General features: G+C 51.6%; 1 protein-coding gene across 1 annotated transcript; it reads left to right on the forward strand.

Moving 5' to 3' along the window:
• The first annotated feature begins 19,742 nt into the window (after positions 1-19,742).
• Positions 19,743-121,524, forward strand: HCN4 (hyperpolarization activated cyclic nucleotide gated potassium channel 4). The gene is made up of 8 exons (XM_054272383.1): positions 19,743-20,682; positions 49,558-49,981; positions 81,562-81,723; positions 91,219-91,437; positions 104,331-104,477; positions 105,602-105,842; positions 107,686-107,850; positions 119,466-121,524. The coding sequence occupies exons 1-8, from the start codon at positions 19,979-19,981 to the stop codon at positions 120,980-120,982; spliced, it is 3,579 nt and encodes a 1,192-aa protein (XP_054128358.1). The 5' UTR covers positions 19,743-19,978; the 3' UTR covers positions 120,983-121,524.
• Positions 121,525-121,896: the final 372 nt, after the last annotated feature.

The following is a 121,896-nucleotide window of genomic DNA, read 5'->3' on the forward strand; positions in this document are numbered from 1 at the left end:
TGAACTGAACTACAGCTGGCAGCCCAGGAGCAGAGAGGTGCTGCATCTTTTTGTTCTCCCAAGACATCTAATTTTCTAGAAGAGGATATAAATATTAACAAATAATTGCTGTTCTGGTTAATAAAAGAACCCATTTTCCATCATCCCAGGAGCAGGCATTGATTTTTGTAGAAATTCAGCAATCTCAATTCAGCAATTCAGAGAACAGACCTGTTCACTATTTATGACTTACACTGAATGGTTTTCTCAAAAATAGAGTCGGGGATTTGATCTTGAATGATTCATGGAAATCAGAAAAAAGGTCAGTCCCCAAGAAAGTCTGATAAGTATTTCAGAATTGCAGCAGCACCTTCCCAGACTGTATTCCTGGCTCAGTTATCATCTTTGAACTCTCCATTAGTCCCTGATTTCCTTCTGTCTTGCCCATAACCATCCTGACTAAATCCAGGGACAGGCAATTCCATCATTGTCTCTGTTAAGCTCCCAGCACCGTTCCTGAGTTACCACAACAACACGGATTACGTGACAAGCAAATGAAGAACCAGTCAGATAATGGAGTTTTTTAAATGGGGATTACTGGTGCTGAAGATGTAATGGCCTCTTTGATGCTGTTACTATCTATAGCACAAATCCTTCTCAGTCTCTGGACTATTGACCTGACACACTGAAAAGGCTCCTTTGCAGCCCCCATTGTCCGGGGAAAGGGAGAAGCTCTGAGCACCGACGCCTTCAAGGCACAGGAAAAACACAAGGCAGAGAGATAAGCTGGGTAATTTGAAAGCATTTGATTTCTTTCAAGCACAATCCCAACGTTTTAGCTGAAAGTGATATCCTGATTTTATCTGTGTTGCTTTTTCTCCAAGGTGTGCACTCAATACTTTGTAATTTCCAAAGAAACTCTGAGCTGATCTTCCAGCAGCTTGCAGATCAGATCTGCTGGAAAGAACTGTCTGAGGAGATTGTGGGGGAAAAGTTCTCCCTGACCCTTGGGCCGTTGTTCCTTTCCTGTCTACAGGTTGGACAGCATGAGTGGATACAGACCTTTACTACCTAAGAATAAATAGCTGGATTTGGGAATAACTGGGCTGATTGTTCTTGCTTTGGGAGGTATCACTTAATGGCACAGGATAATTTGCAGTAAGGGGAAGTTTTTTACCCTTTGTCCATAACACAATGCTGATTGTCTGCAGAGCTGCTAATGTCCAGGGAGCCTGAACAAGCATCAGCCCTTTGCTCTTTCATCCAGAGTGTCCTGGGTTTTTTGCAAATAGATTATCAAGTTCATAATATTGTGAGGAAGTCAGGTTTTGTAATGCTTCCTATTTTACAGGTACAAGGTGAAATTCTCTCCTGCATTATGGCAACCTTGTGCTTTCTAGCAGAGTGATGAAGGCTGCCTGCAGGAACTGAACAGGTGCAGCCATGCTTCACACACACCCTCCCCTGCTTGGGTCTCTGATTAGTCCCTGGTTTTGTGAGAGCTCTGTGGGATACCAGGCAATTAGCAAGTGTTGGGCCAGTTTCAGTTTGCTCTGAGACTGAAAATATGTGTGCAAAAGAAAACTGAGGGGTGAGCCTGAAAGCTGCACTTGTAGAGAAGTTGCCTCCCTCTGTTTTGACTCTGCTCCTCAGCTGCATTCAGGACCAGGCTCATTGAAACTCAGCACAGGGACCCATTCAAGTGTTCTTTGAGGAGATCCTTGTCCTCAGTGTCCCCAGGGCTGCTGTCCCTCCATGTGTGCACAGGCTCTGCTGATGCCACCAGCTCTGTTAGGTGACACTGTCTGGGTTCACAGGGGCTGCTGCCTCCTTTCCCTTGGTGCCTCCTCACAACTCAGGGCTCAAAACACTTGTCCAGGAGCTTGACTTCTACACTGGCTTCAGAGCATTTTCCCTTCCAGTGTTCCAGTTCTGGGTATCAGAGCTGTTCCAGCATTTGTGCTCTTTATTTCCACAAGTCTTGGACATGTCTCTCTGCTCACCTGCACAGTTCATGGAGCATCAATACATCACTGGCAGGAGACTCCTGGGCTGTAGCCTTGCTGCCTTTACTCCCTTCCCTTTCCCTTCTCATGGCAGCACTCTGTAACAAACTGGATTGCCCTTCCTGTATTCAAACCCTTCAGCTATTGGCAGGAGGTTTTCAGGACCCCCAGTCATTGCTGAGCCAAGCTGTACATATTTAATTGTGTTAATTTAATCTTTCTTCACAAGTCAGTCTTTTCAGCTCCCTCGTCACTTGTGTCATTTTTCCTGAACTGCCTACAGACTCTGTCAGTAAGGAGTCCGTGACAGAACACCATGTTATAGATGCAATTTCACCACAGTGGCAAAGGAGAAATTTTACTGTTTCCTTCTTCCTTAATGCAGTGTCACTGCAGATTCTCCCTCAGAATCCCTTTGCTTTCTCTTCCCTTTTACTGATGTATTTAAGTGAAAACTTCCTGCCAGTTTCTCCTAAGGCCCCAGGTGTTGCCCAGGGTCACATATAGCACATAGGATGTGGGGAAGCTATTGGCCTTAAATTCAGACCACCAGAAGGATGGTGGGATTATTTGTCAGCGTGGAGAGAGGTGCTGATAGGAGTCCCCTGGGGCTCAGCAGTTTAAACAGAATTCAGGTAATGAGTCACAGCCAGAGCACAAGACAGGAGCTCTGGTTGCTATTTTCTGCTCCAACCTTTGCCCTCACACCCTGGCCCCTGTCTCGAGTGCATGCTCTGAGCTGCCCTGGCAACCTGAGCAGCAGCACCTCCACCCTGCTGTGTGTGCAGGCACACCTGGGCTGGGCACAGCAGGGTTATTCTCAAATGCAGCCTCACAGGGGCCAGGCTGCACTGTGTGACCTGATCTGTTCACACTGGAGCTGGTGTAGGTGTGATCTCTTACAGAGGCACTGACAGGGGGAGTTGTGGAAATGGAACGTGAGTTGATGTCTCAGAGTGTCACAGCGGAGCCTCAGTGTGGGTACACTGAGCTGGCTTGGTGCTCAGGACACCCTGCCCTACACCTGCTTCCACCACTGACTGACTGTGGGAGCAGGACTGAAGCACCTTGGCCTCTCTCTGCTCCCTGACCCTTCATCTAGAACATCAGCCCTCCCAAACAGCAGCTTGGAGAGTTTTTTTATGCAGTGCCTAAGCTGCAGGGGCTGGGTTTAGCTGGGTTTAGATTCTCTCAATCACTCTAATGAAGCCCATCACAACAGAACAAACAAAAGCAGAGCAAAGTGGTGACCCCTCACTAAGTTATTAGAATTGCAGCAGGACTAAATCCCACTCAATCTGCTAAAGACAAGGCTGGCAGCAAGGGAATTTCAGTAATGTAATACATGTATTTTTAAACAGGGAAATAAGGGGAGCTACAGGCCAGGCAGTCTCACCTCAGGAGCAGCAAGATGGAGCAGATCTGCACTACAGCAGATGCAGAGTAAGGAGGTGATTGGTGACAGCCAGCATGGCTTCACTAGGGGCAAATCCTGCCTGACAAATGTGGTGACCTTCTGTGACAGGATTATGGTGCTGAGGGGTGAGGGAAGGACAGCTGAATCATCTGCCTGGGCTTGTGCAAAGCATCACTGTCCTGCATGATCCCAGTGGCTGAACTGGGAGACATGGATTTAATGGGATTTCATTGGCTGGATGGTCACACCCCAGGAGCTGTGGTCAGTGGCTCAGTGTCCAGGGGACCAGTGGTGTCCTCAGGGGTCACACTGGGGCTGGTGCTGTTGAACATCTCTGTCAGTGACAGGGACAGTGGCATCCTGTGAAAACCCCCAGCAGGTTTGCCAAGACACTGAGCTGTGGGGTGTGGTCAGCCTGGGGCCCTGGCACAGGTGCCCAGAGCAGCTCTGGGTCCCCTGGCTCCCCTGGATCCCTGGCAGTGCCCAAGGCCAGGCTGGACAGGGCTTGGAGCACCCTGAGACAGTGGAAGGTGTCCCTGCCCATGACAGGAGGTGGCTTTAAAGTCCCTCCTAACCCAAACCATTCCATGGATCTGTGTGTGACTTAACAGACACAGGAGTACATGGCCATGAGTGCACCACAAGTAAATTTAGGCTGAAAAGAGAAGAACTTTCTAAGCATCAAGCCAGGTATGTTCTGGAAGAGTTTCCCCCTAAGGAAGTTGGAGACAGATGACATAACCTTTTGTACTAACTGTGAACAGCCTTTTAACTCTGAAACGTGGGCAACTAATGTAGTTTGGGGACAGATTCTTACTCCACATCTCCCTTTTTCAAAGCCATGTCAGATCTTAATTTCCTTTGTTACTTTTTATCTTTAATTCCTACCAATTCCTACCATTTCCTTTAGTTAACCTGAAAAAGAATCTAAAACAAATTTGTAAACCAAGCTGAGGTCAGATCAGAGGGTTTTACCTGTCCATTGTAAACCTGAGAAACTGTGGCTGCTTACTGAGGACTTCTAAGAGGATTTTTGTCTGAACCACATTACCATAATGGAGATAATTTGTTCCTTGATTGCAGCAGTCCACTTAAGGAAGTTTGCAGCTGAAGTGTGCGAGCACCTTGTTCCCCACACAGGAAGGGAGGCTGTGCTCCCCTGCCTGTCACCCTGGGTTTCTGCATCTCTGCAGGCTGTGCCTGTGTCCTAAATAGGTCAGGCAATATGGAAAGTGGAACTTTAGCTGGTTATCACCCTCGAGAAAAGTGCTGGCTTGGGTTTCAGCACAAGCTGCTGATCCAACCTCTGGGTAAAATGACTTCAGTGGAAAAAGCTACTTTTGTGAAGGAACAAAGCAGAAGGGAATTTGAATGGACTTCAGAGTAGCTGAGAAACTCCACTTGGTACCCGCCTGCGTTTGTCCCCCTGTCCTTCCTGTGCATGAGCTCTAAAACACAGAGCAGAACAAGCTCCTTGGAGTGTAAAATGCCAGGAATTCTGCCTGAATGGATCAATGTCACTCCTGTACCAGTGGCTTTGACAGGGCTGCTGGATGCAAACATCCAATCATGGCCTCCAGGCCCAGGCAGCACTTCCTTGGAAGAGCCAGCTTGGCAGCATCCCTTTCCAGGAGGATTTGCAGGCAGGCAGAACAAGCTCCCACAGACCCTGCACAGCATGTGGATTGGGAAATGCACTCTGCATCCATTTGGGATCTTCCTTCATTGTGTCTTCACTGCTTGTCCTTTCTCCCATGATGAGATGAAGGCAGATGCTCTGTGCTTCTTCCCAGCAGTCACAGCTGAAACCAGAGTCCTGAGCCTCCCCTGAAGGCACCATCTGATAGTGCCCAGCAGAGCCCAGGACACAGTGTCCTGCAGGGCTCCAATCCCTTCTTTCTCTGAACATCCCAACAGCTTTCCTGGCAAGGGGTCCCCTCCTGGCACCTCCACCTCACCTTGCTATTCTGTGTGTCACAATGAGCCCAGCCAAAGGGGGAAGCTGCATTTTCCCAGCCACCTCCCACACTCTGCTGCTTTCACTGCCTCTGGCTCTCAGCAGGGCTGTAAAAACTGAGGGAGTCTTCTAAGCTGGCAGGCTGCTAAGGAAGCAAAACAAAAAACTCTTACATTTCTGGATTGGGAAATAGATATGTTTGTGAAAGTTTCCTGAGTGTAAAGAAAAGGGAAGGGAGAGCAGAACTTGGGAGTGAAGAACAATTTAAGCATCTGGCAGCTGGTAAAGTTGTAGTTTCAGCTGTAGTTTCACTCTGTATTTTCTAAAAACATCAGGAAAAACTGAAAAGCTGAAACCACAGAACTGATTTTCATGGTTCAGAGAGATATCTCTGCTAAGGTTGCAAAAATGCCTACAGGACAATTATCACAGACCACAAGGCACATGAATGCAATGTCCTTCACTCTAGGTACATTTTGGCAGAGTGCAGCCCTTAACAGGGAATATTCTGCTCCTTGGGTGGCCTCTAGGCTAGAAAAAATAAAGAATGAGCTTGTCCTAGTGGAACACAGGGTAGTGTACTGCTGTCAGAACTCCACCTGTAACTCTGCATGCAGGCTGTTCTATCATGCTCCATGTTCACCCTGGAGAACCTTCTCCTGCTCTCTAGTGGTGGAAGCACAAAAAGGCCAAAAATGTTCGGCTGCTTCCTGGCCAACTCTCAACATTCACACCTCGTTGTTGCTGCAGAGCCCCAGGAATGGTTCCCAGTTCCAGGCTGGAAAGGTCAGTGCAGTACATGTCTGTGTGCATAGTGCTTCTTAAGTGTGTCAGAGAAATCGTTGTGCTGCACTCTTGAAGCTTTTAAAGAAGAGTAGAGTCCTTGCCCAGCTCTGCCTTTAACTCATTGCTCCATGCAGTAAAAGTGGCAACAGCAGAGAGGCTCCTTGGCTGCCTGGCAGCTGAGGACACAGCCCTTAAACTCACACCTGCAAACACACCTATAAATAGGGTTGAGTCCAAACTAAATGAGAGGTGGATCTGGATTTGAAACATGCAAACATTTCAGAACAGTGTCCTGGATTGTAAACTAAACAAAAAGTTCCCTTTAAGGCTTGCTTTAACACAGGCAACTCAGAACAGATGAGTCAGTGCTGGAAAATTGCAGATTATTCTCTCATTCATCCCATCCAGTGGAAAATAAGGGATATAAACTTTTTCCTAGTCATCTGCTGACGTGTGAGCAACATGGTTTGATACCTGGACAGGCAATCCTCAGCTTAACTGCCTCAGTTGCTGAAGTGTCCATTTTAATCAGAACTGCACAGTACCCTCTTCTGCTGAGAGAGCTGAGCCATGGAACTCCCTGGGCTGGCTCTTTTCCTGTCTCTGATGGGCATTTATACACTGGAGAGCAAGGTAAGTATAAAAACTCAATTACAGCAACTAGGGCAGAATCAATAAAGGAATGAGAGGCTGGCAGCTGCATGGATGGGGCTTTATCTCTGCAGCAGAATCCTGACACACGACATTACAAGAACATGGAGTGCTTAGATGAGTTATGAAGATTGATATTTATGATTATGACTTGCAATTGTGCTATTTTAAAAACCCACCTATTTGGTAATGAAAACCTGCTGGCAAGATCTGCTCAAAGAGGTGAAATTGCAGGAAGAGTAAAATCAGATCAGTAAATCAAATGCTCTAAATCATCAGTGAGACACACTACAATTAGGGTTGGATTCAAGCAGGCAGACTTATTGAATTGCAAGCATAAATCCATGGCATGCATGTGCTGCCACTCCTTCTGGGAAGCACACTCTCACCTCCAGCATTTCAGACTGACCTCTGCCAAGGGCAGGAGAATAAGGACTGTCTCCCAACATAACAATTCCCATGGACTGCAGTGAGGTTCAGTTCTCCAGAGGATCCCCATTTCCTCACCTCAGGCTCTTGGGGCACAGGTGGATGGGGCACAGAGCTCTGCTGGAGCCTCAGAGCCCTTGGATGACTCTGAAATGCACAACAACCTTGGAGCAGCAGAGCTTCTCCTCTTCTGACTACAAACCCTGTCTCTTGTTTGTGTTAATCCCTCTTGCTCCATTTGCCTTAAGAAGACTCCCAGTTCCTGATGACCTGCTGGCCTGTGCATGGAATGGGCAGGACAGGAGTGGAAGTGCAGGAGCTCCTCTGAAAAATGCAGTGGGAGCTCCCCTGCAGTACCAGGCTCAGGTCTTCCAGCTACAAGTGGTGCAGCAAGGGGCTGTGAGGGCAGTGTGGGGTGGAGGGAAATGACAGTTTTACAAGCAGAGAGGAGGAAGGGCAGATTCCCTTAGCCTAGCAAATGGTGCCTGTGAGGGGAGATGATAACCTGCTGCCAGCTCACATGAGAGGGATCGTGGAGGAGAGCAGAGCTCCTTAGAACAAGGAGCAGCTCATCAAAAGGTTTTCCTTCTGAATGGGTTTTGCAGACCTTAAATCCTAAAAGAACTAGGTACTCTATTCCTCTTGCCTTTCAGTAGGAAATGGATCTCACCCTTTCCTTCCCCACCCCAGGAAAACGTGAGGCTGTCAGTGATGAAACTGCAGCCTGGGCTTTCCCTGCTGCCCAGGGCCACCTCCTCAGGACATGGCTGGCAGCTGGGGATTGAAGTGACTCTTCCAGTGGCAGCTGGCTCATCAGGTTTAGTGCAAACAAACCTGCCTTGGAATGCATTTAGGGAAATGCTTCACAAAAGCTGCTTTCAGCTCAGTGGCAACAGCTGGATTCTGGGTTTAAGAGGCAGCATTGAACAAGCACAAGTGGAGAGGAATGGTTTGTTCCAGTGGGCTGATTGTGGCACAAGGAATTAGGAAATCCTGCACTTTAGTTCCTACCACTGCTTTGCTAAGAGGCCTTGGTGAAATCTTTTAGATTCTCTCTAGTGAGCATCTTCCTTATTTCACCTCCTGCAGCAATAAAACTTGCTTCAGTGAACAGTCACAAAGGTTGGCAGCTTGACACACTACAAATGAGCCTTGCTCAGAAAATTTAAACAGGGCATATGGTTTCCCTGGTTTAATTTTTAGTAGAGAGGAAAATTGTCCCAGGAGTACACATGGGAGTGATAATATCTGAGAATTTCCTGTTCTCACTGGAGGAAAACACAGATCTAAGAGCATTTTTGTCTGTTTTCTCCTATTTCAGATCCTCTCTCCTTGATCCCTTTAGAAAGAGGAATTAGAATAAAAGAGTGGATTTATGAGGAAAGAACCCCTCCAATTAATTGGAATTTTTCCTGCAGAATGCTGAGGAATGATTTGAAAGTGACAGCAAGACTGTTGCAGGTTTTTAATCCTGAGTCCAGCATTGTGATAATCTGGCCAAGGTAACCATTCTGCCTCATTTTCCCTACTCAGAAACCTCACAAGGTGCTGAAGTGAATTTGTGCTCCTGCTCTCAGCAGCACCTTTGGTGCAAAGTAGTTATTTCCATGGCTCCTTGATGCTCTTTGTGTGTATCCTGCAAAACTGCTGGAGGGAACTCAGTAAATGAATGGTTACTTGTCATCCAGCCTTGGGAATGGCTCCATCAGTTCTCCAAAGTGCCAGTTTATTACTCATTTTACTGAGCTACGAGGCATTAATAAAACATGAAGGCTGAAGCTGACTTCACTGCACTTGGAAATTCATGCAATATAATTACCCAGGCTGGGAAATCTCATTATTTTGCTTTCAGTTTCTCCAGGAAAACAAACATTTTGCACCAACACAATTTACTATTTGTGGGTTTCAGTTTGGATTCACCATCCCATCACACTGCAATGCTCCCAGCAAGATTCTTGCAAAAAGCAAAGACAAAATCCCCAAGAATTCATTGGGAATCTTCCTTTGAAGCAGACCCAGAGTGCTCAAATAGATCACTGCAATCAAATCCTGAATTCTGAGCACACAAACCTCTACAGGACAGGTGCTTGGATTAAAAGGATCTACTTGGTTCCACTTGGGAAGGGTCAAAAGGAGTCCTGAGAGTTTCCAAACCTCTTGGACAGCTTTGAAGAGTCATCAATAAATGGAACAGCAAGATCTGATTTATACTGTCCATTGGAAGTTTCAAAAGGCTTTGGCAAATCTGTTTTTTGAGGAAACTGAGCAGCCAGAGAGGGCAAGGGAAGGCCCTAACATGGGGAGACAAAGAAAGGGATGGAGCCCCACTATAGTGCCAGAGGGATCCTTAGGGATCTGTGCTGGGTGCAAACAGAGAGCATATTCACAAGTGACTCAGAAAAGGGTGTGAGCATTCCTGTCACTATTCCTGTTCATTTGCCTTTCTGTTTTCCAGGATTTAATATAGAAAAGAACATTATTAACATTTACTCTGCCTTCCTTTGCGACATGAGCTGGGACGAACCCAAATTGATTGCAGATTCAAATCTAGCATCTGGGATTGAGCTAAGGCAGACCTTTTATGAAAAAAAAATCTAATCTTCTGCTTAAAATTTCCTGTGACAGAGAATCTACGAGAACTTCATCGTGTCAATCTAGAGGTTAGTTGCCCTCAACATGAAAAATTATTAACTGAATTCTGGCCTGGAGGCGTGGAGCTCACAGGCAGCATCTCTTTTGCAACTCCATCTGCTGGTGTGAGGAGTCCTCCGTGTTCAGGTCTCCACCTCTCCATGTGGGTACTTACAGATGATTATCAAATAATTACTTACACTTCCTTTTGCTTAACCAGAAAAGATTACACTGCCAGGATCTTTTCTGTTAAATCTGTCTTGCAGTTCTTTTCCACTGAACAGGATCTTCAGCTTGAATTTGGTGCAAACACCCACTCCCACAAGTCCTAGGTGGAGTTTAATCACCTTTGTGAGGGTCTTCTGCACCTGGAACCCTTCCAGCCAAGGGGAAGGGCAGGATCTTTCTCTGTCCATCTCACTCCAGTCATGTCCCTGCCAGGAAAAGTTAAGCATTCCCTCATACTGAAAGGGCAAACACCTGCTCTGAAGCCTTTCCCCTCCTGAGAAGTCTGAATTTATAGAAGCAACAACACAGTTGTGAGCTTTCCCCCCATTACTCATGAAGGAGGTGTTTCCATCACCACACGTTTCCAAAGAAATCCTGACACCTAATCCTGTTAAGTAAAGCCTGCAAATCCAAGGCAGTGGAAGTTTATTGCTTCACTGAAATGAGGATTTGTGAAAGGTTTTGCAGAAAGGTGAAAAACAAAGAATTAACAAGCCCAGAAGCGCCTAATAACATACACAATTATTCCTGGAACAGACTTTGATCACAGCTTGTCAAGTGTCTGCTGTGACATGACGTTTCTCTGAAGGGGGACAGCAGTGGCTTTGTTATTGTTTAACCTGAAGAGCTTCCTCTGGGCTGGAGTGTGCCCTGGGATGTCCCCACTCCACAGTGCTCTCAGACTGACCTCTCTCTGTGGGAGCAGGAGGAGATGGTGGCAGTGTCTGGGCGGGCTTTGCTCAGCTGCTTTCTGGATCTGTGGATGTGAACAGAGCCAGAAGAATTCAGTATCTTGTGCTGGACACTGTGGAGCACAGATAACCTGGGGAGCTCTGTGGGCACAGGGCCTGTGCCACCTTGGGCAGAGTTTTACCCAGCCCAGAGGAGGGTGGAAGTGCAGTGTGTGGGTCCTGGGGGCAGCCAGGGTGGGACACTGGACCTGTCTGTGCTCTGGTGGCTCTCTGGGGACATGCCAGCCTGTGTGCCAAGCAGGGAGCAGCTGAGCCATGAGGGAAGTGCTGCCAAAATCAGGTAACCAGAAATGGCTGCTCTTCATCATCCCACCACAGATCAGCCACGTGTGGGGCTGCATGTGCTGTCACACCATCCAGAACTCTGCCAGAAAGATTCAAGCTTTTTTACTAAAACACCCCAAAAAACAGAAGCATTTTCATTCTCCTAAATTGCAGCTGGTGAAGCAAAGGCCCCTTCCCTGCTTGCCTGGTGTCCCACAGGAAGCATCTTGGTGAAGCTGCTCCATTGAACAGAAGATTTAAGACACCATCAGGCAGTAGGGAGAGCACAGGAGGGAATTTGATTCTGTCAGCTAATGGTTTGGGGGGAAATCAGGAAGGCCTGGCTTCTGTCCTGCTCTAGGAATGTGTCTGCAATTCACATGGGACACAGCCCTGCCTGAAGACAGCCCAGGAAGGAGCATCCAGAGCTGCTGGGTGTTGTCCTGCCCCTGCCTCAGCAGCACTGAGCAGTAACAACTGCAGTTTCTCCTTGATTCCACCAAAAAAAGCTTCAGTATCCACAGAGCAGCCAGGTGAGGGATCCCTCCCCTGCACAAAAACACACACAGGGCTGCCATCCACCCAGGCAAATTTATTGCAGTGATGAACTGATACTATCAAGGCAGCAGCCTCAAGGGTGTGCAGAGCTTTATTTAAACCCACACACAAAGGTCAGCAGTGTTGAAAACAAATGAAAGCACAGGCTGTGAAAATCAATCCGTGGGGAGTCCCTGGGTGGGGCTGGGCACTCACTTCCCTCTCTCAGCTCCAGGAACACCCCAGAATTTGGCACTGTTTAACCAGGATGGCACTGGAGGAGCAAATCTCAGTTTGTCCTTGGCCTGAGAGCCAGGGAGATGCCTGCAGGAGAGAATTGATGAGCACAAGGTGAGTGCCATCCAGGAAGGGCAGGCACAGGTAAGGAAATGGAATGAACCTTCTGCCTCCCCCCTCCTGGCTTTGCTGGGTGTTTCACCTCTGTCAAGTGAACAGCACCAGCACTTTCCTTTATTAAGGAGTCCTAATCTAATTTTATTATTAACCACTTGAGTAATTCATTGTCTCGTAAACTACCATTTTAAAAAGAGAGAAAACCACATTTTCTCTTTTTTCCCCCTTTTCTTCACATACAACCTTCTTGTTTACAAAGCCAGCAGGTTTTGCTTTATCTTTCAAAAGAAGGAAATTCCCTTTTTGGTGGAGATAAAGTGTTCAGAATGTCAGCTTAGATAGCTGAGATGAAGAATGGCCACAAAGCAGCTTCTAATGGAAGTTCAGCTTGTCCTTAATGGTGGCATTGCAGCACAACTTCATCATGCAGTGCAGACAATTCTCCCCCTGCCCTCTTCCCATCTTCTCATGGATCTCTGCCTCCTCTTCTGCTTTGGATCCCCATTCTGTGTCTTTTCCCTGCTCAGTTCCTCTCACCACAGCTTTCTCTGAAGCTAAACAAGCAAAATGAAGCAGCTCTCAGCTGGCATTTGGAGTCCATGAGCTTGTTTCCTCTGCTGCCATATTCGGTTCTCTGCTGGATTTTGACATCAGCAGGATTTTCTGTAACACCTAAAATTAAACAACAGCAACAAATGACACACAGATGGGAGATTTTTGATCCAGAATTGAAGGCAAAGCTTGATCAGCACAAGCACAAATATGCATGTGAAGACACAGGCAGGAGCAAACTGCAGGGAATAACCTTGGATTTAGGATAACCAGGAGACCTTTCTGGTGCTGAGTGGGCTACAAGGGTGGGTTCTACAGCACAGCACAGACAGAGCTTTATTTTAATCTCAGTATTATTTGCAGCCTTATCAAGTGAAGCCTTTTGCCTTTCCTGTCCTTATGTCCTGGCTCCTGAGGCACTGGGCTCTGCTGACACTGCTGCTGAGCCACACACATGGTGGTGGCACAAATCCTCCTTTCCCTGCAGAGAATGGGGATGGCTGGAGGACTCAGGCTGCCCAACCTGTTTGTAGAGGATGTGCTTGTGCCAGTGAGAACAAAATGCAGGCAGGAAAAATACTCTGTGTCCCTTGGCTGTGTTTTCATGGCAGTGAAGCTCTGCTCCACTGAAGTTACAGAGTGGGAAGGATAATTCCTGAAAATCCCTCTGTGGCACCATGGCAGGGGTGTGTGTGAGGGATAACTCCTGAAATTCTCTCTGGGCACCATGGCAGGGGTGTGTGAGGGATAACTCCTGAAATCCCTCTGTGGCACCATGGCAGGGGTGTGTGTGAGGGATAACTCCTGAAATCCCTCTGGGCACCATGGCAGGGGTACCTGGGAGGGGCAATGATCAACAGGCATCTGCTTGAAGCTCTTCTACTTCAGATGTGCAGACCAAGGTTGGCTTTGCAGTTTGGCTGTTTTCACAAATCCAGGGATATTGAGTCAGAATGGAAATACCTTGAGGTTGGTCTCCCAAATCCTGACTTCTTGCTGCATGCCTGGAGAAGTGAACTTTGCAGAGTCATTCCCTGTATCCATCATTGTGTCAGTTCCCTCCTACTAATATTTCAAGTTGTTTGATCATTTAAAACTAATTTGACAGAGGGATTTTGCCTCAAAGTGAGTATCTTCCTACATAGTTCTGGAAGTAGGTGGCTGGAGTAAAGAGAGAATTCCTCCTGAGTCATGGCATTATAGAATTAGAGAGTACTTGAAGTTGGAAGGGATCTCTGAGAATCTTCTGCACCAGCATCAATAAGTGAGCAGACACTGGAGGATCCATGTGCTGTGAATTATGGGGAGAAGTTTGGTGTTGAATCCTGCACATTGGGCATGGGAGACTCCACTCCCAAGGAATTTCTTTTATGGTCATTTTGCTTGCAGAGCATCTTGTTTCTAATTAGTCTCTTATTTCAAATTTTCCCATCTTCTGCCTGTGTTCAGCCAATGGAGGGAGGGAGGCAATGCTAAGGTACATCCCTGAGGATTGTGAGTTCCTACAACACAGCTGTACAAATGCCTGGCAGACTGGAAAACTTTGGGTTGGAAATGTGCTGTTGAGTTTGATTAACCTCTTCTGAGAAAAAGAGAGGTTTAAAGTGAGCCCAGACTGAATGCAGCTCACCAAGAGCAGGGTCTGGACTTGCCAAAGCTGCAGCTGCCATGGCTGTGGCACATTTGCCATCCAATCCAGCCCTGCCTGGCCATCCAGTGCCTGTACCAGCAGGACAGGCTCCAGAGAGGGACCCATCCTTGTCTGGAGGCTGCAGCTCATTAAACACTGCTGGAAGGCTCTGTTTTGAGAAGGACTCTGATAAGCACTGAGCTGATCCAGTTGGAGCAAACGTCTCCTGAATAACTCCAGATCAGGAGAGAAAAACAAGCTAGTGCTCAGTTTTAAAATGGAAATTTGATGGAATGTATATCTGGAAGGCAAATTTTGTTGAAATCCAAGATATGTGCTCAATATAAGCACTCTGAATATTGGAGAATTCATTGGTGGAGTTTAGACAGAAACTTTGTAAGCTAATTGTGACTAAATCATGCAGCTGCTCTCATCTCAGCAGCTCCTCTGAGCTCTGTCATTTCTCTTCCTTACAGCTCCATCCATGGTTACCTGTCTCTGTTTTCCTATTTCTTGCTATTTTGGAAGGTTCCTATTCTCCAAGGGGAGTATTAAAGGTCAGGTGGCAAGATGCTCATGCTAATCACTCTGTTCTAGCTGGGATTTTCAGCTGCTTGCTCCAGTGAGGATTACCATCTTCTGAAGAAAATCCTGGAAATTTCAGGGGGTTATTTGCTGCAGAGTCTGGCAATTCTTTCCATAGCCACCAACGTGGTTGAATTTTTGGGTAATGTCCTTTTTGCAGTCGGGTTGCAAAGCTGTTTGCTGGTTGTCAGCACATTCCCAGCAACCCCCTCACACCCGTGACAAGTGCTCACATTTTGATCTTGGTTGCAAGGGTGAAGAGAGCAGGCTGCTGTGGATTTATTTCCCCCTGGGAGCTGCAGTTAATATTGCTTTCCAAGCACCTCCTGGGAGCTGCTTTTCCATCCTGCTGTGGATCAGCTCCCGTGGCAGGCTGCTCACTGGGGATCTGGTCAGTGTCTCTGTGCTCCCACTGATGGACTTTGAGCAGTTCTGCCTCAGAACCCACTGCAGCTCTTCCTTCCCTCCTGACAGCAGCTCTGGGGCTCTCCCTGCCTGTCCCCCTGCCCAGATCCCACAGCCAGGCATGGATCTCCTTTCCCATTGCTCCTTGGCAGTGGAGCCTTTATCCAGCCTACCCTAAAGGATATCTAACCATGTCTAAAGAGATCCAGATATCCTTTATCCGTAACCAAAGGACATGGCTCCTTTATCCAGCCTGGTGCCCTCTGGGCCTTCAATCAGCCTGGGCTCTATGTTGCAGTCCCCACTCTGCAGCTCCTCTAAGGAACAGAGAGCAGGAGCAAAGCCCAGGCTGCATTTCAATGAGTGCAGTGTGACAGCACACCTGGGTAATGAATAGTGCCAAGGGTGAGCCGGGATTTGTGTATTTATCACGATTATTTCTTCATTATCTCTGAGCTATCAGGGAGCTGCAGAGTGCAGCCTCTCCCACCAAAACTCCAAGGCAGAATTTCCCTGCTTTGTAGTGTTGAATATTTCATGAGTTTCAAATGCCAATTATGAGTTACCTGCTGCCTGCTAGGAACAATAGGCAGCTTTGAAAGGACTTGTTCCATTCTTCCAAGCCCTGCCACATGTTCAGTGACTCCTTTTTTTACCTGAGAATCCAGAGGCTCAAGGGTGATGATGGGAACTCTCAGCCAAGCCAAGGTGGGCCTAAAAGACCAGCTTGCACTGCTGTTTCTGTACCCTGAGCCACAGGATATCAGTTCTTATGGCTCTCAGTCTATTCCTCTATAGTCCTGAGCTCATTTGGGATGGGATTTTTCACATTTGCAGTGTAGCACTGGATTTTTATCAAAATACCACATATATATATATATTTACATACATATATATATAAATATGAGCTGGCAAAATTCCTTAAGAAACAAACGAATCATTGGCTGCTTCACCTGCATTCTCCCCACTCAATCCATTCCCTTTGTATCTATGCCAAGTCCCTTGGAACAGTATTGACAAATATTGTTAAAATAGAGATAATTTCCCTCAAAACTAGTTCTGCCTTTTCATGACAGGTGACTTCTCAATCGCCCCTTTAAATGTACTTTGCAGCCAGTGATACTCAAGAGACAGTGAAATATTCTAAGAATCTGCTTCTAAAGGTGCATTTGCTGCCCTGGAAAGCACTGCCACAATGCTGGCAATAAATTCCATCTCTGATAGTGGTTTCATACCATTAGACAAGGATAATTCCCATCCTCTACACTTAGTTCTTGGAAAGCTCTCAAGTAAAATACCATTACTTTGAAGTTCTCTCAACACAAAATTGTCATTACATTTTAAAGAGTCGAGAAATTCCTCTGAGTTTGGCTACCTGGCACTGCTGGGGCCAAGTTTTTAAAAGTTTTTAGGAACCCACACTTGGAGACAGAGGTGCACAAGGAGGCACCTTCTGGATTTAGCACTTTGGATGATTCCATGAACTCACAGAGCTTCCTTAGATTTGTCTTTATTACAGAGGTGTGTGGCTGTGGTCTGTAGGTGAGGAATTCCAGCTGTGATGTCTAAACTGGCCAGTGGGAGCTGGGCAGTGCCAGGCTCCTGGGCACAGGGATGTATCCATCCCTCTGGAGTGGTGCAGTGTGTGCCCACAGCCCAGCTCAGCCTCTGCTCCCCATCACTTGTGTCCTTCTGCACAGGGCATGGAGCAGAGCTCTGCTGCTGGCTGCCCTGTGGTGTTCTCCCCCTGCCTCAGGGCTGGGACAGAACCTGATCCTGTCACCAAACCAGGCACAGCCTGATCCCGTCCCCAAACCAGGCACAGCCTGACCCAATCACCAAACCAGGCACAGAACCTGATCCTGTCACCAAACCAGGCACAGCCTGATCCTGTCACCAAACCGGGCACAGAACCTGATCCTGTCACCAAACCAGGCAAAGCTTGATCCTGGTCACCAAACCAGGCACAACCTGATCCAATCACCAAACCAGGCACAGCCTGATCCTGTCACCAAACCAGGCAAAGCCTGATCCTGTCACCAAACCAGGCACAGAACCTGACCCTGTCACCAAACCAGGCACTGCCTGATCCTGTCACCAAACCAGGCAAAGCCCGATCCTGGTCACCAAACCAGGCACTGCCTGATCCCATCACCAAACCAGGCACAGCCTGATCCCATCACCAAACCAGGCACAACCTGATCCAATCACCAAACCAGGCACAGCCTGATCCTGTCACCAAACCAGGCAACAGCCATGCCAGCCAGGCCAGGGGACAGTGGCATTTTCAGATGCCAGGCAGAGCACCTCTAGCAGAGAGAGGACAAACAGCTTGGTTCCTTGGGCACGTCCTTTCCTGCTCTGTCATTCCCTGCAACACGAGGGACTACGCTTAAGAAGCTGCATCAGTTTCAGATGTTGGTGCACCTCATTAATCAAAACACATCCTTTTGGAAGGCAGTTGATTGCAGCTGAGGCACAGAAGTGCTTACACCTCAGCATCCCTAGTGCCTGCAGGAGGGAAGAAAAACAGGGAAAAGACCTTTAGTGCTCTCTCTGGCTTAGTTCACATTATCTAATCTACAGGAGCATTGGAAAAAGAAAATTTATTTCTCCATTAAAGCTCATTCTATTAGAAATTGTGATGAAAATAATAATATTAAATGATATTTGCACTGTGGAGTATTTGGAATGAGTCACAGGCAGTCTGGCTGTGCCAGGAGGTGGGAGTAGAAGAGGAGCAGGTACACACATGGGTGAGAGGATTCGGGAGAGGCAAACAAAGATGAGGAAGCATGTGCTGTGTGTGTGCTTGCTGGAGTCACTGCTGAGCAGCATTTCCTTACCCTGGAGCTGCAGGAACAGCAGTCTGTGAGGGATAACTCACCACAGTCACCTCTGGCCAGTGGTTCCTGCAAGGGAAAAGGGGAATTTTTGCTCCCAAAGCAGAAGCACAGAGGTGAGGTGGGGATTTCCTCCCTGCCTGCCGTGGGCATTCCTTGCTGTGCTCAGCCTCCCTGCCTGCGCAGTTCACGTGGTTTCCTTCTCCTAGCAGGTAGGATTTGCAATGTCTGAAACAACAAACGATCTAGAAAGCCTCAGATGCTGAATCTCTGCAAAAATATACACCAAAATCTCTCATATGGTCAAACAGATTCTTAATTTCACTCCAGTGGTTTCACAGGCTCAGCACTAGGAACTATTTGAACCACTTTATCAATCTAGAAGCTTTTTAAACAGAATAAGCAGCCATTCCCAAAGAAGCACAGGCAGGGCTGATTGCCACCTCTTTCCCTCCTTTTCCCCAGAAAAACCCTTTCCAATATCAAAAGATAGGGAAATGCCCAGTTGTAGCCGTTTCCCCGCTGCTTTTGCCTCAGTTGCAGGAGGTGCCCTATAGGCAGTGAGGGGAGCAGCGTTCCCAGCCAGAGCCGTGTCCCCGAGCAGCCTGGGCGGGCAGTGCTGACTCAGGAGCCCCCTGGGCAGTGGGGTTCCCCCGCCGCCGGAGAGCCCCCGCACCGCCAGCCCAGCCTCCCACAGGCCACCAGATGCAGCTGCCTTTTATTGATTGGGTTTTGGGTGACTTCTCCACATCCAACCCCGCAGGAGAGCGATGGTACCGACGGCCAGGGATAAGGGTCCTTCCAGACCTCCGGCACGCTGCGGACGGGGATAAGGCAGCGCGTTCCCGGCAGGCAAACTTCTGCTAGGGAACACAGGCACTCCCGAGCCCCTGCTTTGCATGCAAGTGAGATTTTCAAGGTGAACCGCTGCTTTTCCTTTAGATTTGGGTTCGCCCCTTCCCACAAAACCCCCCGTGCCTTCACGAGCAAACCTGCCCCCAGCAGCCACACCTCCGGGCGGAGCAGGGAGCGCCCGCATCCGAGAGAAAAAGGAATATTCTCGCTCCTATTTATTTACTTTGTCATGTTTACGATGCTGCTGTTGATGAGCTGGCGGCAGCTCGGCGGCCGTGGCCGCTAAGGCGGGGCGGACCCGGGGCCCGGCGCTGCCCGGTGCCCGTAGCGCCCGGGGCGCGGTGCCCGCGGCGGCGGTGGCGGAGCAGCCCCGCGGTTGCCGGGCGTTGCCCCTTTAAGAAGCCCGGGTGCTGTCTCAGGTAGGCAGAGCCTGAGCGCTGTAGTCGCTCCTATGGCAACCCAATAGAATGGGATCGCTTCATGAATATTCCCAGGAGCACGGGCTGCATGAGGAATAAGTGATGACAGTGATGTAAGCAAGCGGTGGCCGCTGCAGGTTGCAGTTCATTGTGTTATTGGCCGGCAGGTTGAGGAGTTTGAGGCTTGAGCTTCGCTTTCCGGATGATGTCTGCCCGCCGGGAGCCACGGCACATTTGCATCTCGAAGCCAACATGGCAAGGCGGCTGCTGCCGCCGCTGCCGCCCTCCCTCGCCTTCCAGCCAGAAGTGTGTGGCTCTCCTCTAGACTACTTGCCCAGTGCTCAGCATCTGAGCAGACAGGGATTGCAGTAACACTCACCAAGGGGAGACAAGCAGCAAGTAGCCAAATCGGGGCAACGGAGGAGAAGAGGGAGCTTTTTGCCTTCCCTCTTTTTTTTTTTCTTTTTTTTTTCGTTTTTTTTTTTCCTCTCATTCCCTTCCCTTCTGGATGCAGAGCCTGTGTTTTGATGCAGAGCCTGTGGATGCCACAGCCCGGTAAGGAGATGACACGCCAGTCCCTGGTTCCCCGTGCCCCGTGAGCCGGGGGCAGGGGCCTGGGGGCAGTGCCGGTTCCCCTCGCTGGGCAGAGCGGGGGGGTCTCTCCCTGTCCCCGAGCAGCAGCAGCAGCAGCAGCGGCCATGGACAAGCTGCCCCCCTCCATGCGCAAGAGGCTCTACAGCCTGCCCCAGCAGATCGGACCCAAGGCGTCGATCATGGACGAGGAGGATGACAGCGACAAGGACACCCGCAGGAAAAGCATCAGGCTCAAGCCACTGCCTTCGCCCTCTGCTGGGAGCACCCGGGCCCTCGGGGGGGACCCCGGCCGAGGGGGAGACCCCGGCCTGCTGGAGACGGAGGCCGGCGGCAAGGGCGCCAAGACCAGCACCAACGGGGACTGCCGCCGCTTCAAAGGGAGCCTGTCCTCGCTCACCAGCAGGCACCTCCACGACGCGGCCGAGGAGAAGCGGCTCATCGGCGGCGAGGGGGAGCCGGCCTCTCCCGGGGAGGACAAGAGCCCCCCCGGCAGCGGGGAGCTGGAGCAGGGGCTGTCTGGGCCCCCACCGCCCGCCTCCCCCCCGGAGCCCCAGCAGCCGCCCCCCCGGGCCTGCTCCTCGACCTCCATCAAAGTGGAGGGAGGTGGAGGGTGCGACCAGATCACCCCAGATGAGGAGCAGAGGCTCGGCCAGGCCGGTTTCATGCAGAGGCAGTTCGGGGCCATGCTCCAGCCGGGGGTCAACAAATTCTCCTTGAGGATGTTTGGCAGCCAGAAGGCCGTGGAGAGGGAGCAGGAAAGAGTTAAGTCTGCCGGGTTCTGGATCATCCATCCCTACAGCGACTTCAGGTACATCCCCCCTTTCCAACCCCCCCTTTCCCAGCCCACTCCAAAACTGCTGGGCAGCCCCTTCCCATGGCATCTCCTGCACAGGGCACCCACCCCAACAGAACTTTCCTGGGTCATTTCCCAGCCACAGGAGCTGAGGACACAGCCAAGATCTGCTCCACTCAAACAAGCTGCAGATTTCCTTGACATTTCACCTTAATTTTAGTGTCCCCACACTATTAGTAATTTTAAATTGTTTTTGAACCAATTGTCTTTGGGTTTTTATGATGGAAAGGCTCTCTTTAAGTTCATTGTGAATGGGAAAAACTGTTCCCACCTGATGCACAACTTTAGATCTCTGATCTTAACTAGTCCTGCATCTCCATGGATGCTCTGCCTGATTGATGCTTCCCATTTTCACACCTCCAAGTCCTCTCCCTGCTCCTTCCCAAGAGTTAGGCAGGAATGTTGCTACTGTTGCTGTTGTGTAGGTGTTTTACTGCAGCATGGCTTTTCAGGATTTGGGATGTGCAGGGGATGGCAGGTTCATTAACAAGGTTCTAAACAGAGAGAGAGCCCCTTTTGCATCTGTGCATCTTCATTTGCAAAATGAGTTTGGATTGGGAATAGTTAACACTGATTTGCCAAAGTAATGCTTGTTTTCACTCCACACCAACATTTCTGTGGAGGTTAATAAGGAAATGAACTTGGAAACCCTAGAGCCAGTTTTGGTAAAGTCCTGTATGGTCCTGCATAGGGGGCTGTGTTTGGGTATTTCTGAGCAAAGTACTGTCTGCTGCACAGGTGAACTGTCCTCTGCAATATGCATGTAAAGCACTGCAATCAATAATTAATTACTGAGTGCAATCAATGCCTGAGGTTTATTGCCTCAACTTTAATTACAATGGGCTTACATCTCACATTTAAAAGCACACAGGAGAAGAATATTATTCAAACATACCTTTGTCACACTATATGATTTTATTGAATGTGTGCACTCTGCAAGGAACCATGCATGATTCCCACAAATACACTTAGTAAGATAATTGCAGGAAGGAGTTTCAGGGTGGATTTGGCCTCCCAAAGGCAGGAATGACAGAAACCTCCTGACACCACCTATTAGGGATTTAGCAAGCAGCCCACATGCTTAGCAGATTCAGCACTGGCACTGACCAGATTCCTTGATATTTGCTTGGATTAACAAATGTTATTAGAAGGCTCTGTGAGTTGGAAGACTGCACTGTCATTTAAATTCAGTGCATTCAAGTGTCCCAAGCACACAGCTGACTGAGCTTAGGAGGGTTTCCAGCAGCTACAGCATGGTGCAGAGTCCTTGCAAGCACAGCCTTACCCAGTCCCACACTGGAACCAGGAGAAAATTGCCTCCCAGTGAGACTGACCAAGTAACAGCTCCCAAACACTGAAATGTGAGAATGAGCAGCTTTCAAAAGAACAAAACCAGTTTGGTACTCTCAGCTATATTTGCAGTGTTTGCCATGAGTCTGGAGCTTAACTGCTCTGTTTTCTTGGGTTATTCTAGCAAGGCGTGCTCTGCATGTCGCACCCGCAGGAAATTTGGGGTTTGGGCTCTGCGTTGGATCTGGAGTTAGGCAAAAGCAGTGTTCAGCTTCCATGTCCTTCTGTCTCTGTAGTGGGTTTATTCCCTTCCATATCTGTGCCTGTTTTCAGCACAGAACCAGTCTGGCAAACTTCAGCAGCAGGAGATGAAGTAACCACCTTGCCCAAGGTGAGATGTACCCAAGAGTTTGGGATTTTAAGGTTCCTACAGAAATAGTGCTTATTCTGTAAGATGATGAGGTAACTGTTCCTTCCTCAGGCACTTGGCTATGGGGCCTTGCCCAACGGAATGGAGTCTGCTGGCAAGCCCAGGCTCCCCCAGCCAGATGATGGCACAGAGCTGCTGGCCCTGAGCTGTTTGTGCGGGCACAGCTCCGTGGGTACACAGGTGACTCCTGGTGTTAATAACAGCCCCTGTCCTGATGGGGCTGGGAAGGCACAGGGAGCTGCTGTCTGTGCTGTGGGCACATTCCAGGTGGGCTGGTTTCCTTGTGAGCTGGTGTAGCAGCCCAGCCCAGCCCTGCCCAGCCCAGCATCACGGGCTGTGTCCCTGCTGTCCCCTGGGCCGGGGCAGTGGGGTGAGTGTCTGGAGCCGTGTGCCAAGGCCAGGAGGAGCTGGATGCACCACTGCCTGCTCAGGGGGGATATTTCCAGGGAGGCTTTGTTCACCCCTGTTTCTAGGTCACCTGCAGTATCTGTTTGGATAGGAATGCTGCTTAGAGCATGGGCTTCCATGGAAAGTGACCTGTGGACGATGGCTGAGTGAAGGGGAAGAGTGGGAACCTTCCCACCTTCTGTTTGGGCTTTGTGTTCCCTCTTGCCCTCTGCTAAAGCATATCTCTTGGAAACAGCTCCCATGAATATGGCTAACATTTTTTGACCTCTGAAATGCAGCAGATTGCACCAAAGAGCAGATCTTATCAAAATATTTGCAAGAGCTGTATGTGTGCCCCAAAGGAGGGTGTTGTGTGCTCGGGGAATTCCGCAGTGCAATTCCTGCCGGCTGCGGATCCCGGAGCCTCGGCATCCTGGAGGCTCCATTATCCTGCCCTTGGCTGGCACCAAGGCTGTGCAGCAGCATTTGCTGGTCAAGTTTCAAGTGAGGAAAGGTTCAGACCCCGAGCTGGCTTTCTGTGCCTTTGGAGGAGCTGCCTTCCCTCTGTGAGCATCTCCAGGGCTCCAGCCCTCGTGACTGCCGGCTCCGGGCAGCTGGGGCTGGGAAGTTTGCATGGAACACTCCAGGCCGAGGCACTGCTGTGCAATGACATTGGTGCAGTTCCCTGACTCCATTGGAGTCGCTGCTCCTTCTGCTTTCAGAGGAGTTCCTGATTTGGAATAGAACAGAGGCTTTCATCATTGTCTCATTAAATTACCATTTTAGCATCTAACAGGGCTAATTCCAGTGGCAAATCTATGACCCTCCAAGAGTAAAACAAATTAATATAGATTCAGGCTCTGTTGATCTCTGCTTTTAGTCCATTGTGAGGGGAAAAGACATCAAATGACCTTTATAAAAATCAAGCTCAGTGCCCCTGAGTACTCCTGACTAATGCAGTGGGCTGGTTCTAGAAGCACTTAAAAGGTGTCTTAGCAATTTCTAATGAAAATTAAGAATCCTGGCTCCCATTCTGAGGTGCAGATGTGTGTGCTGGCAGCTGGAGTTCATTTGCATCTGTGGTTGATTGCACATCAGTGCAGAGCCACACCGTATTTCCTAGATCAAGATTTATCTGTGACTTTGAAAGCTCTTCCACTGCGTAGCCAGAATTGTATTTTATTGCTTAGAGGAAGCATTGATCCAGTACAATTGGTTTAATAAAAAAATTCCAAACAAACAATGATCTGTCTAGTTCGTAGCTGACTGAAGCATATGGTTGGAGCTGCTGCCCAGAATTGCTTGCAAAAAAAGTGTAGCATGCTGCTTTTAGAAAGACCTGAGAACAGATACACTATCTGAGGGCCCAAAATAGTCCCAGCAGTGGATGTAAATAGAACTGCACATTATTCACTGCCCAGTAATCTATTAACTTCCTCACAGTGAAGAGAAGCTGCTGTCTCTCTGAAAACAATGGCAAACATTCCGCTCGATAGCAGACCCAACTACAGATTTTAGAATTCTTCTTTTCACTGCTCTCCATTACTTGGAATACTTGTGTGCAAACAGATCCTTTCTTTGGTTTGCTTCCTCTGCCAGCACTCCCTGGCTGCTGGGACCCTGGGGAGGTTTCTGTGGCAGCAAAATGCCGGTGCTCAGGTGGGAGGTATAAGAGGAAAGAACAAAATCACTGCTTCCCTTCATGCTGCAGTGTCCCTCAGCCTCCCTTCTCGTGGGGAATCAGTGGGATTTACTAAGAACTGAACCCAGTAGCCCTGTGGGATGGAGCAGAAATGGAGGGATGTGTTTACCTTTGCCACTCTCCTGAGCAGACCTGATTTCCAGTGCCTCTCTGGGCACTGCTCTGGCTGTGCACACTTTTCTCACTAAGAAGCTTCTCCCCGTGCTTCAGAAGGGTAAACAATTGGTGGAGAGTCCAGCAGTGCTGACTGACTTTGGCAGCCCCCTTGGGTGGGGGTTGCTCCCTGCTCTGAGGCAGTAATTCCCTTTTGTCCATCTCCTGCCCAAAGTGCTGCCCTCCCTCCACTCCCGCCCACGCCCAAACCCTGAGTCCATGACTTTCCCTTTGCTCCAGGTGCCCAGCACGGAGCAGGATGTGCAGCACTTGGGAGTTGTGGCTCAGGGGGGGGCAGGGAGCAGTGGCTTTGGTGCAGGACCTGTGCCTGCCATTGGACTCCAACAGCAGTGCCAACAGCCTGGGTTTGGAGGGGGCAGCTGCCAAGCTTGGCTCCCTTCTCCTCCTCTTTGTGGTGATGGTGTGGCCCTGGGGTGGCAGGGCTCCACACTATGGAGACCTATCCCTCTGCCTTTGCTGCAGAGAACTTCCCAGCCAACTGCCAGGGCACTTTGCTGGAGCAGAATGAGGGGATCCCAACTGCAATCATACAGAGGATAATCCAGATTCTGCTGAACACATGGGTTGGTCTCTGTTGTCTTCAGTGGACTTGCAGTCAGGCTGCAGAAGAACCATGGCTCTGTGACTGTCATAGTTGAGACAGTCACAGTAAAAAGCAACACACTCCATTTTCAGAAGGCTTCAAACCTTATTTTATTATGGCATGTATCTTTTTATACATTCTTACAAAACTCATAAGTTTACACTTTACTCATTGGTTACAAAGTGCTTATTGGAATAGGCAGTTGCAGGTTTCTCTTATTTATCCTTCTTTCTTTCTTGGTTTCTATGTCAACGACCTTGGTAGGAAACTCTTTCAGGGGGAAACATGGATCCTCTTACCAAACTTCTCAGTGGCTCACAGAAGTCACTGTAAAACCTCTTCCACATGTGACCATGAGCTAAGGGAGTGAAACTCCTGCATCCATACATCCCATGCCCACAGGCAAGGCAGGCTTTGTGCCCCAGCTCACTGTCAGGAGACAGAGGATAAATAATCCCACACCACACAGTCCATTAAGGAGTCCAGCTTTTAGTAGGAGACGTGTCCATATGCCTGAGCTGGAAAACAGAAAGGCCTCAGTAAAGGCAGCACCTCAGTGGAACACCATGGTAAAATATGTTAGGACTAATATTATGTTTTTTCATATGGAGAAAATGAGATAAAATAACATAAATAAATAGTAAAGCAAGCATTGAAATTTAACAAAGAATGGTTAAGATTTTTGCATAAACTTAAGCCAGGCCCTTCATACCAGTCTCTGCCAACAGATGAAGACATTATCTCTCCCAGAGAAGCTCCTCCCTCAGTACACTCAGGGATGGCTCCTCTGGGAAAAACAATTTAATGTTTTCTCCATCTCTTCTTGTAAGATAACATATCTTATTTATTATATCTTATTCAGATCCTGATGTGAAAAAAAAAAGATTAATTTTCTCATGGCATTACAAAATATTGACTATGCTAACAATAAATGTTCAATTCACTTCCTGACAGCAAGGAAATTGGAAATATCATCCCAGGTTATAGTGAGGTGGCACAGCCTGGTGGGGACTGAGGTAAAACCATGCCTGAGCTGGGTGTGGTGGAACTGAGGCCCAGTTGTGCAGAGCAGGAGCATCCCTGGGTCAGAGCTGTGCCCTGGGGCTCTGCAGGGAGTGAATGGGCCGTGCCTGGCACTCAGAAGGGCTGATGAGGAGTGTGTGAGGAGCCGTGGGTGCCTGCAGAGGACTGGGCACATTCTGCTTTGGACCATTTCTTCGGCTGGCTCTGTGAGCAGCCAGACTGGGAAATGGGCCCATCCCTCCCACCCTCTTCCCAAGCCTCTACTACTTGTTGGTTTGTCTGTTGTTATAGCAAAAAATAATCACTGCTGTAAACAATGACATGGTGTTCTCTCCCATCCTCATCTCAGAGTTATTGCAGCTACAGTTTGGGATTGGGCTCCTTGCCTGACACTTCTGCAGGAGCTTTCTGCCACAGGGGGAGCCTCTGGGGCTCTGCTCACCTGCCCTGGCCGTCACATCCCACCTGCAGTTCCTCCTCTCTTCATCTGTAAACCAGGCTGGGCAAGAGATGGGCTCCTACAGCAAATCCCCTCCTTGCCTGCCCCAAGGCCACCCTCCCACCCTGGAGGAGGCAGGAGTTCTCTGGGAAGCCTTGCTTTGATCATGTCCTGAGTGTAACAGCACAGCCAAGCTCCTGGCTGCTGTTCCTACCCTGAGCTTTTGACTTTGCAGTCTGATTGTTAATGCAGTGTTCTGTACAGTTCTCAGGGTTTTCAAAACAGCTCAGTCTCTCCCTTTGGCATATCTCTGCGTTCATTAGCAGGTGTGGAGCTGTTCAAGGCACTGCCCTCTGCTCTGAACGAAGCAGTGCCTGTAGCAGGGAGCTACAGCAAAGGAAAGAGGCTGCACCACATTCCAGGGCTACTCCAGGCTCCAAAGGAAACACACTCTGCCTGTTCTAACTCCTGCTTGTTTTCTCCTTCTCACCCTCAGCCCCACTCTCTCCAACCTGTTGTCTTCCCCATCAAACTTGAAGTTTGTTGTTCTCATCCCACCAGTGCCATGTCCATTTTCTCCTCGTGGCAGGTGTCTTGTCCAGCCAGTCCTGGATGCCAATATCCAGCTTCTTTCTCATCTGGTCACTGATTTCCACCTTGTTTGCAGTAATACCTCTCCCCCTCACCCCTTGCCATGTTCCAGTCTGTTGGGTTGGCATTTACTCATCCACTTCCAGTCTCCATTCTTACCCTTCAGCTTTTTCTCTGGGTGGGTCTCTCCAAATCAATTCCTTCTCCTCCTCTGTATTCTTAGTTTCTGTTGTCTTTCTGACTCTTCCAACAATCTCAGTTTTCTCCATCCCCTTCCTGACTTAAGAATGGATCATTTTTCCCAGTAATTTAAAACCCTTCCACATTATCCTTCTCCTTATCCTTGGACACTGCCAATGCTTACCCATTTTCTGGTTTTTAAACTTGAAAGATCTCAATCCTCAGACCTAAGCATTTAACATGATGAATTTGTCTGGAAGCACCATCTCCACTGCAGGAGAATGAAACAGATTTTATTTGAAGGAAAAATGTGGTTTCTGAGGGTAAAACCCACAGAGTCAGTGTAGGACTTTGCAGCACTATTTTAAGGAGGCAAACTTGGGGTTTCAATCCAGTGTTATTCTGGTTAGGTAACTGTGCTAGTGCTTTCTGTGGCACTGAGGTTTTTTCTGCTCTAGAGTCGCTGCTGCTGCACTGAAATCCATTTATTATACAGATAAAAGAGTGATCTTTGTCTGGAGATAACATAGTGTCATTTTAGCTTGAAACCATTGAAATTTGTCTTTGTTTCTGATGTGTTATGAGCATCTCATTAGCAAGCCCATGAATCCCTCAGTTTGCTCTCAAAACCAACTATCTGAGCTCTCATCTCTGCCAGAGCAGAGATTTCCTTCTTTCTCTTATTTTTGAAAGCTGTGTTGGTGCCAAGGCAGTTATAGGTCAATTGAGTTATTGTTGGTTCTAATTGGCACTCTAACAAGCTATTAAATCAATTTACCTACAGATGAATGTCACTCAAAAAGCAAGGTGCCAGCTCCTTTTGAGAACTTCAAAAAGCCCATTGCCACTGCTGAGTGTGAGGGAAAGGTCAGGCTGCAGGGAAGTGGCTACTTGAGATTTGCCCCCAAAGTGTTTGTGCCATGAGCACAGGCCAGGCTGTGAGGAGGGATAAGAGCATTCCCACAACTCCAGGCCAGGAGAAGGAATTAAGAACATCAGCAGCTCTGGCAGATCTCATATCCCTTGCTGGGTGTATAACAAAGCATTATTTCCATGTGGAAGGATGCAGGTGCTGTCCTGCTCCTTCCCAGGTGAGTGTCCCACGTGCTTTCCTGTGGCTGTGCATGCAGGTGCAGTGTCCACAGCCAGCCCCCAGCTGGTGACATCACTGCCTTTTGAGTGTCTGCAGATTGAGGAGATTTCCTCAAGAGTCAGAGTCATTATGGTGAGCAGAGTTGATTTAAGTTCCTTTCTGAAGGAACATTTGGGTGACGTCTCCCCCCAGCAGCACTGCAGAGCTCATCCCCACGGAGCTGAGCCCTCCTTGGCTGTAAACCTGGCACTCCTGAGCCTGCAGGGCAGGACAAGGGCTCCTACCCAGGCATCCCTGCCTGTTCAAAGTCCAGGCTGCTGTCCAGGATGAGCATGAGGAGTGCTCAGGCCCCCTGGAGCAGGCTGGGCTTTGCTGGGGCTCAGGGCACAGCAGGATGCAGCTTGGCTCCGTGCAGCTCTGCAGTGCTGACAGCACCAAGCCCGGGTTTGTCAGCAGACACAGCACTCAGGACTCCAGAAACACAGCAGAGGGAGGAGATGTGTCCTGGGCTAGCAAGGTGCTCTTACAGAGACCTTTTCCTGCCCCTTCTGCATGCTGAATGCTTTGCTAGCTGGGAAGTCCCTTTCCCAACTGGAATTATTCACTGTGTGCAGTATCAGTGTGGTCGCTGCGTGCCTGGTGTTAGCAGCAGGCTGGAGGAAAAGCAGGCTCTTATCTCCCGAGGAGATGCTGCAGGCAGCAGGGGAACTCAGTGCCGTGAGAGCAAAGCAGATGAGCAGCCAAGGGGGAATTCCAAGGTCAGCTTGAGGGCCCACCACTTGCACGTTCCAGGGGCACAGCAGCTTCCCCAGCGCTGCACAGTGCTAATCTCATTTGTGGTGACTCGTCCAAATGTGCTAATTAAGGATTTAACTCGCGGCCTCTTTGGATGGAGAGGTTGTCTGTGTGTGTGCATCCATTGTTCCAGAGCTCAGAGGCAGGAGAGGAGCTGCAGGTTGCCAGCTGACTGTGCAGGAGTGCACTCCTGGTTTTTTGGGGTGTTTGGGAGTGCCTGGCAATCAGGAGGGTTCCACAGGATTTCCACAGGCAAAGTTGCACTTTTGGGGTCTCCCCTCCTTTATTCCCATTCTGATGGACTCCTCTGCTGTGGCTGCAGCACAGGCACTGCTCCCTCATCCCACTGTGAGCTGGGAGTCACTTCTGCTCCTGGTCAGAGCATGGGCACTGTTACAGTGGGATCCTCACCCCACCTGAGCACGGGGAGGGCATGGAAGACCCTGGAAAACCCGGGGAGATCCATTTGGATGTGCTGGGTGTGGGAAAGCAGTGTCTGGCAGTTATCAGCTCTTGGGAGGAGATAACAGCAGCATTCCAGAGACTGGGAGGCTCCACTCCACAAATCCTGGCCTTCCACTGGTGTCAGGGCAAGGGGCTCACTCAGCTCTGCTGACACCTCTGAGCAGGGCAGTTGTGGGGGCAGGGGAGCCCCTCCCTGTGCCCCGTTGTGCCCAGGTGCAGAGCCAGCTCAGGGACACCCTGAGTGCCAGTTTCATTCCTGCCATGTCCTGGGCCAGCTCTCCCAGCACCCAGGAGATAAGAGAAAAGATAATGATGCCTTGCTCCATGCAGCTTTTTTAACAATAGCAAACCCACTTTCATTAAGCACAAATTCTTAATACTTCACCTTTCCCCCTTCACTTCAAAGTCCTAATGCATGCACAAGTTACACTTCTATTAATAACAAGAGGAATATATTTTTCCATCCCTATTTCCCTGTGAATGGTGGGGAGGGCAGGAGGAGGGACCAGTCTAGACTGCAGATGATGGTCTATTCTCCTTGATGCCCATACAAAGCACTCGTATCGTGCTCATTTAGCTGTGCATGCTCCTGGAATGACAAGCAGTGCCTGGCAGACAGAAGGACAAGCTGGAAGGGATGTCAGGCATACAGGTTGGACCTGTGAGCCATCCTGAACTGAATTGTCCATGCTTTGATTTCTCCAGCTGTGAGAAAAGGGCTGATGGTGCTGCCAGGGGCCATGGAAGATGTTGGGGGACTCTGTAATATTTTAATGTAACAGCAGATGCCAGAGCAGATACCAGCAAGGGTGGGCTTGTCTCTACCAGGCAGTTTCATGAGGATTTCTTTGGGATTCTCCTTTTCTGTGTAGTGCTGTAGATTTGGTCTCACCTATTGTCCATCTTTTATCAGGACCCCAAAAAGCAGTGGAGCTGTGTACCAATAGGGGATTTCTGAATCATCACATCCTGTGTCTTGATAAGGGGAGAGATTACCAGTACTCTCCAGTTCCATGTATGGTGCTCCATTGTCTGGCAGGTTTAGAGCTAGGCTGGAAAAAGATGGGAAAAAAGCCTGCATGGAGAGACAGGCAAGATGGATTTTATCTTTTATGTCCATAAATGAGAATTGTGCAGCCCCTGCATGGGGTTTGGAGATGCTCTAAGAAGAAAATGTTCCATCTTTCCCTCACCAGTCATGTACACTGCAAGTGTGCTTCCCTTTGCTTTGGGAATATGTGACTCTTGACTTCAGAAACACTCCCAAGTACCTGGTGTGGCACAGGAGCTGTGAGGTGTCTGTCCTGCTGTGGTGTAGGAGCGCTAGCAAACATCCCTTAGGCTGGGTGGCTGGTGGATTGAACCAGAAGAGAACCGTAGTTCTATTTCTCTCTCAACAATGCTATTCTATGGCATTTCTAAGTCAGCATTTCTTATTTCAAAGTTTGCATATAGATGCACACTATGTGAGCTTCTGTCGAGCTTTGAGAATTTTCTATAAATCCATTTCCCTCATTGAATCTTGAGGTGATGTGCTGTGACCCTTGGCTTTTATTGCAAACACCAGTGTGCTCCAGGCCAGCCTGGGTCAGGGCAGTTCTCTGTGTGTGCTGTGCCTGGGAATGAGACAGAAACCTGGCTCACAGATGTGCTTCAGTCAGATTCCAGCTGTGTCCGTGGCTTCTGCTAAACCCTGAGTGCTTCTGGACAGCTTTTGGGGTTCAGTTTGTGCAACCACAGGGAAAGCTGCACTATTGGGGTCTCCCCTCCTGTATTGCCACTGTGATGGTCTCCTCTGCAGCACAGCACTGCTCCCTCATCCCTCTGCCAGCCCCACTGGCTTCTTCCTGCCTGCACATCCTGCTGGAACTTGGGCCCAAGCCTTGCAAAGCCAGGCAGCCCCTTCTGCAGCGTGAGCCGCAGTTTGGGCTAACACTGGCAGCTGTGCTATGGCCTAGGACTCCTGCTTTCCAACAGGGGATCTGAAAGCCTCATTTGCAAGTAAATTCACACAGCCAAATCTGCACTGCAGACAAAAAAAGATTTGCCTTGACATCATCTGCCCTGCTCTGCGCTCCGCAGTCAGTCAGGAGAGCAGAGCACAGCTCCAGCCTCTCCAGCTCAGCAGAATTAAGGCTAAGCTTCATCATGAGCTCATGCAAGCTGTTCCCACCCCAAATAATTGGCTGTGCATGCTTTGTGTCTGTCTAGCCATTGCTGCATGTGGGTGGGTGTGTTGTGTGTGTGTGAATGAGTCTGCTGGGGAAATGAATGCGTAACATCGGGGGTGCAGCTGATAATAAAGTGCCTTGGCAATGCTGGGGCTGGGAGCAGTGTGAGGAGAGCTGAGCCCTCAGACACCTGCACAGAGATCCCTCTGCCTGCTACCACAGCATGGGCATTCCCACTTCAGACCATCACCACCTCTCTTTTGCTCTTCCTCCCACATTAAACCCCCTCAGGAGCATTTCCAGCCTGTGTTTCCCATAGCTGGGATGTAAAAGCAGGACAAAAAGCAGTGTTGTTTCTCCAAAGCTCAGTGCCCCCATCAGCACAAGCCTCTTTGCAGGAGAAGAGGAAATGCCAGAGGTGCTGGTGTGTCCATTGGAATGGGAGACAATGCCATCCATGAGTGTGGCTGTGGGGACACTGCTGGGTGAAGTCAGGGATGAAACCCCTGTGGGCTTGGCAGCTGTTCTGGGGTGCTGCTCTCACAGGGCTGAGCTGTTCCCAAGCACTTCCAGTGCTCATCACTCTCTCTCTCAGGAGTGGCAGCATTTCTGCCCACTCTCCCAGATAAGAGGTGCAGAGACAGGCTGTCAAAGAGCTCAGCAAGCTGCCAGGAGTTGGGCCCTCCCATTTCCTCAGCCTGGCCCAGAGCTTCCAGCCTTGCTTTCTCTCCACACCCCCATGCCCAAGATTTTTTCTTCACCTCTTTGAAGTTAGGACAGGTCAGTGGAAACTTGTGCCTGCCCCAAACTGGGATCCTGAGATCTGCAGCCCAGTTAGGGAAAAGGAACAGGGTTGGTTATTCCTCTGGTGTGGTTCAGAAAGGAGCGTGGCACAGAGGAGGGCAGAGAATTCTTCACAAGCTCTTGGAAAACTTGCTTTTCCTAGGCACAGTGTGGCCCTGGCTGGCTCAGGGAGAGGAAGGGAGGATATTCCAATAAAGGAGTTTTGTAGTAATATAAACTGCCCAGCTGATAAAAGCCCAAGGCTTTGGCAGAGCAGCTGGTGACCTTTGCAGGCAGGCAGGTGACTCTGTGAGTAAGGGCAGTGCAGTTCAGATACTCCAGCTTTGCTCAGCCCCTGCCCTGGAGCTGCAGTGGTTCTGCTGCATTCCCCTCAGCTCAGCCTGGCTGCAGGGCTGGGTGAGATCATCCCTGCACACATTTTTGTGGATGCAGGAGGGTTGATCACCATTCCTGTGAAATGAGGGTCATTATTAGCCAAATTCCCAGCTGGCAGTGGCCCTGGGGATGAGTTTCCCCTTTGGAGGCACCTCAGGCCGTGTGTCCCTACAGGAACCCCAAATTCCACCCAGGGACCTGCTGGTGCTGCACTGCTGTCACTGGTCCCAGATCCCACTCCCAGCTTGGTGCTTGAGCAGTGGCTCTTCAAGGCAGGATTCAGCCAGTCTGGGGCTCTCTTGCTACAGTGGAAGTGGTTCAGAGCCCTGAATTTTCTGCTCTTTGCCCACAAAACAGCAATTTCTGATTCAAGGATGCCTTTCCTGAAGGAGATCCCTAATTTACTGTCTGAATATCTAATGAGCTAACGTGGGCTTGGATGCACTTGAGAGCAGAGCTGATCTGCTCCTGCTTTCCCTGGCCTCCAGTCCCAGACCCTCTGCTGTTCCCCACTGCAGTGACTTGAGAGCTTTCCCAGGTACCCTCACTCACCACTGACCCACCTTCCTCCTCCTCTTCCTCAGCCTCCCTTGGGCCTCCCAGAGCCAGGGCTCCCAGCTGGGCTAAGGCACAGCACAGACATTTCTGCTGCCATGAAAGAACAAGAGCAAATCCCTGACTCTTGCCTTACTCTGAGCTTAAGCAGGACTGGATTAATAAAAGGAAGAAAACCACAGAAATCATGTAATCATGGTGGAAGTGCACGAGTTCCTAGGCAATTGATGTGATGCCCCAGCACATCCCTGCTGAAATCAAAGGCTGAGCTGCTGCAGTGGCCTGGAAATTGGGTCCTGTGTGTGCAGAAGGAAAAACTAGAAGGATGTTTTGTGTTTTAGGGAAGAGGGCCCTCTGAGAGTGTGTTCTTGTTGGGAAAGCTGGAATTCATTGAGACACTGCTGCCATCCTCCATTCCCAGAACAGGCCAGGGAACAGACTTGCCTCTAGGCACCACAACCAAAGGATAAACTTGTCTTTTCTTTTAAGGCACAAAACTTAAAAGCCTGCAATAGTCTTTTGTGCCTGTGACTCTCAGATCCCAGGGCATGTTTAGGTTCTTTTAGGGTTCCCTTTTCTGCACTCAGGACCACAAGTAGATTTTCCTGGGCTGGTGGGGAGGGCAAAGTGCCCATCTCACGTTTCCATGTGGTTCTCTGGGCTCAGGCATGAACAGAGCCTGTGCTGAGCTCCTGCCTTGAAGTATGGATTTAAAATTGAAAATAAACCCTTCCACCACATTTAGTGGGACCTTCAGTGGCCAGGGAAGGGTTTGGCTGTCACTGCCTTGGAGTAGCTCCTGTCCTGCTGTCCCTGTGGTAACCATTCACTGTGTCAGCATGTCTCACATCTAAGGGCTGTGGCAATTTTGTGTCCCAAACTCCTTACAGAGGTTGTTATTTCACATTGCCCTTGTAGCTTGTCTGAGCCTGATGCCAAAGTGGAAGTACAAGGTGGGTGTTGTTATTTATTGGGTGTTCATGTCTCTCATATCTGCTCTGCCCCAGCTGTGTGTAGGAATAGCTTTGTCACATTCCTGTGAAATAGCAGGGAGATCTGTTCCCACCTTATGGCTGGAATAGGAATAGAGAGAAAAAACTCCTTTATTTCCTCTCATGCAGGCTGAACCTGAGTGGTGCAGACATCACAAGGAGCTGTCCTGCCTGTCCCTGCAGTGTCCCTTTCCCAGCCTGTCCCTCTGGCAGGATGGAGCCTCCTCCTCCTGTATTGATGGAAAATGCATCAAGCTGAATATATTTCTGAAACATCTTGTTTCTGGCAGGTTGTTCATTCTAAAAATATATTTATTTCTAATTGCTGAGCAGAATACTTAATGAATTCTTCCTTCCCAAGAACAATTAATCAAAGAAATGATTTAGGGTTGGCACTTGCTTCCGCAGGGCTCAATGGCTTTGTTCCAGTAGAGCAGGGCAAGTCCAGCCCATAGTGGAAAAGATTTATCTGAGCATTTTTCATGGTGCCCATCACTGTTTGTCTGCCTGTCCCTGGCACTCTGTGTTGCAGGAGCAGCAGGGTCACAGCAAGTTTACAGAGCCCCCATATCCTGGTGAGAGAAGAGGCTGCAGCTCCAGCCTGCTCTGGAAGGTCTCTTGATGGGAGCACATGGCTGGAGAGGGCTCTGTGTGTCACAGACCCTGCCAGTTTTGATAGAGGAGAAACCCCTGGGGATCCCCAGCACACCACAAGTCAGAAAGTTTGCAGTGTCCTGGGAAGAGCAGGAGAGGTGCAGCAGCACCCCAGGTGTTGGCAGGGGACAGGGACGTGCTGGGTGGAAGTGCCTGATCCCCACACACACCCCATGCTCCTTCCCAGGAGTGTGTGTGTGTGCACATTCCATGCCACAGGCAGGGAAATGCCCAATTTCCTCCTGCCAGTCTGACAGGAGGGGAAATGCCTTCAATATCCTGAATGTGGCCACTGAATTCTTTATTTTGTGATTCAGAGCATCCTCTGTGGCAGGTGTGTGATGTCCTTTTTGGGGAGGATGCATTTCACACATCCTCTGCCTGAGTTTTTCATTCTGCTGTCCCAGGGTGTGCACCCAGCCCTGCTCCTGCCCCTCAGTTCCTGCTGGGTTCCCTCATTGCACTCAGCCCAGCCCAGCAGCATCAGGAGGGACAGTCCCAGTTCCTCAGGACCTGAAGGGGCTCTGGGGGATGTGAAGCTCAGAGCTGAGTGCCCTTCACACTCTGCATTGGATGCAGAACTCCTGCCCTCTCCTCTCCCTTCTATGGGAGTGAGGCCCCTGCAATCTCCACCCCTCTGTGCCTCAGTTTGCCAGCTGGTGGGGACACTCAGGCACCTGCCCTAAAAAGCTTTGAGGTCAAAAGGGAGCCAGTCCCTGGGGAGCTCCTCAGTGCCTCAGTAAGGCAGTAATTAATTCAGCAGCCATTCCAGGGGGAGGGATAGTGGATTCACGTGGATGCCTTAGGTAAGCACAGCCTCAGTACAGTATGTTTCTTCTGAGACTGAAAATAATCAGAAGCAATTGGACTTTTTTATTTTTTTCTTAACTGCTGCATTTTTAGAAGGTGATTCATCTCTTGTCTGGGGTCTGGGCTACCTGAATAGCCCCAAGATCCCAGCAGCATTAGTCTTTTTGAGGATTCATTGTGCTCCATTGCAGCCTGAATAACTCATTACAAACAAGAGTCTGATGTGAGCAGCAGGAGAGCTGGGCAGGAGAAGCATTTTGTGCTCTGGAAGCTGAAGTACACACAGGCAGTGCCTTGTTACTTTTTCAGGTGCCTCACTCCTTCCACCTCACTCCTTCCCCATGGCAAGAGGCTCTGGCACCACTGGGTGTGAACCTTGTCAGAACAGTGGTGCCAGCAGGGACATTTCCCACCAGGGCTAAAGGGTGGGAAATCCTGAACCAGGGAGGATTCCCAGAAAGTGATGTGGATGATGTGGAGCTGAAGGTCTGAAACACAGCCTAGTATGTGCTCCATCCATCCATCCATCCATCCATCCATCCACTCCAATCCATGCTCCTCAAACATTGCACCTTTTGCACTGCCTCCAGGACTTCAGCCATATTCATCGGGTGCAGAAAATGCCCATTAAAACCCGGCCATCCCTGTTGGCCAGAGTGTGTTTAACCCCAAAGCCACACTGGGAAAGAAGGGATTTGCCGAGGAGTGACCCCTCTCCTGCAGGGGTGCTTCAGCTGTGCTGTGTAACCCTCAGGGCTGAGGGGAGCTGTCCTTGCCAGGGGTGACAGCAGCCAGCACCTCCTGTCACTCTGGCTTTCCTGTCCCCACTGAACATGTACTTTAGGAAGTTTGGAGCCTTTACAGGGAGGCAGCTTTGAATATGATCATTCCAGCAGACCACTGGAAACCCCAAACTGCTTTCTGTCACCTTTTCTGGCAGCTTTGAGCATTCCTGTGCTGCCATGAGCCAGGACAGAGGTCTGAGTTGTGTCCCTGCCCCATCTGGCATGGCCAGAGCTCACCCAGCAGGGATGTGTGCACGGACTGAGCTCTGGCAGATGCTGTTGCCTGTCTCAGACATAAATCCTGGGAGCTGTGCAAGTTGGAGAGAGGCTGAGGGAGCACATGTGCCTGGGAGCAGAGCTGAGTAAATCATGCAGCTCAACAGCAGCTTCAGCTTTGATCCATCCTCAGGCACTGGGAGCTCTCCTGGTGCTTTCTGGGCTTTCCTTGTGGGAAATGTGGCTGGCCCAGGGCTCAGATGGGCACACACAGAGATGTGGTACCTGGGTGAGTTCCCTGCTGCTGCAGTGCTTCAGAGGTTATGGCAGGTATCCTAAACTTGGACTCTGGAGTCTTGAGGAGAGCCTGGGTGTTGGAATGATCACAGAATCCCAGAATGGTTTGGCTTGGAAAGGGCCTTAAAGCTCATCCCATTCCACCCCTGCCATGGCAGGGACACCTTCCACTGTCCCAGGCTGCTTCAAGCCCTGTCCAGCCTGGCTTGGGCACTGCCAGGGATGCAGGGACAGCCACAGCTGTGCCAGGGCCTGCCCACCCTGCCAGGGGACAATTCCTTCCCAGTATCCCATCCATCCCTGCAGTGGGAAGGCATTAAGGCACCCCAGTTTCCTGTGGGGGCCCTGTGAGTCCCAGCAATGCCCAGGAGGAGCAGTTTCAGCATCTCGGGTGGTGGCAAGTCTTGTTCTCAGCTGGCAGATGACTTAGCAGGGTTTGTCACTTCCTTGGGGACAACTGCAGAGCGTGAGGGCATAAATATGTCAGTGCAAGGCAGAAAGCACTGCAGTGTCCCCTCCACACCCCCCACTCCCCAAACTGTGATTCTTACCTAGTTGTGTGACTCATGGCATTTCTCTGCCTTATTTTGGTGTTTAATTTTAGTAAATTTGGCTTCCTAGTGGTGAGAGTGACATCCTCAGCTCACATAAACCCAAATTATGTCAAGACCGACATGTCAACACAAAACAGTTTAGAAGCCAGGCTGTCATCCCTGTGACTTCCCAAAGAGATGAGTGTGGAAGGTCCCTGGTATTGGTGACGTGTGTCCTGTGCCACTCTTGGAGCAGCTCTGAGCTGAGACATCCCAGAGCCCCTTGCCCTGGGCTGAGCCCTGGGATTGTGCCCCTCTGCCCCTCTCAGGTGAGACCCCACCTGCAGAGCTGCCCCAGCCCTGGGGCCAGCTCAGGAGGAGCCCAGAGGAGGCATCAGAGAGATGGAGTAGCTCTGCTGGGAGAGCTGGGATTGTCCACCTGGAGAGGAGGAGCTTTGGGTGACCTCACTGTGGCCTTGCAGGGCCTGAAGGAGCTGACAAGAGAGGTGGAGAGAGACTTTGGACAAGGGATGGAGGGACAGGACAGGGTCAGTTGTGATATTGGGAGGGAATTCCTCCCTGTGAGGGTGGGCAGGCCCTGGCACAGGGTGCCCAGAGCAGCTGTGGCTGCCCCTGCATCCTGGCAATACCCAAGGCCAGCTTGGAGGACCCTGGCATGGTGGAAAGTGTCCCTGCCCATAGCAGGGGGTGGCACTGAGTGGGCTGTAAGGACCCTTCATCCAAACCACTCTGATTCTGTGATGATATGATAGATATGATAGAAATGTACAGCATCTATAGACAATCATTTTCCTTCCTGTCCCTGTGTACAAACCAAGCCCTTCCCCAGCCCTGCTGCTCTCTGACAGCTCAGAGCTCCCTGGTGCAGATCCTCCCTGCCTGGGCTTTGACTCATGGATGGTGGACATGGGCCAGGGCCTGAACTTCATCATGTCACAACTTATGCATGTCTTTAGGCTTTAATCCTTCACATTCCACAGCATGTTCTGATGGCTTGGAGGCTGCAGCCCTTATTGATCCATCCCTTCTCTACAACAGCAACATATGGCACGTTTCCATGGCAATAGGTCCCCCTGAAGGGGCTTCCTTCCCTTCCTCACTTTATTGGTCTTTTTCCTTATTAAATCATCAGAGAGAAATGCACACAGGAGAAGGGTCAATGTGTGGATCAATGGGCAGCAAACAAAGAGGAACTTTTCCATATTCAAACAAGCAGGAGATTTCAGGAGATCAAACAATGCAGAATTGCCAGGCCCTGAGGTGGCAGCTGATGCATAATTGATTCTGGGAACTCTGCAATCAATGCACATCCAACACCTTGGAGACCCCTGGGATGCAGCTGCAGGTGGGCAGGGACAGGGGAATCCACAAATGTTTGTGAGTGCAGTGGGGTGGGGCATGGAGAGAGGTTAACTCTGCTCTGTGCTGCCCCTGCAGCTTTGGCTCAGTGCTGCAAACAGAATGGTGCTGAGTTGTCTACCCATGGAGGGTGTGGGGTGGGAGGCTCCTTCCATCTGGTGGGGTTTGGTGAGCTTTTGGGATTTCAGCTGCTCAGAGTGACCCCCAAGGTTTCTTTTCCCAGCCCAGCAGTTGAAGAAGGAGTCAGGATTCCTCAGCTGTAATTCTCAAGGTTATTTATTGTTCCTTATCTATAAAATTCTTTCTCTGGCCTGCTGAGGTCCATTCAGCAGGTCAGACAGAGGCACACTGACCACTCTCAGAGGCATTGTTGTCTTTTATACTAAAAACTACATGTGCATTATTTACAATAACTTCCCAATACCTATCACCTGTGTTAGACAGTGAGCTTCTACCTTAAACCAATCCAAAAGTGCCACCATCACCCAGAACATGTAGGCCAAGAAGAAGAAAGACAGGGCACACCCAAATTCCTCCATCTTGGGACCCCAAGCCCCGATTCTAAAACCCCAAAAATTTACTTCTCACCCAATGACAAACTATTATTCTACTTCAAATCTCTTGACTTGTAATTCTTCATATATAGGTGGTAATTAGCTCCATGGGTCATAATCAAAGTCACAGGTGTCTTGGGCTCTGTGTCAAGGTCTCTGAGCCCCCTGGCAGGGGCTGGAGCCATCCAGGACAGCCAGAGGGATGTGCTGAGTTCTGACAGTGAGCCAGCCATGGAGTGAAACCTGCTTTGTGCCATGGTGTGACCCAAAATTGTCTGAGCTTCCACGGGGACAGGAGTCCTCTGGACATGGGGCTGATGGTAGCTGCACTGCCCTGCTTCCCTTCCCCAGGAATCCTGAAAACCTCCCAATGAATCTGCACCATTCCACCCTCAGATGGTGTCTCCAGCCCCTGCTGCAGTGAATTCCCACTGCAGGACAATTTATATCCATGCTCACCTCGGAGGTGCTGTGAGAACAACAATAAATTGTCTGGGTTCAGTGTGTAAATGCTGCTCCTTTGGGCCTGCACACAGAGAGGGGTTGAGCTTTCCTAGGAGTAGGACCATAAAAATTTCACTGCTTCTGCAGCTTGTTGCAGGGGAATTCTCCATGAGATATTAATAGCTATGTCCAAGCAAGTGAGAAAATATTAATAATGCTGCTTTAGTCAGAAATGGGATGTGTGCTCTATTGGCCTCCGTGCTCCAAATTTAGAGCCGGAACAAACCGAGTCTCTTGTGGCTATCTCTGGTTCTGAGAGAGAAATGAAATCTTGTTTATTTTTACTTTTCTGGGAAGATTGGCTTCTAAGTATAGATTTAAGATAGGCTTTAATTTGTTAGCTGGTAGCTGCAAGGCAGGAAGGCAGCAGGAGCTGGGGACAGTGGGCAGTGGCTCTGTGGGGCCAAATCCATGGGGACTTTGTGCCATGGGTGTGGTTCAGAGTGACTGGGAATGAAAGTGCAGGAGCACCTTGGCTCTGGGTGCTCCAGTTTCTCTGCAGAGCCAGGACTGGGAAAATTGAAGATAAATCCTGGGAAATGCTTATCCAGGTGCTGTGGAGCCCCTTGCAGGGTTAGGACCTCACAGATTGGATGGAGCCTCCTTATCCCAGGACTGATACAAGGCTGGCAGCAGCACTCCAGCCTCCAGGAGCCTTTCTGCAAATATGGTATGCTGAATCCTTGGAACTGAGCTTTAGGATGTGAGCTCACTCACCCTCAGAGGATCCCCCTCACAGCTAGGGTGCTGCTGTCCTGGCCATGGCACTTCAATCTCATCCTCACTTCCCACTTGGCTGGGAGTGAGCACACACTTCTGAGCAGGGCTGGCAGCATCCCTTCCACTGGCTTTTCACATGCTTGAACACCACTTCATGTGGGTGTGGTTGGTGACTGGTGCACTTGACACAAAGATAATGCAAAGTGAGGGGTTTTCTGAGGCAGGGAAGCAGCAAACTCAAGGAAGATGTTCCAGCAAAGTCGCTGAAGGTCAGGACTGTCTGTCTTGGCTGATTCATAAAGCCTCTTTCAAACGGAGATGGAGGCCAGGGAAGTGTTTGTGTCTCAGTGATTGGAGTTTCTGTCAAGGACAGTCAGCAGCAGCTTCTGGGGGCTCCTCTGGCATCTCCCTGGGCACTGCTGAGTGTCCCACATGGGGCTGTTCTCCCTCCCCACAGAGCCCACACGAGGGGAAGGTGTTGCCATCTCTCCTGAGGGAATGCTTAATGAAGCACCCTGAGCTCTGAGCTGTTCCCTTGCTCAGGCAAACCCACTGCTTGGTGGATTGCCTTTGGGATTAGCTCTGCTTTCCTGGCCCTCAGTTCTTCAGAATTCTCCTGCAAAATTTGGTGTCACGTGGATCCATAGAATGGCTTGGGTTGGAAGGGACCTTAAAGGTCATCCAGTGCCACCCCTGCCATGCAGGGACACCTTCCACTGTCCCAGGCTGCTCCAAGCCCTGTCCAACCTGGCCTTGGGCACTGCCAGGGATCCAGGGCAGCCACAGCTGCTCTGGGCACCCTGTGCCAGGGCCTGCCCACCCTCACAGCCAAGAATTCCTTCCCAATATCCCATCCATCCCTGCCCTCTGGCAGTGGAAGCCATTCCCCATGTCCTGTCCCTCCGTGCCTTGTCCCCAGCCCCTCTCCAGCTCTCCTGGAGCCCCTTCAGGCCCTGCCAGGGGCTCTGAGGTTTCCCTGGAGCCTTCTCTTGTCCAGGTGAGCACCCCCAGCTCTCCCAGCCTGGCTCCAGAGCAGAGGGGCTCCACCCTCAGAGCATCTCCATGGCCTCCTCTGGGCTCTCTCCAGCAGCTCCACATCCTCCTGATGTTGGGAACTCCAGGGCTGGGGCAGCTCTGCAGATGGGGTCTCACCTGAGGGGCAGAGGGGGATCAGCCCAGGGCAGGGGGGCACTCAGGGCTGGGTCATTCCCAGCTCTCACCCCCAGCACCCCCAGGTCCCTTTGGCCCAGGGCTGCTCTCAATCCCTTCCTCCCCAGCCTGGACTGATCCCAGGGCTTGCCCAGCACCAGCCCTTGGCCTTGCAGGCTTTGCTGAGGCTCACACAGAGCCACCTCTGCTCCCAGGGCCCCCAGATGCCAGCAGCTCCCCACCCCTGCAGCAGCCTGGCAGCAGAGGGTGCAGAGCAGAGGCAGCAGCTCAGGCTGACAGAGTGCCCTGTGTTTGTGAGTTAAAGAAAGGGCAGCACTCACAATGTACCCACTGATAATTGCTTAAATCCATCAGTGCCTCAAACGTGGTGTTTGCAAATTGTCAGCTATTACTGCTGGAATAAAAATACCTCTAAGTAATGTGTATATTTATACTTTTACAGTAGAAAAGAGAAGAAATTTCCCCTTTGCTGCTACTGATCAAATTATAGATTATAACATGGCTGGAAACCTCTCCTGAGTCTAGACAACCACATTTGCTGGGTGGTGCTTCTACCTCTGAATGAGTTTCTTTAATCTTTGTTATCTCATAGTCTATCTCTAATATAGGATGATAATACCTTCCTAATTATATCTGCTGGGATTTAATTAATGTTTGGACATCACTTTGAAAAATGTAGGGTGTTGATTATTGTTTAATAATGTAGTGTTAGATTTAAAAATTAATGATAGAGAAGCAATGAAAATACTTCCTTGCTTGGACTGCAAATGCCATCTCCAAGTATTACATAAGCAATAGCTTCCTTAATTTTCCACTTACCAAAATCCATGTAATTATATTTTAAGGTAATAATATGAGCATATGTTCTAAACTAGAAACATGGTTTGGAATTGGGCACTGCTCAGAGGAGATTAGGTGAGCAATTATGCAGATTGAAGATAATCTAAGTCAAAGGCTAAGTGCAGACCTTGGAGAATGTCTTGCCTGGGGTGGAACTGCTAGCTGAATTCGATGGCAGTTCTATCAGGGACAGCACAGCAGCTTTAAGGAATCCAGATGCAAAGTGCTGCCAGGCCCACACCTGGTTTGTGCTGGGATCCCTCCCCATCAGCCACTGCTGGTGTCACCATTCCCACCCATCACTGGCACAAGCCTTGTGCTCCTGGCAGAGACTGAGCTCCATGGGAGTCCCATCCCATCCCATCCCATCCCATCCCATCCCATCCCATCCCATCCCATCCCATCCCCTTTCTGAGCCTGCAGCCAGCTGAGCCCCACAGTGACCCAGGGAAGGGACATTCCCTGCCAGCTCCTGCTGGCACCTGGGAGGTGCTGGAGCACCCCTGGGGAGGTGCTGTGGGTGCTGCCCTTTCCCAGCCAGCTTTTCCAGGCCTGGCAGTGCCCTGGGTTTGGTGCTTCCGAGTCCTGGAGCAGCCAGGAGCCAGCGGGGCTGCAGGAGATGCAGGCATCCAGGAGATGCAGAGGTCCAGGAGATGGAGGCATCCAGGAGATGCAAAGATGCAGGAGATGCAGAGGTCCAGGAGATGCAGAGGTCCAGGAGAAGCAGGCATCCAGGAGATGTAGGCATCCAGGAGAAACACACATCCAGGAGATGCAGGCACCCAGGAGATTCAGGCATCCAGGAGATGCAGGCATCCAGGAGAAGCAGTGATCCAGGAGATGCAGACATCCAGGAGAAGAGCAGTGATCCAGGAGAAGCAGAGATCCAGGAGATGCAGGCATCCAGGAGAAACATCCAGGAGAAACACACATCCAGGAGAAGCACACATCAAGGAGAAACACACATCCAGGAGAAGCACACATCCAGGAGAAACACACATCCAGGAGAAGCACACATCCAGGAGATGCAGGCATCCAGGAGAAGCACACATCCAGGAGATGCAGGCATCCAGGAGAAGCAGGCATCCAGGAGAAGCAGGCATGCAAGGCAGTCTGGAGGAGGCTGGCACCCAGCAGGCTCTCTCCTGTGCTGTCAGAATGCATGGTTAATTAGCAGTGCTCCCAGGGGCTTTAGTCAGGATGGCAGAGTATTTGCATAGAGCGGTCAGAAGGAATTAAAACTGTTTGTCTTTGCCTTTAGCTGGGTCCTTTCCCATTACACAGCACTCAGAATATTTTTGTAACTCGTTTGACTCTTTTTCTGGTGAGGATTCATGGCAAAGAAGTTTCCAAGTGCACAGGTCTTTGAGTAAACTCTCTATAAATAAATTAATTCCTCCCACAAGGGAAGTGCTGGACTCAGAGCTGATTAAATGTCCTTCAGTGTGTTCAGGAGCAGTGAATCACCCTGTTCCTCCCTTTATCTCTGGGGCAAAGCAAAGTCTGTAACTCTCCAGCAGAAGCAGCCTGCTCCTATCTGGCAGAAGTGATGCTTCCAGAGTCAGGCAGGGATCTCCTTGTGCTTTTCTCTTGCTCTCTCTGTTCAGCTGTCTCTGTGAATGGCTGTTCCTGGAGTCAACTTTGCTGCCACTGTGGCTCCAGGCCCCCTGACCTCCCCTAATGTCACTGACATATTTCCTGAAAAATCCCTTTGCCAGGATCTCTTCTCCTGGAAAGCTGGGAAGCTTCAGCTTCTCCATGTTTTGCTCCTCTGGAATGTGATTTGGAGAATTGTTTACCCAGCACATGAATTGTTTTTAATTAATGACCAATCCCAGTCCAGCTATGCTGGGACTCACAGTCACAGTTTTTTTATTACCATTCTTGTCTAGCCTTCTAATGAATCCTTTCTCTTTCTTTAGTATAGTTTAGTATGTCAATATGATATGATATGATATGATATGATATGATATGATGTGATATAATATAATATAATATAATATAATATAATATAATATAATATATCAACTTTCTGAGAACTTAGAATCAATTCTCATCTCTCACCTCGTCCTAAAACCAACAACACCACAACAATTAATAACCACACCCTAAAGCTCTTTCCAAAGGTGATTTCTGTTTCCAGCCCCAGAGCCCTCTTTCCTGCCAGGCCACCTGATCCAGCTGCATTCCAGAGCCAGGAAAGGCAGATGCCACCCCGGAGAGAAGGTTTCCAGCAGCTCCGAAGGGATTTAGGAGCACTTGGTCCTCACCAGCAGGGGATGGAGATTCCGGGTGGGACTCAGTAGGTGGCACTCTGCTTCTGGAGTCAGCCCCGAGCCTTGGGACAGAGGTGGGCTTGGCTTTGGGCTTGCTGTGAACAAGCTGTGCTCATTAAAGAGCTGTTCTTGGGAGGTCAGCAGGGCTGGCCACGGGCTGGGAGCTCAGTTCCAGTGCTGGGGAGAATCTCCTGGCCCCTGGCACTGCCAGGCAGGTGCATTGTTGTTTGTGCTTCAGCCCTGAGCTGGCTGCCCTTCAGCAGGAGCTGAAAACCCCAAAAAGCTTTGTTAATTTAGAGATGAGGCCACTCAAGTTCATTTTCTCTGGACTGTGCAAGCACTGTGGAGCCAGAGCAGAAGTTCAGAAGCCACAAATGCCCAGTGTTTCAGTGCTGTTGTGACCCAGGGGTGCTGCTGAGTTTCTCACCTCTGGGATTCACTGCTTTCTCTCCAATTCCTCACTTCCTGAGCTCATGCTCTAGAATTGCCCACGCTGCACCATGGAATGAAAAAGGAAATTTCATTTAATTGTAAAGAATGACTTCCAAAAGCAATATCCCAGCCTGCTGTCACAATGTGCTCTAGGCAGAGCAGAAAGATGGTCCAGCATTCCAAACCCACAAACCAATACCTACAGAGTGTGCAGGCTGTCACATCAGCTGAGTGACACAGCAGTGCTTAAGGAGCACATATTCCTGAAGTGTCTGTGCCACAATAATTCTTAGATACATTCTGTTTAAATAATGTATTGGGAATTAAGAGATCTGAGGTAGTGGTGCATGTTAAAATGTGATTTTCAGATCCAAGGAGTGTGCAGAGAGTAGGATGGAGTATAAAAACCAAGGGTGTTTGAACAAGACATCTGGTTTATATAGTGCTGCCTGTTCCCTGTGCTCTGAGCTGCTCAGTTGCACTGAGTCAACTGTAATAAAACAATACATTCATATTTATTAATTTTTTATGTAGGCTTTTGGAAACAGGAAGAGAAGTGAGAAGATGACAGGATATCGGACATCCCAGAGATGCATCTCTGTTAGGCTCTTTTGCAAGCCATACCAATGGCTTCACATCTGCTTAGGCTCAAAAATCAGATTCAGGTCCTAAGCCTTGCTTATCCTCAGCCTTCCATGGGCAAATCCCACACTCCTCACTTTGCCATGTGGCTCCTCTGTGCAAGACAGGGATAATAACTCTGCCTCTCCTGGGTGCAGCACAGCCAATTTCATCACTGTCAGCTCCGTGGAATCCCTGGGTGAAAGGAACAACAGAAATGCAGAAAACATGGGTTATTAATAGCTGGTGCTTGCCCTTCCATACATCACATGCACTGTTAGTCATTGTGGCCAGTAATTTACAGGGAGGGGAAAGATGTTCCTGGGAGCAAATGCAAAATGACACTTGGATGGTATCAGCCCTCTGAGGTGTTGCAGGCCCACAGAGTCTAATTAAGTCTAAATGCACTGATGCCACCCTGAGCAGATCCTGCTTCCTATGTGGGTGAAATGGAAATGTGCAGGAGCTCTGCAATTCTTAACAGGTGAATTTGAACTGCCAGGCAGTTCACGTTGGAAAGGCAGGTGCTAGAGTTGGTGTGCAGGCCAAATTCTTGGTGTGTCCCAGCTTTTTCTGCCTCCTTCACAGAGCCCCAAGGTTGTCTGACACCTTTGTTAGAGGGATCACTGCATACAGAAGCTTCTCTTCCCTAGTTTTAAGTGGTGGCTTAAAGGTCAGAGCTGAGGGGCTGTGACAATAAGGTGGAGTCAGCAGTGCAGCCCTGAGGAGAGCTGTGCTGTGAGGGACACGTGGCAGTGGGGCTCAGGAGTCTCCCCTGCCCACACTGCACACCCTGGGGGCTCAGGAACTGCTGCAGGTGAGGATGCAGGACAGCTGAGCACACTGGCCAGGGAGAGGCTGGGCTGGCAGGGGTGCTGCAGTCAGGGGAAAGTGTTTCACTGGCCTTGTGTGTGTGCAAAACAGCTTCCCTGAGCTGGGAGCCATCCTGCCACTGCTAGCCACGTCCCTAAGTGTAGAAATCACCACCCAGCCTAAAAAAGAGGCACAAAAATGCAAAGATCTCAGAAGAAAGGCACTTACCTTCCCAGCACTGCAAACCTGTCCGTGCCAGGCTCGTGCCATTAATTTGAAACTTGGGAAAACTCATTTTCTCTGGGCCTATCTCCTTGTGTATTCCCTAAGGGAAATGAAGGATGGCTGGGAGGTTATTTATTTTCAGTAATAATGCACACACTGCTTCCAGACTTCCTGCTATTGTGTGATTATCCAGATTAATTGCCTGGGAAAGCTGCAGCATCATCTCAGGCCCTTATTAAGGAAGCTCACAACACGGATTTTTATTAATGCATATTGCTGGGTGCCACAGCCTTGCTCCTGGAGGCAGATGGACAAATCCCACTGCTGAGTGCTCCCAGCAGCCCTGGACCTGCAGACTGAGGGGGGGATTGCTGGCACCTTGAGAGCCAGGAGGAGAGAGCTGAGGTCATTTTTAGAAAGCTTGTTAGTGAATAACTTTGCTTATTCTAAAATCAGTTCCCATCAGCCTCTGCTGAATGATTGTGAGAATTGCTGGGGTGCTGCTGGTTGCTGACCCTGCCTGTACATGGGCAAGGGCTGGAATCTTAAAGATGCTTTTAGGTGCTTTAAAGTGTTCTTACCAGGGAGAGAGGCTCTAGACAGAGAAGGCTTTTAAGGTATATTCTGCCCTTTTGGTTTCCCTGCTGAGAGTTTAACAAACCATGCAGTTGCCTTGCTCTGAAAATCCTGTTCTGCAGCAGCTCAGCCCAGTCCAGGTTCCAGCCAAACAGCCACTGACCAAGGTAGAGCTTGAGGGTTTTTAAAGCAAGTCCAGCTCTCCTGGAACATCTCAGGAGCAGCAGCATGTGCACATCCTTCAGCAGCCCAACACTTCCCTCTGATAAATCAGTGTCAGTGCAGGGTCACACTGATGCTCTCACTGCTGTTGAGGTGATTGCTCATCTCCTGTGACAAAGGGGTGATTATTGTATTAGTAACTATTGATATTAGAGTTGCTGTAACTAATATTGGATTAATAACTGATGATATTAGAGTAGCTGACCCATAGCGCACAATTTGGGTTGCTGGAATCTTGGCAGTGTGAGCCCACAGTGCAGCAGCATCTACATGTGACACATGAGGAGAGTCCTGGAGCACCACTGTGCTGGGCAGTGAGGCTCCTCAGCAAGCTCTGACACTGGGAAGGGTTTTAGTCCTCACTCTGGGGGAGCTGGGACCACATTGTCTCATTGTGCATCTGTGGGAAATCTTTAAAAAATCCCAATGGTATAAATTAGTGGTTCTGCTCAGACTGAGTGTTACAGTAAGGGCCACTGGATAACACTGAGCTACCACTGGAGTGAAGACAAGCTTCCTGGGGACTGTGCCTCATGGAACAGGAGTTAAATGTTGGTGTTACTGTCCTTAGAAATGGAATAGGCATCTCCAGGCACTGACTCCAAGCTTTATTGATTGTTTCTGTACAACATGGGAGTCTGTAGAGCGTGGGCTGAGCTCCTGGAGTCCAGCTCAGCAGGAATCTGAACTGAAGGCTGGAGATGAGAGCACAGACTCCAGCTCCATCCTGATCCCAGAGCTCTCAGTGCTGGCTGCTTCTAAAGCAGGATCAGGCAGCAGGAGCACAGCCTGGTGGTTTAACCCCACGTGGCTTTATTGACACTCAGACTCTGAGGCTCCCCAGCCTTTCTCTCCTCACCCAGCAGTCCCTGTAGTAACCTCAGGTTCCTCAGTCTCTCCCTAGGCAGCTCCCAGGTGCCAGGAAGGTGTTCAAGCAGGCATGCCCAGCCCTGGCTCAGCTCCTTTGTGAGCCCTCGAAGGCAGAGCAGGAGAGTTCCTCTGATATTAATTAGTTAATTAGCAGTTTGTGCAGCGTGCTTAGGCACAGCAGCAGAGCCCAGGGGATGACTGACAGCAGAGAAGGATGAGTTCATCAGTGCAGCTGACCCGGGCTCCCTGACCTGATCTCACATGTCTCTGTCTTGCTGTCCAGGTTTTACTGGGATCTCACCATGCTGCTGCTGATGGTAGGGAACCTGATCATCATCCCTGTGGGCATCACTTTCTTCAAGGATGAAAACACAACCCCGTGGATTGTCTTCAACGTGGTTTCGGACACGTTCTTCCTCATCGACCTTGTCCTCAACTTCCGGACAGGCATCGTGGTGGAGGACAACACCGAGATCATCCTGGACCCGCAGAGGATCAAGATGAAGTACCTGAAGAGCTGGTTTGTGGTGGATTTTATCTCCTCCATCCCCGTGGACTACATCTTCCTGATCGTGGAGACGCGCATCGACTCCGAGGTGTACAAGACGGCGCGGGCGCTGCGCATCGTGCGCTTCACCAAGATCCTGAGCCTGCTGCGCCTGCTGCGCCTCTCGCGCCTCATCCGCTACATCCACCAGTGGGAGGAGGTGAGACAGCCCTGCCTGCCAGCTCTGCCCTCCCACAGCTGCTTGCCTTGAGTGCTCCTTCTCCTTCCTGCCCCTAATGTCTGATGCTTTGTTGGGAATTCTGCAGGTTGTGGGCTGTGGGCTCTGGGGCCAGCATCCACGTGGATGATGCTGTGTGGGCTGCAGGGGGGTGGGCACAGGTGGGCCCCTTGCAGGAATTGTGGAGCTGGTGAGCAGAGCAATCAGCCAGACAGCAAGGGCTTGCCCTCTCAGTGCCCCCAAAGGTCCAGGAACAGCTCTGAGGAAAGGGCTGGAGACAGCTGATTTGCAGAACCTGTGGCATCTGTTTGCCATCTGCTGCTTCTCTGTGCTTATCTCTTGAATGAAGAGATAAGCATAGGCATGTGTTAGAGCCCTCTTGCTTTCTCTATTCTCTGACACTGTGCTAAGGGAAAAAGGAAGGAAGAGCAATCTGCAGACAAAGGTCTGGTGAAAAGCAAGATCCCCACAAGCCCAGGACTCTGTGCTGCTCCCAGGGGGAATTCCAGGGTGCAGAGTGAGTTGTCAGGAATAATGTGGGTAAAGCCACAACCTTGCAAGTAGCTTGGAAATCAGCTGTTTTTCTCCTGTCTCTGTGCTCTCCAAAGCAGAGAGAAAGCTCCCTGCATCTCTCTCCACATGTCAGGAGCATATTTTCAGGACAAGGAAAGCTGGTCAGGGCAATTTCATCGTCATCCCCATACTTTGTGTTGTGCTTTGGAGCAGAGCCTGCTGCAGAGCATGATCTAATGCAGGGCATGCTCCTGGGAATGTGAAGGGGAAGCAGCCATGCAAGTCATGGCTCGATTGCAGCGAGCTGTCACAACATTAATTCATGACAGAGCTGAGCCCTTCCCTCCTCCAAGCACTCACAGGGAGACAGAGCACTGGGGCATGCTTCACAAATCTCAGCCTTCATCCTTGTGGTGTTACCTTTTGTGAGGGCTTCACTTGGAGCAGAGCAGAGCCTCATTGAGCTCTGGAATGTCACTGGACAGTGTTGGGGAGAGGCAGCCCCAGTCCTCAGATTTATAATTGATATTCATTCACTCTGTGGCGCAGGCAGGAGTGCACAGAGAGATGAACAAAGCACAAGTGTCCTTCTGGGGTGACTCAGTGAGTCAGGGGCTGACAGGCACTGACATCTCTCCAGGTGTGCTGGCCTGTCCCGTGGTTGCTTTGCTTCCCTCTCCTCTGAGTGGCTCAGCAAAGGTGAGCTGGTGGCTCAGGCTCTCCACAGACTCACAGGCACCCACAGCAGTGCTCAGCTCCCTGCCTGCTTCCCTCTGCTCCTTCCCTTCCAGGAGCTGCTTGAAGAGGACTGAAGTATATTTGCTGTTTTGTACTGAACTTGTTTTGAAAATGACAAGACAGGAGCAGATCAGTGTTTTTCCCTCTCTCACTTGTAGTTTGACTGAGCAGCCATTCCCAGCTTCTGTCTCTGATGCCATTCCTGGGATGCTGTTCCTGAGCTGCTGTCCTGGGCCCTGGCACAGCCCAGCTGGGTGCCCTGTGGGGCACAGGCTCCCCAGGGTGGGGCAGTGCTGCCAGGGCAGGGCAGGGCAGGGCTGCTGCTGGTTGCAGTTTGGGACTGCAATGCAGACTCTGTGCACTGCAGAGCCCTGACAGCAAACACCACGGGCTGTGTCAGACTGGGCTCGGCCCAGGCTGCAGTTCCTGGACAGAGTTTGACACTGGGAGCTTCTCCAGCTTCACAGCAGGGAGGGAGGCAGGGGGAAGGGGTGATCCCCTGTCATTGGTGCAGTGCCTGCCACAGAGCAGAGAGGAGGCAGGGAGGGGGAGTGCTGCTTCATCCCTGCGTGGGAGTTGTGCTCCTGCAGCCACGCTGGCAGCTCTCTTCCTCTGAAGGGCCTGCAGATGATCCCTGTCTGAAAGGCCACATTCATCTTCCCTCCCTGCACCCCTCAGTGCTGATCTGGGAATGCCAAGACAGAGCAGTGCTGGACAGACTCCCTCTGGGTGTGCAGGAGGTTGCTGTGCACAGCTAAAGGAGGAGGAGGACTTGAACAGGGGGTGCTGCAGGTCTGGTCCCTGTGGTCCCCTCTCCTGCTCCATGCCTCATCAGCTGGCAGTGTCTCTGTAGCTCTTTGCTTCTGAGCACATCAGCTGTTAGGAGATGTGAGCAGGGTGTGCTGGGCCTCTGCAGAGGAGTGTGTGCCCTAGGGGAGCGTGTGCAGGGCAGAGAGGTGAGCTGCATGGCCAGAGAGGGATCACTGTGCCATTGTGTGAGGGCAGAGCACCCTCACTGCACAGAGCTGGGCCAGTCCCTTCCCATGGAGGCAGGGGCAGCACACACAGAGCCCTCCTCACTCAGCTCCTTGTGTTGCTGGGGCACAGGCAGGGATCAGGGGGCTCTTCCCAAGCTGCCAGCAGCCTCTCCCTTCATTCCCCTGCAATTGGCCATGCTCTGCATGAATTTATCTCCGAGGCTGCAGTGAGCAGGAGCAGCCTTCTCCAGGGCTGCAGTGCTGTACAGCAGCCAGGCTCTCATCAGTTCCACATCAGTGCTGCTCAGGACTCTCTGAGCTGGGGCTGCAAGTCCCAGCAGCCTCTGCCATCCTCCCCAGATCCCAGAGAGGTGCTCTGGGGATACAGCTGGGCAAACAACCTGAAGAGAAAAGGAAGGCAAAAGGCAAGAAAAACAATCTAAGGCACTCGTGTTCACTGGAGTATGAAAATAAGCTTAATTCCAAATGTAGCAGTTTCATTTGCATGATGCATTTTGCATGAGTGGTCCCACGAATGAATTTACCAGAAGGGCAGAGTATAAATAGAGCCTTGCTGAAGTGGCTGCCGTGTCTCCCCTGCAGTTGGGAGCTTGATTGCAGTGTAGGCAGCTGCACTCCCACTGCCTGGGCTCTGGCTTCCCTCAAATGTGGATCACCAGCCCCAGTGGTGTTCCCTGGAGTTCCCCAGGCCAGGAGCACAGGTCAGAGCAAACAGGGCTGCTCCAGCCAGGCTTGTCCTCCCCCAGAGTAACTCCTGTTATCTCAGCCTTTCTTTGGGGTACCCAGCTTGGTCAGTGCTTCCTGCAGCACATGGTCCCAGGGCCAGGTGTCCCATTGTCCCATTGTCCCACTGTCCCAGGGTTAGGGAGCTGGGTCTCCCCACTGCTGAGCTGAGAGTGTCCAGGGAAAAGAGATCCAAACACGAACATCCTACAGACAGAAAAACAGCTCAAACACCATGGAACCCATGGATTCAATCAGGATGAACCATCCAAGTCAGACTGGGAGTCAAACCCCTCAATTTTCTGAGCTTTCCCTGTTGAATACACAGCATCTACCCCGTGGTTGGTGCTAGGGTGCAGTAATCTGTATTTAATATCAAACTATTTTGACTTAAGAACATTCATTGGAACAACAGCACAATCCTGCTCCTATAAATCTGTTTCCAAATAGCACAGAGGGCAAGATAACCAAAATGTTTTGATTGCAGACTCTGTGGGAGGGACTGTGATGGGAAGGAAAGGAACTATCTGGGTTTGATATATATCAAAATGGTAACACTGTCATAAGTGAGGATTTTTCAGATTTTTTTCAGAAAGAAAAATACATCTTTTGGTTTCTGCAGCTGAAGCCTGAAGCAAAGGACAATTTGATGATTTTCAGGCTATTATGTTATTGAAACCTTGCAAACTTGCCTGAGTGCTGTCTTTTTCTTCCCTCTAGTTTCTGTATTACAGAGGAGCTTTAGGAGGGAGGGAATGCATCCTCTCAGGTCCCAGTGACAACTCCCAGTAACAACTGGGCACAGATCAGACCCTCTAAAGATAATGTCACTTTCCAGAAGCTTCAGCTGTTTAGAAAAAGGACCCAAAGCTGGAGGGCCAGTGTGGAAGGACCAGGAGAGAGCTTCCAGAGGCCAGGAGAATATGGCTCCCAAGTGATTCTCCTTGATTTGCTAATTCCCTTTGTTTGTCTGACCTATCTGTAGCCTCTCCTAAATGCAATTACAATAATGTGGCTGGAGGCCTGGGGTATCATTGTCACCCCTAATTATGAAGGGATGGGACTATTTTGGGGCTAAGAACTATTTATGGCTCAGATAAACATCAATCTCAGAGACAGTGAGATTTCAGAGGAGCAAGCAGGCAGTCACAGCCCAAAGTAGTCACAAGTTCTTTGTTACAAGGCCATGCAGAACTTTCTAACCCAATGAATAGATGCCACAAGGTTTATTTTGCTTTTCTAATCTGTCACCTTTACTCACTTCTGCTGCACTGTGGATGCTTTTACCAGTAGGTTTCTGTCTCACATGCACACAAATCCTTCTGTTATAACTTCTAAACTCTCAAGGTTGTGAGCTCAGTCCTCACACAGGGCACCAATTTGTTGGATTAAGCCCCTTTCTGACCCAGCGATGGGGCAGCTGAGAGGTGTTTGAAAAACTTTTATTCCATTTTCAGTCCCATGAGAAGGATGAGACAATACAGATGTTATAATTCACACCATCACAATCAGAAACCCACTATTTTCTAATTACATTATGAACATTTCTTGGCCTATCAGCTTTTGTCACACCATGCTGTAAATGCTTTAAAACAAATAATCTAAAATTCATCTTCCATAGTTCTATTTCTCCAAAATATCTGGTCTTATTTGCAAGGCCATCCTTTGAAACTTGTTTTTAGTTCCATTTCTCTCTCAGCAATGTCTGTCCTATTCCATGGCATTTCTCAGTCAGCATTTCTTATCTCAAGGTTTGCATACAGATATGTGAGCCTTCTGTCAGGCGGTGAGAATTCTCTACAAACCCATTTCCCACATCAGCTTATTCCATACAACCCCACCCCAACATTAGAAACCCTTCACCATTTATCTATTCAGTTTCTCACTTATTTAAAGCATATTCTTACAGCTATAGAAACATAAATTTATGATTTTTCTGTTTAATGTCTGTGTATTGTATATTTACATCAACCCAAGGCTGCAAATCAAACCCTTCAGTGTCTGTGGAAGTTTCTGGTTTTATGATTCCCACACAAGGGAATGGGATGGGATGTTTGGCCAGATGTGTAAGTGGAGAGGGGAGGAGCTGGGCAGTGACCGTTCCCAGCACAGCAGGGTCCTGTGGCACAGGCAGCTCCAAGGGGCTGAGCAGATCCTTTCTTAATAGGATTTGCAATTCTGTCCCATTAAACAGCACGGCAGGCCCAGGAGAGCAACTCATCAAAACCTGTGGCCAGGCTTGGGTACAATCAGACCCAAACACCAGCAGTGTGGCCAGGAGGGGACTGGGGGCTGGGCTTCTTCCCTAATTTGCATTACCTCATTTCTGAAGCCTTGTTAAGCACTTTCTTTAATGTGCTTGCAGGAGCTGATTAAAACCATAACGCAAGATACAGGAATTTTCATTCTCACTGCACAAAGTGACCCCAAACCTGAGACATCTTTTCCTCTCAGAGAAAATCCTGGCTGCCCTGAAACAAATGGCAACACCCTCTTGTTGAAATATCAGTCAGAGGTGTTTCATTATTGTACCACAGCCTCTCACATGGAACTGTTGTCACTTGTGCAGCACAAAATCCTTGTGGAGAGAGAGCAGACAGCACAAGGACATGGATGTTCTTTATTCTGTCCATTGAATTTTCCCTTTCCTGCCCATGGGCATCCCCTGCTCCATCCCCTGCCCTGTGCCAGGAGAAACACACCCAGAAAAGTTTTTTTGGAGGAGCTGTTCTTTGGCAGGAAGTTCTATTGCTCTAATGGAAATTCAGCTCCCCACCTGGGCACTGGGAATACAGTTTCAAAGAGAATATCATCAAAAATGGCTTCTAATGAATTATAAGGAGCCAGGCAAATATTTGAATAGCTGTGCAGCCACGGGGCTTGCCATGAAAAGGAAAAAGCTTTTCCTTTTTCTACACTCACCTCCTGGCAGTGCTTAATGGGTCCTGTGTCAACAGCAGGGTGTGAGCAGGGAATGCCTGCTCTGGCCTTTAGGATTAGGGCACTGAGGGTCTGTCTGTAGGAATAGCTTCTGTGGGGTTTGAGATTAGGGCACAGAGCTGTCTGTCTGTCTTTCTGTAGGATACCTGGTTTGGGGTTTGGGGTTAGTGTCTGTAGGATACCTGCTCTGGGGTTTGGGATTAGGGAACAGTGTTTGTCTGTATGTAGGATACCTGGTTTGGGATTAGGGCACAATGTGTGTCTGTAGGAACACCTGCTTTGGGGTTAGGGCACAGAGCTGTCTGTCTGTCTGTAGGAAAGCCTGCTCTGAGCTTTGGGATTAGGGCACACAGTGTCTGTAGGATACCTGCTCTGGGGTCTGGGATTAGGGCACACAGTGTCTGTCAGTAGGATACCTGGTTTGGGATTAGGGTACAGAGCCATCTGTGTGTAGGAATTCCTGCTTTAGGATTAGGGCACGCAGTGTCTGTAGGAATACCTGCTGTGGGATTAGGGCACAGAGCCATCTGTCTATAGGAATTCCTGCTGTGGGATTAGGGCACAGAGCCATCTGTCTATAGGAATTCCTGGTTTGGGATTAGGGCACAGAGCCATCTGTCTATAGGAATTCCTGCTGTGGGATTAGGGAACAGACCTGCGTGTCTATAGGAATTCCTGGTTTAGGATTAGGGCCCAGAGCCATCTGTGGGGCAGGAGCTCAGTGCCAGGCTGTGGCAGGGGGAGCCATTTGCAGTCTCAGGGCTGGTTTGCCCTGGTGAGTTCTCAGCACAGAGGTGCCCATGTGGCAGATCCAGCTGGGCACTGCCCTGGGCACAGCAGTGGGGTTGAACCCTCCCTCCTGCAGGGCAGTGCCAGTGACAGGGGTGAGCAGGGCAGTGACAGGGTGCTGCTGTGCCCAGCTCTGTCAGGGGTGCCAGGGTCCCTCAGTCTGCCCTTTCCTGCTGGCTGGGGCTGTGCAGGGCTCCTAAAGCCACAGGCTGCTGCTCTCCTGATGCTCCCTAATCCCTGGCAGAGCTGGGCCTGGCCTCTGTGGGTTTGCTGTCTCTCAGGGAGCTCTCATCCCCTGTGCCCTGCCAGCCCCAGCTGCCTCAGCTCCGTGCCCACACTGTGCCAGCTGCCTGGCATTTGCCTCGGGCCATTGTGTTTGGAGGGTCCATTATCACTGCTGTGTTACAATAACAGAGGGATGGATGTGCTGCAGCCTGGCACCAGGGCTCCTCCTGCCACTGTCACTTCCTGAGGTTTGATGGAGATTTACTGGTGGGGTTTGTTCCAGCTGCAGCCCTGCAGGAGCCGGGCCCAGCCTGCCTGGGGCTGGCACACAGGGCACAGCTGAGGAGCTGTCACCTACCCTGAGTCACACAGCCTGGAAAGCACCACCCAGGCACAGGATTGTGTTGGGAGGGCTCTGGGATATCCCAGGGAGGAAACCCCACAGCCTCTCAGGGCTGGGCACTGCCAAGGGCAGCAGTTCTGCCTCCTGGGCAGGGGCAGCTCCTGGGCTCAGGCCCTGCCCGTGGCTCTGGGGCCATTTCTGGGCCTGGAGCTGAGCCTGGGACCTGCTCTGCTCCTCCCTGCACACAGGGACAGGCAGGGACACTCAGGGCTACCTAGGGACACCCAGGGACATCCAGGGATACCCAGGGACACCCTGGGACAGCACTCAGGGACACCCAGGGATACCCTGGGATACCCAGGGACATCCAGGGCTACTCAGGAACATGCACGGATACCCAGGGACACCCAGGGACATCCAGGGATACTCAGGGATACCCAGGGACACTCAGGGATACCCAGGGACACCACCCAGGGACACCCAGGGATACCCAGGGCTGAGGGCCCCTCTCAGCTGGGGCTCCTCTCCAGGCTAAGCAGCCCCAGCCTCCCCAGCCTCTCCTCAGCAGGGAGGTGCTCCAGGCCCTTCCTCATCTCTGCAGCCTCTGGAGCTCCGTGTCCCTGTTGTCCTGAGGAGCCCAGAGCAGTTCACAGCCCTCCAGGGTGAGCAGAGGGCAGCAGTTTTTGTGAGCTGTGTTTGTGACAGGGACAGGGGCTGACAGCTCTGTATTCCAGTTAAAGGGAGTTTCTAAATCACACCCCAATGCTGTGAGCTCAGGAAGCAGCAAGGGCAGTGCCCATTCCCTGAAGTGTGTGGGAGCACAGATTTCCCCTCAGAAGGGCTGTGCCCCACAGAAGGAGCACTGTGAAAGGCTCTGGAGCAGGAACTGAGCCCCCCCAGGGTGTGTCTGTGCCCCCAGCCCTCACAGCCTGCTGCCAGCACATCACCTGTGACACCCACACAGACAGTGCTGGTGGTGGGGACAGCTGAGGCAGCTCCTGAACCTTCCACAGACAGATTCCTGTCACACTTGGGCTCCTGATCCAATGCCAGCTCTGTTTTGTCCCTCAGAGTGTGTTCTGCCAGGCTCAGCCCAGACTTGGAGGCCAGTTTGTCTGAGGCACATCAGCCCTGGCAAGTGGGTGCAGATGAATGGCTCCTCTTCAAAGGCTCTTCCAGGAAGGCATTATTGATTGCATTCAGAGCAAGTGGGAAACTTTAATGAGACAGCCAGAGAGAGCAGCATTTCCCTGCCTCCTTGGCTGGGTTCAGCAAGGCAGGGCTGGAGAGAACGTGCCAGACCTGACACTTGTGTCAATGAGGCAGGAGCTTGGCTCACATAGCACCATGGCCAAAAATCAAATTGGCTGGTGGAGGAGAAGGGGATTTTGAGCAGCATGGCAGTGGGGAGCTGCTTTCTGCCAGGAGAGATTGAAGCCAGTTCCTTCCTGTCCCCTCAGAGCATCCTCCTGTACTGTGGGCAGTGTGCAAGGGGCTCACAGCTGGTCTGTCAGTCAGAGTTGAACAAGAGAAGCTGATAAGAGTTGCCTTTGCCCCTGAAAGGAGTTGTACCAAGGCCATTGGGGTGGAAATGGAGGAGAAAAAGAGATAAACGAGGGGCCTGCAGTTAGATTTTGGAGGAAAACAGTGGTGGAGACCACCCTGCACCAATGAACATGATGTTGATTTATTGTGGCCAGTGAATAGGTATAAACTTTGTGAGAGGGTTTAAAAAGACAAAAAAGAGAGAAGCCTTGTTAAATACAGGATGTTCTTCTATTTGTTACAACTGTCTCAACAGCCACAGCTCAGTGCCAGCCCCACAGAAGAGTCTGGGCTCCTCCTGCCCTCCTCCCACTGGAAGGGAAGGGCTGCACTTCCACAGGGCACCAAACCCCTCAGAGGCCAAGCTTAGAAACCCCCAGCCCTGAGCTTTGGTTTTGACCCACTTTTCTCCTTGCCAGAAATGTGGCAAAGGAAGAAAACAGCAGTGTGAGGTGAAGGAAGGAGAAATCTTCCTTGGGAAGGACAAGAGGCAGGCCCAGAGAGGTGTGTGAGGCTTTAATGGGCAGCAGCCTCATTGATGAAGTTATTTTCTGAGCCCTGCTGTGAAAAGAGCTGTTTGGAAGACAGTTTCAGGACATGCAATTATCCAGTTTGCCAGCTTAATGCATTCAACTTAACCTCATTTTTATGAAGCAGAAATCAATGTGGTAACTTTTTCAGGGCTAAGAGATGACATTTTATTCTTGCTTCTCTCATAAGGAGGCATATTTTTAAGCTTCATTTTCTGCAGTAACTCCTCCCTCTCCCACTTTTGCTTAAGCAGGAATACTCCAAGGACTAGAGGAAAGAGTGAGGCAATTTCCACATTCCCAGAGTCACATTAGAATGGAAAATATTTCTGAAATCTCTTTGCAATGCATGGGATCATTTTCCTTCTTGGGAAAGGACTTGGAAATGCATTTAGAACTTCAATACAAGCACTTTTTCATTAATTCCATCCAAGCACCACTTCACCTGGGAAGGATTCTGATGGTGCTTGAAGTTTTTCACTCCAAGGAGTGCATGGCCCCTGTTCTCTGTTGTGCCAGTGCCTCTGACCTTCTGCTCCCACCTGGGCAGGAGTATTTTGGTCTCAGGTTTCTGCGGTTGAGATGACCCCAAGGTATTAGAAAGTCTTTTTACCCAACCCCGTGACTGAAGAAGAAGTCGAGATTGGTCGGTTTGCTTTTCAGGGTTGTTTATTTTTTCTTATCTGTTCCATTCTTTCTCTGACCTGCTGAGATCTGTGCAGCAGGTTGGGTTGTGGCACAGTCCCTGCCGTTGGGGTGGTGTTAACTTTTTATACTAAGAACTACCTGTACTTTATTTACAATAATTTTCCAATACCTATCACCTATGTTAGACAATCTGTCCTTATTCTAAACCAATCCAAAAGTCTCACCATCCCAGCAGAAGATGGAGGACAACAAGAAGGAGAAGAAGGACAGGACACACCCAGATTCCTCCATCTTGCTTCTTGAACCCCCCTTCTAAACCCCCAAAATTCTACTTTTTCACCCTGTGACAAATTCACTATTCTTCTACTCAAACTCTTGTGGTTTGTAAATCCTCACACAAAGTTGGTAATTGTTTCCATGGGCTAAAATCCAAGGCACGGGTGTGTTTGACTCTGTGCCAAGGTCTCTGAGCCCCTGCCAGGGTCTGGAATCACCCAGGGCAGCCAGAGGAATGTCCTGGGTCCTGATATTTTGGTACCTGTTCCTCCCCTGTGTCTCCTTCTCTTCCCAAGCCAGAATTCCTGCAGAGCAGCAGCTGCCAGAGATTGTGCAGAAGCTCCCCAACAAAACTGTGCCATAGAACTGGAGAGAGCAGGAAACTGCCCTGCTTTCCATGGGCATGGGCATGATACCTGCCCTGCTTTTCATGGGCATGGTAACTGCCCTGCTTTCATGGGCATGCCCCCTGTCCAAGCCCTGGCACTGCTGGCATAGTGGCAGCACACAGGGAATGTCAGTGACATGTGCAGAGTCCTGTTCCTGCTGAGCTGCTGCTGCTGATGGTGTCTCTGCCATTTGCTCATCCAGTATTTATGAGGGAGAAGCCAGGAATGAGGGAAGGCCTCATCAGGGGGAGCATTCTGCCTTTGGTGACAGCTGGAAAGGGAAAGTGAGAGATGTGATCTGAAAACAGCAACACCAGAATTCTGCTGGCTCCCTTCTGAGTGTGGGCTGAGCCACAGTTCTGGAGTGCCACCTTGTCCCCAGCCCTGGAACGAAGGCACCTCACAGGTATCAGCTGCAGCTCATCCACCCCCCCAGGGAGCCACCAGGCACTCTGTGACACCAACACCCCTCTCTGCAGGGTGGCCTGTCCCCTGTGCCCTGTCCCCAGCGAGCCACCAGGCACTCTGTGACACCAACACCTCTCTCTGCAGGGTGCCCTGTCCCCAGGCTGAGGACACGGCACCCTCCTCAATAGGAACAGAGCCCAGCCCTGGGTGGGACATTCCCATCTTTATCTCAGCCCCATCAGTCTGGATGTATCCAGTGGGCTTGGGGTCATGAGGGGACACGAGCAGAGGGAGGGTGGGGTTGTGGTTTCTCTGGGTGTTCAGCTCCTGGGGCTTTGGAGAGAGGCAGAAATTGGGGGAGGGTGTTTCAGAGCTTTGGATCCAGCCAGGATGGGTCATGAAGAAGCAATCAGGGTCTGAGTGTGTGTAAATGAACTTGGAGCAGAGGGAGGCTGGTCTGATCTTGAGGTAAGGGGTGAGTCAGGAGCTGAAGAGGCCTGGGAGCAACTGGATCCTTCCACTGGGATCACCTGAGCTCTGCCCCAGCATGGAGGAGCTCCAGGGGTGAACTTTGGGAGAGCCTCTCTCGGTGCTGGCACTGACAAACACTCCAACAAGCAGCAGCACTGCTTCCTTGTAAACACAGGAGAAAACTGTGGGGATAATGTCCCTTAAAGGAGCTGACAGGCCTGCTTTTCCTCAAGTCCCTGGAGAGGCTGGAGAGCAGTTAAGACGCAGCAGCTGTGTTTGTTTTTTCTTCATTTATATATTTTTTTCACCCAGCAAAGTGCTGGGTGTTAATTCCTCTTGATTTGCTCAGTGCAGCCCAGTTTGGAGAGGCTGTCCCTGCAATAGGGCTGATTAGCCTCCTCCTCTCCAGTGTGCATCACCCAAACAGCCACTAATCACACTTTATCCCAACTGTGTGCCTCTTGCTGAGGCTGCAGGGAATTAGGCTGGAATTGTGCAGTTAATTACACAAACTTGGGGGAGCCAAAGTCCAGAGGCTTCTGTCAGGCCCTGTGCCCAGCTGCAGGGGATGTTCCTCTGTGGTTTGGAGTAAATTAGGGCACTGCTGAGCTCTGGGTGTCCCTGTGTCCCTGCCCTGTGCTGGAGCATCCATGGGAGGTGCAAAGTGGAGGCAGCACCTTCCTCTGCTTCCCATCTACTCTTGAATGCACAGGAAGGATGATAAGGGCTGTCCTTTGGAGAGAGGAGAAAAATTCATGATTCAAGTGAAAAATCCATGATCCAGGGTGTTCATTGCTTCTCCCCAAAGTGTTCCTTCCCACAGGAATGGGGGTGAGCCTTGTCTCTCTGCACTCTGAGCTCCCTGCCAGCAGTCACAGACATCCCACCAGGAGCCTCTTCAGCTGATAAATCACCTCAGGCTGGTGGGAAGGACAGATAAGAATTTCCACTTCAGCTCTCTTCCCTCCAGACTTGAAAGGCACGTTGGTATTTTGTGTTGGGCATAAAGCAGCCCCAGTGCAGCTCTGGAATGAGAAAGGGAAGCAGGAGGGGAGGGCAGCAGCATGGAGGGGTTTCTGTGAAAGGGGACAGGAGGAGGGAGAGCTGGGCAAGGCCTGTGGCATTCCCTGTCTGTCCTGGCATGGGATTGTTTGATCTGTAGGAGCTGTTGTCAGACATTCCAAGCAGCAATATTTGTCATGTTTTTGGGCTGTCCATGCAGCAGTTCACCCCATGGTGTGGTGAGAAGAGTGCTGCTCCACTGCAGGGAATTTTAGGGGTCCTCCCTGGATCTCCTCTCGTGTCCCATGGCAGGGACATTGCTGGACATGAGGTACAAGCACACAGGGATGATGCTTCTCATAGACAGGCTTTTTACCCCTCTCCTTTTCATCTTCAAGGTCATTTGAGCAGCTGGCAGGGAAGGAAGAGCACAGCCCACTTTGGGAAGATGGAAAAAACCTTTCAATTCCATCCTGGCTGGCTGGGAGTGCTGGGAATGCAGGCAGTGAGGTGTGGAGCCAGGCTGGAACATGTTCCTCTGGCCTTTAGCCTCTCCCTCCTCCCCTCCCTGAGCCACAGCATGCAGCAAACTCCTCCAGGAGCCTTTGGAAGGAGCCTTATCTCAGAGCACTGCCCCCTTATCTGCAGCCTTCAGCCTGGCCTGCTGCACGGAGTGCTGGCTGGGGACCTGCAGCTGCTGGCAGCAGCTCCCATCTGCTGCTGGGAGTGGGAGCTGCCTGGACCCTGCTCCCAGCCCCTGTGCAGCTGCACAGCCAGCCCAGGGATCCCTGCTGCTCCTGGAGCTTCCCCAGCACTGCAGAAAACCGGGCTGATCTCTGTCCCTCTGGGTGCCAGTGACATCACAGAGCAGGGACCTCACACAGGTGACACCCCCTGCCCAGCTCCTGCTCCTGGGCTCCAGCAGCTCCCCAGGGTGGCAGCACTGGAGGGCTCTGTCCCTTCTTGCCTGAGGAACGGTTCCCAGGATGTGCTGCTGCTGCAGCCTTCCCTCCCCACCCCTGCAGGCTCTGAGGCACAGGGCAGGGCTGCAGGGCCCAGCAGTTGACCCTGATCAGCTAATGGGGGATTGGGAGAGGAGCTGGAGCCACAATCAGTGAGGCAGTGCCTGTTCTGATTAGCCAGCAATTTTTCTGGTCATTTGGAGAACAAAATTTGCCTGCCTGTGCTCCCTCATGCTCCCTCCTTCCTGGGGAGATGTGAGCTGTTGGGTACCCCCCCAGAACTCCCTCTGCTGCTTGGGAACTGGAGAGAAGCTGTTTCCACAGTGACTGAAGGAGAAAGCCCAAGCTCAAAGGGCTGGGGAATATTTTACCCCAGCCAAGGCATTTCCTCACCCAGGGACTGCTCCTGCTGCCATCAGCTCTGCTCTGCAGCTGCTGCAGAGCTCCCTGTGCCTCCCAGCCAACAGCCAGCCCCTTGCCCAGGGCTGCTGCTTCCATGTCTGTGGAGCCAGGAGGGTGGGAAGGCTGCACCCCTGTGCCAGCTTCATTGACAGCTGGCACGGAGCAGGGGATGTGCTGATGGATGGGAGGCAGCTGCCAGCTTCAGATGCCAGCCCTGGCAGCACAGAAGTGACAGGACACGGGGCCAGGAACGAGTGGGGAGGAGCCTGGCACAGCCCCATGAGGGTGGGTGGTGCCTGACTCAGGTGGAGCCCTGGGAACGGGGCAGCCCAGGTGGGGTCACCACCTGCAAGGTGACCCTGCAAGGACAGCAGTGTCCCTGTCCTGGAGCCTCCTGGGAGTGGGACAGCAAAGCTGTGCCCTCCCCTGGGCCCTGCTGGCTGCACTGGGAGCTGGGCCAAGTTCAGCTCCCACAGCAGGGACATGGCCACACTCCCTGGGATGGCCATGAGAGATCCTGCTGAGAGCAGGACATCCTGCCCATGGGGGGTGTGGGGCTGGCCCCTCAGCACAGCCCTGCTGGCCCTCCCCAGGGGACTTTGCCAGGCTTGCCAGGTCACCTTGGCTGCACTGAGTGACAGCCAGGACGTGCTGGCTTGGGCACAGGTGCAGGCACAGCTGCCACAGGAGCCTCCTGTACTCCCCATCAGCCCTGATCCCCAGGGCCCCAAGTGTGTGCCCTGCTTTTCCTTTAGCAGGGTGATGCTTCTTGTCATGGAATCATGGAATTCTAGGCTGCTTTGGGACTAAAGCTCATCTCATTCCACCTCCTGCCATAGGCAGGGACATCCTCCATTATCCAGCTGCTCCAAGCCCTGTCCAGCCTGCCTTGGGCACTGCCAGGGATGGAACAAAGACCCTTCCAGTCAGTTTTTTTCCCCTTGAGGTTCAGTTTAGGGTTTTCTCTGACTGCATCCTAATACATTCTGCTCCAGCCCTTCACCTCATCCCTCATGTTCCTCAACACTTCCCTCTTCACCTCCCTTTCATCATCCAGCAGATCTGAAGAAGAGAAAATCACCAATTTCTTTGCCTTGTCAAAGTCCATGATATCCTTCACAGTATCTGGAGCACAGCTGGAGTCCATAATGAAATCCTGATGTTCAAATCCTCTCTTGTCTCTGTGCTAGGGAGCTCCAAAGCTCAGCTTCAAACACCAATCACTCATTAAACATCTGAACCCCACTCCAGTCCTTCAGAGCCTGAGGTTCCTGGTGGTTTAGGGAGATCCAGACTGATAACTGGGATATCAGACATCTGTTCCTGACTCCATTTTCAGTCTTCCCTCTGGGGCTGTGCAATTTCATCCTTCAGATTATTTTGTTTGCTGCCCTTGGGAGTGCCCACACCCATCTGTGTGCTTCCAAGCAAATTCCCTGCAGGAAGTCTCCAGGTCTGGGTGGTCATGAAGAGAAACTTCACTGAATTCCCAGGTCTGACTACCATGGACACTAAACTCTCGGAGATGATGGTGCTGTGGATCCAGGTTTAGTGGAAGGACACAAACTCTTACATTCTGTGAGGTTTCAAGGCTATGGGACACAGCCTTGATCTCAGGGTTCTGAGCCCCAAACTGTCAGGGCAGACTCACACCTGGGGTCTCCCATCCAGGCTTGGAAATCTGAAGAGGTCAAGTTCAGTGCCCTCCATTTGCCTCATGCCATGCTCAGTTCACCCTTGGTTTTTTGATGTTCAGAGCCTTCACAGGCTGCTGAGAAGCCCTGAAGTTCTGGCTTTTGGAAGAACCCAACTTGCTTTGGCAGAACTCTTCATGTGCAGCTTAATCCTGGTTCTATTTGTGGAGGGGATAGCACCATAAGTGCAAAGAGAGAACTTGTGGTGTTGTTTGAACCAGGAAATCCCTGAGTGCCAGAACTTTCCCTTAATGCTGCCCAAGAGGTGTCCCTGCTTCCCTTGCCTGATCCCACAGGGTGCAGCTGCTCCCATTTCTTGCCCTGCCAAAGCTTTCTGGGGTCAGGGACCCACCTTCATTCATAACCATCTGACACTGAATTATATCCCACCTTGGGCTGGGAGGCTCTTGGAGAAGACACCCATTATGGGAATGCAAACACTGGAGATCTGCACTGGTACCTTCTCCCTGCCTCTTTCAGCAGGCACAGAACCAGCCCTGCTGCAGTTTGACCACTCCAGTAGGATTTTTTTGCGGGGAGAAAAGGCAATGTCAGCTTTCCTCAATTCCTGCTGTGGGTCTGAACCTCTCCTGGAGTCCCAGCTTGTGTGGGATCTGCAGTGTGTCAGTACAAACCCAGACATGGAGCAGCCCGCAGCCTTGATGCAATGATGGAATCACAGAAACCTTAGGTTGTACAGAGCCTTAAAGATCCTCCAGTTCCACCCCTCTGCCATGGGCAGGACACCTGCACTTCCCCAGGGCATGGGCTGGGTGCTGTGCTTGGCACAGCTCTGGAGAGCTCAGCACTGTGGTCACCAGCAGTGATTCCCTGGGGTCCTGAGCCCTTCCAAATGCACTGCTGCTGCTGTTGCTGTGATCCTGAGACCTCCAAAATCCACTGCTGCGAGCCAGTGCTGCAGCCAGGAGTGATTCCCTGGAACCCTGAGCTCTCCCAAATGCACTGCTGCTGCTGCTGTGAGCCAGTGCTGCAGCCAGCAGTGATTTCCTGGGACCCTGAGCCCTCCCAAATCTGCTGCTGGTTTCAGCCAGTGCTGCAGCCAGGAGTGATTCCCTGAGCCCTCTCAAGGGCACTGGGGTGTTGCTGTGACCCTGTGACCCTGAGCCCTCCCAAATCCACTGCTGTGAGCCAGTGCTGCAGCCCTGGGACCCTGAACCCTCCCAAATCCACTGCTGCTGCTGCTGTGAGCCACTGCTGCAGGCAGGAGTCATTCCCTGGACCCTGAGCTCTCCCAAATGCACTGCTGGTTTCAGCCAGTGCTGCAGCCAGTGCCTGGGTGGAGCAGGGAGTTCTGCACATCCCCAGGGCTCAGAGCAGCCCTTCCCTGTGTGCCAGGGCAGGTGCAGGCAGTGCCAGGGTGGAGCAGGGAATTCTCCACATCCCCAGGGCTCAGTGCAGCCCTTCCCTGTGTGCCAGGGCAGGTGCAGGCAGTGCCAGGGTGGAGCAGGGAATTCTCCACATCCCCAGGGCTCAGTGCAGCCCTTCCCTGTGTGCCAGGGCAGGTGCAGGCAGTGCCAGGGTGGAGCAGGGAATTCTTCACATCCCCAGGGCTCAGTGCAGCCCTTCCCTGTGTGCCAGGGCAGGGGCAGCCCCGTGGGCACAGCCTGGAGGCACAGCCAGCATGGCTCTGCAAGGCCCAGAGATGGAACCCCCCCAAATGTCTGTGAATGACCCCCAGAGGTGCTGAGGGGGAGGCTGGGCTGCGGCAGCTGCTGGGGGCTGTAAGGAGTGAGCAGTGCTGCCATCCTTGGGCACCTCACCCCCCTCCATGTCATTTCTCAGCACTCCTACCATCATTTTTGCTTTTTCTGATGGGGGCAGATTTTCCTGCAGCTGGCCTGGGGGTTCTCAGCAATGAGGTGTCATTAAATCAGCTTGGACTGGTGAATGATCCCCAGACCATGCAGGGCAAGGCAGGACAGGTGCACTGAGCAGGTTTTGAATTCCCCCAGGACTGAGTTTCCTTTAACTGAACAAGAACCAAGCAGAGTAAACACGACTGAGTACACAGAGCAGCTCCATTTGTGTTCTGTAGTGAAGCTTTTCCATAGAAGCTGCTTCTCTAAAACTTCTTCCCTTCTGCTCCTCTGCTGGAGGGGATGAAAAGAGAACAGGGATTGAGGGAGCACAGGGTGGAGACAGGCGCTAAAAATAATATAAATGGCCATTGTAGGTTACCTGAGTCTAAAAATATTCCAGTTTTAGTTACTTGGGCTGCTTCTACACCAGAGAGTAAAGTGAATTCAGAGAAATCTGATGAGAACAACCTGGAGGAAAAAGAAAGCTTGGCATTCTTTCCTTTAAAGGGAAGAGATAAAAAGAAAACCCTGCAAAGTAATAAGTCAGCTAGAAAAAGATGACTTCTGTATTAATTTTTCCTGCCATATTCAGCAAAGATAGGGGCAGCCAATGAAATTGAAAAGGCAGCAAATTCCAAAAGCACTCCAGGAAATGCTCCTTGAGACAGCAGCTACTGAGCCATGGGAGCTCCTTCCAGAGGAACCCCTTCTAAGGGTTCCACTTTGGGGTTCCTGAGCTCCTTCCAAGGGCTCCACTTTGGGGCTGCCTGGGACCTCCTCCCACAGGGGGCCCCTTCCAAGGGCTCCACTTTGGGGTTCCTGGGAGCTCCTTCCATGGGGAATCCCTTCCAAGGGCTCCATTTTGGGGGTTCATGGGAGCTCCTTCCAAGGGCACTTTGGGGGTTCCTGGGAGCTCCTTCCATGGGAAACTCCTTCCAAGGGCTCCTTTTTGGGGGTTCCTGGGAGCTCCTTCCATGGGGAATCCCTTCCCAGAGCTCCATTTTGGGGGTTCATGAGAGCTCCTTCCATGGGGAACCCCTTCCAAGGGCACTTTGGGGGTTCCTGGGAGCTTCTCCCACAGGGAACCCCTTCCAGGGTCTCCATTTTGGGGGTTCATGGGAGCTCCTTCTAAGGGCACTTTGGGGGCTCCTGGGAGCTCCTTCCATGGGGAACTCCTTCCAAGGGCTCCATTTTGGTGGTTTCTGGGAGCTCCTTCCATGGGGAGCCCCCTCCAGGGGTACTTTGGGGGTTCCTGGGAGCTCCTCCCACAGACACAGGGATGGTTTATAACCCCTGAATTTTCCTGCCCCTCCAAGGCCCTGCCCAGTGCTGTTGCTGTTTCTGGGGTTGCTGGGATCCTGGTGTCTCATACCCCTCAGAGAGCTCTGCAGATCTCCTCCTTCTCCCTGGCTGTGGCTCCTGGGATTCCTGCCCTGAGAGCTGTCATCAGCTGCATTTCCTGTTGGATTTCTAATTAAAATGGCAGCCTTTGGGGACTCTCTTCCTGCCCAGCATGTATTAATGCATGTTAGAATATTTTAGGTAGAGTTTAAATACTGCTTTTCAATGTCTTTGTTCTGCCTGAGTACATTTTTATAGAATCTATGAAATCTGTGTACAACCACAGCAGGAATTAATCCCTCATACTTTCACAAATATCATCTAGGCTGCTTCTTAGTTAAAACCAGTTTTCCCTGCCCTAGATTCTTCAAGGAAATCAAGAATTCACCCAGAACTTCCCCCTTTTCTCTTCTGTTGGCATTGGAGCAGCCTTGGGTGTGCATCCAAGGTTATGGGAGCTGCAGCTCCTCAGGATTCACCTCCCCAGTGCTGTTCCCGTGGGATTTGTCCCCTCTCAGGTGCAGCAGGAAAAGGTGACATTGCTGCTGTTGTTCCAGCAGAGTGGGAGGACATTTGTGTCCCTGTCACTCGTCCTGGGCTGCCTGTGACATGTGACACTGCATTAAAATACATTTGTGTCAGGTTGGGCAGGGACATTGTCACTGCTGAGGTCCCCAGAGATGTTCCAGTCCTTGCTGGGTGTTCTCACTCTGGCTCAGGAAAAGCCCAGCAGTGACAAACAAACCTTTGGGGTTTGTGCTCTGTGCCCACAGCCTGGCACTGCTCTGCCCAGTCCTCCAGGGATTGGAGCAGCCAAGGATTCTGTCCCTGGGCTGGGAGGTGCCCCAGTCCTTCCTGACAGGTGACAGACAATGCCCCAGTCCCCTCTTCTGCCCTCTCTGAAATACAGGAGGAGCAAAGAGAGCCCAGAGTGGATCCCTTTGCAGAGCAGGGCTCAGCCCTGTGCCAGCCAGGCCCTGGGGCTGAGCATCCTCTGCTCCCCTGTGTGGGAATGAGAAACTTCCACAGACACTGAAGGGTTTGATTTGCAGCCTTGGGACAAGCTTGGGTTGATGCAAAAATACAATACACAGACATTAAACAGAAAAATCATAAACTTATGTTTCTATAGTTGTAAGAAAATGCTTTAAATAAGTGAGAAACTGCACTGATAAATGGTGAAGGGTTTCTAGTGTAGGGGTGGGGTTGTATGGAATAAGCTGAGAGTTTAGAAGTTATAACAGAAGCATTTATGTGCATGTGAGACAGAATCTTATTGGGTAAAAGTATCCACAGTGCAGCAGAAGGGAGTAAAGGTGACAGGTTAGAAAAGCAAAATAAACCTTGTGGTATCCATTCATTGGGTTAGAAAGTTCTGTATTGCCTTGTGACAAAGAAACTTTCACAGAATTCACAGAGTGACCAGGCTGTAAGAGACCTTAAAGATCATCAGGTCCAGCCCAGCCCCAGCACCCCAGCTGAACCCTGGCACCCAGTGCCACATCCAGGCTTTGTTAAACACACCCAGGGATGGGGACTGCACCACCTCCCCAGGCAGCCATTCCAAAACTTTATCACCCTTTCTGTAAAAAACTTTTTCCTGATATCCAACCTAAATGTCCCTTGGTGCAGCTTGAGGCTGTGTGCTCTGGTTCTGTCAGTGCTGCCTGGAGAGAGAGACCAGCCCCAGCTGAGCACAGGCACCTTTCAGGAGTTGTAGAGTGATGAGGGCAGCCCTGAGCCTCCTTTTCTCCACGCTGAGCACCCTCTGCTCCCTCAGTGGTTCCTCACAGGGTTTGTGTTCCCAGCCCCTCTCCAGCCTCATTGCCCCCTCTGGATGCTCTCCAGCCCCTCAATGTCCTTCCCAAACTGAGGGGCCAGGGCTGGACACAGCACTCAAGCTGCGCACAGGGGAACAATGACCCCCCTGCTCCTGCTGGCCACTCCATTCCTGATCCAGGCCAGCATGCTGTGACTTTGCTTGTGACTCCTTTGAGCTGTGGCCAGCTGCTTGCTCCTCTAAAACCTCACAGCCTCTCAGACTGATGTTTATCTGAGCAAAAAATCCTTCTTAGCTCCAAAATAGTCCCATCCTCTCATTATTAGTGGGGATAATGATACCCTGAGCTGTGCCCACACTCTGCCCTGTGCCACAGGAAACATTCCCAGCTCCAGGCCTGCCAGGAGCTTCCTCCCTGGGCATTACAGCCTCTGGCAGCCCCAGGAGCCCAGACTGGAAGTTGTGCTTGGTTGCTGTGGCTGTAATGGAATTAAAGCTCAGGATTGAGTTAGGTGGGAGTGCTCAGCGTCCCTGAGGAGAACAGAGCATCCTGGCAGGCTGGGCCAGGCTGGAGCAGCCCCAGGTCGTGCTTTGGGACAGCAAAAAATCAAATGTGACCCAAGGGCTGTGCCAGGCTAGAGCAGCCCCAGGTCCTGCTTTGGGACAGCAAAAAATCAAATGTGACCCAAGGGCTGTGCCAGGCTAGAGCAGCCCCAGGTGCTGCTTTGGGACAGTAAAAATCAAACATAACCCAAGGGCTGTGCCAGGGCCTCACCTGCCCACGCTGGCCCTGCTGTGCCCAGCACAGACAGCCTTTCACTCCTTTTGGGGAGTGCATTTTTGGCTCTCTTCTTCCCCTCTGCTCCTACAGACCCCCAAACTGGGTTAGCAGAGGGGTAACAAGTGTGTGCTGTGCTGTCTTGATTGAAATGCAGGCAGCATCAAAGAAATAATGTTAATTGATCAAGAGCAAACTGCAGGAGTTCTGTGGTTCTTCAGCAAGTTTGCAGTTCCAGGACAGGACCTAGTGAGTCCATATTCAATCTCAGCTGTTAATCATATGGATCCCTAGGGATCAAGCTTGGATTTTGAAAAATCTGTTCTGAATTTTAAACAAAAAATTCAGGTGGGACTGAAAGGAATAAGAAAACATATGTTGCTGGTGATTTCTTTCTGAAATGGGGAATGAGAGCTGTTCTATGAGCAGTCAGAATTTTGAGAAGAAATTCTCTGTCTCATTGAGGAGTCTGTTCTCTTGGTGTGACTGTGTTTCTGCCATGTCCTGGTGCTGTGTTTATGGATACAAACAGTCCTGGCTGTCCCTGGCTCCCAGGTCAGGCTCTGGCATGGGGACAGGGAGGCACCTGTGGCACACCAGACATTCCCTGAATCCGCTCTCAGATGCTGCAGAGAGAGCATCAGATGAGCTCCAGGACAACAGCTCTAAAACAATTAATGATTTAATTCACTTGTGTTTAACTTCTACCTCCTGACCAGGGACCTTCAGGCTGTGCCAAAGCTGTCACTGTGGAAGTCAAACAGCTTCCAAAGAGCCATGGCATGGAAGGAAAAGGGTTGGGATCCCTCCCTTAGCACAGCTTCCCAATGTCCTATGGGAACAGGTCCAGGGCAAGGCTGGCACTGCCCTGGTGCTGCCACAGCCTGAGCAGGGGACAAGGCTGGCAGTGGGCTGGCACAGGCTGAGCAGGGGACAAGGCTGGCAGTGGCCTGGGTGCTGGCACAGGCTGAGCAGGGGGCAAGGCTGGCACTACCCTGGGTGCTGGCACAGGCTGAGCAGGGTGCAGTGCTGGCAGTGGGCTGGCACAGGCTGAGCAGGGTGCAGTGCTGGCAGTGGGCTGGCACAGCCTAAGCAGTGCTGGCAGTGGGCTGGCACAGGCTCAGCAGTGCTGGCAGTGACCTGGCACAGGCTGAGCAGTGCTGGCAGTGGGCTGGCACAGGCTGAGCAGGGTGCAGTGCTGGCAGTGGGCTGGCACAGGCTCAGCAGTGCTGGCAGTGGGCTGGCATAGGCTGAGCAGTGCTGGCAGTGGGCTGGCACAGGCTCAGCAGTGCTGGCAGTGACCTGGCACAGGCTGAGCAGTGCTGGCAGTGGGCTGGCACAGGCTGAGCAGTGCTGGCAGTGGGCTGGCACAGGCTGAGCAGTGCTGGCAGTGACCTGGCACAGGCTGAGCAGTGCTGGCAGTGGGCTGGCACAGGCTGAGCAGGGTGCAGTGCTGGCAGTGACCTGGCACAGGCTGAGCAGTGCTGGCAGTGACCTGGCACAGACTGAGCAGTGCTGGCAGTGACCTGGCACAGGCTGAGCAGTGCTGGCAGTGGGCTGGCACAGGCTGAGCAGGGTGCAGTGCTGGCAGTGGGCTGGCACAGACTGAGCAGTGCTGGCAGTGACCTGGCACAGGCTGAGCAGTGCTGGCAGTGACCTGGCACAGACTGAGCAGTGCTGGCAGTGACCTGGCACAGGCTGAGCAGTGCTGGCAGTGGGCTGGCACAGACTGAGCAGTGCTGGCAGTGACCTGGCACAGGCTGAGCAGTGCTGGCAGTGGGCTGGCATAGGCTGAGCAGTGCTGGCAGTGGGCTGGCACAGCCTGAGCAGTGCTGGCAGTGACCTGGCACAGGCTGAGCAGTGCTGGCAGCAGTGTTTGCTCCGTGCTGCTCGTGCCAGCTGCCTGCAGACTGGGCCTGGCAGCTCAGTGCATCCCAGGCTGATTTCCCACTTAGCCCAGGCAGGTTTGCTCAGACCACAACTGAGCCCTCCTGGCAGAGGCTGCAGCCTCACCTGCAGCTCCTGGCTCAGGCATCCATCACCCCCATGCTGCTGTTCCAGGGGCAGTCCCTGGCACCACCTGCACCTCTCAGTGCCCCTCTGGAGCCATTTCCAGGCCTGCAGGCCCCAGTTTCCTGTTTTCCCAGTTTTGTGTGCCTTGTCCCTTTCTCAGGGATTTCAGCCTCCTTTCCCCTCAGCACCCCAGATATTCCTTTCCCTGGGCACATCTATGTATAGCTCCTGAGCAAGGCAGACCTTTTGTCTGGTGACTGTGGTCATTCTTAAACGTCCAAAAAAGCCCATGACCTATTTCCAGCAGTGATTCATTGCAAGCCTCTCAGAAGGACTACAATTCCCAAAGATGCAGATAAGAGCCCTGAGAGATTAGAGCCAGCCTCAGCAGGTAAGAGATCTAATTCCCCTTGAGAACCAGACACCCAACCTATTTACAGCTCTGGGGGCTTGTTTTCCTTCCCTTTTCCAAAGGATCCTGTGGAAAACCTGAGCTGGGGGCGTGTGGGAACATAAACTCCATGGAAAAGCAAAGCAGAGCTTCCTCCAAAGTCACAGAGCTGTTGGAAAAAGCCCTGGCCCCAATCCTTGTGTTGCTGTTCCTGGAGGTGACAGTGTCACCATCCTTCCTCCCTGGAGCTGCTGCTGCTGCTGTCTCACACCCAGGGCAGTCTCACACTCAACCCAACCCCAAATGTTTTTTCCTGGAGGTTGAAAGGGAACTGTGCAGGAAACACAGTCGTTTGAGTTGTGCTAGAAAATATTTTTAAAAGTCTGTGTCACGTTGCCGTGGTGACAAAAGTTCTTAAAATGATGAAGATTAAAGTCTAGGCTGAGAATGGTGGCATGGGGAGAGGAAGGGGGGCTGCTGTCATGACAACCTCAACTCTGAGAGTGCAAGAGGCAAAACACACGGTGGTGGCAGGATCTTTGGGGTTTATATATATCCATAAACATCTGCCAGCTACGCCAGCCTTCTCTGTGCTAATTAGTCCTGCTATTTCACCTTTCTCTGCTGTAAATATTTTCCAGTAGACACAAATCTCAGAGGGAGAAAGCAAGAAAATGCTATTTTTCCCTGTTTCCTTTTGCTTTCTTTTCTCTATCTTTGTTCCCTGAACTTCTGCCTGGGGAAGAACTTCCAGTGACCAGGAGCAGCTACCTGGGAAGAGTTAAATAATCTGAGGAGGAGGAAGAGGAGTAGGTGGGGGCTTGGTGGTCTCTTACAGAGCTTTCCAGCCCTGAGCTGGGGCAGGAGCACTGGCACACACTGAGGCACGTCCTTGGGCCATCCCACAGCTCAGGAGCAGCAGATCAGAGCTGCCAACCCGAGGTTTGGGTGAACACTTTGCCCTCAGAGGTTTTTGCCTGTTCCATGCCCTGCTGGTCCCTCTGGGATAGCAGAGCTCAGGGAGATTGGGAACACAGCAGCTGAGTGTCAGCACAGCCCCCAAAACCTGCAGAGGAAAAACTGCCAGGGCAGCACAAAGGATTGGTGGATTTGGAGTGTAAAATGTGCTGGGCTATCTCTGCTCACACCTGGGCCCCGCAGCGCTCCCCTCCCGCGGCCGCTGCGGGCACAGCGCGGCCCTGCCCGGTGAGTCACGGCAGCATCAGCAGCGCTGCTGACATTGCTCGTGTCACCCGCTGCAAAGCAAGCAGAAAAGCAGAATCAACCCCAAACTCTTGCCTTCATCTAAAACTTGATCTTCTGGCTCTGGCTGGCTGCTGGCACAGCAGAACGAGGGTGAGCACAGCCCCAGCCCGTGCTGGAGTGTGCACACAGCCTGCAGATGTAGCTGTGCTCCACAGCCCTGCCCTGCTCAGCCCATCTGCTGCCTGCTGCTGCCAAACCTGGCCCAAACCAGCTGCATCCCAGTTCCCGTCTTGTCCCAGGCACGCTGTGATGGGCACAGCCCAGAGCTGTCTGTGAGAAACACATTCATTCTCTTGTGAACATTGAAAAAGTTTAATAAAGGACAGTAGGAGACAAGGAGCACAGAGCAAAGGTTATTATGGCATCAGCCAAGAGCCCCCTGTTGTCTTTGGGGTTTGTCCTGGTTTAGGGCAAATTTAACCCTAACCCCTTAAATACCTTTAATTACATCAGCCCTCTGCATATTCACAGACCCTTGTGCACAGTAAACTTTCCCCAAACTGGTTTACATGTTCTGAGAATTGTTTAGCACATCTCTGCTTTGGATCTGCTTTTTCAGAGCATGTGCATTCCTGGATTGTGGTTTTAGTCCCTTTTTATCCCTGGCCCACACTGACTCAAGAGGGTGAGTGCTGCTGGCTGGCACATCTGTCCAGGTGTGCTCACCCTGTGTGGCACATCTGTCCAGCTGTGCTCACCCTGTGTTCAGTGGGTGTTATCCCATCCCAGCAGGCACTGTGACACAGCACACTGATACCAGTTATTGCACTGAGCTTAATGAACAGAAATAAATCCATATCTTTATAACAAAGTCACTTTAACACCGCACATCTAAAATCCATTAATATTTGCTAAAAGCCAGTATTATAATGTGTATTTATAACATGTCTGACCCACTGCTGCTTCTTCCAAAGGGATCTTGCTTCCTGAGGTGTCAGTAAACCCAACTTTGTTCCTTTAGGGGATTCTTCTTCTTCCCCAGCTCAGCCTGTTGGCACCAACAGTCGCCTTGGAAATTTGAAGTTTTTATCTTTGTATAATTTAGTGGCTAGAACAGCATTTTGTCTGCTCTTCCAAAGAAAAAAAATGTGTAAAAATGTGTCCATTCTTCCTAAAGACCAAAACCTGAGGAGTTGCTCAGGACAGAAAACCTCCTGGAGTCAAATTTGATTGTATTTTGATGCGGCTTAAGAATGACATCACTGGGAGAAGGAGTAGGAAGTTGGGGAGGGTGAGGAAGGAGCAAGGAGGAGGGGATGAGGCATTTCCCACAGCAGCATCAGGAGAGGGAAGGGAGCAGCTGAGATGTTGCTGTGTGTGCCAGCAGGGTGGGTTCATTCCACAGGTGCAATTCCTGGGGGAGCTGCCCTTTCCCTGGCAGCCCTGATTGCTGTGTGTGCCCAGGGCTGGCTCTATGTGCCCCAGGTGTGCCCAGGTCTGACTCTGTGTTCCCTGGATGTGCCCAGGGCTGGCCCTATGTGTCCTGGGTGTGCTCAGGGCTGGATCTATGTGCCCTGGCTCTGTGTGTCCTGGATGTGCCCAGGGCTGGCTCTGAGTGCCCCAGATGTACCCAGGGCTGGTTCTGTGTGCCCCAGGTGTGCCCAGAGCTGGATCTGTGTGCCCTGGCTGTGCCCAGGGCTGCTCTGTGTGCCCTGGCCACACTCAGGGCTGGTTCTGTGTGCCCTGGCCATGCTCAGGGCTCCCATGCCTCAGTACCCTGTGTGTGCCCAGGCTCTTTGCCCCCCTGGGCAAGCCCACCCTGCCAGTTCTGTGTTCTTTGTCTCTCCCTCGCTGCAGCTTCCCAGGCTGGATCTGCTCCTCAGGGCCCCCAAAGCCTTCCCCTCTTGCATGAGTTGTGTCAGTCAGGGCTCACCCTGGCTGTGCAGAAGGTGACATTTGCCACAAGAACTGGCACTGATCCCCAAATCACAGCTTCATCAGTGAGCTGCCTTCAGTTTGCATAGTGGCTGGAATGAGCTCCTTGTCCAGGCTGGCTTTGGGACTAAACAGGGTGAGTGGTTTTGGTGATCCAGAGCCACAGCAGCTGCTGCTGCAGGGCCTCAGCACAGGCACCCTCAGTAATCTGGCTAAACTGGATTTTAGGCTCAGCAAAGCTCTTTGCAGCACCCACCTATCCCCAGTCTATGGGAGATTAACACTGAGGTTTGAAAAGGCAGCTAATGCCTCTGTGAGGAAAGTGCATCTTTACCTCTGTTATCTTCAAAAGCCAAGGAGAGAAAAGCAGACTGAAAGACATGTCAACTTTCTTCCCTACAGCCCACAAATACTCTTCTTAAATGTGAGTAAACACGTTTTTCCTCACAGCAGAACAACCTTAACTCTGACCCTGGAGCACTCACAACATCATATGAGACTGTTTTGATTCTCTTCTGAGATTTGTATTTCCTTCTCAGGTCTGTGGGTTTTTTAAGCCATAAATGAAGAGTAAATTCTTTGCTTCTTTTAAACTGGAGCAGTGTCACAGCTCCTTGATTATCCCCAGGGGATTTATCACAGTTGTATATTAACCATGGTGTGGGCACAGACACCAGCACTGGCTCGGGACCAGGCAGGGTGTGGAGCTACAGGATTCCTGCCATGTTGGCAGTGCAGCAGTGAAGGGCAGCAAGCAATTTCATTGCTTTCCTGTGGAGCAGAATCTGCTCAGGAGCCCCATGGATGGCAGTGAGTCCTGCCAGAGCCAGCACTCAGCTCTGCTGGCTCACCCTGCCTCAGCCAGGGTCATGGGGGTGCCTCTGCATCAGAGCCCCCAGAGGCCTGAGAAAGCCCCTTGGCTCCAGGCACAGCACTTTGAGAGTATGAGAAGCCAGCAGGGATGTGCAGTCAGATCCCAGCAGGGATGTGCTGTGAGATCCCAGGCTAGGTGTGCAGTGAGATCCCAGTCTGGATGTGCACTCACACCTCAGTCTGGATGTGCAGATCCCAGTCTGGATGTGCAGTGAGATCCCAGCCCAGATGTGCAGTCAGATCCCAGCCCAGCTGTGCCAGCAGAGCCAGGGACAGGGGCTGTGCCAAGGGCTGGCCCTGGCAGGGCGTGTCTGGAGCAGCTGCTGCCCAGCCCAGCGCTGCCCCAGTGTGTGTCAGCCCCAGAGCCCCAGCCAGCCTGGAGCAGAGGGATGATGGTGGCTCTAACTGGGAGCAGAGGGATGGTGGTGGCCCCAGATGGAGCAGAGGGATGGTGGTGACCATCCTGGAGCAGAGGGATGGTGGTGGCTCCAGCTGGAGCAGAGGGATGGTGGTGACCAGGCTGGAGCAGAGGGATGGTGGTGGCCATGGTTTGGACAGCACCTGAGCCTTGTGCCAGCACAGAGCAGCAGGCCTAATTAACCACACAGCCTTGATTGGAGGCACTGCCAGAGCCAGGCCCCACTTCTCCAAGGTGTCCTTGATTCCTTCCAGCGCAGGTGCTGAGTTTGGAGGATGCTGCTGCAGCCCAGATGGAGGAGGGCTGCACAGGTGCTTGGGGCTGACAGGATTTCAGATTGCTCCTGATAGGATCCCGGTAGCTCGTGCTGTACAAGTGGAGTTTCTGAGATTGAGCTCTTATATAACCAGAAATTACTTTTGGAGGGAAGTTTTGGTCCTCCCACTTTCCCAAGCTGTCCTTTCCACAAGAATTGCAAGGTGAACTTTGGCTGGAAGGACAGAACTGATTTTGTAGCAGGGATGCTGAAGCCAGAGCTTGTTTTGGTCTGTCAAAACCCAGGGATATTCTCTATCCAGGAATATCCTTTAAATGGGAATCCATGCTTGGCTCTTCTCCTGGATCCCTTTTTCCCAGTGCAAGCAGCAGAAAGTCAGGAGGCACAGGCAGTGCTGGGGTGGAAGGAGCTGTGATGCTCTGGGACCCAGCCTGGGTTGTGTTACAGCAGGACACAAAGTCCTGAGTGTTCCTGATGGAAACCAGAGAAGTTGCAGTCACCACTCGTGTTCCTCTGAGCTCTTCTGGAATGTTCCTGGCCCTCCTCTCCCTGGTGAGCCAAGGAAGTGCTGGAGGGCACTGCAACAGCTGGGTCAGAATCAGAATTCCTTGTGACTCCAGCACCTCATTGCAGTGGGAGCTTCTCAGTGGCAGGAGTTTGTTCCCAGCCCTTCACAGTTGTTCCTGCACCAGGAGTGCTCCTGCTTTTCTCTTGCATGGCAATGCAAATGTATTCCGAGGAGTGGGCAGGAGCTGGGAACTCCTGAGACATTTGGAACTGGAGTTGTCCCACCTGCAGCTCAGACATTTGCAGTTCATAATCATAATTACTTCTGGGAATCCCTGAGCTCCTTCTGAGGTGCCACAGCCCAGATGTGTCACCCTCAAGGATCTGTTCCCATCCAGGGACTCTGGTGTTCCAGTCCAGATCCCAAGGACTGAATCCAGCCTCTCCTTTCTCTGCATGCACCAAATGAAGCCTGACTAGGATGGATCCCAACCCTCCTCTCAGAAGCTCCAAATCCATCACCTGGTCCCTGAGCCATCCATGCCCTCGGGCTCTTCACTGTCTGCTTTTCATCTATCAAAGGAAGGCACATCCTTCCTCAGTCTGACAGGGCTTCTCCCTGCCCCTGGCTGGAGCTCCCTGGGTTACAGCAGGGCTGGAGCTCTTTGAAAAACACCCAGAGGTGTGAGAGGAAAAGTCATTAGCACAGAAAAACCCTGATGGCACAAAAGATCCTTCTGCAAACTGCTGCTCCAGCTTCATTAAAAGCACAGCCCCGGGCTCTCATTCCAACAGGATGGATTCGCTCTGGGTTATCTAAATGAGAGTGATCATTTCTGCAGGGGGAGGAAAACAGAGGAAACCAGGAGGAATTATTCTGTATGAATTATGTGCTCAGCTTTCATACTGACCTATTGAGTCAGCAGTGAGAGCTGGATTTCCTAGAACAGCCTTTCATGCTGGATTTTGGAGATATTCTTCTTTTCAGCCCTGAAAGATCACTCAAATGGCCTTTCTCACACTGGCAGTGTGGCCTCCAGCCTGGATGCAGGGAAATAATGGAGTTAGCAGCAGTTATCCAAACCATTCATCCTTCTGGATTGCAGCATCCTTGTGCTGCCTCCTGGCAAGGGTTGGGCATGTGGGCATCACTGTGGTATGTTACCCTGAGGTGGGCATGGAGAGCTGGCCAGCCAGCTCCAACAGCAGCAATTCCAGCTGCAAAAATGTGATTTCTTTGCTGATAACAAAGGTTTCCTGCTGTTTTAGCTGTTGAGCTGCCTTCCTGTGGGATGAGAGGCTGATCTGTGGTGTGGGCAAAGGTGGCAGGCACACAGTGCCATGGTGAGGACAGAAGCAGGATTGTCCCGGTTGGAGCAGCCAGGTGTATGGATTTGGGCACACATCACACAGCCTGTCCCCTGTGTCACAAACCACCCTGACACTCATGTCCCTTGGAAGGTGATGCCACCTGAACCCCTTTAGATCAGGGGCTGTCTCACTTCTGACCTGTAAGGAAGTTGTGTTTGCAGCTTTATTTTCCATGTGAAGAACTGACAGAGGAGGAAAACCAGCCCTGTCTGCCATGGTTCTTTTCCTTACCCACCTGGGCAGGGGTGTAGCAGCAGAACACAAGCAGTACAAGAAAAGAGATGAATCAGATCCTTTTCCAGAAGCCTCTGCTGAGTTGGAGGCCGTTCCTTGTTGCATTTGATTCATGCAGAGACTGCAGCTGACACCCAGCACAAAGGCTGCTGCCACCATGGGTCACTGAGGAACACGTATCCAGCAAGAACAGAAAGCAAAGAAGGGCATTGCAGCTAAAAGATGGAATTACAGAGTTGATTCCTGAGGAGTGACTGATGGTCCAGAAATATTTGCAACCAGCTAGCTTTATAGAAGGAGTTATGGAGCTTTTAATAGTAAATTAGAAGGCAAAGTTGCAGGGCAGGAGGGAGTAACAGAGGGAGCCAAGTCTCATAAGCTCTTAGAAGTTTATTTCTCACCCAAGATAGCTCAGCTACCTTTGGAGGCATAAAATCACCAGGATGGCTTCTGTTGCAGTGTTGGAAACAAAAATGTTTAATAAAAGGCAAAATAATAAACTCTTCACAGAGAAAAGCTGATCTAAGTGCAAGAGGTTCTTGCTCCTGGTAAAACACCTCACAAAAACCATTAGTTTGTTTGTTCTCTTCTTTTTCTAGTAAATTGCTCAGGGAGGACTTTTTGGCTCCTGTCCCATTGGCTATGCTTAAGTTTGAGGTGAAGTCCCCCAAACCTATGAGATGCCTTTTACACATAATCAAGGAGAGAAACTTCTGAGCTTCTTTCCTTTTTAAGGGGACAGAGGACAGTTTTGTCACTCCGTCGACAGGGGGCACATTCCTATAGGAGGGGTGACTGATGATGAGTTTGTATTTTGGTTTTTCAGCTGGTTCTGCCTGCCTGGTTCTGTATTTTGGTTTTTAAGCTGTTTTTCAGCTGGTTCTGCTTGCACACTGTGCCTGAGCTGAGCTGGTGCAGTTTTTCTGTCCCTTCAGCAGGGTTCTGGAGCCTGGCACTGTGTGTAATGACGCTGGGGGCTGTTTGGGGGAGCTGCTGTCTCACCTGTCGCTGTGTGCCCACAGATCTTCCACATGACCTACGACCTGGCCAGCGCCGTGGTGAGGATCGTCAATCTGATCGGGATGATGCTGCTGCTGTGCCACTGGGACGGCTGCCTGCAGTTCCTGGTGCCCATGCTGCAGGACTTCCCCGATGACTGCTGGGTGTCCCTCAACCGCATGGTGGTGAGTGCCAGACAGGGAGCACTTGGACCTGCTTGTGCTTCTTCCTTTCTTCCCTGTTTCATCTTTTCCTGTTTCCTCCTTTCTTCCCTGTTTTATCTTTTCCCCTTATTTCCACTCTCTTCCTCTTCCCAAAGAGTGAGGCCAATGCTAGATGTTGTATATTTCATTCCCTTGTTCAGCTCGTGATAAATATTTAACTATATAAATATATATAAATAATAAAACATATATAAAATACAAAAATATAATATATATTAAAAATACATATTATATATTATACAATATAATACATAATAGAATAAATATCTAATATTATAATAATATAATAAATAATATAGAATAAAATATTAATAAATTATATGATATATAGTGTATAGTGTATAGTACATATAAAATAAAATATACTATATAATATATAGTACATAGTATATATAATTAATATATAATATCTAGTATATCATATATAATATCTAGTATATAATATATATACTAGATATTATATATATACAATAGAAATATATATTTTATATATGTCATTTATATATTTTATATATATGTCTATATGTGTATATGGATACATATATCTATACATATCTATAAATATATGCATATACATACATAGATGTACATATATATATAGATACATATATATACACAGATACATATATATATACACACACAAATATATATACACAGATACATATATATATATAAAGAATTAAATACAAATAACCAGCTCAGAGATGGTGGCCAGGTTCTCCCCTCTGGAGAATCCCCCATGCCATCCATGCTCTCCATCCCACCTCTCAGCTCTAAACGCAGCCCCTGGCTGACCCCCCTGCAGCACCCACTGCCATCCCCCAGCTTCCCGTTCCTCCTTTCATCCCCCGGGGCCGTCCCACCGCTACCCGGGGCTGTGGGCAGGGAGGCAGCTCCTGCAGGGACACAGTGCCGGGGTTTGGGGACAGGTCCTGCAGGGACACAGTGCCGGGGTTTGGGGATAGGTCCTGCAGGGACACAGTGCCGGGGTTTAGGGACAGGTCCTGCATGGACACAGTGCCGGGGTTTGGGGGCAGGTCCTGCAGGGACACAGTGCCGGGGTTTGGGGGCAGGTCCTGCAGGGACAGTCCCGGGACAGGGAGGCAGATCCTCCCGGGACAGTCTCGGGACAGGGAAGGAGGTCCTGCAGGGACACAGTGCCGGGACAGGGAGGCAGCTCCTGCAGGGACACAGTGCCGGGGTTTGGGGACAGGTCCTGCAGGGACACAGTGCCGGGGTTTGGGGACAGGTCCTGCAGGGACAGTCCCGGGACAGGGAGGCAGATCCTCCCGGGACAGTCTCGGGACAGGGAAGGAGGTCCTGCAGGGACACAGTGCCGGGACAGGGAGGCAGATCCTACAAAGACACAATCCCAGGGTTTGGGGACAGGTCCTGCAGGGACACAGTGCCGGGGTTTGGGGACAGGTCCTGCAGGGACAGTCCCGTGGCTCGGAGCAGGACCGGCCCCGGCGGAGCCGCAGAAGGCAGGAGCCAGGCTCCCTCTCCTGGCACGGAGCAGCAAGGAGCAGCCATGGAAACTGCTTCCCGCTGGAACCTGAGTATGTGGGGTCCCAGAGACAGGGCTGGGGCTGATCCGTGATTCTCATTGCTGCTCCCTTTGCCCCATACCCCCCGGAAGGGTCGGTGTGACCACCCACCCACCCCGGAGTGAGCCAGGGTCAGGGGATGAGGAGCCAGGCTGCCCAGTGCCATCCCAAGCTGTGCCCTGCTGTTGCTGGGAGGGAGTTTGACACCATATGGCAAAGGCAGGCCGAATTCATGGTACCTTTCAACCGTCTTGCTGAGAATTCAGGAGCTTTTATTCAAAGGGACAATGTCCAGTTGATTAAGCAGCAAAAACTGACAAAGCTTAAAAAATTGCCTGTTTTTGCAGTTCTTAACCTCCAGATTCCCCCAGCCAATTTCTTCTTGAATAAAGGAAATAATCAAGCACTGGGGCAGAACAGAACAAATGTAAAATGTATCAAAGATGTGCCAGCCTGCCGTGCCTCCCACGTGCAGGGCTGTGGGCACAGGCTGCCTGTGCCTGGAGGAGTGAGCATCCATGGAAAAGTCATCTGTTTGCTGTTTGTTTATTCATTTCTCCTCTCTGCGATAATGGTTCCCTTCCTGCTGCTGCCAGACTGCCAGTTCTGGAGCCTGGAACCCTCTGCTTATCTCCAACAGCTGTGCAGGAGCTGCCTGGGCTTCCCCATGCTGCCTTTTCTTCATTTATGTGGCAGGAGCAGTCAGAGATTGGGGCCCCATTGTGCTGCTCAGGGCCAGGGGGACACTCAGCTCCTCATGCCAGGGAGCTCAGAGGTGCAGGTGGCCTCATCCCCCTCCTGGGGGTGCCTTGGCCATGGCAGGATGGCTTCAGAGCAGCAGATTTGGGGCACAATTTCCTCATCCCAACTGAGGGATGGCAGCAGCAGCTCCTGGCTCTCCCCATCCATCCCTCAAGCAGAGATGCAAGCTGGGCTTGAAGCTGCCAGCTGTAGTCACAGGGAAGGGTCTGCAAAAGTGGCAGGACATGGGACAGAGGAAGAAAAGAGGCAAATCCCAGCAGCAGGGATGGGGAGAGAGGGGAGGATGCATTCCAGAGGCAGGAAGGCTCAGCAGGCTCCAGGAGAGCAGGGGAGGGAGCTCCTATCCAGAGCAGAGCTTTCCTCATGCTCTCATGCTGCAACCTTGTCTTCCCAGCCTTAAGAGCCTCTGAACCTCTGAAGCTGGGAATTAAACTTGCCTTGGGAGATTTTTTTCTGCTTCTTCCCTGCAGCTAAATCACCTTTTTTTTTTTTTTTTTTTTTTTTTTTTGTTCCACTTAAAAGAAGTGGAAAAAAAATCATTATCTCTGAAAATGTGGGATGAAGAACTGGAGAGATGCCCCACCTATACTTCAGGGGGTTTTCACTCCAGAAGCTGTTCAGGAATATGCCAACCCCAAAATAGCCTGGGATTGGAATATTTAACAAAGAGTGCAGTAGATCTTTGGGGAAAAATTAGATTTTTTTTCTCCCGGTAATGTCCTTTAATCTCCTGAGAAGATTTCCAGGCATGTCAGTGGGACCAGCAGTGGATGTGGATGGCAATATCAGTGAAACAATTTACATCTAATCTAGAGGGGAGTGTTGAGAGAGGCCACAGAGTCAGGAAACAAGAAACTGGAGCTCTGGGCTCTTCTCAGGCTTTGGTGGAAGGTTCCAGCACGGCTCTGTGTGATGGACACAGCTGGGAGGGGCGAGGCCAGGGTGGCCTCTGTGCCAGGGATTTTGGGACATTCTGTACCAGCCTGGTGGGAGCTCTGAGGAGATAAATAAATATCCTTGTGCATGGCTGCCCTGATTGCACACAGGAGCCAGAAATTTGGGGAAAGGGGAATCTTCTGATGCTGCTGCAGCCAAGGGGAGCTGGAAGTGAAGTCCAGATGCTTTGGAGGCTCTGTCTGTGAGTGTGTTGGTGCTGCTCTTCCTCTGCTCTGGGGTTTCCCACCACTTGGCACTCTGTAAAACCACCCTCATTTCCATGATGCAGGGAAAGAAGATTCATCACCTCCCATCTGCTTCCTAAAGGTTTGATCCTCATCCAGGGGATTTTTGAAGGGTCTGCTGTTGCCAAAATCATCTCAGGGCCTCGATAAATCCCCGAGTCTGGTTCCTCTGGGTGTTTTCCACATGCCTCGTGTTCCATTTCAGCAGCCATGGAAGCAGTGGGTGTCTGGCTGCTCCTGGAGCTGCAGGGCAGGCTGTTTGCAGTATTAATTGCTGAGTCCCAATCCCAGGGGCTTCAGCATTAGCTTTCCTGCAGTGCATTTTATTAAACAGTGGAAACATTGGTGAGTCAGCTGCAGAGTGTGTGCTGCTCCCCCTGAGCTGGCCTGGCAGCTCCTCTCCCAGAGATCCCAGCTCTGCTGAGCCCTGAAAGCTGCTGGGAACACGTGGCCTCCTCCCCTGGGTGCTGTGCTGACCCCACACACCCTGCAGGGAGGGCAGAGCAGCAAACCCTGATCACCCTCCCCTCCACCAGAACACATTCCTGGGGAGTGCTGGCAGCCCCTCTCTGCCCACAGCACCCTGCTGGGGCTGCTGATGGAAAGGAGGAAGAGGAATGGCTGCAGTGTGGGAGAGAGCAATCCTGCATGGATCTGCTGTGATTCCCAGCTCCCCCTGAGCCTCTGGGCCAGCACATCCCTCCTGCTCTCATCCAGGCACAGGAACCTGAGGGAAATTCCATGTTCTAGAAAGTCTCAGGAGCAGGGCTGCTCCCATGGGTTGGGATCCTGGAGCTGAGGGTGACAGGCACAGGAATCTGCAGGAGATTCCATGTTCTAGAACAGCTGTCAGGGCCAGCAGGAGCAGAGCTGCTCACATGGGGTGGGAACCTGGAGCTGAAAGTAACAGGCACAGGAATCTGAGGGAAATTCCATGTTCTGGAAAGTCTCAGGAGCAGCAGGAGCAGGGCTGCTCCCATGGAATGGGATCCTGGAGCCCAGGATGGCAGGCACAGGGAGTGCCCTCCCCAGCTGGGGCCAAAAGCAGTCCAGAGCAGGGTGGGCAGGGCAGAGCAGCCCATAACTGGGAATAGTGACCTTTCCGGGGAAGGCAGCGTGACAGGCACTCCAGGACTGCCCAGGAAGATCAGCTGGGAGCAGCATGAGATGGGCACAGCAACAGGGATGGAAGGGATGCAGAAGCACTCTGTGCACAGCCCTGGGTACAGGTACCATGCCCAGGCAAGGAGTGGGTGCCCAGGTCAGGATCTCCAGGAGCACAAGGTGCTTGGGAGGGCTCCCAGGAAAGGCTGCCTGGGACAGCTGGGACTGGGGCACTCAGAGAACATCCCTGCAGTCAGGTGAAGGCCATGTGAGCTTCCCTTGGAAACAAGCCCAGAACAGTCAGGTTCTGTCCAAAGTGAATTTAACCTGTCATCTCCATGTGTTCCCCACTACTCCCACCCTTTAAACTGGGTGTGGAGGGATGTTTTCCCAGCCCAAACTGGATCTGGAGGGGTGTTTTCCCAGCCCAGCAGCTCCAGGGGTGGGCAGGGATGGTCAGAGACATCTCCTGAGTTCTCCAAATGTTAATGGTGTAAATCAGGCATAACATTGTTCTTTGGGGGCTTTGTCTGAGACAAAGATGGTGCTGCTCTTCCTCTGCTCTGGGGTTTCCCACTTGGCACTCCATAAACCAGCCCTCGTTTCCATGCTGCAGGGAAAGAAGATTCATCACCTCCATGATGGGATTACATCCCTATCCCAAGAACTTCCAGTACTTCTCCATGTCTTTACTCATCTCACTCCTCCTCTCCAGGGAGGCTTCAAGCAGGCACACTCACATGTACATCAGAACCAAAATACTCTGTCAGACACCACAGTTTGCCTCCAGGTGCTTCTGTAAGGTACTACAGAACCCAGCAGTGCCTTTGAAGTGTTCCAGGGAAGTGCCTCCAAGTATTCAAAGGTGGATCTGAGACTCTAATGCCAGAGAAGCCCTTCCAGCACTGCCAGTGTGGATGTTAAAAACAAACCAGTCAGAAACTGCTTCAAAGTCATTTCAGTGCCTTTTGCAGAGTCTCTTGGGGCCTGTGAGATAACCCCCTCTTAACTGTGAGCAGGCACAGAGCTGTAGCTCTGCTTTTGCATGCTTTGGGATTTGCTTAACGAGGAGGAGTCATTTTCCCCTTGCAGTTAAAGGCCTCGTTTCCCTGCCCTGATGGGCCATTTTAGCCACTCCAGTATCTGTGGAGTGGTGCTGCAGTGGGGGCTGGTGTAGCTGGGTGTTAGATAGGGTATGGCTCTTACAGGAATGAGCTGTGGCACTGTGAGGCACCTGGTGCTGATAAACCCGTGGCCACACTGCATCTGGAACATCTTCTAGTCTGGCCTCAAGTACTGAGGGCTTGACCTGTCTGCTCATCCTGGGGAAAACAAAAAACCTGAAAGCTAAAGAGGTACCAGGAGCTGAAAGTGAAGAATCATCACAGAGCATCCAGTGCTCTTCACACTTGGTTCCCTAAACGTAATTGCTCTGAAAGGCTTCCCCTTCACAGGAGTGCCTCTCTCTGAGCAGTGCTTGATGTGCTCAGGGTTTGTTTGGAAAGCTCTGTGCTTTCCTGCAGCTCCCACCCCCCAGTCTGTCATCCCTTAGCCATCCCTCAGTCTGGCACCCTCAGCCTGTCCTCACAGGAGCCCTGCTGCTGCTGCTGGGGCTCAGAGCTGTGCAATTCCCAGGGAATTCTGTGCATGCTGGATGTCAGAGTTTTGGATGGCTAATTCCTACAAAACACTGGCAAGCTTCCTTGTAAACAGCACTCCTGAGCAGCAAGTTGCTGGAAGAATGGCTTTTAAACCTCCAGCCTGCCTGGTACCCAGATGTTCACAGCCACTAAAGAGCCTGGCTGCCAGTTTTCCAGCTCAGCTATTACTGCTCTGTCTGCCCAGATTCCCTTTGGAATTCCCTCAGCTTCCTTTGTCCCTGCTCTCAGGTCTGTGCTGGAGCTGTGCTGCCCTGTTAAACTACTGCCACACTGAACTCAGAGGGCAGCAGCATCCCTGCAACAGCCAGAGAGGGATGGGAAGGAATTCATTCAGCAAGGGAAGGGACAGGGCAGCTGCACTGTGCCCCAGCACCATGGGCTGTGACACTCCACAGCACTGGCAGTGAGCTCCCACCTTTGCAGGGATGCAGCATTTGGAGCAGAGTGGCCAAATGTGACAGCTGCCTGCTGCTGCCTCAGCGTGAGGGACAATGGATGGGCTAAAGTCACAGCAGCTGCCATCCCTGAGTGCAGGGCTGTGGCCTCAGAGTGCCAGGAGTGCAGGGCTGAGGGAAGGGGGCTCCTGGGAGGGCAGGATGCCTGTGGCAGCTCTGTGAGAGGCCTGGTGCCCACACAGAGCAGAAATGGATTTGCAAAACGCCACCAAACCTGGGGGTGGAAACCAAAAATGCCACAAAATCTGGAGGTGGAAACAAAAAATGGCACAGAACCTGGGGGTGGAAACCAAAAATGCCACAGAACCTGGGGGCACCCAGCACTTCTTTGGCCAGGCTCAGATCCCAGCACAGCCTGGAGGCAGTGGAGCAGGAGGGGTCACTCCTTTGGCCTCACACCTCTGGCAGCTCCTGTAGTCAGACCCTTCCTGCGCCCTGGCCAGGGGACAAACACCCTGTGCCCTGTCCTGCCCTGTGTGCAGCTCCTTTGGGCTCCTCACACATGAGCCTAGGGCACAGCCGGCCCAGTCACCAATGGCCACTTTGTCTCTGGCCCCTGTCTCTTGGCTCCAGGGTGGTTTTTCCAGGTTCCTGCTCTGTTGGGAGGTGAGCCCAGACAGGCTGGCACCAGCAGCAGGAGCAGTCCCTGCTGGGCTGTGCCTGTGCCACTGCTCCCTTGTCAGCTCTGCTGTCACTTGTGTGGCTTTGCCCTTCTTGCTGCAGTGGGAATCCGCCCTGGCTTGCATAATGAAACTGAATCTGGCCAGGTAATGCTATCAGCTGCCTTTGTCCATGTGCTTATCTCCTAACCCAGCACCAGCCCTGGGCAGAGGTTCCATCCAGCCCTGTGCCCAGCTCTGTCACTGTTTGCTCCCTGTAAGGTCAGTGAGAACTTTCCATGGGCATCAGTGGCACTGAGAGCTGCCTGCAGGGAGGCCATCAGCCACTCCCTGGCTGTGATGAGACACCTCCAGGAGATGCCCAGTGAGTTCCAGAGCTCCCAGCACTACTGGCCACTGGTGCTCTGGATGGAGAATTCCTTGTTTATTGCCAAGCCAGCAGCTGGCCTGTGCAGGGACCTTCCAAGCTGCCACAGCACCTCTGTCTGCACAACTCCATCCATAACCTTGGCCCCTTCCAGGAACAGGGAGCAGCTGAGCAATGCCCAGTGCTGTCACCCAGCAGAGGCATTTTCACCTCCTTGCAGGAGCCATGTGTGATGCCAGAGCAGTTACTTGTCAAGGTTTCACAGCAAGAACTTGCTGGCAGATAATGCCCACAGGATGACAAATGCACCTCAAGCTGTTCCATGAGCTCAGGCTAAACCTGAGTGCTGTCTCACCAGGGAACTTGTGCTGGTTTTTCTCTCTGTGCCATGCTGAGGTGCTGCCTGTGTGGAGAGCGCAAGGTGTCTCAGCACTCTCTCCTGGCAGGATGTTGCTGCTCTCAAATGAAACCATTTGTAGTTCCTCAGCTCTCTGAAAAAACCCAGTTTTGCTGAGAAGAACTTGCTGTCCAGACATTACCAACTTCATTTTCTGCCCTTCTCATGTCCCCAGGTAATGAGCAGAGACCCTGGCCATTTCCTAAATTGCTGGGCAGTGATTTTCCTCACTCTCAGATCCTGCTGCTGGCAGCCTTGCTCAGGCTCTCTGTTTCAGTTCTCAGTTCAAGTCCATTTCCCAGGGGAGGAAATGATTTGCTTCAGTTCCCTTTCCCACTTGTGGGTAATTGTGAAAATCTCCCAGTGTATCATCTGGATTTATCCCAGATTACCAGCAGGACACCCTGGCTGCCTTCCCTGATGGAAAAAGCACACGGAGTCTCTAAAAACCAGGGCCAAAGTGCTGATCTCAGATCTGGGATCTGGGCTTGTTTTTCCAAATGGACTGAGCTGGGCTTGCGGGGCCGTGAGGGCTCTGAAATTAAATTTCTTGTGTAACAAAGAGTAAATTTCTTGTGTTGAGGTGCCTCCAACAGGGATTTTTGGGTGCAGTTGAGGGCGTTGAGGTATAGGGTATTAGTGAGGGATAGAGAAGTTATGGGGGCATTGAGGTGTAGGGGCTCAGTGAGAGATATGGGAGCTCTGAGGGGTTTGACCTGTAGAGTCTCAGAGATCTGGGAGTTATGGGGCTATGGGGGCATTGAGATGTAGGGGTTCAGTGAGGGATATGGGAGTTATGGGGGCATTCAGATGTAGGGGCTCTATGAGGGATACAGGAGTTATAAGGCTATGGGGGCATTGAGATGTAGGGTCTCAGTGAGGGATATGGGAGTTATGGGGGCTCTGAGGGGTTTGAGGTGTAGGGGTTTAGTGAGGCGGATATAGTAGTTCTGAGACTATGGGGGCATTGAAGTGTAGGGTCTCAGTGAGGGATATAGGAGTTATGGGGGCATTGAGGTGTAGGGGTTCAGTGAGTGATACAGGAGTTATGGGGACTCTGAGAGGTTTGGGGTGTAGGGGTTCAGTGAGAGATATAGCAGTTCTGAGGCTATGGGGACATTGAGGTGTAGGGTCTCAGTGAGGGATATGGGAGTTATGGGGGCTCTGAGTGATCTGGGAGTTGAGACCCCATATCCCTCCTTGCTTGCAAAGACCCCCCCAGCCCTCCAAGCTGCCAAAGAATGAAATTTCCTGTGTAACACATCAAGGTGCCTCTGACAGGGATTTTGGGGTGCAGTGCCAGGGGTGCTTTCCTGGCCCATGGCCCTGTCCCCGTGCTGAAGCTGTGCCCTGTCCCTGCAGAACGACTCCTGGGGGAAGCAGTACTCCTATGCCCTGTTCAAGGCCATGAGCCACATGCTGTGCATCGGCTACGGGCAGCAGGCGCCGGTGGGGATGTCGGACGTGTGGCTCACCATGCTCAGCATGATTGTGGGGGCCACCTGCTACGCCATGTTCATCGGCCACGCCACCGCCCTCATCCAGTCCCTGGACTCGTCCCGCCGCCAGTACCAGGAGAAGGTAAGGACAGCCCTGCTGGGCTGGGCTTTGGGCTGGCTAGGGGGAGCCTGGGGTGGTCTCTGTGCTGTCCAAAGGGAGCCCAGGGTGGTCTCTGTGCTGTCTGGGGGGAGCCTGGGCTGGTCTCTGTGTTCCTCTGGAGGGAGCCTGGGGTGGTCTCTGTGATATCTGGAGGGAGGATGGGGTGGTCTCTGTGCTGTCCAGAGGAAGGCTGGGGTGGTCTCTGTGATATCTGGAGGGAGCCCATCGTGGTCTCTGTGATATCTGGAGGGAGTCCAGGGTGGTCTCTGTGCTGTCCAGAGGGAGGCCAGGGTGTCTTTGTGATATCCAGAGGGAGGCTGGGGTGGTCTCTGTGCTGTCTGGAGGAAGGATGGGATGATCTCTGTGATATCTGGACAGAGCCCGGGGTGGTCTCTGTGATATCCAGAGGGAGCCCAGGGTGGTCTCTGTGATATCTGGAGAGTGGCCAGGGTGGTCTCTGTGCCGTCCAGAGGGAGGCTGGGATGGTCTCTGTGCTGCCTAGGGTGGTCTCTGTGATATCCAGAGGGAGGACTGGGTGGTCTCTGTGCTGTCCGGGGGGAGCCCAGGGTGGTCTCTGTGATATCTATGGGGAGGCTGGAGTGGTCTCTGTGGTGCCTGGAGGGAGGCCAAGGTGGTCTCTGTGATATCTGGAGGAAGCCCAGGGTAGTCTCTGCTCTCCAGAGGGAGCCTGGGCTGGTCTCTGTGCTACCCAGGGTGGTTTCTGTGATATCCAGAGGGAGCCCAGGGTGGTCTCTGTGATATCCAGAGGGAGCCCAGGGTGGTCTCTGTGCTGTCCAGAGGGAGCCCAGCGTGGTTTCCTTGCTGTCCTGAGGGACCCAGCACTGTCAGTGTGAGAGGCCAGGGCTCTGTTCCTTGCCCCCTCATCCCCATTCAGGCACTCCCACACCCTCAGGAGGAAACAGAAGCAGGATCAGTTAACAGCAGGGCAGGGAGATGGTTGTTGTTGTCTCTGCCTGTCATTGTACACCAGCGTTATCAATGTCACCAGTACCTAAAATTTTAAGTAACTTCTTCCTTTCCCACATCTTGTTTCAAACCCCAAGTGAATGTTCCAGAATGTGCAGCTTTTGTTTAGCAAGTGCCCTCTTTGAAAGTATCCAGATTATTCACTCCAGTGCTCTGAGTGAAGCTGCAGAACAGCCCCCAAAGCCCAGATCAAGGCTCAGGAGCTCAGAGCAGGTTCCCCAGGTAGCTGTGGAATTAATGGCACCATTGTTGGACTGCAGAAAGGAGGGCACAGCCAGAAATGTCACATCTGATCAGACTGCCACAGTCACTGAATCTGTGAGCTGGGCAGGGCATCCAAAAAATGCAGCTGCCCTCACTTATGGGGCTGGGGAGGTTTTATGGCCAGGGTCTCGTGGGTACATTCGATCTGGAGATTTAAGAAGAGGAATTGTTCCTATTCTGACCCTGCCAGGTGCAGTTTAGGTGAGAGGGGAGCTGTGATTCAAGTGGGGAAACTGTGACCAGCAGGTCCTGCTCAGGTGGATTTTGAGTTCAGGAAGAAGGTGGGATGACCTTGGAACAGGTTTGAGACACAGGAATTCCAATGGGAGGAGAGCAGGGCAGAGAGGGAGAGCAAAGGAGACCAGTGATTGACTCATGCTTGGAGCATAGGGAAGATCCCAAACCACATCTAGAGCTGAAGGAGGGGAATGCCCAGGAGAAGAGTGTGGAGGCCTGGCATGCATCCAGAGCATCCAGAGTTTTAGCTCTGTGTCACAGCTGAGCCAGGCTGATCCCCACAGAGAGCAGGGCACGCCAAAGAGAAGGACACTGCAGCACTGGGAGTGCAGGCTGATCAAATCTCAGGATGCAGAGTATTTATTCAAATGTGTTTGAAGTAGCACAGAAGTCAAGGACTGATCTGCAAAGCCAACCACCTGGGCAGCCTGGCACAGGCAGCCCTGCACCTGCAGCACTGGGCACTCTGGGCTCTGCCTCCAGCCTGAGCTCACACAAGGGCACAGCTCGACCCTGGCACTGGGATCCCTGGCACAGCTCAGGGAAATCAATGCCCAGGAAGGCAGCAGGGACTGCAGAGGGGATGCCAGGGACAGTGGGGAGGGTGAAAGCCTCGTTAGAATGTGGGGATGTGAGTGAGAGGGTTAACAGACCCAGGAGAGGAGCTCTGGCAGAGGGGACAGGGTTGAACCAAGGGTGTATTTCCTGTGGCAGGTTCATCTCCCAAGTTATCCTGTGAGGATCAAAGCCTCAGGGATTGAGTACATTCATTTTCCTCTCACAAATGGGAGAAGTGATGGCCTAAAAACAAATATGTATTTACTTTGTGCATTCCTTAGCACTTGAATAGCCATGATTAAAATGAGGCTGCTGCGTGATTTGCAGCCCTGCAACTCAATTTAGTTCAGTCCTCCTGGGACAAAGTGTCTGCTGAAGCACATTAGAGAGAGAATCTCAACAAGTTTGGAGGTTGATTGGTAGGAGCCAGCAGCGATTGAGAGAGCTCTGCTGAGCACCCTGTGGGCTCTGCCTGTCCCCCAGCACAGCTCAGCCTGCAGGGGCCTGGGGAGCTGTGCTGGGAGTGGCCAAGGAAAGGGACACCATGGAGGGGGAGAGGAACAGCACAAACACAAACAGGAGAGGAGGTTACAGCTGGAACTGCCCTGGGAGGCTTTGCTGTGCAGGACCCTCAGGACAAGGCTCAGGAGTGGGGTTTTGGGGAGGTTTCAGATTGTCCAGACCTCTGCCAGCCCACTGGTTCTTCCCTTGGACAAGCAGGGCTTTGGAAAAGAGGAGTAAAAGCCAAGCTGTGCTGTCTGTTGGCTTCAGGAGCAGGCTTGTCTCACTCTGCCTTGGATTCTCTGAACACTGGGACATTGAATCCCTGTCCTGTCAGAATCTCCTCCTGGACCCTCTCCCTTCATGCTGTGCTGGTTGTGCAAGGCAGGGCTGGGTGGATCCATGGGGTGGCAGGAACCATGGGGAATTCAGAGGGAATGCCCCCTCCAAGCCAGGGAGCTGCTGAGGTTCCTGGGTGCCCGGGCACAGTCCCTGTGGCACAGAGCCCTCCCAGCATGGAGGGGGCACAGCCATGGTGCAGGGCCAGCCCTGGCCCTCCAGATAGGAGCAGCTCTTTGGATGGGGCTCTCTGAAGGGATTGTTTGACCTCCAGCCCCAGAGGCAAAGTGAGGAGGGACCTGTCTGTCCCATCAGAGTTTCCCATGGTGACAGAGTCAGCAGCAGGATCAGGAGCTGAGCTTCTCTCTTAACCTCACCTGGAGTTTAACTCCACAGTATCCTGGCATGTTTCCTGCACATGAGACACCAGCACAGCTCCTTCCTGAGGGGTTCTGGCAGGACAATGTCCCCAGGTGCTGTTGTGCAGTGTGGAGCTGAATCTGAATGGATGGGACAGCTCTGACCAAGAGCTGAGCCTGTTCTCACCCAGGGCTCCCTGGCACTGTGCTCAGCTGGGCACACCTTCCTGGCTTCCCAGAGCCTCCCTGAGCTCATCTCTGCTCCCACATTCATTTTCTGTCACATCAGTGGGTTAGAAGAGCTTTTTTTTGAGCCCATGAGTGCCAGAGCTGGTGCAGGTACTGGTGAGGGGGGTCAAGGATAGGAGCAGGGGTACAAGACCCTCTGCAGCTGTTGATGGATCAGCTCCAGCCTTTATTCATTACTGGCTGCAGAATTCCACCCCAGCCTGTGTAACTGTGGCTCACATCAGAGGAAGGTTGTTCCCTGCCCAGGAGAGGAATAAACCAGCCAGATATGCCTGTTATTTTCATGCTTTTTGCAGGTTCTCCTAATAATTTCTTTCCCTAATCCTGCAGCTCAGCTGGATTAGTATTTCTGTCAAGTCACCCTCTCCTCCTCCCCAGTGCTCTGTAACCTTGAGGGTGGGGAGGGTGATGTTGCTGCTCTCTGCAGCTCCTTGGAACAGGGCAAGGATGCTCAGCCCCCATAGTGAGAAATGATGCTCACTTGCAAAAATTGAAAGGTTTATTAAAACCTTATCAAAAATACAACAGAAGGCTGAATAGAGAAAATATTACAGCACCAGGAGCAGAGGATTTTTCCCACCATGTGCTCATCCACACAATGGAGGTTTTACTTTTTAGCCCTTTAGTTCCCCCAAAGTTTTGTCCATCTGTCCAGTGGTGGAGATCCCTTCCTGACATCCTGGCTGGAGCTCAGGTGCTGCCACAGTAAGGAGCTGACCCTCCCAAACATCCCAAACCCAGGTCACCCCTGGTAACAACACAAGGGTAGTAAAACTTAGCTCTAAATCTCTAAAACTTCTCTTAATACATATACATGATGTTTGCCTTTTAATTGTGAGAGTCAGCCATCACACCACTCATCTATCCCAGTCAGGGTCACTCTCCCATCCCAGTGGGTGCAGGGAGGCTCAGCTCCCCAGGAACACCCAGAGCAGGGACTGCAGTGATGCCTTGTGAAGGCTGACCTAGAACAGAGGCTAGATTGAGCTAAAGAATATAGTAGGGATTTTTTAAAAGGATACCCTCAATGGATCCACCTTGGGCAGCACAACCCCAAATGGCCACAGAATGGACCACAGGTCATGGGGTCTCACACTTTTATAAGTTTTGGTCCATTTGCAAATTGGAGTTAATTGTCCAATTACAGCTCCAGCCCATGAAGTCCCATCCTTCAGTCCATGTTGTTTATGCCCTTGGGCCTGAGATTTGGATCATTTGTCCTTGGTCCCCAGCTAGAGCAGGAATTGTTTTGTCTCCCTGCTCTGTGCACAGAGCTCAGCATCCCCTAACATGAACCCAGACCCACACGCTAAAGCGGCACAGAATGTGAAAATATAAAAGCAAAAACCTGAGCCATCACTGAGAGGCAGAGCTTGCTGCTGTCAGCACTGCAGAGCCCACTGAAGCCCTAATCTCTCCTTCCAGAGCCTCATCTCTCCACTCCTCCTCCTCCCTCAGCAGTCCATGCAGTGCCTCTTGTTCTTAAAATACCTCTTGACTGGGTAAGGACTTGCACTTTCTCTTTCATTGGGCTCTTCACAGCCTCTTTGCCTGGGCTCCCCCAGCCCAGGGGGGCTTCACAGTGGCACCCCAATAATGCTCCTATGGAAATCCTCATGTTCAAGGGTTCCTTTTCTTGTTAAAGCAGAATTTCAAACATGGCCAAGGTCTTTGCCATGTTTAGATCAGAAGTGTTACCCAGCAGTGTCTCTGAAGCAGCATGTGCTGCAGCAGGATTGGAGGGGACACTGGAGACAGAATCACTTCAGAATCCTGCAGAGCACTGCCAGCACTTCCCTCAGCTCCTCACACCTCTGCACAGCCCACAGCTCATCCCTGCTCTGCCTTTCCAAGCACTTCATTGTGCAGCTGGAACATTGCAGCCCTCCTGTCAGCACCCTGAACTCAGCAAAGAGAAACTGGGGAAGGTTTAGTCATGGGAAAGGCTGAAATAAAGCAACTGGAATGTTCTATCTCTGTTTGGCATGTTGGACCAGGATTTGTTGGGGAAGAATCCAGACAGTGCCCTTGGCCTGCCCACTGCTCTGAGAGCTGGGGACCTGTCCTGGGGTCAGGCAGTCCTTGCTCCTTCTTGAACACCAGTATAATAATAGTTTTAGTTTAACAGTAAAATAACAGTTTTACTATCAACAAGTTTAAAGAGGGATTTGGGCTTTTTTATGCTCCATGAGGAAACAGTGGAACTCACAACTCCAGGGTGCTGCAGAGCTCCAGAGTCTCATTAACCTCAGAATATTTAGACAAATTGACTTGAGGAAAACCTTTCAGGTGTTGCTGAGTGCCCAGATGCAGATCCAGCCCCTGGCATGGGAATCCCAGATCTGCTTTGTCAGTGGGCAGGAGCTGGAGTCCCTCTCCTGCTCCCCATGAGCCTGTGCAGGGAACTGGGGGCACAGATCCTTCCTGGATAATCCCAGCAGCCTGGCACCGTGCCCACAGAGCTGATTAACCCTTTGCTGGAGCTGTGGTGGGCACAGACACACTGTGGTGGCTCTGGGAGCCTGCAGTGGGCACACACTGCCACTGCTCCCTGCCACTGAGCTGCCAGGGGGAATCTCACATGCTCTACCACTCTGGGCAGGGTTGGAAGTGACATTCCAGAGAGGACTGGTCACCAGGAAGTTCTCAGGGATTGTCCCCACATTCCCTGAGCTCCCAGGCATTCTGGAGGAGTCTCCTCCTGAGCCAGCACCCATGGTGGAGGTCAGGGAAGATGCAGAGCTCACTCACTCCTTGGGTAATGCGTGTGAAGGAGAGGGCAGGGAGTGCAGCACTCTAGAAATTAAAGGTGTTTGCAGCACTTAATCAAATGCAAAATGTAATCAAATTTCCTAATTGGAAAAAGTTTGGAGAGCCTGGCTTTATCCTGTCATGCCAGCACTGGGTTTTCGTTCCCTCTGTGCAGAGATGGCCTGAGCACTGCTGTGTCCCACACTACTGTCAATCAAAGCAGCCTGGGCTGATAACAAGGCTGATAAATGATGGCTCCAGTGATGGTGTCAGGGCCCCAGCTTTGCTTTTCTGCAGTCAGGGGGTTCTGGATGCTCTGCAGAGCCAAAAGAATGCAAAAAACAGGTAATGGGGTGTTCATGTCAGCCAGAAACTCAGAAATTGTGTCAGTTGGTTTAGGTTTATTTAATCCTTTCCCTGAAAGAATCCTGGGTTGGTTATAAAACAGAAATATTTGTTTCATGAAAACCTCATAGCTTCTTTTCAGAAAGCCTTGAGGTGCAAACTGCCTTAACCAGACCAGGGCTGAGCAGTTCCTGCTCCTGCAGGAGAATGGGTCACTGGTGAACCTAATTTACCCATTCCTGAGAGCAGGCTCATTCTGAGGCTGTAAAACATGGCAGGAACAGCTCAGATTGTGACATCTCCACCTGGCCTGGTAGGCAGACTGGTCCTTCTGCCCTGTGACCACCATGTGGCACCTGCCTGTGTTGTCCTGGCAAGGGAACCTCCCTGCCCAGGGAGGGGGTTCAGACTTCAGTATCAGTCTGGGAATTCATGTTGGCACTGGAGCTGTACATAAATAGATAGATAGATAGATAGATAGATAGATAAATAAATAAATAGCTGAAGAGCTGATGCTGCAGCACACACAGCCCCTGCTCCCCTGTCCCCATCTCCAGCCTTTGGGGGCACATCTCACCTCATTCCCCCACTTTTGCTCTACTGCTGGTCCCTTTGCCCTGTCCCATTCTGGATGTGTGGTTCCAGTGACCTGACATCTCCACAATGTCCTGGGATATTTCTAAAGATGGATTGGCCATGGCCAGAAGTGCCCTGTGCTGGCCTGGTGCCTTCTGGCAGGATGTGGCCTCTCCAGCCCTGCAAGGCACTCCCTTCAGGGCCATTCCCAGGGCAACCAGGCTGTTCCATGGCCCTGATGTGCAGGTTTATCCATATTGCATCCCCTGGGCATGCACAGGATTAGACCTCAGACCACAACATTTCATGCAGAGGGATTTGTCCCACAGCTCCTGCGTTTGCCTTCCTCAGAGCCCTGAGCAGCAGAGATGTCAGAGGCAAACAGGGGGTTCATCAGGCTCATTATTGATCCTGCTCAGCCCAGTGCCACCTCCCAGCCCAGGAAGGGGATTGTCCAAAATTCCTGCTTGAACAGGAATGAGACTGTCCAAAATCCCTGCCTGAACAGGAGTGGGATTGCCCAAAATTCCTGCCTGAACAGGAATGAGATTGCCCAAAATCTGTGCTTGAACAGGAATGGGACTGTCCAAAATCCCTGCCTGAATGGGACTGTCCAAAAATCCTGCCTGAACAGGAATGGGGTTCTCCAAAATCCCTGCCTGAACAGGAATGAGACTGTCCAAAATCCCTGCCTGAACAGGAGCTCATTCTTGGTCCTGCTCAGCCCACTGCCACCTCCCAGCCCAGGAAAGGGATTGTCCAAAATTCCTGCCTGAACAGAAATGGGATTCTCCAAAATCCCTGCCTGAACAGGAGCTGATGGGACTGAGGGGAGGCAACTCACAGCCATCCCCAGTGCCAGGAATGTGGACAGAAGTGGGAGAAAAGCTCCAGGAATTGTCTGTACCACAGCAAGAGATCAGGAGCCTGACCCTGGGTGAGGTAATTCCCCAAGGCACTGTGCAGTAAGGGAAAGTGTTGCAGGTTTCCCAGGAGGTGACACTTGAAAGTAATTTTCTGGTGGGAATCTGACAAAATGAGCACAATGAGGCAGGGCCATGGTGCAGGAATCAATGAATGCAGCCTTTGGAAAGGCTCACAACCAGGACATCACACAAAGCTCCTGCAGAATGGAGGGAGCTGCCAGCTTTTTGTCACAGAACTTCTGTTGTTCCTTAAACCCCTCCTGTGACTCCATGAGAATGACCATGAGTAAGCTGTAGGATAAATAGGTCCTGAGGGTAGGAATATGAACGGCTTAAGAGAGAAAAAAACCCCAGAAGTCAGCATTTCCTTGGGTTTGATGGTTGCTGAATGCTGGGGAGCTACACTCTTTGACTCTTAATCAGAAATCAGGAAAAATAAACCCAAGATTGCACTGTGTCCTGTCAGCAGGCTCCATGTGGTGAATCCCATGGGCTGATTTTCCCCCTGATCCCCTTGGAGAGCCCAGCACTGCTCAAGGTGGCTCCTAGGGGTCCTGCCCTGAGCTGAAATGCTGCTCTGGAGCCTCCTGCTCCTCCCACAGGGGCATCTCTGATGGCTTCTGTGGGCTCCAAATGTGGAGATATTTGTGAGTGGGGTTAAACCCAGTGCCACAGGGATCTCAGGAAATCCTGGAAGGATCCAAGCAGTGCCAGAATCATGGAATGGGCAGGAAGGGACCTTCAGGGATCGTGGAGCCCATCAATAATCCCCCCTGTGCTTGGTGGTCTTCACCTTCAGAACTGGGGCAGGGTTGAGTCTATTCAGTGATTTATCCCTGAGGGCACAGAAGGAGTTAAAAATCCTCAGTTCTCTTGGGGCTGTGAGTGTCAGAGCTTTGCTAGAAGGAGAGGGAAGTGAGAGGAAGGAAAGTGGCCAGCCAGAGGAGCAAAAATCCTCAGCTGAATGGTTTCCTTTTGATATATTAATACCTCCTTCAAGGGCTATCTGAGGAAAAACAGACTTAAGAAAATGAGCTGGGATTTAAATGGGCTCGATTGTCTTCAGAGAGATTGCAATAATTCCTAAATGAGTGTTTTGAGTTGAACTCAGAGGCCACTTAAGCTCTGAGCACAGGTCAGGCTGGGGACAGGGGACAAATGGGAGGCTGAGCAGAGAGGAGGAGGAGGGGAAGGGGTGGAAGGCAGCAAAGGGACACCAAGTGGCTCTAGAGAGGTCCAGCTGAGTGTGCCATCATCTCCCTGACCCCACAAGAGTGGGGCCTTCAGCAGCTCCAAGGGAAGGGGGAAAACCCCAGTGAATCTTTAGTTCTCAAGCCATGGAAAGAAGGGGTGGATGCTCTCAATTCTGACCCCATCTCTGCACAAGGGAGAGCTGGGAGCCCCAAAACCCTCATGGCTGAGAGGAGGGAGCACCAGCAGAGGCGGGGAGACAAGATCCCCCTCTCCTTAACCATGACAGAGAATGATGGTTCCTTATTTCACAGCTTGCTTTTATAACCCTGATTTCCATTTGCAATGGGAAGCAGCACCTTTATTTGTGGGGGAGTAAATTTGTCCTGTTTTTCCTGGGAGCCTTATCTGGGGACAGCGGTGACAGGGGACTCTGACAAGCCCTGGGGACACTGCAGAGCAGTAATTTATTGCTCTTTGTTGCAAAGCCATAAATCCATGTTCAGTGGTGAATAAGCAGAGTCCCAGTGCATTTTTGGAGCGTGGGGATGTTTTTCCCAAGAAGCAAAGGGCAGTTAAGATGGACAGCAGGTGACAGTGGAGCAGAGGACAGGGACAGGGGCAGGTGGCTGCAGCAGGTGAGGAGAAGCTCCTGGTGACACTGGTCACTGCTCCTGCTCAATCACTGCACTAAAGCTGAGAGCCTCAGGGGATATTTTTGGCAAATCATTTATTCAACAAAAATGCAGCATTAAAGCAAGCAGAGCTCTTGGTGGATTTTAGATGAATTTAATAAACCTGAGTCAGCAGAAGCTCGTGCCTCATGATTTCCCTTTCCCTGGTGAGAGTCCCACACATCCTGGGCCTGGTTTGTCCCCTGGCTGTCTCAGGCTGCAGTGGCAGCAGACATCAAAAACCCTGAAACCTTCTGCTTGGAGCACCATAACCTCCAAAACTCTCTTTGGGTGAGTTGCCCACAAGGGAGCTGCTGTCCTCCACTCTGCTGCTGCTTTCCCCCTCTTTTCCCTCCCTCATTTCCTTGGGGCACCCAGCACATCCTATCCTGCCACAGCCATCCCTGCAGAGCCTGAGCCACACAGGTGACAAAGGGACAGTGGTAGGTGGGGACTCCCTTGCCTTTGGTCAGGCTGGAGGGATCAGGAGTATCTCCAGGCAGTTGCTGTGCTTTGGAAATGCCAGGAAGCCCCGAGTGTCCCCTCTGCCACCTTGGCTCCTGGAGTGATGCCCTCTGATGCATGGTGGCAGTGCCAGCACAGGCTGTCCCTGGAGCAGGAGCTGGTGCTCTAACGAGCACAACTTCACTGATCAGGCTCTCCTGCACTAAAGGGACACTCAGGGACACATTTATCAGGGAGAAGAAGGGAAATAGGGCTGGGAAGGGAGCAGCACAGTCCTTCTGTCAGCAGTTAGTGCAGTACACACTGAGGATTGTGTCCTGTACTGAGAGCAGTGTGACCATTCCCTGCACACACCTTGTCCTGCAGCACCTGCAGGGCAGCAGGACCCTGCTACAGCCCTGGCCCTTGGGGAGGTGTCCTTTACTCACAGAAAGCACCATCCATCCCCAAAGCTCTGCCATCAGTCACTGTGTGCCCTGTATTCCACTGGAACTGACCCCATGGAAATGTGAACCAGCAGCTGAAAATGTGGAGGGATTAGGGCAAATCCTTGGGGCACAGGAGTGAAGAAAAGGGGAAGAAAGTGATGGGAAAGCAAAGGTTCCATCATGGCAGGGTGGGCAGGAGCACAGAGGGGGGAAGCAGAGGCTGGGAACTGCAGCTCCAGCCCAAAAATCAGGATATTGATCCAGGTGTGCCCCTCTGCCTGTGGGGCAGGTCCTGTGCTTGCCCTGCTACAGCCCCTGGGGCTGTGACAGCTCTGTGACAGCTCTGGAGCCCAGCTGGCCCCTGTCCTGCCCTGTGCCATGGAAAAACCTTCCTGGGCTGTGGGTTTGGGATTCACACTAGGTGAGAGTAAAAGGAGCAGGCTGCTGCTGTGCCACACTCAGGTTTTTATTCTGTATTCTTCCAAGATCTTCTGAAGGTGAGAGTTCCAAGGGGATGCAGTGTTATCTCTCGTGTGGTAGCAGCAGTGGAACAACTCCTGAGTGGGATCTTGAGTAGGCAAGGAGGGAGTGAGTGAGCAGGAAGGGTCTCTAGCATATATAGTATAGGTTAAATATGATTATAAACTAATGAGTTTAATAGAAGGTTTTAGTTTTTCTTTTTTATCTAAACATGCCCTAATTCTAGTGGTCTAAGATTTCACATAACATTACTAGAGTAATAATCAGAACTGTGTATGTATTTCTGTCAGTTTTTGTTGGTTTTGGGAACACTATATCTAAAAAATGTGAACAACAGGTTGAATTTACATTTGGTCTGGGGAAGGGTAACTTTATGGAAATACCACTACCATGGTAGAATTTGCCTAAGGACAAAAAGGCCTCTGCTCTCTGCTGCAGCTTTTGAGATACTCAAGGCACTTAGTGTAAGTTTCTACTAAAAGCTAAAATCTATATTTCTATTCCACTTTGTGGCTTCATGTATCTCAGTTTCTCTGGGGTTTCAGTTCAGTCCCTGGGCCTGGATTCCTTTCTGGGCCTGTGCCCTGAGGGGCTTGCATTTAAACACCTGGGGGCTCTTGGACTCTCCTGCTCCCACCCTGCACCATCCTGTTTGCTGGGAGGGCACCCCCAGCCAGGCACTCCCTCCTCAGCCCTGCTCCCAGCTGGGGCTGTGTCATGGTAATTAGCCCCCAGCCAGGTAATAATTAGCATTGACTCCATGTGTTATAGAAGGCTGATTAATAATAATCTTTATTAAGAGACTCATTGCTCTTTTTTAGACAGATACAGGTTGACCTAATTGGTCCTCTAGTCCAAACACTATCACCATTGGCTAATTAAGAAACCACCCTTTGATAAACAAATCTCCATAACACATTCCAATGTTCACAATATCAGGCACACCAAGTGAAGATAAGAATTGTTTCTTATTCTTTTCTCTGATCTTCTCCCAGCCTTTCCCAGGATGATAGCTGGGGAAGTTGTGTTTGTCTCTGTGGCCAGGGAGATGCTGCCACAGGGCTGTGTGGAGGGGAGTCCAGGCTGCTCAGCACCCAGGCAGTGAGCACAGGGCACCCAGCTGAGGATGAGTCTAAGGTTAAACCACAGGGCAGCCATTTGGAGAACACAGCAGGGCAGTCTGCACACTCCCCATGGATGGAACAGGACCTCCCTACTGCTGCAGGGGAAGGGAGCAGGGCCAGCACAGGTTGCCCATGAGTTTGTGACATGTCCTGGTGGCTTCATGTCTCCCTGCTCAGTACAGACACGAGGAGCAGTACATGTCCTTCCACTGCTGCAGGGGAAGCCAGCACAGGCTGCCCATGAGTCTGTGACATGTCCTGGTAATGGTTCATTGATATTGTGTGTCCCTGCTCAGTACAAACAGGAGGAGCAGGACATGTTCTTCCACTGCTGCAGGGGAAGGAAGCAGGGCCAGTATGTACTGCCCACGATTTTGTGACATGTCCTGGTAACCAGTGCCCCTTGTGTGTCCCTGCTCAGTACAAACAGGTGGAACAGTACATGTCCTTCCACAAGCTGCCCGCCGACATGCGGCAGCGCATCCACGACTACTACGAGCACCGCTACCAGGGCAAGATGTTCGATGAGGAGAGCATCCTGGGGGAGCTGAGCGAGCCCCTGCGGGAGGTAAGAGGGCAGCCAGGGGGCAGGGCACGTTCCCAGCACCTCTGGCAGCTCTGGAGCTCCTGGGCCAGGGGCTCAGGAAGCTCCCAGCTCATGTGTTTGGCTAAAAGTTGGCATGGAGTGCTGGCATCATCCATGCCCCACTCACTGGGAGGGTCTTAGGAGGGAGGAGCCTTCAGAGAAGCCCCCTTTCCTTCCCAGCTGAAGCCTGGTTGTCCCTGGGATGTCATCAGTGTGTCACCCACCAGCTGCAGAAGGGGCCTGCCTTCTGTCTTTGTCCCCCAGCAATGTTCCTCCATGGGAGAGAGAAGAGCTGAGCAAGTGCCAGCCAGGATTTAAAACTAGTTTTGCTGAAGTCTCAAAGGGGACCTCTCTGAAAACCCCCGTGGGGGAACACAGATGCTTCCCCAGCTCTCTCTGTTCCTGCTCCAGTTATCCCTGTTCCATGGAGTGCTGTGCTGGGTGATGAGCTCAGCACCACGTCCTGAGTGGGGACTGCCAGGGCACAGAGCAGCTCCTGAGCTGTCACCCCTGCGAATGACACAGAGCCCCAGGGGAGGCACAGCCTGGCTGTGGTGATAGCTGAGAGCTGAGCTGGGCTTTCTGCAGCCAGGGTTGATGATCCAGCCCTGCCCAGTGCCTGGTGAGCACCTCTCCCTCCTCTCCTGACACTGTCCCCATCTGCCCGGGATCATTCTCCTCCTGGGCACATTTGTGCTGTTTTACAGCTCATTGACAAGCAAGGGCAGCAGAGAACCAGGGGCTGCCAAGGTGAGTTATGACACCTGCCCAGAGAGGAGCCCTGGGCTTTGTCAGGCAGCATTTCACTGCTGCTGTGCTCCCTCACAGCCCAAGGTTTCCTGCAGAAACAGGAATGCTGTGTGTGTGTTTGGGATGTTTGAGTGTTGTCCCTGTCAGGGGAGGCAGAGGGGTGAAGGCAGTGAGTGTGGCGCTGGCTCCAGCTCTGCTCTGAGCATCCAGAGCCCATCCAGCCAGACCAAGGCACAGCCATTTTATCCCACTTTAAATGCACAGGTCAAGTGGGGATCTTCACAGGTCATTATGTGCTGACTAACATATGTGCATCCTCTCCTCTTCCTCTCTGTCCTTCACACACACCTGCTCAGGAGATCATCAACTTCAACTGCCGCAAGCTGGTGGCCTCCATGCCCCTGTTTGCCAACGCAGACCCCAACTTTGTGACGTCCATGCTGACCAAGCTGAAGTTTGAGGTGTTCCAGCCTGGGGACTACATCATCCGGGAGGGCACCATCGGCAAGAAGATGTACTTCATCCAGCACGGCGTGGTCAGCGTCCTCACCAAGGGCAACAAGGAGACCAAGCTGGCTGATGGATCCTACTTTGGAGGTGTGTGCTGCTCCCTGAGCCTCCACAGGCACAGGGCTGCTGTGCTCAGCCATTCCTGGATCCACGTGAGACTGACCCCAGCACCTCCTCCTCCATCTCTGGGCAGCTTCCCAGACAGGGGGTGTGTCACTGACTGGGGGCTGTGTACAAATCACGAATGGGGTGGGATTGGTGGGAACGTGCCTTGAGCTGTTTTGTTTTCCAGCATCAGTCTCATTACATGGTTAAGACAATGGGAAGATGCCATCAGCTCACATCCCAGGCATGTTTTTGGCCTGTCAGTTCTGCACAGTCATAGAGATTGGGTCCTTCTCTAGAACCTGCCTTTGTCCTACTGATGTTGGGTATCATCAGCTGGAGGTTATGTACAAATCACAAACAGGACAGGACTGCTGGGAACGTGCCTTGAACTGTTTTATTTTCCAACATCACTCTCATTACATGGTTATGACAATGGGAAGATGCCATCAGCTCACATCCCAGGCATGTTTTTGGCCTGTCAGTTCTCCATAGTCATGGAGATTGGGTTCTTCTGTAGAACCTGCCTTTGTCCTGTTGATGTTGGGTATCACTGGCTGGGGTCTCTGTACAAATCACAAACAGGACAGGACTGCTAGGAACGTGCCTTGAGCTGTTTTATTTTCCAGCATTACTCTCATTACATGGTTATGACAATGGGAAGATGCCAGCAGCTCACATCCCAGGCAGCAGACAGGCAGCTTGCAGGACAAGCTCTGAGTGCACCACCTCTGATGATCTGCTGAGGGGAGACAGAGCAAAACCTTCCAGGCCTTTCCTCTAAAAAATTCCTATTATGCATTTCCCACACTCCTGGTTCATGTGGAACAACCTGTCTGCACCTCACTTGGGTACAAGGGTTTTGCAGCCTGGTATTTGGAGCTGGAGGGTTGGAGTCAGGGTCCCCTGACTGCCAGATGGGATTGAACTTGCCTGTGACATTCCATCACAACTCCTCACACACGTGGCACTGTCTCCTAAGCATCATTTCCTTGGGAAAGCAGCCTGGGAGCACACTCAGAACCTTGTGGTGCTGCTGGAGCAGGGCTTTGGGGAGGCTCAGCATGAATCTAAGGAAAGGTGCAGGAGAATTGCCACCCAACACACACAGGGAGCACAGTGCTGTCACTCTGCAGCCCACACCATCTGTCTTGAAGTGCCTGTCTCTGCTGTCCAGGCTCTGTGCAAGCAGTGGAAAAGCTGGATTTGGGAGCTCTCTGTTGGGTGCTCAAGGAGCTGTGGTTGAATGCAGGGCTTTGTGTTCAGTTACCAGCTGAGCAGTGAGGAGTGTGTGACAGCAGCGTAAATACACCCCGAGCTGGGAGGTGCCACTGATGTGGCTTTCCCTGACAGTGCTCGTGGCATAGACATGAAAATCCTTGAAAACTCAGGAAAGACAAATGTTCCAGGTACAGAGATCAAAATTACAGCCAGGCACCAAAGGCACAGATCAGCACAGAGCCTCTCTACAAATCTAGAGACAAGCGGCTTCAATGAGAGCACGGCTTGACCTTCTGCTCCCAGTGCCGACAAGGAGCTGGAAAAACACAACTCCTCCAGTGTGAACACACAATGCTGCCTTTGATAATCCCCCAGAACAAACCTTGTGTGCCTGACTGGACCAGCAAACCCCTGCGGGCAACTCTGTGTGCCAGCTGCCTCAAGCGAGTCAGTGTGCACACACAAGGTGAACTGTGGCTGTTTTCTGTGGGAGGGGAGGCTGTGAGGGCACTGCAGGGAGGGAGGCTGGCAGGGCACTGCAGGGAGGGTTGCAGGGGTGCTGTGGTGCTGCCCATGCCCTGTCTGAGCCTCTCTCTGCCTGCAGAGATCTGCCTGCTGACGCGTGGCCGGCGCACGGCCAGTGTGCGCGCCGACACCTACTGCCGCCTGTACTCGCTGTCCGTGGACAACTTCAACGAGGTTCTGGAGGAGTACCCCATGATGAGGAGAGCCTTTGAGACTGTGGCTCTGGACAGGCTGGACAGGATTGGTGAGTACAGGGGGAAGAGTCTCCTTCCTTACCTGCTGCCTTGGCAGCCCTTCTCCAGGCTTGGTGTGCTGCAGTTGGGAAGTGATGGAGATCCCAGCCTGGCTCTCCTTGTCCAACTTCAGCTCCCTCAAGGACTCCAATCTAAACCTACTGGGGGTAAGTTTAGGTTGGATTTTAGGGAGAAATCCTTCCATGGGAGGGTGGGGAGGCCCTGGCACAGGGTGCCCAGAGCAGCTGTGCCTGCCCCTGGATCCCTGAAGTGTCCAAGGCCAGGTTGGACACTAAAGCTTGGAGCACACTGGGACAGTGGAAGGCATCCTGGACTAGATCACCTTTAAGGTCCATTCCAACCCAAACTATTCTGGGATTCTATGATGGTCACAATCCATCCTAGCGTGCTCCCTGTCCTGTGGGAGACACAACCTGTGCTGCAAACATCTTTTCCAAGTGTCTCTTCGCCAGCTACATACCAGGAGAGCATTCCTTGGTCACAGCCAGAGGTGTTTAACAGAAATGAAGTGACTCATGCAAAGGCTGCAGAGCTGAAGAGCATTTTGGAGTCCCAGTCTAACTCCTGCAGCTCCTTACCCATCCCCTCACAGTGCCTGCATTCCCAGTGCTTTCTGCATGGAAAGCTCAGCAGAGCTCTGGGCACAATGCAGAGGGCCAGGAGGGTGGTGAGGGGAGGGGGATAGGGGCTAAGCTGGCATCGCAGCAAGGAGTGCAGTGCCCCTGGGGTTTCTCCTGCCAGGAACATTGCATCTCATCTCTGCATCTCATTACCTCGTGCAAACCACAGAGTTGGACCCCTGAGGAAAAGGCTCTGAGCTGAAGACCAGCTTTGGCAAAGCCCAGGCTAATGAGGCCCTGGTGGAAGTGGCAGTAGGCCCAACACTTGGGTTATTTCAGTGAGGCTGTACAAATGACAGAGAAAATGTGAAATCAATGCAGGGATGGACCAGCTTGGCTTTATCTCAAATTCTGCAGGTCTGGGTGCTCAGTGCTGCTCATCTTTCCAGCCTGGTGCTCTCTGGGATCAGGTGGGCAGAACATCCTGTGCTTCCTGTCCTGTGCCCTGTGCTCCTGCACACGTAACTGAAATCCATGGAAAATTCTGACCCAGCACAAAGAACCTCACGTGCTTCTTCCCCTGAGAGAGCTCCCCTTGCACAGACAGCTGCAAATGTCAGCATAAGGTCAGAAGGTGACACACAGCAAGTGGAACAACAGGCCCTTTGCTGCAGGGCTCTGCCCATGCCCCCCCTTCCTCCTGCTGGTCCCTGTGCCACTGAAAGTCCTGCTGTGCCCTGGTTTCCCTGGCACTCACCCTCAAGAGCTGCCTGCTCCCTTAACTCCACATCTGAGCTGTTGTGAAATGGCTCCTCCACAGCCCTTGGTGGTGCCCAGCTCTGCTCAGCTATGGCTGCCCCACAGAGCCCAGGGCAGCTCTGGGCACCCTGCTGGAGCTGGCAGATCCCATGGAATTCCCTGACTTTGGAAATAAGGCATTTCTTCCCTTCCTCTGGAACATGCACCATCCAGAAGGAGCAGTGCAGTAGTTCTATACCAGCCTGTGACTTTGGAGGGAATTCAAGGTTACTGCATTCTGCTGAGGCTCTCTGGAGGTGCAGGAATCATTCTAAAGGGCTGAAGTTGAGGAACAGCAGTTCTTGAAAAGCAGGGATGAACAAAAGCAGGACAAGTTTTGGTCCTGTCCCATCCAGTTCAGGATCTGTGAAGGAGGAAGCACATGGAATCCTCTTTCCATGTCAGTGGTGCATTCCCTGGCTCCCTTCTGCCCAGGTGACAATGTCCTGGGGAAACCCAGGGTGACAATGTCCTGGGGAAACCCAGGCCACAGTGAGTACAGGAGGTGATTCAGAGGGCCCTGTCACTGTTCTGGTACCAGGATAAGATCCATCCAGTATTTCCCCTATGCATCAAGGGAGCAGGGAGGAAAATCTCAGCCCAGCCAGTCCCACTGGGAGATGTTTATGGGATTTTTGGCCACTGGGGGGTTTGGAAAGGGTGGTCTTGTAGGCACAGAGTTTGTGGTGATTGGGAGTGGGGCTGCAGCTCATCCCCAATGGGCACAGCTGTGAGCAGCACTGACAGCAATGAGCCATGGAGTGCCCAGGGGCACTGACAACCACCACAGGGAGCAGAGGGCACACAGGGGCAGTGCATCAACAGGAGGGGTGTAAAAGGTTGGGCTAAAGAGCAAGAAGAGCAGATGTTTGCAGCTTTCTGAAGTAGTATGGTGTTACTCTGTATGGGCACACACCTGAAGCCTTCTGATGAGGTTCTGGTGTTACTCTGTATGGGGTGAAGCTTTCTGGAATTGTATGGGGATACTCTGTGTATTGTGGCCATCTCAACTGTGACATTTGCTGGGCCATGGTCTCAGCTTTGTGGGTAGCAGAAAGAGCAGGCAGCGGCTCAGCCCATGCAGTAACAGGAGCAGGATTGGTTGATGGAGGTGGGATGAGGCAGTCCCACAGCAGGGCTGAGCAGTTTGGAAGCAGTGGGTGGGCAAGGAGAGGGCTGCCATGGCTTCCTGCAGGAACAGGGGCTGTGCATGGAGCTGGCAGGCACACAGAGCCCTGGGCAAAGAGCTGAGGTGTAGCCTTGAACCTCTGCTCCTGCTGGGAACTGATCCTGGTGTCCTGCCTGGATTGGGCAGGAAGGGATTCATCTCCATGACTTGACAGAGGCTGGCATGCTGCAAAGATTTCTGGCCTTGCTTAAGTCTGAGTAACTTCAGGCTCTGAGAGCTCCTCTACTTGCAGAATGTCACACATGTGACACTCCAGTTGGACACTCAAAGAAATTGGTCTGAAATCAGAAATCACTGATTAATGATCATTTTCTTCCTGATAAAATCAGCCTCTCTCCCTTGTTCCTGCCAGGCTGTGAGGTTGTGTGCCCCTGTTCCTGGCCAGGCTGTGTGCCCCTGTTCCTGGGCAGGCTGTGAGGCTGTGTGCAGTGTCTGTGGTTGCAGGGATGCTGTGCTCTCTGCAGTGAGTAATTCTCTGTCGGGCAGTGTTGGTGAAGTGCCCCAGTTTGCTGTGCCCCTTCTGTTCCTGCCTGCCTTTGAAACTGGTTTTCAGTGACCACTGAAGCTTAAAATGAGATTTCCACAAGTATTTGCACTTGTAAAACAGCACCACTTAAATGCTCATTGAGAGGGAGCCCAGCAGGGGTGGTGAATGCTGTCAAACCCAGGGAATGGCAGGGACAGTGCTCTGCCCCTGCTCCATGTGCTGAGGTACACCAGAAATGCCTCCCACCAGCTCCTCCCACCCACTGCAAGGGCACTGGGGAGAGCTGAAAGCCTCCTGGGAGCCAGAGGAAGTTCTTGTTTTCATTTTCCCCAGGAAGTTTTTGCCACATGGTTTGAAATGCACATCCTTTGAATGCCACTTTTGTATGTTTTGATACAAGGATCCCAGTGAAGTCAGGATTAAAGATGCCTTGAGTTTCCTCCAGGCATTGCAGATGCCAAAGAACCAAAGAAAAGTCAAAACAACACAATTCTAGCCTCTAAATATAATTTATGATATTATTGCAGTATAAGAGTGTCAACAACATACTACAGTGGTAGAAATGTTAAGAGTTTTGTCTATAAACAAACCACAAAAATAGCTGTTCCCAAACTCTTGGCCTGCCAGCTCGTGACAACAGCTGTGCAGCTGAGATGCTGTTGGGTTTGCAGCCCTGCTTGTCTGGTCCTGACTGATCCCCTGGGCTGTGCTGCCTCCAGGCAGGGCTGGCCTGGGCCAGGTGAGCCAGGGAGAGCAGCTGGGAGCAGTGCCAAGCTCTGCCTCACACTCCCTGCTTGTCCTTGTGCTGCCTTTGCTGCCAGCCTCAGCTCCTCATCCCTTCTGCAGGGACAGGGATGCTCACAAAGGGAGAGCTGGGATGTTTTGGGGCTGCTCCCTTTGGCACTTGTGGGGATTTGTGAAGGAATTTTGCATGAGTTAGAGACAGAACCTCTGAGTTGCTTTAGATGATGTGATTTATTTTTCTTATCTTCTACATAGGCAGAAAGGGTGAGTTTGGCTCACATCTTCACTGCATGGCTCAGAAGGTCACAAGACCTCTAGTTTCAAACCTTTTAAGGATTTATTAACCAATAAAACACTGCCAACAAGGATATTTATGGTTTTGACCCAATCCTTAAATATTTCATCTTATGGGCTCATGCTACAGTGTGAGCTTTCTTAGCCAATCATGTTATGGCACACAAACCTGCAGTGCTGTACTCTAAAACTCTAAACTTCACCTAGCTTAACATGTCTCTGCTTTAAAATATAAATCTGCATTCTCACTTCTATCACCTAAGTTTGGAAGGCTTTCCCAAAGTCTCAGGTCAAATTATGACTTTAATTCTAAGCTTTGGCTTACAGGCCCAAAGTTCTGAGAGTTTTTTACATTTTAGATTCCAGCAGAGTGCAGATAACTCCACCTCAACACCAGCTTTCACTTTAACCAAATAAAGCCCCAGGTTTGTTCCATAGGTGAGAGGAGCAGGATGATCTGGTCATCAGGAGATACAGAAACAGCTCTGATTTGAGGCTGTGGGTCTCAGTTCTGATCTGGACCCAGTGGTGCAAGGATAAAAGTGCTTGTGGCCCAGTGGTAGAGAGTGTGTGCTTTGGCACAAAGCTTCCTTCAAATTCCCAGCCCTTGGCACAGGTGAGGTTTCTTATCCAAGCCCTGAGAGCTGCTCCTGTGTGGTGTCCTCTCCCATCAGCTGGATAACCACAAATGTAGCTGTCCATGAGGAAACAAAGTTCAGGTGCCACTTGTGCATTTCTGTGTCTCCCTTCAACACGCCAGTGGGGATCTGGGTGTGCTCAGCACAGAGGAAAAGGCACTCAGGGTGTGCTTTGTCTCTGCTGAGGTGGCTCAGGTGAATCACACCTGGAAATGCTCCCTAGCACAGGTGGGAGCTTGGACTTGAGCAGGAACTGAAGATCTGAATTTCCTTTTCTTTGGAAGCCAAGGCCCAGCCTTGTGTTCAGCCTAAGGAAAGGGGTCAGTAACTCACCAGCCATGGGGGAATGTAAATTACTTCAGCTCAGTGAAGGGCACCTGGCAGCCCTGCTCACCTGAATATGAAGTGCCATTCTCCTGTGACACAGGGGAAAGCACAGCCCCAACACCCCAGGAGAAGTCCTCAGCACCCTGCTCCATCTCAGGAGCCCCATCCCTGACCTTGACCTTGCTCTTTGCTGTCTGCATCGAGATAAAACACCTGCTCAGGGAACATTTTACCATTCCAGCACCTTTATAAATAATTTCCAGCCCTCTTTTTAATCACATGAAGCAGGAGCTGCTCACAGTGACACCTCTCCTCCTGGGGGCCTCTCCCTGCCTTGAAGGCACTCCAGGAGCTGTCTGCAGCCAGCCCACACTTGAGAGCAGCAGCTGACAGTGCCAGCATGCCCAGAGTGTCCCAGAGCCTGGCCTGTCACAGCTGCCACCTCCAGCAAGGCTCTGGGGAGGGCGTGCAGGCACCTTGGCACTGGTGCCACTCAAGAAGGTACCTCTTGGTTTCAGTCTGCAGTGATGCCACAGCTCCTCACCCCATGGACAGTCACAGCCTACCCAGCTCCAGATATTCCATTTTTTCTTCATCCTGCCAAGCTCTGTGTGAGGAGTGGGAGGGAAGAGCTTCATTTATCTGGAGTGTAGCTGTGCTGAGACTCACCAGGTGATATCATTCAGGGTGTGCTGAACCTGCAGCAGTGTGGCTGTGCACAGGGACACCACAATTTTGGGGGGATAATTGAGTTTATGGAAGAGGGGAAGCAGTCAGAGGCAGTTCTGAGCTGTACAGGGAGGAAAGAGAGGGAATTGTTCATTTCAAAGGTACCCCCAGAGTGGAGAGGACCCAGCCAGGGAGAAAGGGAGGGGCAGGATGCAGGGAGAGCTGCCCTGGCAGGTATCAGAGCTCTGTAAATCTATGGATTTACACAGCCAGGCTCTCAGGGAAATCACTCCCAGTTCCAGAGCAGTGTTCTGGGGATGCTTTAGGGCTGATCCAGCTGGCTTTGCTGAGCTCTCCCCCAAGGGCTGCTGAATTCTGAGCAAAAACCTCCCCACAGAGGGAGTGCAGCTCAGTGGGGCTTCACCTGCATCTTCCCAACAGGCAAAGAACCCACAGTCTGGGGGTTAAGAATCATTTTGAATTCCCTGTTCCAGCTCATTTCACTGTGCACACAGACTCTGAAACCACAGCAGAGCTGGAGCAGCTCCTCCCAGCCAGGAAACTCCTGCGGCAGGGCAAACCCAGCCCTGAGAGTGGGCTGGGTACCCCCTTTGGGGTTGAACTCCTGCAGGAGACAGCTCAGGAGAACCCCTGGCAAGGAAAGCCCAGCTACAGGGCAGAGCTGGGATGTGCAGCCAGGCTCCAACCCAGCCCTTGGTGCCAGGAATAATCAGTGAAGACCTGAGAGAAGCCCCTGTGGTGGGAGAAGCCACACTGACAGCAAGCCAGGGCAGAAGGCAGCCTAATAAAATGAGATTATTTCAAATACATGCAAATTCAGAAAGCAATTTAATGACCTGAATTCTTAAAGTGCAGCCAGTGGGCTCAGAGAGAACTGAAAGGAGAAAGGAACAGAAAGTCACAGCTAATTTCCCCTGTGTCTGGGCAGAATTTTAACAACAGAAAGCTAATTTTGATTGTTTGATAGAAGAATTATTGTTGAGTGCTGGCTCCTTTTATGAAATCACATGAGCCTTTCTCCCTGTTCTTTTGTGTGCTATCTACAGTTGAGGAAAATCTGACTTTGCAGTTCTTAATTAGGGGAGCAACATCTGTTTGCTTCGTTTCCATAATTTTACATACCCCCCTCCACTTCAAAGCACCAGGAGCTTTGCTCTGAACATCTCCAAGGCTCTAAATATCTTCCTTTTCCCCTTATATTTAGCCCATTGTTGCAGTGAGGCAGGCAGGGAGTTCTCAGAGCCCAGAGGGGAGTGGAGCTGGGGCTGGGGTGGTGCAGATGCTTCCTCTGCTCTGGGGTGTCTCAGTGGGTTGGTGTGCAGCTTTAGCAGTGATTTGGGGTGGATTATTTATCTCAGGACCTCACTGTGCCCAGCACTTTGATTTCTGTGGGAGGAACATCCCAAAAGGACAAATTCAGCCTCCCTGGCTGGATTGCAGGAGAACCTTTGGCTTCTCCTGATGAAGCTTTCCCATGGCTAAGCAGGAGCACAGGAGTGACTCCCTGGGGTCACTGAGGAGGGCTGGGGACAGAACCTCATCTCAGGGGGGTCCCCAGGGCCAAACTCATCAGCTGCATCCCGCTCCTTCTGCCCAGGGGCTGGGACAGGGAACCCAGGCCAGGAAAAGGGTTGGAACAGGTTCCTCATCCCATGAGGAGAAGGAGGAAAAATCTCAGCACCAATCTCAGCCCAATCGAAGTCAGTCCCACTCCTCTGTTCTGTCCCACTGCTGGTTTCTGTTTCATGCAGGAATGTTTGTCCCAGCAGGACTCTGCTCTGGGGCTGGTGGCAAGCAGGATCTTCTCCAGCAGCAACCCACAGGGCTTATACTGGCATGTGGAAACACTGTGTAAATGAGGCAATTCATTAGAATGGGGAAGTCAATTAATTTTTCAGTTTGCCAACCAGTTAACAGTTTTTAAAAATGATTTTGAAAAATTCCTCTCCCCTTCCATGGCTGGAAGAATGTTTTGTGTAATCTTCTGCAGTGTTCTGGAGGAGAAATTTGATATTTTCTTGGCAAATCAGAAGAGAAAAATGTGATCTAATGGAACAGCTAATAGAGGCAAGCTGGGCTCAGGAAAACAGTGAAGTGTAATGTGATTTCAAAGGGAAAATTGAGTGTTCTGGTTTAAAAAACAACAGAAAAAATCATTCCAAGCTTTTTACTGGTATTACTTCATCAATTTGACACAAAGCTAAGGAGCTTTGATCAAACCACTTCCAGTAAATACCAGGCACGTTTGGAAAGCCTCAGCATGGTCTGTGTTCAGCTGGGCTGTGGAGCCCCTGGAATGCAGCTGGGAGACATCCAGGGTGGTTTCTCCTGGGAATCACAGAAATGGCCCCACAGAAATGCTCCACAAGGGCAGCTTGGAGGCACAGCATTATTCTCTCCCTAGTGATGAATCCATGCCAACACAGACCTCTAGGGCACTGAGTAGGAGATCCTCAGAGCTGGATCCCATCTCATGTCCTAATTACCTGGAGCAGTTTCTCCCACCTCAGCATCCCAAGTTCACAGTCCTTGCTTTCACTCTTCACCCTGACTGCAGGTGCCAGAACTCAGTGGGGCTTTCCACAGTGCAGGGCTGCAGGGACACCCTACTCTGGGACCAGCCCAGAGCCACAGCCAGGGCACTGGGACAGGAGTGGGATGGGGTTAGGGTGCTGGAACAGGAGTGGGATGGGGGTAGAGCACTGGTAGAGTGGGATGGGATGGGATGGGGCACTGGAAGAGGAGTGGGATGAGGTTAGAGCACTGGGAGAGGAGTGGGATGGGGCACTGGGAGAGTGGGATGGGGTTAGGGTGCTGGGAGAGTGGGGTGGGATTAGGGCACTGAGAGAGGAGTGGGGTGAGGAGGGGCACTGGGAGAGGAGTGGGATGGGGTTAGGGTGCTGGGATAGTGGGATGAGATGGGGCACTGGAAGACTGAGATGGGGGTTAGAGCACTGGGAGAGTGGGATGAGGTGGGTCCTGGGAAAGAGGGATGAGGTGTGGTGACACCAGCACAGAGCCATGGCTGCTGTGGAGCTTTGGGAAGCTGTTCCTCGTGTCCCTGCTCTGGCCCTTCCCCTCAGGCTGGTTTTATCTCAGGACAGCAGCTTTGTGCCCAGCTGCTTTGAGCTCAGCGTGTGTCCCAGGCACAGCCTGACCTTGCAGTGCTGCAGGGGCTGCACATGGCCCATGCTGGGATTTGTCCCTTCAGCTCTGGGAAGGGCAGCATTGCAAAGCTGCAGTCCCAGTGCCTCTGTGACTCTGGAGTGCTGCAGTCTGGCCACCTCCTCCCTCACCTGCAGCTGCAGTCAGGCAGGTTCTGCTCTCTCCACACACAGTCTGTGTCTCTGAGTGTGGTTAAGCAGCTCTGTGGAGCTCATTTGCTGTGATTTTAGCAGATCTGGGTGGGAATGACTCACTGTGTGTGTGCTGTGACCTCCTGTGCCAGCCCCATTTAAAGGTGGTCCTGGTGCTGCCTCTGCTGTGCCTGGCTGTGGAAGGACTGGGGTCTGTGTCTCTGCGGTATCCAGGACTGTTCCGGTCCAGCCATTAGAGAATTCCTACACATGCACTTCCAGCCCCTGGAATGACTTGAGCAGCTCCAAGCTCTGCTTGCTTTCAGGATCACGTCCTTCCCAGGCTAGGATCTTGCTCTGAGTGCGAAACAAAAGCACAAAAGCTTTTCTGCTTTTTTTTTTTTTTTCAGGGAGTGATTGGCAGTAGGTAAAACAGCAGAGCATTGAGCATCCCATCCCACTCCCCACAGCAGCCAGGTCCTGGGTGCACATCCAGGATCAGAACTCTGGCAGCATTTCAGTGCAGCTCTGCCCACTGCAGCTTTACCCACAGAGCCCTCAGAGCCACCCCCTGTCCTTTGTGGGGTGACAAAGGCTTGATGTGAAAAAGGGAAGGGAAAACCTTCAGTGTGTTCTGGCAGCATCTGCAATTACAGATTGCTCCTTCCTTTTTATGGGCTTGGCTCAAATCCTGTCTGCTGGTTCCTCCTGCAAGGGGAGGGAAGGTTTGGGAACAGCTTCCTTTGTCCCTGAGCTCCCTCCTCAGCTGTGAAATCACCTCTGTTCTGAATGTGCTGTACTTCCTCCCTGATGTTTTTCATGGGAGTGATTTCTGTACACTCCATGCTTTGCAACAAAAACTAAACACATTTTGCCTTCCCAGCATCACGGTGGGAATGACTGGGATCTCCCTCCTCTTGTACAATTTTCTCTTTATTGGTGCAGGAGTTGTTTCACCTTTTTCTGATGCTGGATTTGGAGCTCAGTGAGTTCTATCCAAGACTTTGCTGTTGCAGAGTGGATCTTTAGGAGACCAGGATGCCACCTTCCCTCTTCAGTGCCATTCCAGCTCTCTGCTGCCAGATGTTTGATTTTCCATTTGGCTGGAGTAAGAGGCACGTCCTTAAACCCTTACTCTTTTATCTGCTGCACACTTAAAAGCTACATCATGCAATAAAAAAACAAACAACCATCTGGATGTCATCTAGATGTGCCTCAGATCATAAAGATCTGAGAGCTGGCTGGGTGGGATCAAAAGGAAATCCCTCTGGTGCCAGGCCCTGCCCTGGCTGGCTCTGTCCCTAGCCGGGAGTGATCCCTCCATGCCAGCTGCACTCCCAGGCTGGACAAATCATTCCATGGCATTTTCCAGCCCATTGCAGGGGCAAAGAACTGAGCTAAACTCTGGCTGCAGGCTGGGAATCCAGCTGGAACATTCCCTAAAGCTGGGACTCCAAGGGCACAGGAGCTGCAGGGTGCCTGAGGGTCCTACCTGGCCCAGCTGAGCTTTTCCAGCTCATGAATAGAATCACAGAATCATTCAGGTTGGAAAAGACTTCAAGTCCTGACTCACAGGGAAATCTCCTTTTCACATCTCCTTCTCCTCTATATTTCACTCCGGAGTGACCAAGGTACCAGACAGGTGAAGGAAGGAGACTGGCTAAAGACTTCGCTGATTTTATATTTTGAGGTTTTATTCTCTTTTTCTAATGGAGGGTCAGGTGCAAAATGGGAATCTTCCAAATCCATCAGCTTTTTGCTGCCAGTCTGCCACACTTCCCAGCCGTGCTGGTACTGCCTGAGGATGTGTGTCCTGTTGGACATCAGCTCTGTGCTCCAGCTCCCAGCTCTGAGGGACCTGAGGCTCCACAGGACCAGCAGATGTGGTGTTTGCCATCTCAGTGCTGGGGCAGAGGCTGTGCAGGGCACCAAGGGCAGGCATTCAGGGAAGTGGGGCAGGAAGCTCCACCCGTGCTCTGCCACCCACAGTGACCCTTTGTCACAGACATGTTTTATGAACAATCCTTTCCTTAGGATTTTTTATCCTGAGAAGCTGAGAGGCCTCAGGAACAAAATGCAAACAATGATTATCTGCTGCTGTGGAATGCAACAGGTGCATCTGTGATTGGTCTCATGTGGTTGTTTCTAATTTATGGCCAATCACAGTCAGGCTGTTTCAGACTCGCCGATCAGTCACAGGATTTTGTATTCCTTTTTTTTAACTTGCTTGCTAGCCTTCTGATGAAATCCTTTCTTCTATTCTTTTAGTGTAGATAGAATAGAATAGAATAGAATAGAATAGAATAGAATAGAATAGAATAGAATAGAATATATACTATATATATTAGAATGGAATGTAATATAATATAATAGAATGTAATATATTTCTTCAATTCTTATATATGTATATATATATATATACTATATATTTTTTCATTCTTTTAGTATAGTTTTAATATAATATATATCATAAAATAATAAATCAGCCTTCTGAAACATGGGGTCAGATCTTCGTCTCTTCCCTCATCCTGGGACCCCTGTGAACACCACCACAACCCTTTCTCTCCTCCCTTCCTCCACAGGCAAGAAGAACTCCATCCTGCTCCACAAAGTGCAGCACGACCTCAACTCGGGGGTGTTCAACTACCAGGAGAACGAGATCATCCAGCAAATCGTGCAGCACGACCGGGAGATGGCTCACTGTGCCCACAACGTGCAGGCGGCCGCGGCCGCCGCCTCCACGCCCACGCCGGTGATCTGGACGCCGCTGATCCAGGCCCCGCTGCAGGCGGCCGCCGCCACCACCTCGGTGGCCATCGCCCTGACGCACCACCCGCGCCTGCCCACGGCCATCTTCCGCCCGCCCGTGTCCGTGCTGGGCTCGCTGGGCCAGCAGCCCAACCAGACCCCCAGGCAGCTGAAGAGGTTCCAGTCGCTCGTCCCGTCCGCCGGCCCCTCGGCCGTGGGCTCCCCGTCCAGCACGCCCTCACAGCTGCACACGCCGGGCACCGAGACGCCCTCGTCCTCCTCCTTCCACGTCCAGCAGCTCGCCGGCTTCTCGGCCGCCGCCGGCCTGGGCCAGTTCCAGGTGGGGTCCCCTCCGGGGGGCTCCGGCCAGCCGGGGCTCGGCAGCGCCTCCTCGGTGGGGCTGAGCCAGTTCCAGAGCGCACCCTCGGGGTCACCCTTAGGCGCGGCTCAGCCCCCGCAGCAGCAGCAGCAGCAGCAGCCGGCCCTGTCCAGCAGTGGGTTTGGGCACTTCCAGCAAACCACAGCCAGCTCCCCATCGACATCGCTCACGCAACTCTCATCAAACTCCCCCCCCAGTCTCCTGAACCAGTTCCAGCCCACCACGAGACCACTGCAGGGGGGACAGTCGCAGCAGCAGCAGCAGCAGCTCTCGGGCAGTGAGACCCTGGGGGGATTGAACCACTTCCAAGCCCCTCCTTCTTCCAACTCTCCATCCTCCAGCCTAAGCCAGCTGGCGCAGGCCTCGGGCGGGCCGTCCGCGGGGCTGTGCCAAACACATCCAAGTGCTTTAGGATCTCTGACTGGAACGATAGCCCAGCTCCACCAGGAGCGGCCTCCCTTCGCCCCCGCGGCCCCGCTGCAGCAGCCCGGCATCGCCTCTCCCTGTTACACCCCTTCTGGCCTTAGTCCTCCCAGCCAGAGCCCGGTGGCCACCAGAACTTTCCAGAGCGGCGCCGCGGGGCCCTCGGGCTCGCACGGCTCGCTGCTGCTGCCGCAGCCCGCCAGCCCCCCGGCCCAGGCGCTGCCGCCGCGCCTCAACCAGGACATCAAGCTGATCTCGGCATCCCAGCCCTCCCTGCCCCAAGAGCTGGCTCAGACGCTGGGCCGCCACAGCTCTCCTCATTCCTCTAGAGAATCTGTTTCCAGCTTCTCCCCTTTCCCCGGTGGCGGTGGGAGTGGACTCCTGGGCAAGCCTTGCAGCTCGGTCCCCGGGCGGGTGACGCTGCCACGCCAGATGTCCTCAGGTTCTCTGCCACACCCGCTGGCCTTGGCCGCCGGCGGGCGCAAAGAGTCCATAGTGCTCACGGGGGATCTGGAGCCCGTCAGGTCCAAACTGCCCTCCAATTTGTGAGGACTCCTGCAGGAGCTGCCTGTGCCAGCTCTGCCCTTCAGTTCCTGATGAGTTCACCGAGCGATTTTTTCCTTTCCTTCCCCTTCTGCGCCACTCCTGCTTTGTTTTCTTTTGTTTCCCCTCCATTTCTTTTGTTTAGGTTTAACTGTGCTTAGAAACAAAGAAAAAAAAACCACATGAAAAACAACGGGAAAAAAAAAAAAGAAGATAACCAGGTATTCTTAGAGGTATAGATTTTTGGTCACTTGATTTTATAGAATATTTTAATACACAGGACAAAAAGGATACAAGCAAATTTAATCCAACGAGGTAACGCACAGCCGGGGCGTGTGCCTGAGCTGGAACACGTGAATGAGCAGCCATAGAAGCCACCAAAAAGGTTTTCCTGTTGAGACAAAGACCCGAGGTTGATGTGGGCCACAGAAGGGGCTGTGGGGTCAGGCCTGGAGCTAGTGTTTGTAGAGCAGCCCTGGTTGGCCTCAGCTTTGCCCCAGCTGTGACCCTGGGGCTGGGGACATGGGTGGCTCAGCACACACCACAAGTGTCCCTCCCTCTCTCCCCACCAGGTGTCCCTCCTGAGGGACAGAGGAGCTGGGAAGGGGTGAGTTCACCCTGAGGCATTTCCCAGGGGCTGAGGTTTGGGTTGGACTCCAGCTGAGGAAGATGAAGGTGACCAGGAGATGGACAGGCCTCGCTGCAGATTGTCCCTTTCTTACTCCACTGATGCTCCAGTGGGAACAAGGAGCAATCCCCTGTAAGGCACAGGGAGGGCAGGGATGATCTCTCTCTGTGCTCTGGCCTGTGGGCAGAGGGAGCAGAGCAGGCAGAGGGCCCTAAGCTTCAGCCTCTCCGTGGTGTGTGCAAACAGGAGGGATGGAGGAAGAGGCAGTGCTTTAACGTCCACTCTGTCACTT

Source organism: Melozone crissalis, unplaced genomic scaffold (genome assembly GCF_028551555.1).
Source record: "Melozone crissalis strain CALT ecotype California unplaced genomic scaffold, PUWL_Pcris_2 ptg000014l_1, whole genome shotgun sequence".
NCBI lineage: Eukaryota > Metazoa > Chordata > Aves > Passeriformes > Passerellidae > Melozone > Melozone crissalis.

Excerpts from the sequence above, each read along its gene's own strand:
- HCN4 (XM_054272383.1), top strand. The coding sequence starts at position 19,979 with ATGGACAAGCTGCCCCCCTCCATGCGCAAGAGGCTCTACAGCCTGCCC. Across the intron at positions 20,683-49,557 it reads CATCCCTACAGCGACTTCAG|GTTTTACTGGGATCTCACCA; the intron begins GTACATCCCCCC and ends CTTGCTGTCCAG. Across the intron at positions 105,843-107,685 it reads TGATGGATCCTACTTTGGAG|AGATCTGCCTGCTGACGCGT; the intron begins GTGTGTGCTGCT and ends CTCTGCCTGCAG.